This window comes from Telmatherina bonti (assembly GCF_933228915.1).
Source record: "Telmatherina bonti genome assembly, chromosome: 19".
Lineage (NCBI taxonomy): Eukaryota > Metazoa > Chordata > Actinopteri > Atheriniformes > Telmatherinidae > Telmatherina > Telmatherina bonti.
In genome coordinates, this window is record NC_136617.1 from 26,718,760 (window position 1) to 26,862,938 (window position 144,179).

The following is a 144,179-nucleotide window of genomic DNA, read 5'->3' on the forward strand; positions in this document are numbered from 1 at the left end:
CCACCAGAGGAATTTCATTTTCTACATTACAGCTGTAATGCGGCTTCTTGGACATCTCCATGCTCCTTTGTCTGCTTTTATTTACCAGATGTTTCTTGTTTCACTCTGAGCCACTCTGTCCTGAGTGCTTTCTCAGTGACATGTTCCCCCTTTCACCTGTGATGTTGAGGGCAGATTCCTTCCCTCTCATTCACCCAGGTTCGGAACATTTCAGCACCTCTGCTGTTGGGTCTAGTGAACTTTCTGCCACTACTTGCTGCATCACTGCACATGATGCAGCACTTGGACCTAGGTAAGTGTGTTTTATGTTTACAGTACCACAAAGACCCAGTGAGGCATGGACTACATCCTGCTTCACCCTTATCCCACTAGCGATAGCCTTAAAGCGCTATCGCTAGTTTCTATACAAAATAGAACGATGATTATGTACTGAAAACCCAGATTCTATGAGTATAGGCGCAGCCCTTTAAGTGCTGGGCCTCACTGGTTCCTGGACCGGCTGAAGAAAAAGCTGGTATTTGGGAGCCAATTGTAGGGCTCAGCCCACTTTATGGTCAACGACAAGATGGAGCCCACCCAGTAGGTGGGCACGGACTAAAGTTTTCAGTGCTACGCGCACGCACATGGAGGGATAAACCCACTCGCGATAGCCTTGAAGTGCTGCGTCTACACTCATAGAGTCTGGGGTTACAGTACGTAACCAACATTCTTCATCATTGTGTAGTTGTTCACATACATGCTTTTGTCCTGTACTCATTAGTACAGGAATCCTCTAGGGAGTGTAAACAGAATACATGGCAGCACTAGAGGAGGTTAGCATTTAGCTCATTTTAAGATCAAAGCAGAAAAAATTTCAGCTATGGTCGAACCCATTGTGTCTTGTCTTTAAAATCATCTGTCATTATTACCTCTTTCACCACTTATTTACACTTGGAAACATTTTTTAGAGGGCAAAACAGCGAGTCATGGTAAATATTAGCAAATATTAGCAAGTATATTATCAACCTTACAGGTGTCATCGAGTCTGTTGTTCTTGTAAGGGTAATGAGGAGAAATTTCATGTTTCTGTGCAGAAATAAAGTGTCACAAAGATAGTAAAAAGCAAATGTTTACTCTGACATCTGTAAAGACAGATTTCCCATCTGTAGCTTAGAACTTTAGCAACACAGGGCTGCCTTTCCTCTCAGGTGTTATTGCTAAACACAGCAACAATGCACGTCTTATGTGGTACTTTTCATCAGTTGACACCTCATATCCTGGTTGTTCCTGAACTTACAGACAAAAGCCTGTTATGAATTTGGCTTTGTTGTGATTCTGCTCTCTTGACAATCTCCTTATTGCATTAAATGGTTTTTCTGTTGTATTTCATCTGACATACAAGTGAAAAACCTGAATCAACACCACTGTTTTCTCTGGTTGTTTCCTACAAACCCTTAAAATTGTAATGATTATGAAAAAATGACAATGCTTCTGAAAAAGAGCAATTGGGACACTTAAATAATAAGCAAAAGGCCCATCTTAAATCTCTAATTTAGGTGTAAAATAGTTGTAAAGCAGTTTTTTATTAGTTCGACAAATTACCCCTATTTAACAGCTGTTTTGATCCTCTTTAGTCAGAATTCCAAGCAAACCACAGTAGTGAAGCTACTCCATAGTGGAAGTCTTGGGCGGCATGAACACAAACATTAGCAGAAGTTGAGTTTTATTATTTTGGTCTGAGAAATCTAAATGAACTGTTGACACTGTCAGCCCTCACACCCTGTCAGCCTGCTTCTGAATTTATTTGAATTCTACTTGAGGCAGGAGCTACTTTGTGCTAAATGGTAACATGAAATCTTCTTAAACAAATATAACGTGCAAAGTTTCCCCAAAAAATCCATTTTGTATTGTAGAGAATTGTATTGTTTAGCATCCACAGTACTACTATTAGCTTGGATCATGGAAAGAAAAAAAATCTCTTATCATAAACTATATTACTGTCTCACCAGGGTACTCTGGTATCATACAAAGCTTTTGGATGCTATTGCTAGTGGTTAATGCCAACCTATAGTCAGCAATGTCAAAAGCATTGAATCAATCCAGAAGAGCTCAATTTTGACAGCTATATTAAATAAATAGCTAAATCAGCCTTTTGCCATCTGTGGATGATTGTTTGCATAAGTGAACCAAACGCTCAGCATGATATACAAAAACATTTGTTTTCAGTAGGCATGACTACTGTAATTGTGTCTTTCCAGATTTTGCAGAGAAATTAACACCATTTGACTGAACCCTGGTAGTTTCCCACAGATATTATAAGTCATTTGGAGAATTGTGAATGTGCATTCGCACCCTGGTGAGGACAAAAGAAGCAAACTCTGATCAAACTTTACTTCACTTGCAAGTGAAAAGCAAAGAGCCCATCCAGTGGTGCAGAGAAGTGACATGTCATATCAACCAGTTAAATATCTCTCTCACTCCCTCGTTGCACATATTGGCTAAATTCTAGTGAAACTTGCATTAGGTCTGAACACAAAGGTAAAAACAAAAATCCCAAGACCAGATACATTATTTTTTGTTGTTGCTTCAATATTTACTTTATCTGAACGAGGACAATTTTGGGATTTGCTAGTTATAACTTAATAGTAGACATTAACTCTTACATCACAGCAGACTTTGTGATAATACAATATAGTGCAATTCAACTTTATTTAAAACGCACTTCAAAAACAACAAAGATGACCAAAGTACCACAATGTGCAGAGTTAAAACTAAATAGAATAAATGATATAAGATGTAATACTGTTCCGTCCATCTTTACCTGATGTTCTGTTGGGCGAAATCTCCATTTGCAAAAGTAAAGAACTGGCAGGCCGGGTCCTGAGTGCAGACTCTCTGACAATCCTCATAGTCAGGAGTGAACAAGAATTTATAATCTGCCCCAAGGAAGTCCACGTTCTGGTACACCTGTGAAAAACAAGGTTCTGGCACAAAGATAACCCAGACAGAGAGGTTAAGGAGAAAATGGACCTATATTTAATCATTTTATCAGTAGTTTTGGTGATGGTGGTGAACTTACGTGGTTGTGGATCGCAAGGTTTCAGAGAGAAGCCAGATGTGACACCCAGCAGTGGAGTCTGACTATTTGGTTCTCCAGAGGGAGTGGATTTGAGGTAGCAGTAGAAGTGCCTGCAAAAAGAAGTGAAGAGACCATTTTTAAAATCTGGTTTTTTGCTTTTTATTTCTTTTTTTTGCTTGCTTGCATTTAGTTGAAAAAAGCAAGCATGCTTCATTTTAGCTGAAGCAGAAGCCTAAATGACAGACTGAGTGGATATTACATTATCATTATGACAAGATCATTACATAAAAAGCCAATACAGTTTAATATATGAATAATGTTTTCCTGCACATATTAAAGAATTGTTGATAAACCATTGTAATACAAACACTGTAATACAATATTACATCATCAATATGACAAGATCCATTGTAATATACAATACAATAATACATTGTAATATATGAATAATGTTTTCCTACACAAGATGTAAAATGTCAACTGCTTTTGGTGATAAACTATTGTAAATAAAAAATGCATCAACATATGTATATAATGTATTGTTTTATGTCCCATTATTACTTACGTTCTTGAAGTTTTTTTTCTTTTTATATTTTATCTTTTTTTTTTGTCATATGTTATATACTATTTCATTCTGAATGTGAGTTTCACATTAGTATCATTACACTTTAAGCATTTACACAATTTGTAATTTCAATAATTTGTTTTCTGAAACCATTTTCAGTCAAAAATTCAAAGTTCGTTTTTTTTTTTTTTTTCTATTAGTGCTGCTTGACCATATAATACCTGTTATCTGTCATCCAGTCTGACCGCAGATAGGAAAAGAAGAGACACGAGGGGTGCTGGGTGCACAACAGCTGACAGTGCTCCGCATCAGGAGAGTAGAGAAATGTTATATCTGTTCCTGGAAAATCCACATTATAGAGAAACTCTCTCCTGCATTCTGAGAAATGATAAACGAGACAAAGCAACACTTACAGAAAAGTTGAGACAAGCACACGCATTCATATATAAAAAGCCACACAGATCATTTCTTTTATTTAAAAAAAGAACAGTAAAGAAAGTATGTATATTACCTTGACTAAAAGAAAGACTGCTGAGTGACAGACAGCAAGCCCAACAAAACCAGTTTGGTATCCATCTTCTACTGCTGACCCCGCAGAGAAAATCAAATTCCACGCACACAAACTCTAGTTAAACAGAGGCCTTTGCAAATACTAGTTGGTCAAAGGACAAGTTTGTTATCACTTGATGAATAGATCACCAAGTGTGCAATTATTCTGTATTGCTGTTAGCATGACAATTATTATTATGTAGTTCCTTTATAAAAAAAAAATTCTAAAACATTGTGTTGATTGTATTTTCTGAGCATTGTTATTAGCAGTATTATTTTTATAAGATTATGTAGTTTCTAGTTGTTGTGATAGAAGTATGATTTATGAATATTGTTGTTAAATACTGTGGTGGGATTATATAGGGCTATGCTTCCACCCACTCCTTTGGAACTTTCTGTCTTTTTTCTGTTTTGTTTTTATACTTGTCATTATTTTAAAATAAATATTTCTAAAAAAAAAAAAAATGTTGTATTTTGTTCAAATGAAAATCTTGTGTAAATCACATCACTTAAATATTTGTTAAAAGCATGATTTGATTGCAAAATATGCACCATAAACTCTGTCATGCATCGTTCCTGCATCATCATGCATTATCAGTGGAGTTTGGCCTCTGAGAGTAAGAGTTAAAAATACAAAATAAAATGGAACAAATCCTTTCTGAGGCTTTGATCCAAGAATGGCTTTTAGATTATTTTTTGTCCAATTTGCAAATTAAGTTAACTTATGCCGTTTCATTCTCCCTAAGTTGTAATAAGAGTTTATTTGAACATAATTACAGGTTATTTCCTGTAACAAGTCAGCAGCCTGGACCCACAGCAACTTAGACAACTTCAAGATGCAAATTTACAGAAGAAACCACAACTACAAACAGAGTTATGGGTTCACTTGCACGTCTAGAGGGATGTGAGTTACATCAAATTCTCCGTGTGTGTTCTGTAACAGAGGGCTCATTTGTTCATTACAGCCATAGAGCAAAGGGAGTTCAGTTTATTAGTTTATTAGATCATCTGCCGTTCCGTACTATCACTATTTCCATCTTCAGAATACTGCATGAGCTTTAATGGTCTTATGGAGAAAGATGATATTTTTCTGAAAACATAAATTCCATTCATTTGTTACCTGTAAAATACAACTCATGTTTAGTATTATTTGTGTTTCTCTATATATTAATACTTCTTATATTGAAACTCTATATTTTAACGTCATATTATCTTTAATGTAATTTGCATAATATTTTATCCATGCATATGGTAAAAACTCTGTTGTACACAATCAGATACTTGTGTTCTGCTGCCTGATGGATACAATAGTACAATATTGTGTGATGAAAATGTTTACATATCGCACAGCAATAAACACAAAACATACAAAATATATTGTAATTTTTTTCTTTTTTATATTTTGTTAAAAGACCAAAGAAAGAGTCCAGATAAAAAAAAAAAAAAGACTTTTTCCCCTACTTTTTCTTGAGTTGGGGATTAAAGGGTTAACTCTCAAAGTAAAGAGTTAATCATTATTTAAAAAATCTCCAAATCTACATTTGGAGACTTTTTAGCTTGTTAGAACTAGAACCTGGTCTGGGTTTAAGAGGCAGAACATATTCTTTCTGTATGTGGATTACAAAATGCAGTACGTATTTCAAAATATTAACACAGAAACCAAATTGTTTTAGGACTTTTCTTTATTTGTTTATGTTTACACACAAACGGTTGAAAAGATTAAGCACAACCTGATTTATTGAGATTGTATATTTTATTCACTAATTACCTTTTTCAGAATCTTTCTACTAGACCTCAGTTGTACAGTTCCTCAGAGAGAAGCCTGACACCACATTGGCCAGTTTGGTAATTTTAGGAGGAACCGGCATGGTGATGATGACATGCTTCACATAGCAGCGGCGCCTAGAACACAAAATCAGCCTTTTGTTATTAGGCACAGGAAGTATCCATGTAATTCAATGTCAGAATATAACGTAAATAAATATATAATCTCGGACATAATCATATATATTCTGGGTTTTTCCTGAATTAATAAAAAAAAGAATAATATTTGACTATAATAAATGACTATAAATAAGGAATACTGTACCAATAATTTTTTTAATGGTAGTCATTATTGACATAGGTGTAAAACTGGCAGTGAGGATCCTCGGCACACTTCTTTTGACACGTTTCAAGGTTATCCGCCAGCTCAAAGCGCATGTCAGAACCAGGGAAATCTATTCCTTCATAAGACACTTTGGCCCAGTCGGTTGAGATAAATGACTATGGTTACATTACTGCAGTACTCTACTACACTGCAACAGTATATTCAAAGGACAGGAAATACCACCCCAATACAAAAACGTTGGAATATTGTGTAAGGTGTAAAGAAAAACAGGGTTAAATGCCCTGCAAATCATTTTACTCACAAGTGGCCGTAAATAGTCAGAACCCCCACCTGTTTTTATGCTTTAAACATGCTTCCGGATGGTTTTTTTTTTTTTTTTTTTTTTTTTTTTTGCTTCCGGATGTTTAAAGCGAGAACAAACAGGCTAAAAAACAGTTTTATCCTAGAGCTGTTGCATCACTGAACTTTGTTTTTAAATAGCAACATCTTAGCTGCAGTTTTAGTGCCTGTGAGACAAATGTCACTTTTTCATACTTTTTTGGCATTATCTTATCAATAGTCTTGTTTTTTTTTTAATAGTATAGTTTCTGTGTTTTATTTATGTGTTTAAATATTCATTTAATCGTTTTAACATGAGAGCGGTCTGTGTCACTTCCATTGCACTTGTGCAATGACAATAAAGTTTATTGATTGATTGATTGATTGATTGATTGTTTTTACTCTAGAGACTCGGCCTCTGTAAGCTGCTCTTCATATAAATAATGTCACTAACCTGTAATCTGTGATTTGCGACATGTTCTTTCAGCTGATTCTTTGTTAGTACCACCTACTTTTCCAACTTTTGTTGCCCCATCTCCTTCAAACTCAAGATGATCAAATAGTTCTTGAATTTTAGTGAAATATTATGCTTTCAACATGTAATAGATTTTCTATTGTTGAATAAAAACTGATTTTTTTATATTTTCATATTGCAAACTGTTTTTAATTACATTTATCATAGTGGGCCTTTTTTTAAAAAACTGTGTATCTTATATGAGGTTAAATTCTGTCAATATGAGGTTTTCTTTTTCAAATAAGGTGAGTTTGGAAGGGAAATATTCGGAGTAAGCACTATGTGTTTTTACCAACACATGATTGTAGGGACATATTTCATCTCACAGTTTTTGTTTTGTTGGATGATACATACTGTAACTGAGCTGACAGAAGTGAGCTGGCAGTCCTGATGTGACTCCACCTCATGCTTTGATCACCATTTCATTTGGATTGTTTTTTAGATGACAACTGAAGTCGTCACTGAAAAGGAAATTTTTAAAAAACTAGTTAGTTAACATCAGTATAACATCAGTACAAAATATCATGATGAAAAAACTAATAAACCAGTCAGGACATTTGAAAAAAATGTTACTAGAAAACGGGGATGAATTTTGTAAAACATTTCCTAATCACTGCTACATTGAACCTGCGATGGACTGGCGAGCTGTCCAGGGTGTACCCTGCCTGTCGCCCAAAGCCAGCTGGGATAGGCTCCAGCTTCCCCGCGACCCTGAATTGCAATAAGCGGTTCGGAAAATGAATGAATGAATGAATGAATGCTACATTGAATTTTTGCAACAGAAGTTGTTATATGTGTTAAACAAGAATAATTTCAATACACGTATGTTTAAAGAGGCTAGTATATGCTGTTTAAAATATATATATCCAAAATTATGTAATAAACTGTAAATACTTTAAGTATACCACTATGTATAGTACATTATATTAAAAGACTAAGAATCTGAAGGAGGCAGGATATCTAATATTTTTTACACAAATAAAATATGTCAAATGTTTTTCATATTCTTTTGCAAATAAAAAATACTAGCCAATGAGAATTGTACATATTTGCAACCTGCTTTGACAGAAAGTTTTCTCAGCCTCCCACCTGACAAAAGAGAAGAATGTACATCGTGGATGACGAGCGCACAGGACCTGACAGTATTCAGCAGATACAGCATTCAGCACCTGGATATCACTTCCTGGGATGTCGGTGTTTGGAAACAGCTTGTTCTGACATTCTGCATAAAACAGACAAATTATCTAAATACGAACAGATATATGCAGGAGATTATCAGCTAAAGATTTCCCTGTTTGTGTACCTGTATCAAACTGTTGATTCATTATGGTTTGTTTAGAAAACCCAGATGTAAGCCCAGCCTTTCTTTGAACTTTTGGTATGTTCCAGTTGAATTTGAGGTGACACTTGTACCTAGAAAAAAAAATGTACACATACGACATAAACCACACCTTTAATCAAGTTTTGTCTTAAATTATGGAGGAGCTTTTTATCTGCTCTACCCTTTAAAAGGTTTGTCTTTTTTGGGAGATCATAATCTCATGTATGATTAGCAGTAGGCGTCATCTCTTGGTCTGTAATGGTATTGACTTGTATTGGCACAATTGAAGGCACAATTGTGTAACTAATTTGGCCTCTTATTAGCAAAACTCAAGTATTGTTTTCAAAATATTTGCATTCTCATAGCTTAGATTGAGTTTATAAATACATAGATGGCAGCAGACCCAACAGAAGGCTGCAATGTTGTATTGCCATCTTTCAATCGTGTAGCCGAAGGGGGACAAACTTCAGCCTTAAATGTTTTATCAGGGAAATTTAAGTCATGTGAGAGCGGGGAGGAGGAGAAACAAGCAAAAATGTTTTCCATTGAAATGGAGGACCATCTATACTCCTTGCCCCACGCGAAGGAGGAAAGAAATAGCCAAATAAAAGAAATAATAACCAGGAGAAAATGAGTCAACATCGGTGTAGTGTTTCCTAGATGGAGACAATACATGAGGGAGAGGGACCTCAAAACCAGTGCAGAGGTTGCAGCTTTCTGTTGGACAGGAAAGTTTTTTTTTTAACCTAACAGAGAAATTTATTTTGGTGTTATGTTAGAAACAGGGCAGGCAGTCCAGCAACTACTTTATCCTCCCGTTTGAGTTGGATAATTTACTGTTACCTGCTGTATAAAACAACAATGAAACAGCTAATTTGTTAGTTAGCTCATGGAAAAGCTCCGCTGCAACAGTTTCCAGTTGCTGTTACTCAAATTTCTCTCCATATACCAGCAGGTGATGGTGCGTTTCTTTCAGACGTATTTTCCCAGAGTTTTTCCTGGTGTTTCATCATTTATTTCAGCTGATTTGCCAGTGGTTTTAGCTATTAGCAGTAGATTGGTAACAAATACAAGGAGGGCATGCTTGTAACTTATTGGCATCAATAACAAAACAGAATTGTGTTTCATTCTGTACTTCATCACCTTTTGGCACACTCCAACTTAAGTAAGATGTTGACATTTTCACATTTATTGGTAATAATGCACTTTAAAGGGAAGGCACCGGAAAGTACTACTTCGTTGTTTGCATTCACGAAACCACTGGGAGATTTTTACACACTGGGGCTTCTACCTCTGCAAACCTTTTTTCTGAACTGATAAGACACTAAGTCCTTAGAAACAGGACTCGGCTGTCACACAGAACAGAACTCATGGTGTGCACATAGTTCCCAAAAGTCTTGCTGCACTCTTTAAAAAAAAAAAAAAAAAACTGGACACATTTTTTTCTCACTTGAACACATTTATCACTCATATAACACACTATTCAACAAGTTACCTCCAGGAGGCAGAATTCTCACATTGCTCCACATAGCTGTCACAATAAGATACAACAGGTCAAATCCTGCCTGCTGCTGAACACCACAAACCTTCAGTAAGGTGTTACATAAACAGTAGTGGACATAAAACACTCTGCGTTTGAAATTCCCCATCAGAGCAATCACCTTTGGTCAAAATACATTTTATTTTTACTCTACCACTTTCAATAAGAGAATTCAGCTTTTAGGACCAAACAAGTTCTCTGATCACTTTTTAACATGTTAATATTAAAAAGTTGTTGGTCAAAGACAGATTCTTATATTCATTGACAGTTGTAATTAGAAATATATCTTTATACTACCTGTTATTTTATTTAATAACCTTACATTTAGTGCTGGAAATCACAAACATACCACAAGAAATTTCTTGCAAGAAATTTCCATGCAAAACATGGAAATTTTAGCTTGCCTAAAGCAAAATCAGATGCCATAAAAAGAACTGGTATGTATAGAGGCATGAAAATATGGAATTCTCTACCGAAGAACATGAAATTAACCTAAAAAACGTTAAAATATTATAAAAAGATTATTTTTCAAGAGTATCTATATAAATCATAATTATAAGGGTTCAGTGATAAAAGTATAATAAATACAAATGAATGTGTGATAGAGTAAACAAATTGATAATGTGGATAGAGGTGTACTGGAAGATTTGTATTATAGATAATCAAATATATAGGTTGATATCCAATTATAAGAGAGTATTTTTGTGAATGACTAGTTGACATAATAGGATGTAACATGAATGGACATTACATGCATGCATTTACTTATGTAAAAATGGATGTAAAGAGATGATTTTGAATATGTAAATAGCTTATATTCCAGGATTGAACTACGGTGCTGATGTGCTGTGTAATTTTTCCAAGTTTTTGTTTTTTAATATTACAAACCCCAGGAAGATTAGCTGTAGCTTGCTACAGCTTATGGGGATCCTTAATAAACTAAACTAAACTAAATATATTAAAAAATCTTCATGTCATATTTTATGATGTATTCTTTTTGATTTTATAACCATTTTATTGATTTATTTTTATGCATATTGTTTATTTTGCTGTCTAGTGACCACCGATGCAGGTTAGCTTGTTAGCTATTATCTGGCCTGTTTACATCTGTTCATAAATATGCACTGTTCCTTACATATAAATAAATAAACAAATAAATAAATAAAGCTTAAAACCCTTTTTGCTAATGAAATACACAGATGACAAGCAGCTGAGAAATGCTATCAGTGATTCAAAATGGATGTCAGAGGAGCAAGAGTTCATGTTGGAAGAAGATGACCCAGACCACAGTCAGAACCAGCCCTTGCACCTGGTCTAGAACCAGAACCCTGACCTGGTCCTGGTCCAGAACTTGAACCCGCCCCTTGTCCGTTCGTGGGGTGTATTTGTGTTTGAGGAGTTGTATTTTTATATATCCAGTTTTCTACTTTATGTGAAAACACACAGAGTGTTTTGTATTTTGCAGTACTGTGTGCTTATTTTGTTATGTAAGCTAATTTTAAAAGCAAAGTTTAAACTTTGACAATAAAGTGAATTTTTGAATGAAGAGTGCAGTGCTTTGAGAACTATGTCCTGGTAAAGAAAATGGTGCACAGTGTTTTGGAAGTGTGAATTGCGTTTTATCTCTCAGGGGTGTAATACACCCTGATTCCCACACCCCATTGCAAAACTGACCTTTGAACTTCCATTTAGGCTCACGCAACATTCTGCTGTCCATCTTTACCTGATGTTCTGTTGGGCGAAATCTCCATTTGCAAAAGTAAAGAACTGGCAGGCCGGGTCCTGAGTGCAGACTCTCTGACAATCCTCATAGTCAGGAGTGAACAAGAATTTATAATCTGCTCCAGGGAAGTCCACGTTCTGGTACACCTGTGAAAAACAAGGTTCTGGCACAAAGATAACCCAGACAGAGATGGTTAAGGACAAAACGGACCTATATTTAATCATTTTATCAGTGGTTTTGGTGATGGTGGTGAACCTACGTGGTTGTGAGTCGCAAGGTTTCAGAGAGAAGCCAGATGTGACACCCAGCAGTGGAGTCTGACTATGTGGTTCTCCAGAGGGAGTGGATTTGAGGTAGCAGTAGAAGTGCCTGCAAAAAGAAGTGAAGAGACCATTTTTAAAATCTGGGGTTTTTTTTTGCTTTTTATTTCTTTTTTTTGCTTGCATGCATTTAGTTGAAAAAAGCAAGCATGCTTCATTTTAGCTGAAGCAGAAGCCTAAATGACAGACTGAGTGGATATTACATTATCATTATGACAAGCTCATTACATAATAAGCCAATACAGTTTAATATATGAATAATGTTTTCCTGCACATATTAAAGAATTGTTGATAAACCATTGTAATACAAACATATGGCAGAATGTACCATTTCCTTTTGCAATTATGTTTTTACATAATTTTACTTTTTATGACACATTGTAGATTTATTTGCCCTCTAAGTTATATACTTTATTCTAATTGTAAATGCAAGTTTCATTTTCCTATAATTACACCTTAAGCTTGGACGCAACTTGACATTTCGTTTCAATCAACTGTTTTTTTCTGAAGTCATTTTCAAACATTCAAAGTTTTGTTTGGTTTTTTTATTTTTCTACCAGTGCTGCTTGAACATTTTGATACCTGTTATCTCTCGTCCAGTCAGACCGCACATAGGTAAAGAAGAGACACCAGGGGTGCTGTGTGCACGTAAGCTGACAGTGCTCCACATCAGGAGAGAAAATAGATGTTATATCTGTTCCTGGAAAATCCATGTTGTCAAGAAGCTCTCGCCTGCATCCTGAGAAATTATGAGTGTAAGAAAAAATACTCACGAAAACATATTACAACATAGAAATACTTCCACGATAATAAGTAATGACACATTTCTGAGATTGAAAATGTTCCCGAAAGGGTTATTTTTACCTTTACTAAAGGAAATAGCGCTGATTGACAGCAAGACTAGCCAAACCAGATGAGTATCCATCCTCTCCTGCTGACACTCTGCAGGGAAAATCGAACTCCTGAGGCCCAACTGCAGTCTAATAGCTGGCTTTGCAAACACAAGTTGTTCAAAGGGCAATTTTGCAACCCTAATGCTCTGTTTTACAGACGTTGTTCGTGAAAGTGGGATTTTAACACCATCAAGTTTACTTAAGACCTCATACACAGACTTTCCAAAACATTTAATCCTTGTATTATGTTGAAAAAAACCACATTGATTATGATGTGGGTCATTTTGACCCACACTGTGTAAATCAATTCACATTTTAAAAAAATCCAGTTCAACCAATAACAACTTTTTTCAGATTATGTAAACATTTAGAAATGAGTCATTCAATCCAATCTTTTAACTCTTACACCACATTTAAGAACTATTTTTGTTTTTCCCTTTTCACAAACACTTTTAACTTGCCCCATTTTCTCTGATTTTCTCAGTTTGAACATTTTCAATGTCCTCCAGGTGATGGACAGACAGCTTATATTTTTTCTGACTGTTACAAACATATAGCTTTCTCTTTAGAAGTTCTACTCCAAGGCAGTAGGATGTAAAGAAGTTGTCACATGTGATGTTGTGCACCACCAAGTGGCTTTCCAGTGTACACTTGTACACTTGTACAGTGTAGATGTTGAATCACAGGCTATCCATATTTTTAAGCCATACTTGGCAGGATTGTTGGGCATGTACTGTCGGAAAGGATAGCACCGCCTGAATGAAATAAGGTGCTCATTGACAGTAACATGCAAACCAAGATTGTACAACAAAGGTAGAATTGCAACTCATTTCTCTCATACATCTGATCGCAGCTAGCTTGTCTCTTTCATGTCAATTCACTCTGGTATCATGGTTGTCAAATCAGATGACACAAGATTTTTTTGTCAAATGTCTCCAGAGACATTGTTGCTGGAAAGATCTTCATTCCACAGACTTACAGTACAGGGGCGAGAAAGTTTATTCCCAAGACACACCTGAGTGTCTGTGTATGAATGTCTATTCTAAAGTTTTTTTTTTGGTTTTTTTTTTTTGTCTTGTCCAGCATTTAAGCAAGCAGACTGATGTTCTGGATGCTGTGTTCTGCTGAGCAAATTTATTTTGCCAAGGGGAACTTTTATAGATGTAATGATCCCCTTGTATTTCTTGATTCTTATTTTATTTTTCTATTTGCTTTGGATAATAGTTTGTATTACAGAGTTTATGCTGCTGGACCTGACTGGAAAGGACAGGAAAGGGGCAGAAAGAGAACAGAAAAGAGAACATAAAAAACAAAAAGAGATCAATGCATACACGAATATGCACATACATACCCACCTACATATATATATGTATATACACTCGCACATACAGTATATATATATATATATATATATATATATATATATATATATATATATATATATATACATATATACATACACACACACACACACAAACATACATACACACACACACACACACAAACATACATACATACATACACATATATATATATATATATATATATATATATATATATATATATATATATATATATATATATATATATATATGTATGTATATCTATCTATATATATGTATGTATGTATGTATGTTTGTGTGTGTGTGTGTATGTATATATGTATATATATATATATATATATATATATATACTGTATGTGCGAGTGTATATACATATATATGTAGGTGTACTAGATATATATATGTATATATATATATATATATATATATATATATATATATATATATATATATATATATATATATATATATATATATATATATACAAATAGACAGACATATCCATACACATACATACAGACATATACATACACACATATGTACACACACATACCCACTCACACACATAAATATATATACACCCACACAAGCCAACTCTCGATTCATGGTCCCTGTGGAGAACAAAACCATTGACAATCAGGAGGACCAGAAACTAGCAAGTTAAATCAAAAAGACAGAAATAGAGCTACCTGCTGTTAATGAATAAACTTGCTGGATGACTCAGTGACTGTGATACATGCAGAACATTCATGCAGAACATTTAGAGTGGAACGTGTTCAGAGAAGAGTGATCATGCCAATGTGACCCCGCCCGCCTAGGGCTAGAGGCAGGCCAGGAGAACCCAGAGACCCGGGCAACCGACAGTCACCCCCAGGCACAAACCCCAACCACCCCACCCCGGAGCCAGCCATGCATCTGCCCAGGAGGTGGCGAAGGAGGTCCCCAACCAGAGTCCCCCGCAGTCAGGGGGAACAGGCCCCAGCAGGCCCAGGCCGGCAAGGGCCGATCCCGCCGGCCACCGGCCACCCAGGGCAGACAGAACGCAGGCCCCAGGGCCCCAAGAGCCCGAGAGTAGCCCCCCGCCCCCGCAGGCAGAGGGCACAGCCCACACCGACAGAGGACCAGGATCCCCAGACCGCCACCTAGCGGCAGCCAGGTCGCACCCCAGTGCGCCAGCTGCGCTCCCCGGGTACAGGACACCACCCCCCCACCACCAAACCACACACACATATACATGCATACCCTCCCTCCCCCAACACGCACTCCCCTCTCAGCCCCCATCCACACACCCCTCCGCAATCCACACACATCTCCCATCACATACACAACCCCACCCCACCTCTACTCACTCACCCATACCAAGTCACACAAACCCCAACCGACCCCGCCCCCATACACGCTCACATCCCGCCACCCCATCCCTCTACTTCTACCCAACCACACATGCCCCACCAAACATTATATGTTTACCAAACTATTCTAAAGTATTAAAAGCATAAATAAGCAATCAAAATTAAGTACATTAAAGAGACATTTTTACTCTAATCAGCAACTTACCCACAATAAAGTGTCTGGGTCAAAATGACCCCCAACATCATCTTTGTATACAAACACTGCACAGATGTTCGACTACACATCAAAGTCTCCAAATTTCACTCAAAAGTTCATGAGCCCAGAAGAGGAAAAGTCACAAATTTTCATTAAGAAAAAGAAAAGTTAACCAGTAGTTTGTTCATCACAAAAACTGAAATGGGTCAAATTTGACCTTAACATCATAAAGGTTAAAGTACCAAAAAACAATAAAGGGAAACCGTGTTAAAAAAAAATAGCTTTGAAATAAACCAGAGTCAAAAATGTTTCTAAATTTATTTTCTTCACAGCACATCAACAAAGCATGTTCTGTAGAAATGGTGTGGATTTTCTCCAGCATGTAGCATGGGCTGGTGCATAGCTTTTTAACATATGAACTTCAAGAATAGCAAGGAGTAGTAAGGCATTAATGCAACGGCAACAGGTTCAGTTTTTTGGATCTTAGAGGTCTTTCAGCACCTCTTGTCCTGGTGTCTCCTTCCAGACCTGAGGCCAGGTGGTTTTGATGCTGGGTCGGTCCTTCAGACAGTTATAGTAAGCTGCCAGTTTTGGGTAGTGCTCCTCAGATAACCTACACCAAAGAGAAGAGTTGTGGTGTAAGACTTTTATTCATCGATGTTTATTATTCCATCCATTCATTAAGAAAATAAAGAACTTACCCAAAGCGGAAGAGATAAGCAATTACTGGGTAAATAGCCACATCAGCCAGTGAAAAGGTCTTTCCTGCCATGAAACAGCCTGATCCCTGAAAGGAAGAACAAAGCACTGTTGAAACACGATATCCAAGTTTCCTACCTGGGGGAAGAGGGGGGTAAAAAAAAAAAAAAAAAAAACATATCCAAGAGCTCGCTCACTGATGTCATCAAGCTTGAAATGCTATTTTAATGTTAGCTTTGATAGCTTACAGAACCACATGCACATAAAATACACAGCAAGTGTAGAATTAGCTTTGTTTTTCTCTGAGATGTCAGATGTGAAGATCAACACAACCCTCATCGTTTTCAGGTCAGTTTATTCTAACCAACAGATTGACTTTCAATCCAAAGATGAATAATTTCCCTAAGCAACACTTTCAAAGCTCATAAATTTACTAAAATGTCGAAATGACACAATGTGGCTCTATGAGGGCTTTGGACAGGAAATCAGATGAATAATTAGTCCAGTGTCCTTCATCAAGTCACAACTAGTGTTTTAAAAAACACTTTTCTAAAACACTTATTTTAAAAAATAGCAGGTTTTTAGTTGGGTTTGGGGTGATGAAGATGTCCTAGTATTTCATATGGGGACTTTTCCGCATATATTAAAGGCTCCGTCTGCATAAAAGTTGTGATATCCTGAGATCTGTGGCAAAAGAAAAACCAAATTGGTTCTGTGGATGTGTAACAGACTTGTAATTACAGATTTAGTTTCTGCTTTACCTGCAGGTATTTCTCCCACATTTTGAGCTCCTCTTTCAGAGTCTCTCTGTTTCTCTTCACAGCAGAGTCATGTCTCTCTCCTTCTGGGACCTTCCAGGTGTAGTAGATAACGTCCGCTGAAAGGCGACAAACAGGGATGCAGGTAAAGGGAACATGAACCATGAGCAATATCAGTCACATCTATCTGCACTCTGGACGACATTCACATCCCACATCAGCTAACAGCTTGCATTTCTCCTTTTGCAGCAGTGGGTGGGACCAGTCAGGGAATTATGCAACAGTAGTTGCAAACAGAGCATTGCACACTGTGACCATACATGCTCTCATATTACATGCTCTCATATTTCATCTTTTTTTGTTTATTTTATCTCATTTGATTTAATTTAAACTAAAGAATTCAAATATACCCATATCAAGTGGAAATAAGAAATCGTGAAATCATGTTATTACCTTCCCTCAGCAACAAAAAATGTATGGCGTACCACATCTCATGACTTCAGCTTTACATGCAAGCGAGCAAATTAGAGCATGTGATGCTTTGAGGGATTAACTTGTGACCCTTCAACATCGCTACCTGTTGTGAAGGTTGCGTTTGCACTCCATAGAATTGATGCATTATGTCACAGCTTAATTATACAAGTGCACAGCTCATTGGTGCATGCTATGTGTTTTGAACCAGTTTGGTCTCATGGGGAGGAGGGGTGAAGGGGGGAAAACATGATGTTAAGCTGCCTCTGAGGAGACTGACTGAAGACATGAGGTCTCAGCAGATTTAAGGTGGCAGCTTGGTGTTTGATGTTGCCAAGAGGAATGCAGCTCGGAGTCCCAAGAGGCAGCCGTCTGAGTGGCAACAACAAGTTTGTGTCGTGCACAGTGGTTTACATGTCATCTTGTAACATATTGCATCATAATGATAGGATGGGAGGACTTTTAAGGTGAACCAGCATGATTGGCTATCTTATCTGTCTGCACCTACGTACCCATTTTGATTCCAAGCGTGAAGCTCTCAAACATGCGCTGGTACATGACTGCCAACTCAGCAGGGCTGTCAGGGGTCAGCTTGGTTCCCTGGGACGGGAACTGATTCTGTCATGAGATGCATGAAAAGAGCATTTGTTATGAAGAGGAGTGGTTTCTTTACCTCGGCGGTGTAAGGTGTCCTTTTGTCTGCAAGGCTTTGTTAAACATACAAGCAAAAGCAGCGCTCCTACTTATTAACCCCTTGGGAGCATGAAACTTTAAACAGGGCCCAAGGTAGGACCTCAGCCAAGTACTCACCTCCAGGTACAGCAGGGCAGCGCAGGACTCATTCAGGATATTGTTCCCATGTTTGAAGGCTGGAAGCTTCAAAATGCACATAACAAGAAAGTATTATTTAGTTATTTTTTAATGAGTGCATTTCAGGGGAAAAATCCTGCACAGAATTTATAAAGTTTCTAGAATAATAAAAAAAAATATATATATATATAAAATGAACCAACCTGTCCCCTGGGATTCATTTCTAAGACTTCCTTTGACTTGTGCTCCATTTTCTCAAAGAAGAACTGTTTTTGGTTGTAGCCCTGCAGGTTCTTCTCCTCCAGAGCGATCTGCACCCTCCAGCAGGGAGGAGAGCCGGCTCCCCACAGCAGAGTCATGTCCTTGGCCATGGTTTCAGAGGGAACTGATGCAGCTGACAAACTAAAGAAATGCTGGTGAGGAGGAGGAGGTCAGGAGTGAGTCCAGATGACTGCACATGTCTGGTTTTATAACAGAGCTCAACCCTCCACATCCGGATTGGTGGAAAAATGTCCCATCCCATTCCCAAGATCAGAAACTCAAGACAACGGAGGTGTTGCACACTTCTTCCTAACAAGTTTCTCCTTTTGTTAACGCAGAACCACATGATGCGACATGTCTTGTGTGTAAGACTTTCAAGTTGCAGATTTTACAAACAGCTCTGTTGATTTCAATCACTAATTTTGAAATGTTCATAAATCAAGCATTTGTATCCACAGGCTTTACTGAAGTGGTGTGAGGAAGGGGAACTTCTCTTGCTTTGTGTTGCAACTCTTTGGTTTCGAGCTGAAAAAAACATGAATCAAACATTAAAAAAGTTTCATTTCCTGCCAAAATTGAAAACTCGGCATTATTACACACTGGACTGAAAATGAATACCTGACAAAAAAATTTCAAAGTCAGAAAGAAATCATTTAATAGTTGTGGCAACAAAAAGTCTTTGTCAAAGACAAATAATTACAAGCCTCAACAAGAAAAAAATAAATAAATAAACGCAACAATGAAAGTATTTGACTCATTTTGGTCCTTCTGTTTGTGTCCCAGTTAGACGTCGGCATCTGACATCTTTTTGCCTCATTTTCATGCATGTTTTCCACTTAATTCATAAAAAAAAAGAAGAAAATATTAATCTTTGTGACTTTTTACAACAGATTCCTGGTTTTAGATTTTGTTTTAAACTGCAGGAATGTGTCTCTCTCCTGCTGCTTGTGCAAGACATCCTGAATCAATTGTAAGCTCATGGTGACTCAGCAGTTTTCATTCACCCCTGCACACACAGAGAAAAACACTTCTCCTGCACAAACACATGCCTTCTAAATGTAAATGGCACCACCTATCTCATTTATCTGACTTTAGAGAACCAAGGTTCAGGAAGGGCTGACTGTAGGTAACTAACACCCAAACTGTTCATACACACTTGCAAGTTTCTCCAAGTGTCTTCTCAGACTTCCTGACAAAATTTTGAACAGATGCGTTGTGTGATTGATATGTTGTGCATAGTGCATTTAACGGCATAGTGGGCTGTGTTTTGACATTAAACAGAATCAGATAAAAAAAAAAAAAAAAAAAGGAAATGTTCTGCAGAAATGACAAGAAAAACATGTGGTTCTGCTTAAGTGCCCCCCCTCTCCCCCTGCAGAAACACAAACATGCCCACTATCTTTCACTGTTTTCCCGAGCTTTGACGACATGTTGCAGAATTTTTCTGTAATGTCAGGAGCATGTGTGTACTGAGAAGTTAATCCGAAGGGTTTCAACTCATGACACGGTTTTGATTTATTCATGTAAAATCCTTTCCACCGAGAGACAAAACGTCTACCTAACCCCCAGTTGGTATGCAGGCTGGCTCTAATGAGCCTGGAGTATTTCCTGAGTGTGCGTGCAAACAACTGTACTTCGTTTTCTGCTTGGACAGCAAGCATTTTCTGTTGACATAACGTGGAGAGCAGAGGAACATGTTGCGACTGATGGGTTATGTTAACAAATGATTTTTTTTTTTTTTTTTTTAATAAACTGGTGTTCTTTATTTCTAATTTGTTTAGCGTTTGTTCAATTATTTGATTTGCAACTCAACACTTTCATAGTCTGCAGGTAGGGCAGCATTAAAAAGAAGATGACCGCCTCATGCACCACCCTGTATAAATAGCAGCTGAATGAGTGGCTGAAAAGAGAACAGCTGATGCATCTTTGTGATACTGACAGTAAAAATGCTAGCATACTTTGTACATCGTAAAGTTTCTCTTATGTTTCCAAAAAAAGGCAAAAAAGAAAATTTGACTTTTATTTTGATATATAAAAATTAGGGATTAGGAATAATATAATTGCCAACATGCAGAATTGAGATAAAGTTTTGCCAGTTTTTCAGGTTTGGTGTCAAAAAACTCACAAGCAATGACATGAACCAGAAAATGAAGCAAGACTTGACCAAAAATTTATTTTCAAATTTAGCAAACTTGGGAAATTAGCTGCTGAAAGGGATACGTTAGTCAGTGTTATCATTGTTTAAGCAGTGGGATGAGTGTGAAACTCCAATTAAAATGACCTTATGGGTCACCCTACAAAACAAGGCAGTGAATGAGGGAAAAATATGAGCAGACTCAAACATCTGACTTTAAAGACTGGAAACAGAAAGGGAACAAAACAAAAAGAACAAGCTTTGCAAATAAAGGAGGCTGTTACATCCTCCATTATGACAAAGTGGATCCAAACCTAAAAAACCACAAGGTAGGATTGATGGAATATGTGCAACACATAGCACAGCTTCAAACAGGCATAAAAATCCCAAACAAGTCATAAACTGAAAAGCCTCTCAGTAGCTTGAACCAATTGTTTCTTCAAAACAGATTTAATATTTATCATAGTCATTCTGACTATGTCACCATGCCTCCTTAGAAACAAACTGGAATCAGGAGAAAATATGTTACGTGGTCAAATTAATGTAGCTGGATAGGATGCAAAGTGCAAACCCAAACCCACAGCGTCAGCAAGGAAAAGGTCAAGAATGTCTGCTAGCGTGGGCGCTAGATGTAGGATAAAAATCTAAATTCATAGGAACAGAAACACATCTCTGAAGTCAAAACACATTTTCTTTAATACAGCAGTGTTTTCATGAAAAGGCTGTATCAAACAAAAAATGCAAAACAATGCAAAGGATGCAATATTGACCACTCTGATTTATGCAAAGTCATAACAGGATGTTTGAGCTACCTTTGTGCAGGGTTAACTTGTTTCTGACAGGCAGCATTCAAATAATAAAATGCCCAGATAATGGCCCAGAAGACAACACCTGCTTCCTTTGTTGGTGTGAGAGTGAAAATATCGCTAATCACCGCACAACGGCAGCAATGAACTCTGAACTTTATTCTCTCTGTTACAGTTCTCTATCAAGGTATTTCATAGCAAACATTCACACACATGACTGCCATCATTTCAGCGGCAACCAGTTGGAGCATGCTTGTCTGCATGAAACTTAGATGTTAAAGATGTCGCCGAAAAAAGAATACCACAGAAATTCTTCATCCGTCTGCATACTGTTTGGAAACTTTAAAACCATTTCAGTACAATAAATTAAGATGTGGACAAGCACACATCAGTGGATGTCAGACCAAAATCCAGCCACACACACAGGAATATGTCCCAGCCAGGCACAACCACCATGCTAAGCATGACTCTTCAGAAAATTTGCATTTAATTTGACTTGAAAATGTCTAACTTGCCACCAGATGAGGCAATCCACCACAACTACGCCTCAGCTCCTTACTTGTTGACGCTGATTGGACTGAAGATGGATTTTAGCTGCAAATGTTTCATTTAAAAATGTTTACTAATAAAGAATTTATCGTCCTGCCACACAACTTGCCACCTCAGAGTTTTATGAAAAATATATTTTAAAGGATAAATCTGCAGGCCTTTAACTTATTAAATATTCCAACTTTAAACCAACTTCCTGTGAATAAATGACCTCCATTTGCATTCTGACAAAGTCCACATGTGAATCATTATTAACATGCCTGGAATAAAATGGTAAAACTGGGAACCTTCTCTGTGGATATTGTGCTTGAGATTTCAACGAAAGGAGGCTGCAAGCCAAAGAGGGAAATACCAGTCTGCAAATGTCTCGCAAAGAAACAATAATTCCTCAGTGCTCGTGTGGTCAGAGTAATATCAGATGAGATCACAGCTGCACGGGGAAGGAGGAAGGCCTCGGCTTTGAGGCAGATGACATTTTACCACGAGTTGCAGCATCCTGGATGGAATATCTTTGTGCTAACACGAACATGCAGACATGTTTGCACAAACACGAAACAAATCTGCTGTATGGTCAGCCCATATGACAACTGGGATCAATCATGCACTTTTTACATGACTGGATTTAACAGGTTCTGCTGGTGAACATCAATCTTTAAGTCATGCCACAAATTCTCATCGAGAAGAAGGTCTGGGCTTTTACTACACTATGGTTTCAACAGTTCAACCACCTGAGTGTTGTTTTAGCAGGACACTTAGGGTCATTGGTCACATAAACATAGACAGCAAGACTTTTGCTATGAATTTTGTTCTACATGAGACACTTAGTTTATGTATATTCCTGTTTACATGTGACAAAGCATAGTCTGACGACTCAGACCTTCATTACATCTCCGAGTACATTTGCAATGTTTGCATTCAACCAAGCCCTCAAAGCACAGAGCATTACCAAGGTGAGGCTTCTCCATGCGCTGCATATAACCCCACAATGCTTCATTTGATTGATAATAGATTATTCATCATTCATTCATTCCAAACCGCTTATTCCAATTCAGGGTCGCGGGGAAGCTGGAGCCTATCCCAGCCGGCTTTGGGCGACAGGCAGGGTACACCCTGGACAGCTCGCCAGTCCATCGCAGGGCATAATAGATTATTGATTTCTTTAAACATGTTTTACTTTGTGTTTATCTTTACAGGGTTCTGTCTTCTTACTTACTGCAAGGTCTTGCTTTGGTTTTGCTGTACAAATGTTGCCATCATGCTGGAAATATTCCTAGCATGGAAAAATGAAACTGGTTATTTTCCATCACTGACCAAATTTCTATCAATTTCATGGGTCCTTCTAATACAAACAAAACAAACAAAAAAAACCAAAAAGAAAAATATCCCACAGCGTAATCCCCCCCCACCCCCTTGTCATACAGTGGAGAGACAGTTTCTATCTTCCATTTGTTGCACTAAGTTTGAATCCAACCACTATGTTGTATGTTGGTCCTTGTTGTGTTGGTTGCTAAGTACAGTTGAAGTCTCCGACACATTACAGGAGGTGAGATCATGTGACACTCAAATTAAACTTCAATGAGCTATCATGTGACTTATGAGGGTAACTGGTAGTTTCACGATGTAATTTAAAGGCTTTACATAAAAGGGATGGAAAACAAACCCAAACTCTGCAGTTTAAAAAAAAACAAAACAAAAAAAACACTTGATCAATTTGGACATTTGTTTAGTGTCATTATATAAAATATAAAAGGTTTCATTGTACCACTGTGTCTGCGGCTGGCCTGAAGAAAATCACCTGATAAAAAACAAACTGCTTCAACACAACTAACAAAGGACAACTTCTCAAATTTCTGTACAAGCTGCTTTATTAATAATCCACACAAGTCAAGACAGATGGACAATACAGCCCCACAGTGTCTAAAAGGGGGTGGGGGGGGGTTGCTGGTGTAATCAGCTATCTTATTACCTATTAGGTGTGTTTGTTACACTTCAAGTAGATAAAAACATACAACTGAACGTCAACTAACTGTGGTGTAAAAGTCACACAAGACCAAATTCTACTTAAAACAATTTGGCTGCCTTTTATCATATCTGTTTATACTGTATTTAACTAAATGAATCATGGATTCTGAGCCTTTCATGGAAAGAAAACTAAAACGACGTTTTTACAAATGCTGTTGCAACACGTATTTCAGATGTCACCGAGTGCCTCTTGTCCGGGGTTCTCCAGCCAGTGAGGAGGCCAGCTGGCTTTGACGCTTGGCCGCTCCTTCAGCATGTCGTGATACTCTGCCAGTTTGGGGTAACGTTTGGAGGACATGCTGCAGCACGGAGCAGAAAATGATATGTTGGTCAAACTTAAAAAGAGATAAAACACAATATTGCCTTCATTTCTTGTCTTTTCTTACCCAAATCTGACAAGAATGGCAACCGTCGGGAAAACAAGCACATCCGCCAGGGTGAAAGACGATCCTGCCAGGTAGGAGCCCGAGCCCAGCTTCAGATAAAAGAGAAATAAAGTAAGTTTAAATGAATCAGGGTGGACTGAGTTGGTTTGTGTTTCTGCTGGTAATTCACACACCTCCTTCAGGTAACCCTCCCACAGCTGGAGTTCAGCGGTCAGAGCTTCTTTGTTTCTCTTCCGGGCAGAGTCATGTCTCTCATTTTCAGGGACAAAACGGTCATAAAACATGAGTGATTCTGGAAGAAAGGGAGAATATTAACATCAGACGCACATGGAAGCTCTTACAGTTAACCACACAGAGGACTGAACTGACACCGATAATCACTTAAACAAAACACTGACTTTACTAAAACAAATTAGATCTAACTGAGAACTGAGTTATTCCTGCATGAGGACGAAGCTTTGCTTCCTACAAGTCCTGTTGATCCCAACAGGGTTGATTAAACGAGAAAAGATTTGATTCAGTCAGTCTATAAGGCCATGACTGAAAAGTAAGGATCCTTCAGTCAAAACAGAATTTTTAAAGAAAAACTGTGAGTTTTTAACTTACTGAATTTATCAAACAATGTGAGACCCTCAAACATGCGTTGGTACATCAGGGCTTGTTCTTTGGGGCAGTCCGGGATCAGTTTGTTCCCCTGGGACTTGAACTGGTTCTGTCAAAAAAAAAAAAAAAAAAGAGATAAAGCGATGGGGAAAAGAAAATTCATAATGTTACTATTAATCCCAATGTTGCAGAACTGATTTTTAAGTGATGCTGCTTCGCAGATGGTTGACTCCCTTACCTCCAGGTAAAAGCAGGCAGCATAGGACTCATTCAGGACGTTGTCTCCATGTTTGAAAACTGGCAGCTGAAATAACATGAAATAGACAACATGAAGGCATTAACAACCAAATCTAAGTTGAGTTTGAAGAGGATGAACCAGGGTAATTAGGAACACCAATTTTTAAAAAGAAAATCATTTAGTACATCACAAAAAGAGTAAGTTTACAAAAATCAAACGTTTTTATTTTAAACTTAGACTTTTTAAATTACACAAACACAATTGTAAAATTAATTGATCTGCAAAAACTCATGCCAATATAAATCCCTAGAACACAAAATTCTCGTGCAACACTGGAAAAACATTACTACTCTGCAGTATTATCATTACTAACAATATTTCTAAGTAACAGATGCAAATATCCATTGATACAAAGAAGTGAGCAATTTCATCTGTTTTTCCATCCATATGCAGCAATTAGTCACAAACTACTAACAATTAGTTTTAAATAACAATAAATAATCTTTTACTTCAGTGACAATTATAGTTAACAATGTCTAAAATCTATAATGTAAAAAAGTATAACACAAAACCAAATAGTCTGAAATTACTTATTACATATCATTTAATATAAAATAGTTTTAGCCAGTGCATTTGGTTGGATCATAAGAAATACTGGGTTCGCTCCTTTACTATCAGCTAGTTGATGACGCCTGCGCAGTCATCATGACCAGCGGAGGAGTTTGCCGTTCAAATGGAGGGGAGAAAATTTACCGGAGGAAGGAGGCGTTGCCAAAACAAGAGGTATGCATTTTTCAGGACGGAATTTATAACAAAATATTGAAAAGTTAGTAATAATTGCATGAATTTGCGCACATTCAAGTTGTTGTCTTCAAAGTGCGACAGTGTCCAGTGGAATTTTGTGATGAAATAAAGACAGTCAGTTAGATTGGAGCATAACTTCGCGGCTTAGAGCAGCTTAAAAAAACAAAATCATCAGAAGTTGTCTTATTAATTATCTTAATCGACATATCACCAAACAATTGATCTATTGTCTATTGAACATTAATAGACCACACTACCGCATTATTAATCTAGTTGGAACGTTTTCTAAGTTTATCAGCAAACTGGATCAGATTATTTTTTTCTAATATAAATAGCTATAGGGATTTTCTGCCGAACATGCTTGTGAACTGATCCGAGGCATCCGACTGATTCCAGTTTAAAATTTTGTGAAAACTTCGCCCACCCGGATCTCCGCCGGGTTACCTGGGCAATAAATGGAGCGGACCTCGTGTGCTGCCAGCGACGGAGCTGAACCGACGTGTTGTATTGAACGAGAAGGGACAACTCCCACCGAGACTCTTCAGCCTCTTCTGCGGTCGCAAGCACTTTGTTTTCTTAAAACAACGAAATAAAAGATCCCATCATTACAAGCAGTTCTGTGTTTGCTTGTTTGTTTTGAGTATGCGAGAACCGTAACTACACCGAAGTCATTCGGCTTCCGTAATTACATAAGTTTACTTTAAGTAGAAAAAAAACTCTTCAGACCCAAACACAATCAAACTTCACTTTTTGTTTCATGTACACACTTTCTGTTTACCTGTCCTCTGGGGTTCAGATCCATCACTTCCTTGGACTTGTGCTCCATTTTCTCAAAAGAGAGCAGTTTCTGGTTGCAGCCCTGCAGGTTCTTCTCCTCCAGAGCGATCTGGACCCTCCAGCAAGGAGGAGAGCCGGCACCCCACAGCAGAGTCATGTCCTTGGCCATGGTTTCAGAGCAGACTTGTACACCAGCAGTGAAAATGAGTGGATGAGTGTGTCTGAGGGGCTAAACGTTCATGACTTTTATAGCAAACTAGGACCGCGAAGTGAACAAGCTGGATTAGCTGGATTGGTGGGATTTAGTCCCATCCCACATTTTTCTTTTTTTTCCTTTCTTTTTTCTTTTTTTTTTTTTTTACTATCAAAGATCAGTGACAGTAAAGATAACTCACATTCCTGTTGACAACATCATTCTAAGGGGGAATTGTGCAATACTGAAGACTTCAGTGAGGATTTAAAATGCTACACACATGCTGGAATAAAATCTTTAAAACATTTTGCCCCCTCCCCCATTAATTTATTTTCACTCTTTCACGTAAGAAGTCAGTGTTCTGCACACTCAACTACATAAGAGCTAGTCAATAAATAAAGCTCTTATTTGCAGTAGAAAATGTAACGTGTTGCAAAACAAACACTGAATAAAATGTAATAATTAAAGTAGATCAGATTTAGACAGTTTATTCATTTTAAGGGCTTGATGTCATGTATTTGTAAGTGTGTACTGAACAGCACTGAACTCAGAAGATGCCCTTTTGGTTGTCTGAGACAGCAATGGCTAACTCTGGTCCTGGAGAGCCGCGCAGTCCTGCAAGTGTTGGAAGTTTCCTGCTGCAACGCATCGAACACAACATCAAACTGCACCACAAGAGTGGTGTGTGTCAGGTGTGTTGCAGCAGGGAATCTCCCAACACTTGCACGAACCGTAATTAGTGGAAGAGAAGCGGGAAAATACAGCATTTTTCACATTTTCTGAAACATCTCATTTATTTTTTTCTCCTTAAATTGACAAATATTCGTCGCCAAGTCTATTTTTCACTGCTGGTTTATTTCTGTTTGATATTCAATGGTTTTCTGAGGTGTGCATAATAATAACTCTTATTTTATGTTTGCTTAGATGAAAGAACATTTTCTGTTTATAAAAACAGGCAGAGCAGTAAACAAAAAAGAACATGTTGGCTGATTCATCTGGTTTTACCCCTAAAACCTTACTCAGTTCAGTTTAGCAGCTTTTCTTTTCATTGGAAGTGAGTCTGACTGACAAACAGCACACAGCTTGTCAGAGCAGCTGGGAAATCAAAATAATATGCTAACTCATGCTGAGGATGCAATACTGAATACTGCAAATTATGCAAAGTCATCACAACGTGCAATATTTGAGTTGGTCTTGCATAGTAAACCAGCTTCGAGGATGTCATACCATCACGTTCACAACGACAACACCCACCAGTTATATGTTGGCTTTATCTCTTACTCTCAGACTTTAAACACCTTTAAGAGAGTCATTACCTGTTGCCTAGTTACCATTATGAACCCAGTATACCAGTTAGCAATACAATGCATGCAGAAAAGGTACATTTTCTCTTCAATGATTCAAACTCAGTAAAAGTCGATTCAATCCACCTAAAGCAAAAAGTCTGGGCATTATCAGTTCAGTTTGGCCTTACACAGCATTAAACTTCTGTTTTACAACTCAAAAGAGTGATAGTTTCACTGTTATGTGTCTAAAAACAACCAACCATAACAACTTCTAGTTTTATCCTCATTTACAAAAAGTTTTTTTTTATCAAGTCAGCGACGTAGGGCAGAATGACTTTACCTTCCAGTCAGGACACCAGTAAGAGCAAAAACACCCATAAAGACGTCCATCAAAAAGATTCAATACAAGTTAAAAACAAAGTTATGCCTTAAATACAAACAATGGCTTTTTTGTTTTCCTCAATTGAGTTCTTTTGTAAATTGTTGCAATATCATTCAGTGTGCACTGTAAGACATATTGTGAGTTGAAATGAAGTATTAAAAAGAAAAAGTTAAAACTAAAGTTCTTAAAAATGCTTAAAAAATTGCAATAATTACCGTTTAAACCTACAAAAAACATGACAGAAAATATTTCTTGCAAATATTAACTAAATTTACTGAACATAAAGGCAATCTTGCACACATTGCACTGAAAAACGCTGCTGCGTTTTATGGTTCACATTTTAAAAGCACATTGTTGTACTCAGGAGGGGAGTGATCATTGCAGAACTGCACCAACCAGCTCCTCAGGCCACATACGTCTGCCTGAAGAGGAACCAGCCTGAAGTGGGTCCCAAATGACTGTTTGCTGTTGACAAACAGCGTTGTTGTGTTAAGTCAGGGGTGTCCAAATTCGGTCCTCAAGGGCTGCTGTCATGCAGGTTTTTTTTGTATCCCTGTTCCATCACACTTGGCTTCCATTGAAGGGATCCAACAGTCAATGATGTTCTAGACAACGACTGATCCATTGGATTCATGTATTTTGACAAAGAAATACATAGAAAACCTGACAGATTGTGGCCCTCGAGGGCTGGAGCTGGACACCCCCTGGGTTAAGCCCTCAGTAAGTGGCCATGTGACTTCACCACCCTCCTCAGGTCTTATTTATCCGAGGACGTCATAACTACAAAACAGCAAACTTAGTTGGGACATCAGATCATTTCACACTGGTTCCAGCTGGATACTGTTCCTTAAAAAACTACAAATCCCAGATATTATGCCTCCACTATATGGGGGGGCATACAGGGACATCACTGCTTAGTGCTCAGCAGATGACATGCAGAGTTGTTTCTACCAGCCAGTGAAATCATGATAGCAGTGAGTTAAAAGCAAAGTTGAAGAGCAGTTATTGTAATGCTCTCTGGCTGTGATGAGGGAAGTTACTGGGACATGATGCTCAGCAGGGGTTCATCTGGATATGGCGATATAAATGGGAAATGTTTGAGTCAAACAGCAACACAGAATATCTCATTTCACTTCTGTCAGAAACTCAAGGCCTGTTTAACCATTTTCTACACCTGCTTTATCCTGTTTGGGGTGATCCCCACTCACTTTAGACTTACTCATTCATACATTTATTTTCTATACTACTAAGTCTAATTAAGGGGGGAAGCTGGAGCCACTCCATCACAAGCTGATGCATTGACTTAGACATGGATGCATTTACTGCATATTCAGTTTAGACTTTATTTTTCTGATTCATTAAACAGACTCCAAATGTATGGTTGAGAGGCAAGAAAGTTTGGTTAATGCAGCCAAACCAGTCAGAGTGTGTATCAGAGAGTTTCTATAAAAATGTCTTGACAAAAACATGACAAAGCAAAAACAACCAATATAAGACAACAACTCGCATTTCTGTAAAAGCTCCTTTTTTAATTTTCCATGGGAATTAAGACAAATGTTGCCAAATGTGCGTATTTCAAATGTCTTTCAGTGTGTCTTGACCCTTGGGGTTCTCCAGCCAATGGGGAGGCCAGCTGGCTTTGATGCTTGGTCTGTCTTTCAGCATCGCATAATACTCTCCCAGATTAGGGTAACGCTTGGCACACAACCTACAGTATGGAACAGGAAGTTATTTAACTGGGAAAAGCTCAGGGAAAATGCAAACAGAATCTCATCTTTACTGATTCGATTTTCTTACCCGAACCTGAAAAGCATGGCAACCGTTGGGAAAACAACCACATCGGCCAGGGAGAAAGACGGCCCTGCCAGGTGAGCGCCCGAACCCAGCTTAGAGGGCAAGAAAAGGAAAAGAGAGTAAGTTTAAACGCATCAGTGAAGATGTTTGAGTGTGTGGGGTCAATTCACACCTTCTGCAGGTAACCGTCCCACAGTTTGAGTTCAGCAGTCAGAGCGTCTTTGTTTCTCCTCAAAGCTGATTCGTGCTTTTCATCTTCAGGGACAAGCCAGTCATAAAAGATAACCAAAGCTGGAAAATTAAAAATAAAAATTAAGATTAGACCCACACACACACACACGCACAAGATAATCATTAACCCTCTGATGCTTAAAAAATCAATGCCACATTTTTCACATACAATATTCTACTTCTAGAGACATGTACAGAGGTGCTTTTCTTTGTCTTTGATATCATGTGAATTTTTAAAATATTCTATACAAATATTTGTAAAATATTTTAGTGTCATATTTATAGAATAGAAATATTCTAAAAAAAATTTACTTTTATTATTTTCTTATCCTGTTTATTATAGTAAAACTTAGTAATTATGTGTTTGTGTATATATAAAATTTTATTAGTATATTTTCTTATTTTTCAGTAAGTGTCAATGTGCTGGGTGAATCTCCTAATGTCCACTAAAGTGGTAAAATTGCAAATAAACTATCGTCACCAATGAATATACTAGAAAACAGCATTTCAAAAGGTGTCATCTATGAACATGATGCAAGGTTTAGAGAAGGATTGTCACTTCGCCCAACCGCTAACCTAATCGCAGTGTACAAATATTTCAAAAACCCAAACACTGATAAGGTTAATGATTATACCAAAGAACTTCCTAATGAACAGACACAGAACCTCACACACATGCTGGGAGTTGTATTAAAAGTGCAGCCTGATTACCTTCAAAACATCGCTCAAGCATTTACATTGTTAAACATCATTAATTAGTGCTAGTATTAAGGATAAACTCGTTCCACTGTTCAGTAGCAAGTTGCCACTGAAATTATCCATATTTCTTAATGAATTTAGTCATTTTCTCAAAATTGAAGATTTAAAGAGAAATCTTTGTGTGTAAACATCTTTTCTGTCTTTTAACAAAAGAAAGTAAAGACAAGACTTTCTTAAAGTCATTTTATGACTGAACAAAGAACCACGTCAAGCCTGGAATCCCACCAGGATGTAAAACAGTAAAAGATCCAGCTTTAATGGCTCACAGCAGGACCGAGAGTTCAAAGTCCAGGAATTATTGGTCTTTGATTAAACCTAAATAACTGAACCATGCAGAGAGGAACAAAAGATTTCCAAAAACTACTTTCACTCAAACTAAGCAACATTTTCACTAATGTCTCTTTAATGTTAATAATAACATCATTTTAAGCAGTATTTTAACAAACATTTGCATCAAGGTGCATAATGTTGGCAAAAGTAATTATTGTAATATGAACTCTGACTTGTAAAAACAATTATCATGAATGTTTTGTTTTTTCTTTAGATTAAGATCAGTTGTCAAAATATTAATAAAAACTTGACTTAGTTGGAAGTAGACAGGAGTTGACAAGTTTAACCAATAAGAACCTAGCGTGACATATATGATACAGTTTCTGAGACATTTGGCAACACTTTATGGTACAAACTTTGCTCAAAGTCCTGTGGAACACAATCTGATTATTGTCCCCTAAATGGACACCAGAAAGCAGAAGATTACGCTAAAAAAAATAACATATCTTGTAGTTCATTCATTCATTCATTCATTCATTCATTCATTCATTTTCTGAATCCAATTCAGGGTCGCGGGGAAGCTGGAGCCTATCCCAGCTGGCTTTTGGGTGACAGGCAGGGTACACCCTGGACAGCTTGCCAGTCCATCGCAGATCTTGTAGTTAGAAATGGTAAATATATATTTTTTTAAATGTGGGTACTTTTTAAATTTAGATTTTGTTAAAGTGATAAAAAGAAGACCTTATATTAAAAAACTGGACTTATCTGATAATTTTTTATTGGTTGGGTCTTTATGGGTTAATGCTCCAACAGGTGGCAGGTGGTTTAATGCTACACATGCAAGCGTGTGTGTTATGTTAGAAAAGAGCAAATAGTGAGCAAAGCACATAATCTCTGGAACGGCAAGAAATCTAATAAAAAAAATTTAAAAAAAACAGTCTTAGTTTTAAATGATTAAAATGAGCCGATGACAGAACAGAAGATACAGAGTCAAAGCAGATCTTTTGGTTTGAGTTGTTCACTTACTAAATTTATCATAAAACTGGAGACCCTCAAACATGCGCTGGTACATCAGTGCCTGGTCTTTGGGGTTGTCTGGGATTAGCTTGTTTCCCTGACACTTGAACTGGTTCTATGAAAGAAAAAAAGGACAGATACATGTTAAAATTGGTGATGTTAAAACTCATCCTAGCAGGTGGAGTGGCTCTCTCACCTCCAGGTGAAAGCAAGCAGCGTAGGATTCATTCAGGACGATGTCTCCATGTTTGAAAGTTGGAACCTGAAAAACAAGAAGGAGAGGGATTAAGAGCTGGTCTGATGTATAATGATGAGTATACTGGGAGCCACTTCAGGCTCTTCAGCCAGGTTTTTAAATTACATAGAATATTATATATATTATATATATATTATATAACATATATATATATATATATATATATATATATATATATATATATATATATATATATATATATATATATATATATATATATAATATATTTATATAAATATATAAAATATATTTTTCTGTCTTTTTGTTTTATGTTGTATTTTCTGTCTATTCTTTATCTCCCTCCTGTCTTGTTTCTTGTTTCTGTGTTTTTTGTATATATATATATATATATATATATATATATATATATATATATATATATATATATATATATATATATATATATATATATATATATATATATATATGTGTGTGTGTGTGTGTGTGTGTGTGTGTGTAGCTTGGTTTTCATTTTGTACTTGTATAATTGTATAATATTGTTGCATTTAATCTGTGAAATTTGCTGTATAAATAAGCTTCTCCTAATCATATGGTTAGACTGTTTTGGTAATTTATCACCCAGTTTTAAATTAAGATGTCATCTGCTTTTGAAAAGAAGCAAATAAGTTTTCACTTACAGTACTTGATGGTACTGTATGTTAACAATGGAAATTTCTGTCATGTCCATTATCAAACAATGTCAAGTTTATTCACAAAATTAGACATTTGAAAACAAGCTTATATGTTTGCTAAGTCAACATGCTGTTATGTTAAATTATTCAGAGATAGAAAAATGTAATTCATATTCAATGTAGCAATAGAAAACAACCCACACACATTCAAGTTTAGCATCATTCAGATGTAAAGAATGCAAATGTTTGTTCATGTGACTAGCTACCTATTTCAAAAGGTTTTTTACATGTCAGTAGCTGACAATTCCAGCTACCCAAAGTATCATGTAACATTTTCAAATGTTTATCAATATTATTCAATCATATTCTCCACTATTTCTTGTTTTAAGTTTATTTTTTCATTCTTTTAACAATAAATATGTATATGTGTAAAATTATGTATCTACTTATTTAATGCCCAGACTGGAACAAAATAACACTATTAATTAAATGTAATGTAAATTTGTAAAATCCTTTTCAGATCTAAACACAGTCAGACTGTAGTTTCTGCATTATGAATGCTGTGCTGCATGCAGGTGAGCTTTCTCTTTACCTGTCCCCTGGGATTTAAATCAAACACTTCCTTTGACTTGTGCTCCATTTTCTCAAAAGAGAGCAGCTTGTGGTTGTAGCCTTGCAGCTTCTTCTCCTCCAGGGCGATCATCACCCTCCAGCAGGGGGGAGAGCCGGAGCCCCACAGCAGAGTCATGCTCTTGGCCATGGTTTCAGAGTGGACTGTGGTTATGATGGTTCAGAGGATCAGTGTGCCTGAGGTGCCACACAAGCTTGCCTTATTAGCAAGTTCGGGTTGTAAAGATCTGGATTGGTGGAATTAAGTCCCATCCCTTTTTATGACAACATCAAAGATCGGCAGCGTGTTCAGATGGTTCAAAATCCTCTCAACAGTAAAGCAGGAGGATGTTTGCAAAATCATGGGACAGAGAAGGCCTGCTTTGCTTGTTTTGAAATTTTGGAAAGCGAGAGGCCTAATGGTTTTTTTTCCATGACTGTATATGTTGTAAATGTTGTTGTTCATTGACTGGATGGAAAAGTTTGATCAAAAGCTGTATTATTATCTGGGACATGTCCATAAAGTGAGCTTCTGTTCAAACCCAACATATCTTTTGATAAAAGACCAGTGAAAATCAAATAAATATTAATCAGTTTTTTGTTATTTTTTCAAAGTGTTAAAGCACCAGTACCAGCAGCGCCTGTTAGTGATCCATTTAAACCTACTATGACTAATTTAATAAGATATTTGCCATTTGACATTTTCATGGAAGTGGGGAAGTAAAAAAAAAAACAAAAACAAAAAAAACCTTTTATTTGCCTTATTAGAGACATCTTCATCTAATGACCAGAAAACCATGAAAGGTTTCCAAACAATAACAACACATTACTTTCAGTTTCCTCAAAATTCAGCTGCTCTTCCTTTTTTTTTTTTTTAACATGTACACGTAAATATGAGCACATCACCCTGACCCTTGCTTCTTTACACTGGCTCCCCATCAAGTTGAGGAATGATTTTAAGATTTTCTGATTGCTTTTAAATCACTTTTTTTTACCCCCCCCCCCATTACTTGCTAGATATTTTATATCATTACACTCCAAACAGATCTTCAAGGTCTTCTGGCCAAAGACTCTTGATGGTTACCAGGTTTAGGCCAAGCCAGCTGGAAGATTGTTCCTTTGCTTTTTCTGCCTCAAATTCTGGGAAGAATGCTGAAGATGACCTTTAACTCTTTAGCCTTTCCTGTTGTGCAATAGTTGACTGTGTTTTATGTCTATGTTCTTTATTTCTATGTGTTGCTTTTGGTGTTTGCCTTTGTGTGCAGCGCTTGCCAACAGTTTGCCTTTTAGATCCGCTTTATGAAAGTTTCCTCGCCTCACTCGGAGGACGTGCTTGAAAAGGATGGTCGAGTTAATTTCAGCAAACACAACGGTAAACGCTTCTTTAATTTGTGGCTTATGTGGGGAGAAGCAAGGAAAGCCACATCTGTGGCGTCATTATGAACAAAGACAAGATTACTTTTAAATGCGGGTCTAATAAAGTGAGATATGAAACAACAAAAACCCATTTTTTATTAGTAGATAACAAACCGATTACAGAGTTTTGCTTTGAAGACGTTGCAAATTCAACATGAAATGCAAAATCATGCTGACAATTCATTGCCGCACGCTGCAGCTTAAGCCAAGTCCTGGCAACAGGGGACAAGTGACTTACCTTTGAGCAGGGTAAACCAGTTTATAGCACAAGCCATAAAACACACAAGTCATGCCCTCAGCATCAACACATACCTTTTCTATTGTTAGTACAAATTATATATCTCACTTTCAAAGCTTGAACACCAACGAGACTCATTCATTTTGATTCATAAGGCTTCTTCTATCACTATAACCCTGGTAACCCACTTACATGCAGAATATATACAGAAGGACCACATTTTCACTCAAAGGACTGAAATCATATATAAGGTGCTTTTGTAATAGCCTTGACACAGTAGCTGAACAGACACAATGGATGAGGGCTAAAGGAAAACAAACGCCATGTCTACTTCCGGTGACAAACAGCTTCACATAACTTGTGTTTATCAGATCCTTCAGACAAAAATGTGCCGCTAAGAAAATCAGATTTTGTATCAGTAATACTTCCGAACATACTTTTTAACTTCCTCTTCCGCCTATATAGAAACAAGAAAATCATCCTGCTCCACTAAGTGAGCTCAAGCAACAATTTCGAGCAGAAGTGCTACTAGAGAAAACCAAAAGCGCGTTCCCAGATCCGACTGAAATGTGTTTCAGATGTCTTTAAGTGTGTCTTGTCCTTTGGGGTTCTCCAGCCAATGAGGCGGCCAGCTGGCCTTTACACTGGGCCTCTCCTTCAGCAGAGCGTAATACTCTCCCAGCTTAGGGTAACGCTCTGCAGACAACCTGGGGCAACAACAACAAAACTTATTTTAATAATCAAACCTGAAAGAAAAGAGGAAACAGAAGGAAGGTGATTGCGTCTTTTCCCCTCTCTCTTACCCGAATCTGAAAAGAGTGGCAACCGTCGGGAAAACAACCACATCTGCCAGCGTAAAAGACGGTCCGGCCAGGCAAGAGCCAGAGCCAAGCTGGACAGAAAGAACAGAAAAATACAGCAAGCATGAAGGAATAAAGATCATGTGGCGCTGGTTTGGGTTTATACTGCTTATTCACACACCTTCTGCAGGTAACCCTCCCAGAGTTTGAGCTCAGTGGTCAGAGCTTCTTTGTTTCTCTTCAAGGCTGAGTCATGCCTCTCTCCCTCAGGGACGTACCACTCATAGTAGATAACTGCATCTGGAATAAGGAAAAATGAATAAATATAATGATTTCATACATTCTTTAACACTAATTACAACTCCTATTCAGGAGAACTGGCTTATTAACTGTAATTTGTTATTTATATGACAGTTTTTAATGGTAGTTATTAGTTTATACAGAAAACCAGTTAGCTTAATTTAAGTAGAATAAAATGAAAGGACCCGCCATTGAACTGGTAATTTACAAAAAAAGAGGATTATCAGGTTAACTTGAGTCTCAAGTTTGATAAAAAATCCATCTGAACAGAAATCAATTCGGCTTTGTTTCAAACTTCATTGTGTGAAATCACCTGAAAACGTCTGGTTTTCAGCCAATAACACTTGATATTTTTACTGCTTTGTGTCTAACAGTCTACACACCTCCACAACTCTTACTGAAGGAAATAAATGACAGCACGGAGAATGGGTCAAACAACATTCCTCATGTTACAGCAGACGCCATCTAGTATCTTACTTAGTTTCTCATAGAATGTGAGTCCTTCAAACATGCGCTGGTACATCAGTGCGTCCTCTTCTACTTTGTCTGGGATCAGCTTGGTTCCCTGGGACTTGAACTGGCTCTAAAGACAGACGTACGAACTTATTAAACTGGGTAAAAAAAAAAAAAAAGCTGGAAACTGAAGCTAAAGGACAGGATCCCTCACCTCCAGGTAAAAACAAGCTGCACAGGATTCATTCACAATGTTGTTTCCATGTTTGAAGGACGGAAGCTGGAAAAAAAAAAAAAAACATAAAAGAAAAACAGCAAGTAGGAACATTTACATAAACTCTGACTCATAGTCATAAAAATATGAAACGAATACTACAGCGGACTGTGCTGTCACAACGGTCCCTAAACTGACCTACTTCTATGTATGGCTGGGTGATTACATGAAACAGACACTCAGAACCAATAATCGATGTAATTTAGCTTATTTCAATACTTTAAATTGTTTGAAAATGTATATTTCTCCTAAAAGTATTAATTAAATGACTATATAAATTTAAACTGCGGGTTTCCTTATACTTATTATCAATATCAGCTTCTCTATTGTAAAAATATTTGCAACAACAAAAAAATTTGCAAAGCTATGAGAACCAAAATAAAATGATACTGTTTAAATGAATGTCTGAAATGATGAATTTTAAATTGAGGATGTCATTCAACTATCTATTATATATGTCAGTTACCATTTTAATCATTCACATATAACTTTTGGCTTTGCTTTTAGGCATACTAATAAAAATACAACTGATGATTGTCTTTAAGAGCAACAAACAGATGAAGAGGACTCTCAAATCTGTGCACATGCTGAAAAAAGTAGCGTAAAGTTCATCCTCGCCTCAGTTCTCTGAATATGACGATGAATGCTTGCATGCTTTTAACTGAAACATGACTCAGCACAGACGCTTATTTTAAATAAAGTCCCACCACTCTGTTTAAGTACATATTTAGTTAGAACTGGAAGAAGAGGTGGACATACAGCTACAAGAATCTTACAAGGTTTTAAAATCATACTTTTTTTTTTTTTTTACAAATATTTAACTCCCTTTTAATCATTAGGAGAGACACCAGGAACTACTTTTTAATATTCAAATCAGTTTATTCTAATCCTGACTGAACAATGATCTCAGTTATGTTTTATAGATGTGAAATTACATATCTGATTAAAAAACACAATAAAGGTGAGGTTCCTTCATCTCAGGAATATTTCCAGAGTGTGACAGTTCCTCCGTCAGGCCAATGTGAAACACTGGTCCATGCTTTTTACCACCTGTAGATTACATTACTGCAAAGCTCTGCTTTCTGGTTTTTCTAAAAAAGACTTGACAGCTTTTATAAACCTGAAGTTTATCTGCTGAGGGAGACCAGAAAGAGCGTTCACATTGGTCCAGTTTTAAAACCTCTTTACTGGCTTCCTGTGTGCTTTCCAACTGATTTTAAAATACATTTAGCTTTTAAAGTTCTGAAAGGTTTTAGTCTCAAGTATTTATCAGACTTGAGTTTAGTTTACAGGCCTCCCAGAACTTTCTGGTCACTTTTTATTACTAAAGCGGGGAATAAAACATGGAGAAATCGCTTGTAGTTGAAGTATCACTGTTTCAAAACAAGTGTATGATATTTTCTAACAGAAGTCAAAGAGATGAATATATGTCACTGGGCCTAACTAACACAGATAGATGCATTCTGGTAGGGGAACAATGAAGGAGTCAGCTTTGTTTTGTTTTAGGATGGCACGCTAAGCATGACAATGAACAATGCTTTATATGGTTCCATTATCATTAAATAATAACAGGTGTTCAGCTTCTCGCAGTTTCTATTGAGACTGTTATATTTTATTTGCCTTGTAGTATAAACTGAGTATAACTGTAGTATAAACTCATCTCCAATGACTCAGCAGTTCCTCAGTGTTTTGTTCTCCATTTACAGTTCTTGTAACAATGACTGGCGCATGCGCAAGTGTGGAACTAGGCAGGTTATGCCCATAGACATCGTAAAATATACATAGACGCTGCGTTGTGTCCCGCCGCCGCGAGCTGACGTCTCGTCGCGCCGCCATCTTGGATGGGTCTCCAATATGCCTCCAATGCATCTATTTGTAAGGTGTATGCCCAATTACAAGAATAACTTGACGAATTTTTCCCTGATATTTTTTCACAGTTTGGTTTGTTACAAAGGACAGAGATATTGTTATGACACAGATCATTGTAAAATATTTAAAGCAACATGCTTTTATGCCAAAATATTTTTATGATGCTATTTAACTAAGACATAAGGTAGCTACAATATAAATAAATGTATAAATGATTTTGATACTAACATGTTTGATTGTTTATTGATGCATCTGGATTCACCTCTTTTTATCTGGTTAAATAAATTATTATTCAACCTTGTGAAATGTAATCCACACGACCTGCTTTCAATATTTCGCCGGTTATTGCAACCGTATGCTGCACAAAATACAGGAATAGTTTTTGGTTTTCTCTTGACTATGGCAGACTCTTTCCTTTATTTACATTTATTAATTTATCAATATCCTCCTGACTACCAGTAGTTCAATTTGTCTTCTGTGGAGGACCTATGTAAACCTAAATATTTTTTATATCCCTGAATGCTACTGAACTAACATCTTTTGGTCTTTAAAGAGGACATTTAGTGCTTTTAAATGGTACCTCATTTGTGGGGTTGGGGCTTTGTGAACTTTCTCTATTCAAGAAAAATGGCCTCCATTGCAACAAGCATGTTTTATGGGAAGCGCAAAAGTGCATAATACTTTTCTTTGTGCTGATTTTTACTTGAAATTTTGTAGTTATATTTTCATTGAATATCTTATAAACACATTAAATCGTTTCTTAGATAAATATAACTATATTTTACCACAACATTTAAATGTTTAAGCAATGTCCTCCATAGTGGACATTTGTAGTTACACATTTTTTTTTTCCTGGTAGTCAGGAGGATATAGAGATACAGTTGTACAAAGTCTGAAAATAAAGTATTGTATCAAAACTTTCCAATTCAAAAGTTACCCAGAAAAACACTTAGAGAGTGTTTCTGGATCCAAACAGTCATCCGGATCACCAACTAAATTAAACCAGTTCTTCCTTTTCACATTCCTAAGAAGTCCTGGAAATTTCATGAATATCCGTCCATAACTTTTTAATGTATGTTGAACACAAACAGACAAAGATAAACGCTGGGAGAAAAAAGATAACCTCCTAGGCAGAGGTATTTAAGCTACCATGTAAAACTCTCTTTGTGAAGGATCAATATCATATATTTCCATAAATGCCTCATAGGAGTAAAAATTATCATTTGCATTTAGTAGATTATTCACTGTGTTAACATTACTTATAAACCAGTTATGTAGAAAAGTGTTTTTGTGTGTGTTGTTCCACAGAAATGTTATGTGGGGAAACTACGTTGACTCTGCAGCAAGACACGAAAGCGGAGACCCATCCAATATGGCGGTGACGCTGGTTTTCTATATTTATATGATGTCTATGGTTTTGCCAAACCGACAGCAAAAATGGCCCTGTTATGTAACGGGCGTCGCGTGCTTGAGAAAAGAAGACATTGTAAGCAATCGATCTGTCAGTAAATAAAAAATTAAGCTTCACGATTAGTTAAAAGCCTTACGTCGAGTTCAAATACAGAAACATTTGTTTGGCACTATTTAAGTTAGTAAAACATTCCTCTTCTTTTTGCCTGGACTTTGGTTTTAGCTGCGCATAAACCAGGAGAAGGAACGAAGCTGTTTACTGTTTACTACAGAATAATTTGAGGAAGTGTCTATAAGTCTTATGTCCATTAGAAAGTGGATCTGCTTATGTCTACTTCATACCTGCCCCCTGGGATTCATATCTAACACTTCTTGGGACTTGTGCTCCATTTTATCGAAGGAGAGCAGTTTCTGGTTGTATCCCTGCAGGTTCTTCTCCTCCAGAGCGATCTGGACCCTCCAGCAGGGAGGAGAGCCGGTGCCCCACAGCAGAGTCATGTCCTTGGCCATGCTTTTAGATTTTTGTGATTCGCAAACTTTAGAATTCGCCTGCAGCTCCAGACAGGGACAGATTGCATCCACAGCAGTCTGCAGAGGACAGGTTATCTCCGGTTCATAGAGCTCCCAAGATGCATTAAAAGCATACATCGCCACCTACTGGCTGGAAGAGAAAACTACATCCGACGGCTCAGGTTCGCCAACCTGATCGTCTCCGAGTTACAACATTTTGTTTCTTCTTTACTGACAAAAGAAAGTCATAAAAACTTGCAAGAAGAGAAGAAACACCTACTGACTGTGTAGTCATCTGTCGTAAAGACTGTTTGTATTATTTTGTGTGGATGTTGGTTTTTTCCAGCAACTTCCTAATGTCATACTATACAAAATTTATATTTGTAACCACTTCTTGAATGTAATGCCAGTGAATAATAAGACAAAATACAAAAAATATTCATGCTGACAGGAAGCTAAAATCATTTGATTTGAACACAATGGCTTATACAATAAAAAAATAAAAAAAAAAAAGTCTCAATTGTGTACCAAGTTAGAAGTAATACCCTCAGTAAAGGTCCTAATTTCAAGCCAAATAATTTAATCTATAATTCCCGCTATTTCCTTTGCTTACTTTAATTATTTTATTCAAAATTTCCTCTAACTGAAGAGTAATACTTCATCACATCTCAGTTTTTTTACACAAATTGAATATTAAAGATGAAATGGAACACTGCATGAATTTATATAATCAGCAACTCAAGCAGAGAAGGCTCGACATTATTTTCCTTGTTCCACATTTATTGGGAAATCCCTCCAGACCCTCCAGTCTGTCCAGGATCTTCCCTGGGACTTCCTTCCAGTGGGACACCTCATCAGGGAGACATCCAGATCAAAGCCTAGCCATATGTCACCCCATCTGGCTTCTTTCAAAGCAGAAAAATGTTCAAATATTTAATTGATTAATGGGAAATCAGTTGATATTTTACTGTTTAAAACTGGGAATCAGTAAAAATTGCTGACATTATGGGTCATTACTTGATAAAAATGACCTGTTCTTCATTACCAGAGAAAGGTAGATGGGTGTGGGTGCTACACACAGCTAAGCTTCTGCTTTACACACGTCATGCAATGTTTGACTTTAAAATTGACAGAAAACCATGTGGATTTATTAAAATGATTCATTCACACCTGGTTTCAGTTTTTTCTCCTTCAGGGAGGACTGTAACCATCCTAAGCTGATGCAACCAGCTGAATCCGAGGATGTAAGATATCATTTGTCATTATCATACATGCTTTGGGAAGTTCTCATACCACAATGTACTACAATCACCTTGAGCAGGGATCCCCGATCCTGGTTCTCAAGGACCAGTGTCCTGCAGATTTTCCAAGTGTCCTTGCTGCACCACACCTGATTCAAATCAATGTGATGTGCAGAGCTTGTCTGAGTCAGGTGTGTTACAGCAGGAACACTCGGAAAACCTGCAGGACACTGGTCCTGGAGGACCAGGGGTGGGGATCCCTGACCTTGAGGATAGAAAGCAGTAATCTTCCGCCCAGTAATTTACCTTTATCATAGCTTTACTACAAATAAAACCACTTTAAATTATTTCATTTACAGAACCACCTAGCAAGAGTTCATATTAGACATAAAGAATTTGATTTGATTTATTAGTTTTTCACATGAAAAGGAAAAAACACACGTTGCATGAATGTTAAACTGAAGAATGGTGATGGAAGGTCACCAAAAAGCCTTGAAGGGCTTGACGAAAGGAAACCTCCTTTACTTTATAAATATGCAAACATGGAAGAACAAACAAAACATAAAACAATGCATCACAGTGATTACTGCTTTAGTGGAAAGTTTCTTGACTGAAGAGAGCTTTTTTAGATTTTTTAAACTGGATTTGTGTAAGGTCAGATTGGCAGGTTATTCCATATTTCAGATCCTCTGTATTTTACACTGAACTCAGACAGAGTGGTCTGGGCAACGAGACCCCTGTCTGTGTTGTATATTTAATTAATGTGAATGCCCATGGGGCAAAAATTCAGATTACACACTGGTGGCAAAGGCAATCCCATACCAATGGCAAAAATACTAGCACTCCTGCCAAAGTGTGAAGAAGAATTGTCGTGGCATAGTGATAAAATAAATTGCCTTTCATTCAGAAGATTGTGAGTTCAAATCCAGGTGATGGGTTTTCATAAATCATATCAGGTGATTGTACTTCTTATGCTGATCTATATCTAATAGATCTTGTGTGCTACTTTACACATTTAAATCTTAAGCTCTTTTGCTTCCAAGCTGCAGGAAGTGTAAAAAAAACAAAAAAAAACATTCCCGTTCCAATGATAAAAAATTTAGATGATTCTGCCATAGCATAGAAATGGGCTCTTGTTCAGATGTTCATGGGTTTGAACCCTGATGCATTACCATAATAAATTAAGTTGCATAGTTATGCTGCTTCTCCAAATGGTTGTTCAATTGCATATCAATCATCCAGCATAAAAGGACATTCACATTTGCTATTCTGCAAGAAGAGCGCTTTTCTCATTAGTTTTCTTTTTAATTTGCAAGTGTTTAAAAGACAAAACTCCTTTTCTTTTTATTGATTTGTGATTAAACAAAGTTAAAGTTATAAAATAAAAAAAGTAAAGATTTTTTTTCCCCCTCAGAGGTCTTTGAGGACCTCATACCCCTGTGGGCTGGCCAGCCAGTGGGGGGGCCAGCTGCTTTTAATGCTGGGTCTGTCCTTCAGCAAGCTGTAATATTTGGCAAGTTTAGGATAACGTCCCACAGAAAGCCTAAAAATAGAAAGAAAACACAAAATCTGTGTGTTACTGAAACAATATTCTGGTCTCAGTCTTTCAGCTAGCGGTGAACTCAGCCACCTACCCAAAACGAAATGCATAAGCAATGTTTGGAAAGACGACAACATCCGCTAAAGAGAAGGCGCCCGCCAGGTATGATCCTGCAGCCACCTGGATGCAGAAAAACACATACAGGAATCATTGCTGTCAAACATGTGAGTCTCTAGAATTGTGTGTCGGTGCACATACACATACATTCTGCAGGTAACTTTCCCAGAGTTTGAGTTCAGCGGCCAGATTTTCTTTCTCCCTCTTCACCGCAGAGTCATGTCGCTCTTCCTCAGGGACAAACCATTCATAGTAGATAACTGAATCTAAGACAGAATACCTGAAGTCAACATCTCTGTACTGACAGTTTTCATTGTTAGGTAGTTCTTTCTGATGTTACTCTTCATCACATGTAATTGTAGAAGTTTAAGTAACTTACTAAGTTTTTCTGTGAGGGTGAGACCCTCCATCATGCGTTGGTACATCAGAGCTTGCTCTGCAGCGGTATCAGGAATCAGCTTGGTGCCCTGAGACTTGAACTGATTCTATCACCGCAGGAGAGAAAAAGAAGATCAGACTTTTCTCCCAACGTTGGTTTTATTTATATTTATCATGGTCTATTTAGCTAAGTTTACCTCAAGATATAAACATGCTGCACTTGACTCGTTCACTATGTTGTCCCCGTGTTTGAAGGCAGGCAGCTGGCAGACAGACATTGAGATGATGGGATCATCAAAACATGACATCAGCAGGTTCATCATAACATGACGAGGATCAGTGGAAAAACAAGCTTTTCCACACTTTCAAAGACATTTTTTTTTTTTTTTAAATTAGCTTCTCTATCAAGCATCATCATGTCGGATGAGCAGAATTCCTAAAAGTGCACATGCATGCTACGTTTACCTGTCCTCTCGGGTTGATTTCCAACACTTCCTGAGATTTATGCTCGCCTTTCTCAAAGGACAGCAGTTTGTGTTTGTAGCCCTGCAGCTTCTTTTCCTCTAAGGCGATCATAACACGCCAGCAGGGAGGGGATCCAGCCCCCCACAGCAGACTTATTGACTTAGCCATGGCTGCCAATACTACAACCAGAAACCTGGAAGCTAACCTGAAAAATCTCAAAGTAGTTTCCAAACAGTCACAATGTAAGAAGAGCTGTAGCTGTGGAGTTTATGGCATCCAAAGGTTGGTCGGGAGAGTCGTGCCCGTGTGCAAAAGTACAACTGGAAAGTGAAAGGTGTGAAAAAGAATGAGATGAACACACTTTTTTTCCCCCCTCATCTCTCCTTTTTAATGCATAATGTGTAAACACAGCATTTCAAGTGAAGGTTTTCTGTTCTCCCCAGTGAGGAGCAACATTAAAAAATAAACAAAAAAAAACAAAACAAAGATAATTGCATCCTTCTTGAGTATTTTTAATTAAAATTCACAGGGAAAAAAACCTCTCAGACTATAATACAAGTTTCTACAAAAATAATACACAACTTCACTAAACATGCACAATGTAAAACTACGAGACTTTGTACCTGGCAGCTGACGAGGGCATTTACACATTTAATGCAGAGTTCTCTACATGTCCTTCAAGATTGATTTTTTACATTTATTTAAAAAAAAAAAAAAAAAGTCCATATCTTTTTGTCTTTTTACACTTTACAAAAAGTTCCTCTGAGATAAAAACTTCCTCTTTTTCTGCGTTCTCATCAGTCGTTCAATTCGTAAAAGACTACAAACGTCAGTTAAGGTGCAAGATGTCCGAGCTTTGTGAATAAATACTGAGAAAAAGTTCATTGTTTCAGCTCTGGAGCTTGGTAGAAATGCACCTGTCCATGTGACCGTTTGCAAGTTGCTGGAAAAGCAGGAGGTGATGTTTAAAACAAGGAGAGCAATTGCAAAGAAAAAACAAGAAAAAACAAGAAAAGGTACAGCATTGTTGGTCTTACATGAAAGGCACTCAATAAACTGAAAACCTTTCACATCCCGAAAATACACACGTTGCTCTTCCAATGTGCAGCTGTAAAAGCAAACCTTTATGCTGTCGTATGGGACAATTCTTACTGCAAGCATCTTCATCAGGGAGCGACGCTTGCTCGAGATCAAAACTCCAACTAAAATTCCTCTTTAGCCCTTTTCAACAGCAAAACAATTCACAGCTTAAAGCAATAATTATCCCTTTGGATGAATTAAAAATAGGTTTAAATAAATAAAAGAAATGTTTGATTTACTTTAGAGCCTTCAAGACATATTCTTTCTTCCCCTTTTCTGCTTCTTTTGGAGGATTTTCTTGCTTGAAACACAAAATAAAGCTGATTTTAAAACAAAACTTATCATGTTGGTGGCATCTTTCACTCTGCAACATCAATCAAGTTTAGCAGCTGGCAAAGAAAAAAAAAGAAAACCTCTAGAGGTTTGTGGCTGGTGGACTACAACTAAAAGTGGAGCGAAGGCTGACAGAAGATGCCGCGCTGACATTTCCGGGTGAGTTTCCACAGCAGTCAGGACCGGAGCAGGCGGGCGATCACATTTATGTGTCTGGAGAATCTGTTAGTCCCAAAGCGAGAGCTTCTTCTGGCGTCAGGCCATTTTTCAGAGTCCGCCTCACTGCAGGAAAACCAGACAATGAGAGTTATTTCACACATGAGTGAGTGCCACCACTCTGCACATGCAGAGGTGTATGAAGTAGAAGTAAGAATAAAGTAAAAGTCCTGCCATGTTTTTGGATCTGTGCATTTAGAACACGTGTTTTCACTATCTAGTGGAGCTGAGCTGATTATATCAGCTGGTTTCGTGACTGGTTGGATCAGCTCTCAGACTGCTTTTCTACTTTGTGGCACCTGGATTATACACCTCTGTGTTCACGTCATAAGCTTTATAGAGTGTGAGGTTGAAAATTTAACATTAATTGGGTTTAATTCTGCAGCTTATTGTTGGGAAGAATCAGTCCTGTCTTTAACATGCAAGCATTTTATATACAATCAGGACGACGTTGTCATGGAAACACTCTATAGGTGGCATGTTTTCTTGACCTACTGCCTAAAAATGATTATCAAATCTAATAATAAATTAAATAAATAAGAAATAAAAAATGTTTTTAACAAGTTAATGAAAATGTTCTCTTGAAGTCACATTTATAGATTTAATTTTGCTTCGTCCGTTTTCTGAGAAAGTCTTTCTGAGTTTTACTTTACTTTCCTGATTTTTAATAATTATTCAATTGAGTTGTTTCCTTAATTGTTTTTTGTTGTTCTCATTAATATGTTGCACAAGTGGGAAAAAAATTCAGATGTTTCCGAGTATTCATGTCAACACTCATGTTTCCAGATAGAACACACTACAATCTTCACGCCTGCAGGATGGATTTATGCAGTTTGATTTGGGTCATACATGATTTCCTGTTGACCCTGGATCTCCTCCGCTCTCTGGGCTGTGTTCTGGTTCCTGGACCCTGTGTGGCTGATCTCACTATGCGCTCCATGATTTCATCTGCAGCATCATCTCCGCAGGTCTGCGTGTCCTCCACTGGCGATGTCCATGCCTGCATGGTGCGACCTGCGTGAATGAGGGAGACGTGCTTTTGTTGAGTAAATAAAGCCTTTTTAAATCAGCACCTTTTAAGGAACCTGCAGCTTTCCTCACCTCCTCGTCCTGGCCGTGATCTGGTCCTTGTCCGAAGTCCCGGCACGCCGCCGCTTTCCTTGTCACTGCTGGTCAGACTGGTTCTCAGCACCGCTTTCATGTTCTCGTGCTCTGCTGCGTCCTCAGCGTGACCCAGACCCTGAGGCTGCTCTCTCTCCTGGCTGCCACCAGGGGCGCCATTGTTACTGCTGCTCGAGCCGTACCGACCACCCTGCTGAGAGGAAGCGCATCAGCAGAGGATTACAGTTTGACAGCTAAATAATCAGTATTTCCTACTTGAATTCAAACATGCTAAAGACCAAGCATCAGAAGAAGCATCCAGCCCGTGAAAATGTAGCGCCAACTGGATTTTATTCTTGTATTCTTTCTGAAGTTTAGTAAAAACTTTGAGGGAAAGAATGATTGGATTAAAGTCAGTGAATCCATGCACACACACACACACCATAATACATGCAGACAGGCTAGCACACGCTGATACCTCACGCTCTTCTTCATCATCAGACTATAGGAAGAAGGAAAAGGAAAAGATCAAAGAAAAGGAGGGACGATGTGAAAAGATGCACCAAAAAAAAGAAACAGAAAAAGCTGTTTAAAGTCTTCGTGTGTTTCGTGTGTGTGACTCTCACTGGAGTGTTTACGTCCGTGATCATCTTGCCCCGGGTCTTGTTTCGTTCACGGTGGTCGGCTCGTTTCTGCTTCTGCTGCAGCACGCGGTCTCTGGTGGTTCGGTACTCCAGCGCAAACTCACTGATGATTTTACTGAATCTGTTGATGCTGATTTCTCTCACGCTGTAGGCTGGATGACCCAGATACAGCAGGAACGAATGAAACCTGAGAGAATGACGGCAGAAAAGGGGAAACGAAGTGCATCATGTCACTGTGCTCTAACATTAATCCATCTGTTTCTCTGTGGAAATGAACTTGTCAGGTTGGAAGTACCTGTTTATAATCCTGCGGTGAACTATTTTGAGGATGATGATCCTTTCGGCGCAGTCTTTGAGGAAGTCAGACATCTTCTGCTTCAGCTGGGGCTTCATCTCATGCTTCGCGATCACCTTTAGGTGGTCCCATGAGGCTTTGCAGCGTCGCTCCATCTGGCACAAGTTCTCCTGCAGCTGATCAAAATCCACCTGACGGAGCGAATGTTCACATAAACAGATCAGTTAGATGATTAGTTAGATAAATAGAAATAGCCGTAGCTTCATCTAAAGTTTACATTTTGTCTTGGAAATTTACACAAAAACTAAATTTGAGATAATTAAACAGTTGTTGGACATTTTGTAGTGATATCTGTTAAACATATTTAATGTCAATATTATATAGAGATCTTTAGGCTTTTGTGCTTGAAGCTTTTTTTAACAAATTCAATAAAAGTTATTTCTTCTAAGGAAAGCAGCATTATACATTTAACCTGCAATGTTGGTTCCCCTTCATTATAACTACTTATAGGAATTAGTTGTGGTTTGATCAATTAACTGTGGTGTAATTAACTTTCTTTTAACTTTTAACCATTTTTCTTCATGCTTTTTAATGTAAAGATGCAAAAACAACAACAACAAAAAAAAAACTGGCTACGGTTACAGGATGTTTTTTAATTCTGAATTAATACGTCAGAAATAGTACAGAACGAGTATTTTCCTTCAGGTTTACAAGGAAATAGTAATTCTGAAATTTATATGGGAAACACATTTATTGTTGTAATTCTGCTTTCGATTGGGGGGGTTCTGATTGGACAGAGGGCGGATGTGACAAACCTCTACCAGAAATAAATAAAACTCCATTTTATTTTTCTCATCTTTTTGGCCATAAGAACCATATTCACTTTGATTTTGTTTATGATTTTGAAGCACCAGCTTGACACGAGCAGACAACTTCTCTGTTTTCAGCTGCTGAAGAAGTGGAGAAAGAAGAAATAGCACCTGAAACAGGAGGCAGATGACTACATCTGAGATGTGCGTCACCGGGACGGGACGAGGTAACGAGCGTGCGCTGAAGGACCGGAATAATCTTACAGCAAAAGAACATTTACCAGTTTTACCAGAGGAATTAACCAGTTTGGATTTGGATTTAGAATGAGAACAAATCAGCCACTTACCTCTGAATTGTCATTTTCATTCAGAGTTAGGTGCTTACATGGTCATTTTTCATCACTTTAAAGCAGATTTAACTTTTACTTGAGATTCGAGAGGAATTAAAGCTCTCATGTCCACGTGGCTACTTGTGTGTGTGTTTCAGTCATATGACTGAAGCTTACTTTTGCAGAGCGTGTGAGGGCCCCTATCTCGGAGTAGAGGTCGGTGCTCTGAGGGAAGTTTTCCACCACTGCAGAGCAGGCATGATGGAGCAGAGACTGCTTATGGACCGTGTCCTTCACTTCTGGAACCTTCTCCAAATACGTCAGCTCGAAGCCTTTGGCCTGGAAATATAAACGCAGAGCTTATTTAGAATGGAAATCAGATGGATTTACTTACGTATTACCTTTTTTTGCATTCAGATGAAAGAAACACCAGGAGAATACATGTGGTGTGACGTTTTGCCACTCTGAGATATCACATTTCCACTTGTCTCCTCTTGATAAAGTCAACCTGTAATGGACTCACGTTGCTGCCATTGAGGAAGTTTCCAATCGAGAGCAGCGTGGAGAGGATGTAGCGCAGGGTTTTGTTCTTCTCTAGCTGCTCCATACCCTCCTTCAGATCCTGCAGTGGCTCTGCCACTTCCTAATGAACGCGCACACACATAGAACACACACGCATCATTAGTTAAGCTAATCAAGACCCTCAGAAAACATGTGTGTCATTAAGTCTTCAGCAAACATAAAAGCAGTGAACAGGTGCAGCCTGCCTCCAACCACAAATCATCTGCTTTTGTTTAGGATCACCAGAGGTTGTTTAAAGGTTGCTGTGAAATATGCTTCTGATTACGTGAAGCGTTTTTGTTTGTGTGTGTGTGTGTGTGCAGCAACACTACGTGCATGTGTTTGTTTGCCTGCATGGTATGTTGCCCTGCATTAAACCTTCCGCTTGCAGACAGTCCAACCGGGCTGGGTTGGGAGTGTTGTTCTGCCGTACTTGTATACACGTTTTGTGCCTTTCGCGGAGAGATAAAAGACAAACGCATCCTGTTGAAAAGCTGTAAAATTTATGGGACGGCAACAAAGAGGCAGCGTGTTTCTCATTCTCCGGGCTCTGGCTTTGAACTTCTCCTCCTGGAAGCATTCTTTGCTCGAGTAGTCATGGTGTGCCAGAAGAGGACAAGGTGCCGCTAATAAGCGTGCATATTTGGTTATGATGTAACTATGCTGATGTTTTGCGGATGTTGTTTGTACTGCAGGGATGTTGATGCTTCCTGCCAGCCACCGTAAATATGAAATGCACACACACCGTGGAACACATGCTGCACACATTGACACAAACCTCTGACTGAACTCTTTCGAGCTTATTGTTTTGTCTTTCTTCTTTATCTAATGAAAAATCTTGAAACATCTTCATTTGATTGCGGTTTTAACATATTTAGATGTTTAAACGGACCTTCTCTGTTGCTTCGTAGTCCATTTTAAAGGCCCAGAGCTGAAGCCTGGCAGAGAGCTCGCTAATGGAGGACAGAGTGAGGAGAAACTGCTCTGCAGAGCCCAGCGGGACGTCCGGATTGGCCAGCTGGGCCTCCTGGATCTTCTGTGTCTCCTCCTCTGTTGGGATCATCGTCAGGAGTTTCTGGGAGAGAGGAAGGTTGAGGGAAGACGGCAGATGGCGTCAGGTGCAAGGATCCAGTTGTAGTCCAGCTTTCTTCACTTTCAGCTTCTTTTCGCTTACCTCAATGCCCTCCTTGTTCAGCGCATACTCATCAAAGTTAAGGATGGCCGTCTTGATGGTTCGAGGCGGCGGCAGGACCGTCAGACCGATGTTGATGGCGTTACTTCTCTTAGAATCTAAAACGATGATCTCTTGCCGTTTGCCATCTGCTGCTGTTTTCTATGCAGAAAAACGAAAACGCAGAAGGTCAGTACCGGGTCTTTCTCCCTTCCCCCTCCGCCTCCTTGCTCACTGTGGTCTACTTTACAGTCCTGTGAGGATTAGAAGGATCATCACTCAGGTTGCAGTAACTGCAGCTGTGGGGACGACGTATATTGGGAGCAGGAAATACCATTAGAGGTGAGGTTTATATGGCTGTTTGGATAGATCTATAGACATAATATTAAGTAACTGTACGTTTACATATGACCTCACCAGTGCTTGGGGCCATTATAACCCCTTAAAGGAAGGAAGTCATAATATATCACCACATAAAAGTGTAACAGAGTAGGTGCTAATACCTTGTTATTGCCACATGGAAACCATATAGCCACCATATGGAGAACAGGGCACTTACACTACAGTACAGTTCTGCCTCTTTAGTTACAGTTTATGCTGTTATGATACAGTAAACAAATGTTTTCACATTCCACCCTCCAATCTTAGATATTTAGAGAGCATTTCTTAATGAATAGACAAATAAATAAAAATGTTTTTAAAAAAAAGCATGGAACAAAGAATGCAAAAACAAAACAATCTCAGAAAACCTTTCTCTGACTTCTGATTGCTTCAGGATACATGTGCTCCACAAATATGTGGATTTCCTCATTAACTGGGAGCTTTGGTTCAGCAGTGCTCATACTATGGCTGTGGACCACCATCATACAGTCACGTCATGTAAAGCCCTGGAAGCTGAACCAGTTATTGGCTCGGCTTCGACATGAATTGTGGTGTCGAAGCTGCTGCTCAGGAGCTCAACATGTGCTTCGGATCCCTAATTTTGACTTCCAAGGAATCTGTATAACAACACGGGACGTACTTCAACTTTTAAAGCATCTTTTATGTAAGAATGGATAAAAAACATGTTATCAGATATAAAACATAGCAACGATAAGTGCCAGATTTAGTCTGTCAGCATAAGGAGTTGGAAACATTAATATGCAACATTGGATGTTGTTGTTTTCCTTTCGGCTTGTTGCCACAGCGAATCGTTGCACAGTCGAACTTTTGGCAGATGTTTTATGCCGGATGCCCTTCTTGACACAACCCTCTGCAATTATCCGTGCTAGGTCAATCAGAGATCACTAGCCAGACTCTTTTCCTCTTTTGTGCCACGATGGTGAAATGATCTCCCAAACTGTCTGCTCTGCAGAGTCCCTGTCTACTTTTAATAGGAAGCTGAAGACTCAGCTCTTCAAGGAGCACTTCAACACTTAGTATAGCCATATTTGTTGGAAAGTTGGAGAACTTAGCCCAGTCTTTTGCAACAAACATGATGGTATTAATTCTTTGTATTATAACACAGGTGATATTATGGGGTGGGAAGGGAGTAAACAAAAAAAAAAAAAAAAAAAAAAAAAAAGAAGCTCATAGCACTTCATGTAAAGACCTGTGTCCAACTGGATTGTCCACTAGCACCTTCCTACGATGTCCTCTACTGTTTGATTTCATGCTTGTGTTCTTCTCACTCATGTGTAAGTCGCTTTGGATAAAAGCGTCTGCTAAATGACTGTAGAAAATGACTGTAGAACTGTTGTCCTCCTCAAAGCTGCAGCAGTGTAGGGGGAGCAGGACTCAAACTGCACACTGAAGGTCACAAGCAAAGCGGCTCTACAACCTGAGCCCCTGCCACCTGCTTTATATGCTACATTTAATGTCATTTTTGTAAATTAAGATTTGCAAAAATCCACCATGTTAATGCACTGAGAACTATTTTGATTGATCAGCATAGACATTTTCATTTTATCAAACACATTATTTATAAACCTGTTATGTCATTTTCATTAAACAACAATCATAAAAGAAGTGGGCACTCTAAAGCTGGTTACATACCCCCACAATAAGTGAACTTTTTTTTTTTTTGCCCTTGAGGCTCCAAGAACATGAAAAAAGTTATTTTTCACGTGCTCAACTCATGCTATATGAGAAGCTTCATCTGCAATAAGGGAGAGGTCACTGCAGGGGGGGATATTGCTGCTTTTATGTGCAATGAACACTTTGTCTGCATCAGGCTGGGTTGTGCACGCAACTGGGTCCATACTTTGAATGATGTATACATTTTCTGTATTTTCTCACCACCTCGATGAGCTGTTTATTCATCAGAATCATCTGTTCAACCTGCATCATTAATAGTGGAAGCTGCAACTTTCCGCTTCATGCACCTCCACGTTACCCACGCCCACTCCAAACATCCGACCAGTCATGTAATACTTCTTGAAGCCCCATGAGGAGAAAATTCTGCTTGGTTGATGCCTCGAGAACGCAAGCCGCAAGCTGTCCCCAATCAGATCCGTAAGAACAAAATGATGTCATTTTGTTGGTGAGAACAAGAAAAAAAGTTCTCACTTCTCGCAGAGCATAATATATCAGGGTTAGACTGTATATAAAGAGATGGACATAGCCTCTGTGACGTCAGCCGTAGGTTTCTGAAGAGCTGAATTGAAGCTCGGTGGGCGGTTCCTACCGTCGCCATGTTGGCAGCGTCATGCGCGTCGTCTCGCTCGGAAAATACAAATATGAGCAAAGAGGCGGAGCTCAGAGGGGAGCCATGAGCATCATGGTGGATGATTTACATCGAGCGAACTCCGAGCTTTCTGTAGCTAAAAGCTAGCTGAGCTAACCCCCAGATAACGGGAGATAACCAGCTAACGGAGGTAAGCTGGCTAAAGCTAAGTCATGTTGTTAACCGGCTTTAAACCGAAAATGGATTTTTGAACCAGGCTGTAAACATGTTTATTTCTGCTGTGAAGTTGGCCTTTTTAACATGGGAGTCTATGGGGATTTGCTCTGTTTTGGAGCCCCTAGTGGATGAAGGGGGATCTGCAGTTTTATGCACTTCCGCATAGGTTTCACTTTTAACCACCGGAGGTTGCCGCTTGGGTTAAACCCACTCCTTTTTGCTGCGATCATGGCGTTTCAGACCGGCTGTCTTACCTTTGTAACTGATATTTCCTTTGACTTGGACTCAAACAGGTGTTCCAGTTTGGAGGTGTCCAACTTTACTGGGTCCACTTTGGCCCAGAACGAGTCTCCGCTCCGTTTGTAATCCCTGTACTGAGAATCTGTCGGACGCACCTGATGATAAACAGAAGAATGGAGGGCATTAAAAGAAAGAGACATGTGCTAAACTTCCCGGTTCCTTCAGTAAAACAGGTAAATAAAAGAGCACAAGAAACCACAAAAATGATGGAAGCAGCAAGAAGACGCTGACTCATCATTGTTTATGTGTCCTTTTGCTTCTAACTGGCTGATGGGAAGAGCTATTTATTTTCTTATGGGACTAAAGAGGAATCTTTTGTGTGGCTAAATGTAAAAATCAGACAACAGAGAGAAACTTAAAGTCTACTAGAGATTTAGAAAAAGTTTAGTACATTTTTTTACAATAACTGGGAGAAAGTTTTGTATAAAAGAGGCTGTAAAATCATAGAAAAACAAGCAATAAAGGACATCATATTTTAGCTTTGACTCACCTCGCTCCAGAAGAGCCTGATTGTCTTCTTCTTTTTGTTGAAAAGAGGCGGCTCTGAAGGAGGAGGCATGGGCAGTAGAGCGCTAATGGAAGGAGGTGGTGGAGGCCTCATAATGCCAAATAAAGGAGGGGGTGGGGGGCAGCTACCTAGCATGGGTGGGGGTGGGGGGAAGCGGGGGATGCAGGGCGGAGGAGGAGGAGGAGGGGGAGGAATGTCGCTGCATCCCCCCATCATAACGGCGTCCAGAATGTCCTTGTCGTCCTCCTCCGTCAGGTCGGTGAAGTTGATGTCGCCGATGCGCAGCTCTCGAGGGCTCGCCAGGAGCTGGTCCCAGATAGTGTCTGACTCCTTTTTGGGTGGCGGAGGAGGGGGTTCGTTGGCTGGGTGCTCGTCCAAGTGAGGATGGGGCGAAGTGAGGTCCTTGATCAAGTCTCCGAACCGCTCGGCCAGCGGACGGATACTCCTGCGATGTTCTGTATCATCTTTGTTGTTGTTTACTTGGTCCTCGCTCAGTTGTTCCTCCTGCTGAGTCTCTCTGTCCTCCCCCTCTCCTTTCTCCTTCTCCTTCTCCTTCTCCACGTCCTCCTCTTCCTCCTCCTCGTCACTGGGCTTCTTGTTCTGGGAGTACAACATGTCCAGCATGAAGAGTTTGCTGTTGAGGAGTTTGTTGCAGTTCTCACTCACTTCTCCGTCCTTAAAGCCTAAAAAAAAAAACGATAAACGGGGTTAATTCAACTTTTAAACTCTCATCATAAAGTTAAATATCAGGCATGAAGAAATGTCCCACCATTCTCACTGCTACCCCTCTCCTCTCTTTCCAGAGTGCTGCTGGCAGAGGAGATGCTTGAGGCCGAGCAGTTGTCCTTCTCATTCACTTCCTCATTCTGTCGCTCCTTGTCGCTAAGGATACCGCTATCCTCCTCCGCCTCCTCCTCTCTTTGCTTCTCTGGTTCTTGCTCAGGCTCTTTGACTTCCTCCTCCTTTTCTTCAGCCACTTCCTCCTGTACTTCCTCCTCTTCTTCCTCTTTCTGCTCTTCTTCCTCTTCCTCTGTGGTGGCTTCTGCTTCCTTCTCCTCTGTTTCTACGCTAGCGCTGTCATCAGCTTCTCCTGAAGCAAAACAGGAAAAAAAAAAGAGTTACTTAATGTTAGAAATGCAGTTTGCAACTTGTCAGATTTGATTTAAAGCCATCTCTGTTTAGGCTGCATGTATGACACCCTTGTGTTAACACACACACACACACACAGTGACAAGGAAAACAAAAACACACACGCCCGTGCTCTAATGTAAACACAAAGCCAGGCTGTTGCAGGACCAGGATATGAGCAGGAAATGAAGAATTAAGTTCCTGTTTACATCAAAATACACTCATGTATCCAGTACACATGTGTAACTTAGCAGCACAGTTCGCACACTGATGCAGGCTGGGTTAGAAAAACACGACACTTTGAGGCCTCATACACTCGCCTGTGTGAGCTACAGTATCTGTACGCATGCACACTGAAATGAGGCAGCTTTCTCGCAGAAGATGTTTGGTCATTACTCTCAAAAAGGTTCTTTCAAAACTATTTTGACCCTTGCACCCACATCCTCTCTGCCCCCCCGTCCTTCTAAACCCACTTGAAGGTGTCCCCTTCGTTATTTTTCGTAGTCTATCGTCTTTTTCTTGTTTGAGCCTGAAACAATTTCAGGTTAAGGATGATTTGGGCCACATCATTGGAAATGTGAACTAAAAACCTTCTGGTTATATTGATGACTCTCCAGCATGCTAACTAGCTGAACATTAAACAAGTTGCCAAACCTTTTAGCACAGATGCACAACCTTGAATTTATAGATTTTTTATCAGGTCAAAGCAAATGTTTTTTTTCTCTGATATTGTTTTAATTTAGTTTATTTTATTGGTAAAAATAAAAATCCACAGAAAGTTAAGCAGAAAAGTCAATGACATGCACTCATGACAGTTAATGATACAAAATGACAGATTAAAAGCATTTTAGATCTGCTGATCAGTTTTAAATCCGTTATTCTTTCTTAATTTTCTAGTTGTTATTGTGCAGTCTCCCTGTTCTTTTCCACTTTTGTAAAAAGTTGGTAATTCAGATGAACTTTCTCTTTTTAAACAACAAATTAAAACAATAAATAAGTTAAAAAAAAAAAAAAAAATACCTACTATGTTTACAAAAATTTAGACTTTTTTTGTCTGAGATTTTTTTTTTTTTTTGAGCGGGCTAAAAAGTAAAGCTGATACATTGTAACAAAAATGCATTATTTATAATGTCCAGTAGGGGGCTTTATGATTATAACTGTTTGAGAAAAGAGCTTCACAACTCATCTGGACACCCTGTTCAGTATTCCAGGTCAGTGAGCTCAGTAACTTTTTAATGTCCAAGAAGAAAAGTAAAAAGATCAATAAAAACAATAAAAATGAACAAAATTTTATAATGGATTATTTTTATTTATTTAAGAAAAAAACAAAATTTTTTGAACAAAGAAATTAATTTTAAAACTGTGAAGCAAAAAGATTTTTGACTTTTCAATTAGATTTTCCCACCCCTACACAATGCGTACCATACCTCCACCTGATTTATTTAAAAAGAAAACATTGTTTAGGTAAGTTTATGGTATCAGTTTTAATTAAATACAATGTAAATTGAACTAAATATGAACCAATTAAGAGTAAAAGATGCAGAGTAAACTTTCAGTCATGGCTGTTTTTTAACTGAAGAGTCCTGTACTCTCCCTGAGCCGTCACCTTATCGTGGTGGAGGGGTTTGTGCGTCCCGAAGATCCTAGCAGCTATGTTGTCGGGGGCTTTATGCCCCTGGTAGGGTCACCCATGGCAAACAGGTGTCTAGGGGAGGGACCAGACCAAGCACGGCTCATAGACCCCTATGATGACGACCAACCTGGGCATGAATGTTCCCTTGCCCGGACGCGGGTTACCGGGACCCCCCTCTGGAGCCAGGCCTGGAGGCGGGGTACGAGAGCGAGCGTCTGGTGGCCGGGCCTTCGCCCATGGGGCCCGGTCGGGCTCAGCCCGAAAGGGTTACATGGGCCCCGCCTCCCGTGGGCTCACCATCTGCGGGAGGAGCCGTAGGGGTCGGGTGCAATGTGAGCTGGGCGGCAGCAAGGGGCGGGGACCCTGGCGGTCCGATCCCCGGCTGCAGAAGCTGGCTCTAGGGACGTGGAACGTCACCTCTCTGGTGGGGAAGGAGCCTGAGCTTGTGCGCGAGGTTGAGCGGTTCCGACTAGATATAGTTGGACTCACCTCAACGCATGGCTTGGGCTCTGGAACCAGTACCGTCGAGAGGGGCTGGACCTTCTTCCACTCTGGAGTTGCTCATGGTGAGAGGCGCCGAGCAGGTGTGGGCATTCTCATCAGCCCCGAGCTTGGTGCCTGCACGTTGGGGTTTACCCCGGTGGATGAAAGGGTAGTTTCCCTCCGCCTCCGGGTGGGGGGACGGGTCCTGACTGTTGTCTGTGCTTATGCACCGAACAGCAGTTCAGAGTACCCACCCTTTCTGGGGTCCTTGGAGGGAGTGCTGGAGGGTGCTCCTTCTGGGGACTCCATTGTTCTGCTGGGGGACTTCAATGCTCACGTGGGCCATGACAGTGAGACCTGGAGGGGAGTGATTGGGAGGCATGGTCCCCCCCCCCCCTGAACCCAAATGGTGTTTTGTTATTGGACTTCTGTGCTTGTCATGGATTGTCTATAACGAACACCATGTTCCAGCATAAGAGTGTCACCTGGCATCAGGATTCCCTGGGCCGCAGTTCAATGATCGACTTTGTAGTCGTATTGTCGGACCTGCGGCCACATGCCTTGGACACTCGGGTGAAGAGGGGGACGGAGCTGTCAACTGATCACCACCTGGTGGTGAGTTGGCTCAGATGGTGGGGGAGGAAGCCGGTCAGAGGTGGCAGGCCCAAACGTGTTGTGAGGGTCTGCTGGGAACGTCTGGCTGAGTCCCCTGTCAGAGCGAGCTTCAACTCCCACCTTCAGCAGAGCTTCGAACATGTCCCGGGTGAGGCGGGACATTGAGTCCGAATGGGCTGTGTTCCGTACCTCTATTGCTGAGGCGGCCAGCCGGAGCTGTGGCTGCAAGGTCGTTGGTGCCTGTCGTGGCGGTAATCCCAGGACTCGTTGGTGGACACCAGCAGTGAGGGATGCCGTCAAGCTGAAGAAGGAGTCCTATCGGGCCTTCTTGGCCTGTGGGACTCTGGAGGCAGCTGATGGGTACCGGCGGGCTAAGCGGCATGCGGCTTCGGCCGTTGCGAGGCAAAAACTCGGGCATGGGAGGAGTTCGGCGAGGCCATGGAGAAAGACTTCCGGACGGCTTCGAGGAGATTCTGGTCCACCATCCGGCGGCTCAGGGGGGAGAAGCAGTGCTCCATCAATACTGTGTACAGTGGAGATGGGGTGCTGCTGACCTCAACTCGGGACGTTGTGGGTCGGTGAAGGGAATACTTCGAAGACCTCCTCAATCCTACCAACACGTCTTCCCATGAGGGAGCAGAGCTGGTGGACTCAGGGGTGGACTCTCCTATCTCTGGGGCTGAAGTCGCTGAGGTGGTCAAAAAGCTCCTTGGCGGCAAGGCCCCGGGGGTGGATGAGATCCGCCCGGAGTTCCTTAAGGCTCTGGATGCTATGGGGCTATCCTGGCTGACACGCCTCTGCAGCATCGCGTGGACATCGGGGGCAGTACCGCTGGATTGGCAGACTGGGGTGGTGGTCCCCCTTTTTAAGAAGGGGGACCGGAGGGTGTGTTCCAATTACAGGGGAATCACACTCCTCAGCCTCCCTGGTAAGGTCTATTCAGGGGTCCTGGAGAGGAGGGTCCGCCGGATAGTCGAATCCCGGATTGAGGAGGAGCAGTGTGGTTTTCGTCCTGGTCGCGGAACAGTGGACCAGCTCTATACCCTCTCTGGGGTCCTGGGGGGGGCATGGGAGTTTGCCCAACCAGTCTACATGTGCTTTGTGGACCTGGAGAAGGCATTCGACCGTGTCCCCCGGGGGCTCCTGTGGGGGGTACTCCGGGAGTATGGGGTATCGGACCCCCTTGTACGAGCTGTCCGGTCCCTGTACGACAGGTGTCAGAGCTTGGTCCGCATTGCCGGTAGTAAGTCGGATTCGTTTCCGGTGAGGGTTGGACTCCGCCAAGGCTGCCCTTTATCACCGATTCTGTTCATAACTTATATGGACAGAATTTCTAGGCGCAGCCGAGGGGTTGAGGGGATCCGACTTGGTGGCCTCAGGATTGGGTCCCTGCTTTTTGCGGATGACGTGGTCCTGTTGGCTTCATCTGGTCGTGATCTCCAGCTCTCGCTTGAGCGATTCGCGGCCGAGTGTGAAGCGGCTGGGATGAGAATCAGCACCTCAAAATCTGAGACCATGGTCCTCAGCCGGAATAGGGTGGATTGCCCTCTCCGGGTCGGGAGTGAGGTCCTGCCTCAAGTGGAGGAGTTTAAATATCTCGGGGTCTTGTTCACGAGTGAGGGAAGGATGGAGCGTGAGATCGACAGACGGATCGGTGCGGCGTCTGCAGTAATGCGGGCTCTGCGCCGGTCTGTCGTGGTGAAGAAGGAGCTGAGCCAGAAGGCGAAGCTCTCGATTTATCAGTCGATCTACGTTCCTACCCTCACCTATGGTCATGAGCTGTGGGTCGTGACCGAAAGAACGAGATCTCGTATACAGGCGGCTGAAATGAGTTTCCTCCGCAGGGTGGCCGGGCTCTCCCTTAGAGATAGGGTGAGGAGCTCAGTCATCCGGGAGGGGCTCAGAGTAGAGCCGCTGCTCCTTCGCATCGAGAGGAACCAGTTGAGGTGGCTCGGGCATCTGGTCAGGATGCCTCCTGGACGCCTCCCTGGTGAGGTGTTCCAGGCACGTCCCTCGGGGAGGAGACCCCGGGGAAGACCCAGGACACGCTGGAGGGATTACATCTCTCGGCTGGCCTGGGAACGCCTCGGGATCCCCCCCGCAGAGTTGGCAAATGTGGCTGGGGAGAGGGAAGTCTGGGCTTCCCTGCTTAGGCTGCTGCCCCCGCGACCCGACCCCGGATAAGCGGCAGAAGATGGATGGATGGATGGATGGAGTCCCAAAAAATTATCTTCTCAGGTCAGACCCTTGCCTGGTTCCTACCACCTGGTCTAAACTGACTCAGATGTTGAGCTGTAAATGATAAATTGGAGGGCTGAAGTGATAGTTCATCAATCAATGTGCACCTTCATAGTAAATGTTGGATTGCATTTCCTACTTTAGATGCCCACAAGGATGTTTAGGACACCAGAATGCTGCTGATGGCAAAAGGAAATTTCTCTTTTCCGTTTGTAAATAAAGACCCATAATTGGTGACTCCTTTAAACGTAGTCTTCCTACCAGTCTCCGAGGGCGTGTCAGCTGTCGCAGGGGTCTCGGCCTGGAGGTCAGTCCCAGCTTGGAGGTCAGCCTCTGCGTCTTCCTGAGAGGCGAAGGAAGATGGCGTGCTGCTGCGTGATGATGACGGCCAGGCCTCCGAGGGTTCAAAGGCCAAGTTGAGGTCAGGGCGAGTTCTTGAACTCCGGACGCGCTCCCTCTCGTACTCCTCTGCCGCCAGACGCTCCACGTTCTTATACCTGAAAGAGAAGTAGTGAGAGGAAGGAAAGAGGCTGAATAAGAATTTGAAACACTTGTTTTGTTTTGGGTTTCTTTTTTGTGTGTCCTGCTTTTTTTCAGCCGTGCTTCAACTGAACCACTATTCAAGCTCTGCCAAGGGACCCAAATGAATGAACTACCAACCAATAATGTTTACCTTTAAAACTCCATTTATCTTAAGATGCTGTGCCACTTCACCCCCTCTTTCACATTATAATCCCTTCTTAGCTCATTAATGCGCTCATTAATTACATTCAATGCATTTATAACTTATTTCCTTTAGAAAAGAAAAAGCGCCCGTCTCTCTCTCCTATCATGTCCCATCTGCTCAGCTTTCAGCATTTATCCAAAAAGAAGGATATAAAAGAAGAGACTGGAGAGGAAAGGAAACCAGGAGAGCAGAATGGGGAAAGAGGAGGGAGAGGTTAATGCCAGTTTGGTTGCGGAAAGGCGGAAGATTAGACGTGAATCAGAATAAACCTGTTCAAGATGTGCCTTGATCAGCTGTCCATTTCCCCTCTCTGTTGTCCTTCCCTTCCTTCACTTGCTCCCTTTTCTCCTTCTCCCAAACGTTCCCATTCAACCTGCTTTGGGTTGAATGATTCGGGGTACTGAGTCAACTCTCTCTCTCTCTCTCTCTCTGTCTCTCTAACTCCTCCTCTTTCCCACCATATCGCGAATGTGTGCAGCTTCTGTTCAGACTTCATTAGCATCAAGCCACTTCAGAGGTCTGGAGAAACCAGACACTAATACGCGTGTGTGTTGGTGTCTATCTGCATGCGATTAGGGGGTGAAAATGGAGTGAATGAGCCAAGTGTGTCTTGGAGAATTATACATACTGTACACCCTCACACGCTTACAAATAAAAGGTGTTGAGTGAAAGTTTGCATTACCAGCCAACATGCCAGCTTCCCTACCATCAGCATTGATTGCATACATCAGCGCTTTATGTGTCTGCGGAGCAATTCTCAATCAACACTGATATGTTTTACCAAATAACTTTTAATTTGTTAAATGTGATGTTCAAAGTAAAAGACGAAAAGTACACAAAAGGGAAGTTACTGTCAGGATTATTACAATGTAGATCACTAGATTATTTCATCTATGTGTGATTTTCAGCTTTCATGTGACACACAGACAGTATAATGTTATAAAGCAATCAATCCTCTAAAAATGTGTTATTTAAATGAGGCCCACAGTTAAAATTGTAATTAGCTACTTTGTGCATACAATTATTTTACAATCATTTTAATTTGACTGACTGGGCTTTTCCATAATGTTGGTACAGGGCACCAAAAAGTCTCCAAATCTCAGACTCAAACAGTCAAACTGTCATATTTAACAAACACTTCTAGGCTTATCCAACATTATTTTCAAGCAACACGTCAGAAAGTGTGTGTTAATGCAAATAAATGGAACGATTATATTATTAATGTGCACTTGCTGCTGCTTCTTGTATATTAATGTTGATTAGGATATAAAACTATAAGCAAAGATATTAGTGCATCTCCACTTTGTGTCATCCTCTGTGCAACGCAAGTTGTGCAAAAAAAAAAAAAAAAAAAGCACTACTGTGTTTGCTGCAGGAAAAAAACCATCATTTAGTGAATTACCAGAGAAATGGGCGCTACTGTAGCTTACAAGTTGATTACTCGTCACATTATTGTGAATAAAATTCTCCTAAAAAGTGATGTCGAGGTCCAAACAAGTGTTAATCTGCAGGGAACTCTGTGTCTTTTGGAAAATCCTGGGTGGGGGACGGGGGGGACGGGGGATTAGGAAACAACAGAGGGGAGAAGTGAAACTAATTAGCATGCTCCAAAGTCCCACATAACTAAATGAGCTTTTAGGTGTAGGGATGCGTCTGAATAATCTTTAGGGATTAAAATACTAGAACAAACAGAGATGTTTGCTTTTAGAGGTTTGATCAACGGGTACTTAAAATGCTGCCTAAGGCAGAACATATTTAGGTTGCAGTATTGGAAATTAGAAAGAATGTTATCATTCTGCGACAGAGTGGCGACCTGTCCAGGATGTTCCCTACCTCTCGCCCAATGATCGCTGGGATAGGCTCCAGCTTCTCCGCCACCCTTGATTGGACTAAGCGGTTAAGAAGACGAACGGATGTAACATTACAATTTGAAGGATTTACCAAATGTGTAGATGTTTGGAAATGTTTGGAAATGTTTCAGTCTAAGCAAAGTACAGCTTGTCCGACATTCTTTTTTTTTTTTGTTATCTGACATTAACTGCATCATATTTCATGCACATCCTCTATCGACCAGGTGTTACTGTGCTCCGTTTGTCAGGCAGATGCATCCCACGGGAATATGAGCTGATAGCAAAAAAAATAGTGTTTTCCTGATAACCGTGACACACAAATACACCAGAAATATATCGGTGTGGTCCCGTGGATATATCTCCCACATGCTAGCCCAACAGGTCATCACCCTCTCTTGATTGTCTTCCTCTTTTCTTTTTTTTTGCTGTATGTTGTTGAATCAAGTCTCTGTTTGGGTTTCTCTTTCTCTGTTTTTCTTATGTTATTGGATTAATTGTGCTCTAAATTGAGGGTGAAAAAGATACCCTGAAAGAAAAGCATCAGCACTTGGCTCAGACCGCCTGAAGGGAAGGAAAAAGAAAGGAAGAGAAGCAGGAGAGGGGACTGTAAAAGAGGGTTTTGCATATTTTGATCCCCGATAAGCGCAGTGGGTTTCTCTTTTACACAGCTGTCATCTTTCTTTCAAACTTATGGCTGCGTTGACCAGTCCTAAATGTGGTCTTGACCTCACATACCCCTCTTGACTAAATCTTTTGCTTCCTGCGATTCCCATCTGCACACAAGGATAGATTTATAAACCTCATGAAAATTCCTCCTGTGTGTATATGCAAGTGCACATGCATCTATGCATGTCCACGTGCATTCAGTGTGAAAGGCTTAATGAATACAGGAATCAGATTTTCTCACAGCACGCAGCCAAAACAATCAGACCCTTGGCAGAGAGAAGCACTTAATGTGCAGATCCTTAAGAAAGGAGAAAACAGGCAAACAGAGCGAGGAAAATCAGCTCAGCATCCCCCCCCCCCCCCCCCCCCCCCCCCCTCCTCCTCCAGCCTCCAGCAGCTAAGGGCACCATTTTAACCTGAAAACAATTACACTATTACCAAACTTCCCCAAACCGCCGGCTCAGACGCATTCCCAGCGGGTTCAGCTGTTGCGTGTTGTTTTGATTTAGAGCGGACACTTACCTCTCCTCCCGCGCAAGCCGAGCCTCTTCCATTTTATCCACATAATCGCGGCTGTGAGACACACAAACAGAGAATTTTAAAAGATAATAATCAAACCCCTTCAACCCCCCCGGTCTCCTGAAGAGCGGCCAAAATGAATAAAGCATGGCTGCGAACCATTAATCATGTAATCAGAAGTTACAGAACCAGTTTAACCTATGAGTCCTGACAAAAAACTGTTTGTTCAGGTTGTTGTACTTGGATTACTTTAAAATGAAGCGTCTGCAAAAGGAGCGCGTCCAGTTAACACCTTCAAATGGCTAAAAATTAAGCAAAGCTCCCATTTACAGAGAGGGTCAAACACTGCAAAATATTCTCCAGATTTTACCCCCATTTCATTGACTGATTACAATTAACCCAACAGTTCCTCCCGTCATGCACACAAGTCATGCAAATGGTGACCACTGATTCGGCCTGTTTTGTTTTAACTGGGTTAACAGTTTCTTTCTCAAATCTTTCACAAGACTGCATGTTGAAAAAAGTAAAGAGCCATGGTTGGTTTCACTTATACTGAGCTTGAAATATCAAACAAGCTTGTTATTTATCAGGGAACCGTGGAGCCTCTGCAAGCCTCGCGAATCCTGCCTTTGAAACATTCCCAGGTAGCAGCTCGAAATCTTACGATTCATCTCAGATTGTTGCCATTTTGTCTGCGTGTAATGTTTGTAAAGTGAGAACAAAGTTGAAAACCTCATAACATGTTAGAAATGGATAAGACTTTAGCCAAGCTTGGGTCCTGAACATATATTTGCTCCTGTTGTGCATTGTTTGACGTGTCTCCAATTTGTGTGGTTACATCTCACATTTTACCGCTAAAACTTGTGACAATCTGGACTTATTTGATGCTTATGTTTCATTTTATTCATGCTCTCGGATGAAATAGAAAATATGAATCAATTTATTGCAGAGTTTGGGTCATACTGAGATTCACAGCACAGACCTCTGAACATCTGCTGCTTTAATCTGGATAATATTTTAAATCGACGTATCCTTTAAAAAAGAATGGTTTTAAATTTTACATCAAAATGAAACATTTTTAAACTCTCTCAAAAACAACGCAAACAAAGCGCCACCTGTGCTTGTTTCTCTCCTCTCTTTCTATCCTCTGCAGCCTCTCCTCTCGCTCCACTCGGCGGCGCTCTCGCTCAGCGGCCAGAGATTCCTGGTGTTGTCGATAAGAGGAGGACAGAAGTCCACCCAGAGCCGGCCTGGAGGAGAAAACAAAAAGGCAAAAAGCCACATTTCTTCTTATTATTATTAAATAAATTTTGTTTAAAAATTATTTTTCGATTATGCTAAAAAAAAAAAAAAATCAATTAATTTTTAATAGTTTCTGCACCCATTTCTACTCCACTGTATCATTCTGATAAACAACTATAAAACTGCAACACAATCCTTGTGCTGATATCATGTTCACTTCAGTGTTTCATAGCCCCCGAGCAACAGCACACCGTCTATATTTATATTCCGTGTGTGAGTTTGTGCAAGTTTGTCCGTGCAAACACATATGAATATGTACTTTTATGTGATTCTGTTTACGGCACAGGACTGTGTGTTTTTAGGGCTGTTTCTGTGCATGTGTCGGCGAGCAGTCTTCTCACCTTGAAGTGGTGGGTGTACTTGGGGTGCTGAGAGAGCACTGGGACACAAGGCCTCCATTCCTAGGAGAGAAAATGAGCAACACTAAGTTAAGCACACCGGTCGTCAAGTCACACGACACCACATTGCCCACCTAAGACTTGCAGCATAATCCAAATATGACACCTTCTTACGTAACAGGGGGGAGTTGATACAACACTTGAAGGACCGTAATTACTAATTGCTGTGATGTTTATTCTATTACGTTTATGGAAAAGTCCATATAAGGCGACTGAAAAGAGCTTTTACTGATGTGTTTATCTTCACAAGTCATTTCGCAAGTGCTACGGCTACTGGGAAGTTATTTGAGATTTATAAAGAGGTGAAAATGCCATATTTTGTAAAGGTGGTGTAAAAACAGGAATATGGAGGAGAATTTCAGGACCATAAGCATCCAATTCCTGTTATTTATAGCCATACAAAGAGCCAAATTGAAAATGTATTCTTGACTAAAAACATCTAAGAATAGTAACAAGTTATAGACAAATAAGGCTTTGGTTAAATGATCAAATCCTATTTATCAAGACAGAAAGCTATTACTATACCAATAATATCAAAATGAACAATTGAAAAAGACAGAATGTAAGAAAATAAGGAGCATACAAAAATGGAAGAAGCAAAGGGGATGCTGCTAAGTTGTAAAAGTGAAAAGGTTAAGAAGGCATCTGTGCTCGGTGCTTGTGCTCCTCTTGAACAGAGGTGGGAAAACCATCGAACCAGAGATCAAACTGGGGGGAGAGTGGCAAAGAGTAGATCAATGACCTAAAAACAGGAATGTGAAGAAACGCAAGGTGATAATTAGAGCGTCGACTTGTCGGCAAGGTGAAAGAAGTGAGAAGAGCTGGTGAAGAGGGGGAGGTGGTGAACAACAACAGTGCTGCAGAGAGATTTCAAGCAGAAACGGAAGAAGTAAAAGTGAAAAAATGGAAAAGATAAGGAAGGAAAACTTCTTTTAGTGGTGGGCAGCTATGCTCTGCCGTCCCGTCTGACCTGGGAGACGGTGTTTTGGACGACTCCTCGCTGCTTTTAGGCTGAGCCGAAGGGGACGGCTCCTCCTTGAGGTCGTATGAGAAGAGGTGGAAGGGCGTGTGGGGCAGGTAGGGCAAGCGGTCGGGGGAGGGATGGGAAGTGCCGCGTAGTGGCGGACTGACTTCCTTGGTGGCTGGGACGGTGACAATAGACCGCTTCCTGGCTAGCAGGGTAGCCAGGAGAGAGGGTTGCGTTGGGGGGCTGAGAGGGCAGGATGTTGGAGAAGAGGGGCTGGGGGTCGAGGGTGAAGAGGTGTCTGCTGGAGGAGGTTCTGCCCGGTTCTTCTTTTCATCCTCTTTTATACACTCCTTTCTGGAAGTGATGGTGATGGACTGAAGTGTCGTCCTGTGAACGATGGGTGTAGCCGGGCTAGGAACACAGGAATGGATTAATAGGGATAAGTAGAGGAAAGCAAAACGAGGCGATCAAAAGGCAAACATGTCTACTGAAGCACCACATTCACCAAAAGCACCACAAACACTGGCCACATGGTCAAACTAACCAGATATTTAACACAAAAGACGCACGTAACAGCATAAGAACAAGACAATCTCTGTTATCCATGTCACCACCGAGTCCTAAAATACCTGGAGGTGGTCTGATTAGCCCCCTCCTGCTCATCAGAATCAGACTCAGTCAACGGAGAATCCTCTTCCTCCTCCTCCTCTATGTCATCCTCACATTTCTCCTCTCTATCGATGTGGAAGGATGGGGGCGGAGGCACAGATGGGTTTTTTAAGGATTAATGGAGAAATGATGATCCGGTACATCAGAAAACATGCAAATGGAAATCTCCATAAAAAAAATAAGGAAGTGTTGGGAGACGGGAAAGGGAAAGATGGAGGATTAGATGAGACTGATGTCTGAGAGACAGCACACCGAGATGTGACGAACACCAGATTACAGTTAGGGTGGTTTTAAATGCACATGAAGGCAAAATATGATGACAGCTGGCGGGTGTTGGGGGGGGGGGGGGGGGGGGGGGGGTCGACGGTGGACGGTGGACGGACTTGAGAACAGTTTGACAAAACTTGTATTTAGTGAAAACAGATGAGCCTTGTTGCAGTCGAGCCAGTGTGTGTTGCCAGGTGTTGTTCCACAAAACCGGAGCCATGTGTGTGACGAATGGGATGATCAATAAAACGTGTGTTTTCATGTCTCTGCGAGCAGAACATGAAGCAGGATATTGTCCTGAATGTAAATAACTCTCACTCATCGCTTCATTAGAACAGGAAAACTAAAATCACATCACTACATTTTGACTTCTTTTTCAATATTTACAAGTAATCCTTATGTGCACACTCAGTTTCCATTTTAGCAGGATCGGCAGCTTTTAACTTAATCTGATTTGGTCACGTGACGCAGATTGAAGCTGGAGAGACGGACAGGAGGCGCATATAGCAATGGGAGGAGAAGCTATAGCAGAGGAGAGGATGAACATGAGAGATTTGCCTTCGTTAAACAGCGAGAATCGCACTAAATATCCTGTTTTCGTGCGAAATGCAAACAGCACTGATATAACACTGTGCTGGTTTAATGGCGTGCACTTGTGGCGGACTTACAAACAAAACCCTCGAGCATGTACTGCTGCTGGAATCTAATTTATGTGTTTTTAGTGGAGCAACAATCTTCAGTGGTGTTTCACTTCAGATGTAAAATCCACGCTGTGGATGTGAGTGGAGGGGAACACACTGTTACAATAAGTGTGTTGAGGTCAAAGAGGTCAGCAGCTGATGGGTTTCTGAGTGACTTACATGGATGGAAGGAAACCTGACAGTGCTCTGGAGCAGAAAGCGGTACGACAGTCAGATCCTGTCCTCTCAGCTCAGGGAATACATCCCCAGACACAACTACTCAGCACCTTATAACAATTTTTTCTTCTCGGTTCTGACAACGTTTCAATCTGACGGTCTTCCCATCTCGCTCACCTCTCACTCAGCTCCTCAGCTCTGTGTCCGCTGAACGGCTGTGAGCCGGCTCTCTGTGGGGACGCAGGGCTGCAGGGGGAGGCGTGACCAGATCGCCCAAGAGAGGCCCGGCGACTCCGCCGCCTCTCCAGGCCACGCTTTTTGTCGCTGCCACCGAGGCTGGCTCGTCGACGGTCCCGGCGTCCCATAGGCGGGGGCTGGCTGTCATCATCACCATCTTCATGCTGCAGAGTCATCTGGAGGAGAAGAGATATGTTAGGGGGTAAGCAGGAGTGATGAAAAGTACTTCCCTTCCCACCAGATGGAGCCAGGTTGTATCACAGTCCCTGGACCGGTCAGAGCTTTCAATAACCGAGCTAATAGACAAAACTTTGTAACGCATTCAATGTTTTCTTTTGTCTCGCACCTCATAGATGTTGAGCTGCTCCACCAAGTCAAGATCGGTGCCTTTCCGTCCCAGATGTCTTTGGGAGATGGCATCCATGCCTTGTTCTTCCAGACCATCCACCATATCGTAGAAGGAGTCCTGGTCAGGCAGCGCTGCGAGCGTCTTCGGCAAGACAGTAAACAAGCTACTTATAAAGATGTAACCGAGGGTGTGTAAAATAGTTTAAATCCTTTTAAGATTGTGATAGGTACAAACAAACAAAAAAAAAACATGATTTTTAGCAGTGAGATTGAAAATTTGCTAGAAATAAAATATAGGTAATAAGTGTGAATACCTTGTTAATGAGGGTCATGGCATAGACCAGCAGCTCGGTGTCCACGCCATCTTTCTCATTCAAGATCTCCATAGTGTTAGACCATGATTTGCAACCTGATCGCAAAAACAAAGACATTATTCTTTGACTATCCAAGCAACCTTTGTCTAGTACTTTGCATTAAACTAATAATAAATCAATCCCTTAATAAGACAAACAGCTTAGCCAATGAGAGTGAGCACTATGTCTCAAGTTATCTGTACCCCTCTTTGCATCCACAATGGAGATGGCTTGAATCAGCAGCGGTGCGTTGGACTCGGAGTACTCCACAAACACCAGCAGCAGCTTCAGCGCTGTTTTCACCACCAGACGAAACTGATGTGAAAATAACAAAAAACGCAAAGTTGTCATTTTAAAGAATCTGAACGCATGTTTTTCCCCTGCGACCATGAAATCTGTAAAGTTTCAAAGCACAGGGAACAGATTTAGAAGTACAGGCAGCAAAGAAATATAAACTTATTTTGTTGCACGTTTGTTTTTTTTGTGTGTTTATACTTGTTTTATGCATGTTATGAAGGCATAAATCTGTTTACACAGTCACATGGTGGGAATTTGCCTCCCTTTTGGGGATAAAAAAGCTCATAATATAAACCAGAACATTTCAGAGTGAAAATCTGGTTTAAAGTCTGGGTATAGTTTGGGTTAGGTTAATTTCAGAGTATGGGTTTACTGTCAGTCAAGCTTCTAACATGGTCGGGTTAAGTCTTCAGTGTCTTCATCGGACCCTGCACAGAGCATGTCCTGTTTATTTTCCTTTAGGTGGATTTGCATCAGTGTGGTTCCCTCACTAGTTTACAGTATGAAACTTGTTTTTGTGCTAAGTTGAGCTAAATAAAGAAATATAAAGGCAGCAGTACAGACTACAATCGTGGATGTGTTTGTGCATATTTCTTAGTTTAGATAGAAGCTAAAAATAATGTTCTCCAAACAATGGATGGTTGCTTAGAGATAATGACAGCCTACAGCCCTTTTCTTTTTGGCGTTACCTTCGAGCCAACAAGCGTGTAGAGCCACTGGATTGTCTCGAGGTGGCCGATGACTCCGTTCATCCCGTCCACATACAGCATGATCTGCCCCAGAGCTGACAAAGGAGGTGGAGAAGGATACAAAAAGCAACGCCATGTAAAAGAAGAAGTAAAAAAGTAGCAACTGAGGAATGTATCTTTAAATAACAATAAAAGTTATCAGGACTTTAGGACAATTACATCTTATTTTAAAATTTATTTTATTAGATGTTAAGTTTATTTTACTTTTGTTTGAACCACATGACTCTGATTTGACTGAACTAACCTGAGGTTTTCATGTGTTGTTCTACAGAAAATTCCTGCCTGTTAGTCATTACTTTTGATAGATGATAGTGTGAACACAGTTTACTCACAGCAGAAGGATGACAAGGGGAGAAATGTTGCTTATTAGGAAACATATAAATAAACAAATACATATAATAAACACATATAAATATAAATTCCTATGCAAGCTGCATTTAATAGTATTTATAATATCAATATCCCCGCGACCCTGAATTGGATTAAGAGGTTTCAAAAATCAACGAATGAATAAATGAATGAATGAATAAATGAATGAAGGAATATTAATATATTAATATATTAATTATCTTATTATTAAAATTGACATTGAGTTTATGTTTTTTAAATTTTGTTTTTTAAACTTCCCTTAATATGAATGAATGAATGAATGAATTAATGAATAATTTATTTCGGTTTAAGTACAAAAAATAATATAATATTTTTACAGAAAATGTATCAGTCAGCAACCAAAAGAAGAATAAGCTGAAGTCCCAGGCTTATTTTTTCTTTCCTATGCAATCATGTATATATTCCTATGCACATGTATATATATAGAGAGAGATATTTAAACAAATAAATTATGATACATATGTAGATCACCCCTCCCCCCACACACTTTTTTGCAGAAATTTGCTTATGTTTGGCAAAGGTAAAAGACATTTAAATCTCCAGTCAGTGAGATTTAATTTTCAACAGAGTTTGAGGTTGAGGAAAGTGATCTGCTGTGTTTTCAGTTTTTTATTATTCACTCAAAAACATTTATTATTACTATAATCTTAGTTTCACTCTCTTCTATGCCAATAAAAATCTGCCAGTCTGCTGGTACAGTTAAGTTTCCCAAGTTTTTTTAATGTTATAAACATATTGTTTTTATTGTTATTTTATGAGTTTTATTTATTTATTTTTTAATTAATAACAATAATGTAGCTACTCTTGGTGTTAATGATAAAATCTATAAAGGAACAAAATGGAATATACCTCTGAGTATGTAGTTCTGGTAGTTCTGGTCTGCTTCTGCTCCCACTTTGATGAGACACGTCAGACCTTCAGCCATTACAAACTCATGGACCAAGTCTTTGTCATCCTGATGGAAAGTCCAAAAATTCATGTGAAATTCTAGAATTCATGGTGAGGTATAAAGAGCCCATAAAATAAAAAATTAAATTCTTTTTTTAAACAACATATCCTTCAAAAGATGTGTTGAAGTTGTAGTTTCTTATACAGCCACATGATGTCAATAGTGTGCAGGATTAGGATAAAAAAAACAAAAAAAACAAAACGCCATTTATTTGTATAATTTTTGTTTTTTACAGTCACAAAACAGGAAAAATGGCAAATAAACAACATGAAAAAGTTGTTTGTTGTTAATAATACCGCATTCAGGGTCAGATATCTTGTGTTTTGGGAATAGTAGAAAACGAGGATGAAACCCCATTCTGTTGGTGCAGCTTTAACGCAGCACAAGCTTTAAATGGTTTGAAAAAAAAGTTTGCTTAAGTCTTCTGTTTTATTTTGTTCCTGAAAAAAAGCTCTTTGTTTTATAATTAGCTGACTCTTCCCAGCATAAGCTTTAAAATTCACATACACATACAAATGCAAACACCCCATCTCACAGACCGACATGCATACAAAGACAGGGAGAGAAAATGCCACGTTGATGGAGATCTCTGTCATCACAGAAGCCCAGTGGCCACAATAATCATCTGTATTCTGCAACAACAAACTGACAGTAATTATATATGAAATTATATATATATGAAAACTGTGTGTGTGTGTGTGTGTGTGTGTGTGTGTAAGTATGTGCTTGTGTATGCATCTGTGTGTTACCTGAAAAATTTGCTTTAAAGAGAACAGCGCCCTCCTTAAGTCACGTCCATTAGAGTTATATAGTCTTTCTGCAGAGACAAACAGACAAACATATAACTTAATAAAAAAAAAACTGTAACATAATCATGTTAACATGAATAAGTACATTTTGGCACACTTTGAGGCACAGCTTATTTCTTCCCAACACATTTAATCTTTCACCGTTTCACAGTTTTTGTGTTTTTATCATCTTGACGAGAGAATCAATAAAATTTTTTGGTAAAACGAGCCTCATCTGTGCAAAAGTGCACAACAACACAGGATGTGTGCAGAAGGCAGCAATCCCATGGAGTCAAACACACTGCATGGCTCCAATCACCTGAGGCGGTGCACTTCATCACACACTTTCACTGCACCCTCACTCACAGAGTTACACGTGATCTCCTTTTTGCACACACACACACACACACACACACACACACACACACTCACACACAGACGTTGCAGTGGTGATTAGAACCATAATGGAATGTTAATGAGCTGCTGGCCAGGTTTCAACGCTGAGGTATTCAGGTCACGACACGGAAACACTCAGCACTGACAGCTACAAGTTCGTATACATGACGTTGAGATATTTCCTTTGTTACTGCTGTCCTTCAACGCAGACATCCAGACCTCTGTAACAGCTCCATCTTTGCAAGCAATCAGAAGATATCCTCAGTCTTTGCAAAGCAACATTTTTGATGATGATCGAATGATTTATAATTTCCCCAAATGGTGTGCAGCCTAAAGTTGGTTCAGATCAGGGCCCAACTTATCGGTAACAAGGTGATGATAAATCCTTGGGCCTCATATGAGGAGTGGGGATTGGATAATAGATTATGGATGGGCTGTGAAGGCGAGAACGGACCAGACTCGGCCCAGGCTGGCTCCGTGGTAACAGTTGCTATGATAGACAAGGCTAACCCAACGCCAGGGTCAAAATCATTATCATTCCACATTCAGACAGAGAATTACATGCCTGTCTAGCTCTCCATCTGCAGAATCATTTGCAGATCAGCAGTGGCATTCATGAAACATGTCAGAGATAGTCTATGGTGGAGTTTATCAAATTATGCAAGGTCATTAAATCATCCGTGTGATTGGGTCTAAGAGGGAGCTGATATGAGAAAAAAGACCAAGGAAAGTCAGTCGTACAGAAAAAGGTCATAAGCATGGTTTTGGCTTTAATACCTCTTTTCAAATGGACACTTTGTTCTGTTTTCCAAGCATTCTCCAGGTTTTCCCTGGAAATCAAGTGGCCACTTAAACCCTCCCTCTGGCCCTTGAGTTTCATGGTTCATGCGGACCCCTCACGTGCATTGTGTTCTTCATCAGGCCGCGAGCGTGGCTGTCAGGGTAACCTTTACCAAACATCTGCTGTGCATCAGGAACATGTCAGCAGCAGAGATAAGGCTTAAAATTGCCTTTAATTATTATGGTCTGTCACTAATGTAGCAAACTGTGAGACAATAAATCAGTTTCCATTGTAACAAATGCTCCTGTACAGATTAGATTATATTTATTTAAACTGACAGAGACTTTCTCGTATCATTGATGCAGCCCCATAATGGAAATTATTCACAGATCATGTTCAAACATACATTTAAAGCATTCTCCTACAAACTTAGAATATATTTTCCTTGGTAGACAAACTATGACGACAACACATCTAAATTCCAGTGGAGATGCTCTGCAGGTTTAACAGATGTAGCAAAAAAAAAAAAAAAAACACAGTGAAACTGTCCACATGTCTTTTACAGGTCATTCTCTTTTTCCTGGCAACTGCTTTTATTATTGTCACAAGAATCTTAACCTCTTGCTCGGATGTGTCACTGCGGCTTGTACATGTGCTTTTGAGCATGCGCGACCGTACGCTGGCCAACATGTGTAAACCAGCGCAGGCAGGCAGACGAAGGAAAGACAGAAAGGCACATTTCATTTATAGATTCTCTTGGAGTTTTACTGCTCTGTTTTGGAGGACTTGGAGTTCTTGTCCACGTTGTTTCACCATGACCTCACATGCACTGCAACATGTCAGCATTGAAAAGCCACTTAGCTCTAAATTCTGTCTCAAAATTTTCTTTTTATTTGATTTATTATGGTAAGGAAGGAAAAAAAATCCTCCAGAATGGTGTATTTACTCTGGTTGTCAGCATATTTTCTTCTGCTTGCAGTTGCCTACATTGTTTATATGCTTTTCCAAGTCAGTTATAGGCTATCACTATTGTTAGAGTTTAATCAAAGGCGCTACAGATACTGGAGTCAATTTGTTTTTGGATTTTATTTTAGGTGATAAAGTGTGTGACAGCCTAAATACCAGAAAGCGCCAACTAAACAGCAAGGAAACATTATCTTCAAAAATAGATATAACTGCTTCTTAGTGTTACCTTTATTTTACATCGTACCCCTTTCACACAGGAGACACCATGTCACTATATAATAAACAATGATTTGACATGTTTCTTTTACAATTTCTGCTCTTAAAAGCTAGAAAAAAAGTGATTTTGGTTGCTAGGATTAGCAGCGTGGCAGCGTGGTGTTGCCTTTAAAGGCAACACCACGCTGTAGCCACATGCTGCTCTCTATTTCTTATCATTATTTATTTCTTTATTTATGCCGGTACATACACGCACATGTCTTCCTCTCTGACAAAGCACAAGATGTGTTTTGCAAACACTGCAATTATTCTGTATGTGATTAATGATGCACAAGAACAGATATGAGAAGAGAGAAATCTGTATTTGCATCCTTTCATTACTAATAAGGTCCCAACTTATCAGTTTGAAATAAAATAGACATGCATTTCTTTTGAAACATAAACAGTTCGATGGTGGAGAATACACCTTAAATGTCCCACATGTGCATGTGTTTATATGTGTGTTTGTAGGAGTGTCCTGTACACTGAGAGAGAGATTCCCCGAGTACCCAGGCTGTCTGCTTAAGCATTCAGAAGCAGTCAGATCCCTCCTTCTCTTCCTGCCATAACAAGATTAATGCTCTGACCCCTTAGCTTTGACTAATCCCTCAACATTTACTGCACCACCTACACATTGTCCAAACAGAAAAAACTTAAGTAAGTCAATGCAAGAGCTTCCACTCTAACTACGCTGCATGTCCAGAGCCACAGAAGAAGGTGAGACACCTGTTGCACCATCTACAGGTGTCTCATTTTGCTTTGTCGGCCTCAGCAAACAATTTACTACTTCTTTGGTTAATCCTCAGATTTACTGAGAGGCAATCGGTTCAATAGAAGGTTCTTCAAGGGGTCCTGGTTATTTAACATGGCTAAAAGTGAGATTGTGAAGGTGAACAAGCATTTTACTTCGTTTTTAAAGTAAAAAAAAAAAGAAAAAAAGACTGAGCTTCTCAGGCACCTAATTGTAATGTTTAAACTCACATTTCATGGTTAAGGAGTTTTATCAGTGCTAAATCCAACTTGAACAAGCTCTGCTCTTTATGCTGGCAGCTGTGTTAGCTTGCTCTTGCTACTAGCGTCTACATCATACAGTCTGTGGTCTACATGCAGGGAGGATAAGATCTACAACATTGTTTGTGAAATTGTGCAATAAGGTTTTAGTTTAGGGTTATTATCTGAATCAGCCTGCTGGATGTAACTTAAAATGATCGTATAGCTTAGTTGGCTTTTTAGCTAGCTTTGGTTCACAAGTAGTTAGAATTTGGGTAATTCTAACTGAATAAAGATATAATTGCCACATGAATTGCATTCTGACCACATAAATGTCGTAAATTGAAGCATTTATAAATGAAAAAAGAAAAGACAAAACCTCTAGCGTTCACATTTCCTCTATTTAAACTACATACTAGCTCTGTGTGTTTGGATGGGAATTGTGGCTTCTTTTTTTTTTTTTTAACAAAAAGGAGGAGAATATGAGAACAATAATTTCAGTCCAAGTTAACTGATTTGTTACATGTTAAAATCTGGAGAATGACAAGGCAAAGGATTTGCATGCAGGCGAAATGACAAATCCCAAAGCAATCACCAACATTACAGAAAAAAATCATGAAACCAACCACTGTATCCAAACCTGATCAACCGCATGACCTCTGACCAGTGGGGGGGGGGGGGGGGGGAATTATTTCAGTGGGACACATCTTTATTAGGCCGCGGGATATTTACAGATAAGCATGCACTGAGGTCAACCAAGGGTAATATTTTTCAGCTTGCAACAAATGTTTGTTTCCCAGGCAGTGGATGGGCGGCTCACAGCTGGTAGTCCTGCAGTTAAGCCCAGTTATAACTGCTGACTTGTGTTTCTGAAGGATTTCATTGCACCCCTAAAAAAAAAAAGAGGAAAAAAAAAACCACACGGCTGTCTCAGCCAATCAGTGAGTCAGATTTAAAAGCTAGTCTTCGCTGTGATCTAAAATAAAGAAGTGAGAAGAGGCCGAGGTGTATCGGCACGCTGGACAGCTTGATTAAATCCCCGGAAGTCTTTCCCCATGAGAGCCATCGAGCTAAATATAGGAGCAATAGGTATCAAGCCAAAATACTTGCTTTAGGTTATATTCAGGTCAATCCTGCCTTGTAGGCTTTATGACAAGATAAAGTTGTAATGAACATGAGAAAATATATAACTTTGTTTCAGATCCTCTGAGTTCCTCAGTGTTTTCTGTGCATATGCACATCCAAAGTCTGGGTTGGGTTGTGAAGTGGCATGTAAGAATAAATACATCATCAATCTGCCACAAGCTCATATTTGGAAAATTATGCATGATTTCAGTCTCATGTCAAGTGAAATGAAAAAGAAAAGTTGGCATGCAGCAAAGGTCAGGCTGCAAAAGGAGAGCTCGGTTATTTTGCGACTGTCTATTTTTTGTCTGTTGGTCTTGGCCTACAGTGTGACTGCTGGAGGCTGTTGATGGTACAAATGACGATAGAGGCTCAGTGCGTGTGTCAGAGAGAGAAAGATGAAAGCAAGTTTTGGGAAAGTATTTTGATAAGGCTGATCATAATACACTTTTAAAAGCAGATCAAACGCAAATACTCTTGAATGAAAGCAAAATCTGACTATATTAACATAAACATTTCCACACATGTGCGTTTAAAGATCTCCAGACTGCATCCTTGAACTTGCGAAGGACATCAGCTGTCCGAGAAGCTCAAAAGCAGATGTCCTCAGGAAGGAGACTTACAACCACATAAACACATGCAAGCACGCTCATGCAGTGCACTAGAATATGCCCTGCAGTTATGTGATGCTCCACAGTGTCACAGTCCTTCTTCAGTGCAAATATTCAGCATTAAAAAACAAGAAAAAAAAAAAATTAGGTCAATGTTGCTTAAAATAAGATAAATTATCTGCCAATAAGAACAAGAAATTTGGCTTGTCAAGACTTCGCAAAAGAAGTAAAAATACTCTTAAAACAAGAGGAATTGTCCGGCATAAAAACTAAGAATTATCTTACCTTATATAGGCATATGTGTACTCAATTTAAGAGTTTTAATCTTACTTAGATTTCAGTTTTTGCAGTGTTGCACATACGCAGCAGCTCACAACAGAAACACAAACATACCCCGCTTTCCTTACAGTTACCCTGAGTTACCACCAGCCTGAGCTCTTCTGCACACAAGCACACACATGCAGGCCATTGTTACCTCACTGACTACTCATTCTAACTATTTATATAATTTAATGTTTCCTCTCAGTTTTTATTTCTTGAGTCATGTCTGGCTTCACATTTAACAGTTTTAGCTGTTGTTTGAAGGCTTTATGTTCACTACCAATCATGCAGATCATTCCAACTGGTCCTCCTTTAACACCATCTTTCCTCTTGTAATCCACTTTTGTGTCACAATTACTATATGTCCATTATATTAGTGCATCCTGAATAGGAAAGACCTGATTTTGTCTGCGTTGTGCAGTCAGACATAAAAGCAGATTGTGGGAAGAATCGGTAGTGTTGAACCCTGCATACAAATCTGCACGTGTGAAACAAGTACCCACTTTTTTCCCTTGCTCTTCCCCCACTCTTTGTCATTTGACCTTCCTTGCGTACTGCCTTTCTGTTCCTCACTTCTCACGCTCAGCACCGGTGTCGTTGTTAACTAATTGGATTTAATGGACAAAAGAAAAAAGGCAGACAGTGAGTATTGATAGTTAGAACAAAAGATAATAATACTGAATCGCACTTTTAAATTGGTTTAAATCACTGAAGTAGTTAAACTCTTTGGTTGATCTTATGACAAAACAGTCCCATAAATCACATTTAGATTAAAAGTAGACGAGTCAAAAAGGCAAACAGTGTAAACAGGGTGAAACCTGAGCAGAATAAACAGAGAGGATACTGGAGGATATGTGCTGCTTGCTGAGTGGATTAACGGAGTGAAATCTCCCTGTGACTCATTCTTTACTTGCCTGTTATTACACACCTCCCCTGCGAGTTTGCATGGTGTTTCTCTCTGATACAACTGGCACATGTGATATATGACATAAGCCACCGTTAAAGAGTGAGTTAGGTGCATTTGCAGGCCGAGATCATATTAAACAATTTCCTTGGGTTTATGTTGGCCCTGAGCTTGGGTACTTGTAGCTGCTGATGCTACAGATGACGCCAGACGTCTGATTTAGTTACTACGGTGTTTGAAAGAGAGCGTAAACTACCATTCAAAGTTTATAATTAAGAAAAAAAACCTAAAAGTATCCATATCCTGATTATGTACTTTAATTTAGTTGTACATGAGTTTATAATGACAATAAACTATCTGAATTACAAAGTATGTCACATCTATAACATTGGGTCTGTACTGGACCACTAGAAGTAGAAGTACCCACAAGTAGGAAAGGCAAAGTCAGCCAAATTGATTTAAAAACAGAACTCTGTTGCCATGGCATCACTTTGCATATTCGCCTTCGCCTCACCTGTATGGGAGCGGCCCTCGGCGCTATGACGTAACATCCAGAGCTGCTGGCCCGCTTCTACCGCTCTGTCTGGCAGGTGCATTTCCTCCCAGCTTTGTTTTTCCCTTGTGTTCCTTCCTTAAGTGATTTACCATTTTCCCTGGAAGCCATTCCTCTCTCCGTCTCTTTCCACACATCCCCTAAACCCATCATCTCCACAACCCCACAGCTGGAGAAAATGCCAAGTGTGTGTTCTGCATGTTCAGCTTGTGGCAACTGTGGTGTTTTATTGCATTATCTAATAGTTTCAAAATGACTAAAACAGACCACTCAGAGGTTGTTTTCCTCAGTGCGCTCAGGTGCATATATGAACAAGCTCTGACAAAAACAGCTCTGACACCAGGGTAAAGAAACGTCTACATGCACTTATCCAGTGGTATTTCTCCCACTTTCTTCCAGTAAGCCCAAAGCTTTGGAGAGCAAACCACAAACAGCAGCATGTTGTGCCACAATGCAACAGTTGGGCTTCTCATGTTTGTCAGCATACGGAGAGCCCGGGGAAAACCCTGCCACATCCACAGAGAGCACCCACCACACCACATCAACCGATCAATAGACCGAGGAAAGAGAAACACATGGAAGGAAGGCACAGCAGGAAGCTTTTTAATTCTGTAACACACAGATATAAATGTTGTAGGACAAGAAAGGAATAAGTTTTAGGTACATAATATGTATAATTACAATTTCATCTGTTGTTTCAGCTCAGAGCTGTGGACAGCTGTAGATTCCAGCCAAATGGTGACATTCGATTAACAGGTAAAGGCTAGTCTACAGCTTTGTAGCCTTGGCTTTCCTTTTACTGACATCAGAAATGGACTAGAGACCAAGATGTTTCTTTTCATTTATTTTTACCACCCCACTTTAAACTCAGATCCAACTTTTAAATTTCATGACTTTTTCTTAAACAGACTTCTGTTAAGTTCAAACTAAATTATTTTACATTCCCAATTTCTGCATCATAGTAAATAATTTCTTCCTTATTTTAAAATAAACAAAATCAGCGTTTTTAACCCATTATGACTCGAAGCTTCATAAGGGAGCCCTCTAGAAAGCATCTGGGAAAGGTCTATGTGTCTTTAACTGGGCTAATGTTAGCTAATGTGCTAATGTTTATCTTGTCGTGGGCTCGAAGCCAACGTGTTTACCAGAAACTCAAAGTATACTCATGGCCTAATCATATAGACTGCTCAGAAATGTTGGTGTAAATTGTTCCTACCGTGTGTACTCATAAATCAAACAATGTTACAGATGAATATAAATAATGAATGAATGATGTTTAGAAATAATCCAGCTGTAAATAATCCAGACATCATCCCCCTTCAATACAGCTGCCTTACAAAATGTAGTCATCTACATTTTTAAGCCTGGATTATGAAACAGCTACATATTGGAGATGAGGGCAAATGTTCCTTCTTTGCAGTTTTTTGCGGCGCCTCAGCTGGTCTATTCTTCGAGATGAATGCAATCTGCTAATGAACTGTAAAACAAGCGAGAGCAGCTACTGCTTTTTGGTGGGCTTCTCTACAGCAGCGACTGCTGTGAAGTCATGTCAGCACTTCCACACCTCCATCCCTAATGCCTCATCAGCCCATCGCTCCATCTATCTCAGCAGTAACTAAAGCATGACCCATGTGGGCACTCTTTGGGGTCTTAGCTGCTGGTGAGGGTAGATGGAAAACTGTGTTTCTCAAATTCCTTCTGTCTCTGTGAAACAGATAAAATAGGAGGTGTGGGGTGTTTTCTATAACTAAGGTATAGACATAAGCATGACTGCAAAAATAAAACGTGGAAACATAAACATACAGTTGCACGGATGGCATCGTGGCTATGCAGAGATAAAACAGACTGACTGACGGGTCTAAACCTGTCAAACACCGTGCAAACAGTGAAATAATCCTGTTGACTCAGGAGTCATCAGAAAGTTCTCAAGATCCACTTCTGAGAGCGAAGGCCACTAAGAACACAGACTCACAAAAACAGAAAGAAATGCTATCAGCAGGAAAATGGATCTTTCTGGAAACCATTCAGAAGATGGTGGGAGGTATTAATTGGGACAAATGGACAATGTAAAGCACAAAATGATGCCAGATTAAAAGGTACTTTGAGCATGTTGACTAAAGTCAGCAAATATATTAGAGGGCAGCGTGCCAGCCAAATCGTCTGACATGTGCAGTCCTTGAGCTACAAAACAGCAGATGTCCTGTTCCACTGCTTCCTCCCAGCTTACCCATTACTAAGCATTATCTCCCTGTCACACCAAGTCATTGCCAGCTTTTATCTCCCACCCCAGGGGGACACCAGCACAGTAAAACACTGTCAGAACCGGTCTCAGTCATTTCAATCTGCAGCATCTCAAGTCACTGCTGTCACTTCCACTGTGGTCCCCTCGTAAAGCTCTACTAATCAGTGACTTTGCTCCTCCAACACTGGAGACCACCCTGTCAGTAAGCCCTTATTTACCAAGATTTTGATTTGTGTGACTCTCACCTATACTGTCAAATCCTCCAAATATTCCTGTGTTACAGTGTTTATATTAAGTCAGTAAAAAGTTAGAGGCTTATTTTCACCTTTTCATCAAGTCAAAGCAGGATAAGAACATAACGCTTAAACACAAATGAATGGAGGAGGTTGAACAGAGGAGTTGTGATGACAGGTGTGTGTAGGAACGAGGAACTCTGTTATGAACCAGAAAGTTACGGATAAGTTGAAGCGATATGGTCAGACGCCCCAACAATCTCTGACTTTGAGTTTTCAACAAGCTGCTGGTGTGTTATGTAACAGTAGAACCAGGAAAATCAAAGCAAAGTCCAACTCTACTCCAGCTTTACCCTTGCCCACCCCCCACCTTTCCTTTACAATCCTGCAGGGGGTGATTAGAGTCAGATAATTAGGGAACAGAAATCTAAGAATCTGAGCCAAATTTAATGGAAAAAAAAAAAGGGCTGAATTCCAGAGCACAGTGCCAAGGGATTGAACTGGCTCCAAAACACATGCAAGGTCTTTTGTTCTGCACTCTTACTCTTTTGTTTCACCCGCTGTACCTCTCATTACAGGGAGCTTTACCTGTCAGATTGCATCCCCTCTTCTTATTTTATTACTTGAATTAAAGCATATCCCTTCATGTCAGGATGGGCTGGGAAATGAGGCCACATGGGAAAGAAAAGCTTGGGAATCTGGAAACATTCTGTCACACAGGGCTCTCTTTAATTAATGTACAAATGAAGAAATGTGTAAATGTAACCAATAAAGCTCAGCATGTTCTCCTTAAATTTACTGAACACATTTAGTGGAAACTGAAATATTTCCATTTAGTCCAATTTTCCTGAAATGTGTTGACAATTTCGATGTCATTGTCAGATCTGCCTGATTATTTTGTGAGGCCATGGAACAAAAATTAAATGCAAATATTCTGCAGGTCTGGTAGCCTTAAATAAATTGTTTAGATGTGTGGATCATGTTTTTTTATTTTTTATTTTAATAGTTATTGCATAAGAAATGAAGACAATAAAGACATGCATTTAGATACTGTAATCCAAATTCAGTATAATTATTTAGAATTTATTTGTTATGATTATGTATTACTTTTTTTTTTCAGAAGAAAAAAATAGCAAAAGTAGTAAGCTTTGCAAAAATATAAAAGGTAGACATATAAAAAACAAGTAACTTTCCTTTTGTGCCATTGTCATTACAACAGGTGGAAAAAGTGCTGAAATATTGCAATGAAGTGAAAGTATCTTTACTTTGATTCATTCTACTCAAAGAAAAGGAAAAAAAAGTGCTTAATTTAAAATGTACTTTTAGTAAAATTTACTTAGTTACTTTCAATTATCTGATGTAAACAAATGATGAGTCATAAATCAAATCCAACACCATTTTTAATAACCTTTAAAACAGTTTATCAGTGAGAATTCTGCAAGAACAAACCCGTGCACGTAGTGCACGTCCGCGTATTTTCCTTTCAGTGGTCGTTGAACGAGACTAAAGTAGATTAGTAGCGAAGATGGACAATCTGTAACGTTCGGCTTAATGCCTCTTCAGGCTGATGCTTTTTCCCTGCATTTAATATTTCACTCAGTCATGTGGAGGTTTCCAGTGTAGTGAAGTATATAATACTTGGGTCAAAACGTACTTGAGTAAAAGTAAAATAACCCATTTTAAAATCTGCTTAAAAAATTGGAAAATACAGAAACTGCTCAATTACAGTGAAGTGAGTAAATGTAATTCGTTACTTTCCACCTCTCATCATTGTGTTATCAGAGTCAACTGAAAAGAACGCAGTCTCTTCTTTAACTTAGCGAGTAAATACTGTTACTCTCCCCTGAACATATACTGTAACTCATCGAAAGGCATTTAGCTGAGGAGAAAAGTGCTGGATGATCAACCAGCTTTTATTCCTGTTATGATGTGAATTTGTCCCATAACATAACACCAGTTGTAATTATCATAAACATAACATGTTGTGGCTGAAGACTATTTAAATGGGGACCTTTTTTACTGCTGCACCACTAAACAGAACTGATTTTTGTTGATGTTGAGCAGCTAAAATCCAATATATTGTCTGGAGATAGTTAGGTTTCAAAAGGTTTGAGATGAGCCCAAAAAAAAAAAACTATTCACTGCAAATGCTGCTGAGCTACAGCTCAGAGCAGCAGCACGAACAAGTTGCTGCACTATATTATAAAAGATCAACACCCAAAGACAAGAGAACCGGCTGTTCAATAACTGCAGTAACTTTTCACTGAATCAATTCATATCTGGTTAATACAGAGTCATTTATGGAAAAACAACACTTAAATATGTAGAGGATACTATTCTAATCCAATGCTATAGATATAGCTGGGTGGACTGAGATAACCAACATCACAATCCATAAAACCAAAGACATGTTTCTGCTAAATACTGGCTGAATTGACCTATCAGGGGCTTTGATCAAGACAAGAGAACCGGCTGTTCGATAACTGCAGTAACTTTTCACTGAATCAGTTCATATCTGGTTAATACAGAGTAATTCATGGAAAAACAATGCTTAAATATGCAGAAAACACATTTAACATTTCATTTGTAATCATACTGCCTGTACTAAAGGAAATATATATTCTATGTAAACTTGCTACCAAGAAAAGCTATGCTTTGCAGCATGAACTGATTGCATGCTGTTGCTTCAGATGACCATGAATTCAGTTACGCAGAAAATTCATGTCAATCAGGCTTAAAGTACACGTTCAACCCTAATTTCCAGCAGTGTTCTACACTGCACCTACTGGAACACTCCAGTAGGTGCAGTTTTACCAATCTTGGACAAACTAACGCTGGTTTGGCTTCTTTACTAAACACATTTCACTTTTTTTTTTCTGGAACCTGATTTTAATTAAGACTTTATCTGAAGCCCTCTGGTACTTTTTTTTTTTTTAAATGTCCCTCATGAGGAATTTTTTTCCATTCATGAAAACTTCATGAGGACTGTGTTTTTATTCCAGACTTCATAAAGACCTCCAGCAGATCGGTTTGCCCTTCACGCACTGAAACATCCTGCATTTACTGCCACATAAAAGCAGGAAATCATTTCACATCAAACAATTGTTTTGCTTTTTAGATGTAATGAGCATTAACACCTCTGGGTGCCACTGATGCTGCTTCATGAAACTATTTCCATTCTTCTGGTACCAAATGTTTTGTTGTCCCGACTTTAAAGAAATAAATACCAAACAGTGTTAAAAAAAAAAAAAAAAAAAGGTAAAGTAAAATCAAATCTTTTTCTGCATCTTTTTTCTTCACCTGTGCATCTATTTTGCAACATTTAGAAAGCCGGAGCTTCAGCACTGTGCTGCGCCTTCATTGCATGTTTCAGTGCTGTCAACACTTTCTAAAGATAACACCTCCACCTCTCTGCACCCGTCAGCCATGATGCACAGTGACTCTGCTGTGACAGAGACAACTAAAATTAAACAAGAGGTTCTGACTGGCACTGATGGACCTGCAGACCTAAGGGGACATGAGTAAATGAGATTAAATATGGGTGAAAAGGTAATAAAGGATAAAAGAAATATAAATATATTTATTAAAAAGAGACACATGGGAAAGATTATTAGTTTCACTCCACACCTTGTAAAACAAAAGCTGACACTCAGGATACTGGATACCTGCCGTGCATTTAAAAAAAAAGAAAAGAAAAAAAAGAAAAAGATAAAACCACCATTTTTCCAAGCGAGGTTCAGGCAGTGTGTGTTCATAAGACCTGGACCATTAAAAAGCCACGAGGGCCTCTGATGTCTTGCAGAGTAGAGCTTTTACCAGCAGTCAAAGGTTTGCTGACCGCACCAGCCTCTGTTCCTTTTCGTGTACAGCCGAAAAACTCATTAACTAACAAACACTGTCACACCCTCGCTCACATACACGCATCGCAGAGCTTCTTTAATCCCAAGCTGGCAAACCTGCATGTAATTTGATCTTTCCGCAGCGATGCAAAGAAATACCCAGGAGAGCTGTGTTTCTAAGAGGTGTGCTTTCTTTCTCCTTTGTTCTCACACTTAGGGCCTTGAAAAGAAAATCACCAGATAACTGAAGATCTCCCACTGATTTAACTTTAGCCCATAAGGAACCCAATGTGACATATACGATAAATCCAGTTTCTGAGACATTTGGCATCACTTTATGGTACAAATGTCGCTCCAAATCCTGTGGAACACAATAGGATTATTGTCTTCTGTTCCTTGATGGACACCAGAACGCAGAAGGCTACACTATAAAAATGTTGACATATTACATGGTAATAAATGGTAAATTTCCCTGAAAAAATGTAAGTACTTATTAAATTTACTTTGTTAAAGACACACTACAGGACTTTTTTCATTTTGCCCGTCACACGCCCGTATCAACAGCTAATTCTGCATCCATCTTGCATCCTACCTGACCTGTTAGCGCTCTACAGCCAGCAAAAGACAATCTTACAATGGCTCGTGTTTTGTCCCTTTCTCTCTTTTAATCTTGTGTTTCCTTGCTGAATCAGTGTGATGTTGCGTGTTCAAAACAGTCAGCATGTTTTCTAGAGCGAAGCGAAACTCTGCTGCGGATGAAAAATTTGTATAGTGCGGTTTCTCAGCCTTCGGACGCAGAAATACACTCAATAGGTGTCGTTGCGTCATCGAACAAGTTCAGAACACAAAGTTTTAAAGTCAGATTGTTATGTAATGCGTCTAAAGGGACGAATAAACCTCATATTCAATAGATAGGATGTATCATAATTTTTTTCATAGGTCAATGCAATAAAATTCCTGATCTTTGCCTGTCAAATGGAAAACTTCATCAACATGGTAAGACTAGAAAAAAACCTCCAAGTGGTGCACATTGCCATAACAAAATGAAGAAACAAGCAGGCATCATGGCAAGATTAGGAACACATGCTCTTAACCAAACATGTAACTCCCCATCTTCTACTTATCAGCTGCTGAGAGTTTTAATTCTGCAAGAAATCTGCCTTCCTGAATGAGACAGATTTTTCATTTAGTGGAAAGTCTGCTGATCACTGCTCAGGCGATCCGAAGGCCAGGACCCAGAGGGATTAGAGGAACTCTAACGGGAAAATGAGCGGACAGCTGAAGAGACACTGACAGGGTTGTGGTTAGCAGATCTCTAGAGTGAAAGGCTCATTCTGACTCTCTTAAGCTGTTTGATTATACAGCATGTCTGTTTAATGTAGCAGAATTACTCACAGGCCCTTCAACATTGTAGCCTCACGCAAAGTTTGACTGCTGCAGAGCATCTGTGGCCATATTGAATGTATCCTGGACTCAGTGTAGTCAGCAAACTGCAGCGTTATGCTCAAGCTCTTCAAAAAGAAGATGCAGCTCATGTGGTGATGATTATGCATTTGTTTTTTGCTCTTGCTCTAAATGCAGGCCTTTTTATACATGAAGAGGGAAAGGGACAAGCCAAACTAACCAAAAGCATGGGAAGATCTGTGCTGACAGCTTGTGTGAGAAAAAAGATTTAGCTTAAACCACTTCACTGTGTTTACTCAGGCTCATTAGGGGATGACTGGAAATGGGTTCACGTGCTCACGCAAATAGTACCGTCTATGTTTGCAGCAGGTGACTGCAGGCTCAGACCACTTATCGTCCCTCTCAGAGCAGCACGCCTGTTAAAAGCCCCCCCTCACACAGGGGCAGAAGGGAGCGCACATTATTGAGAAGTAGGAGGTCAACGTGCCTTATTATCGAAAAAAAAAAGGTGCAGAATTTAGCAAGCATTCGAGAGTTTATTGTCTCCATCTGCAGAAACATAATTTTATTCTTGGTTAACGTAGATTGCAAACAACCAATATGAGATCTTGCTGCATATCAAGTTGCTTGAAAGTATGTTTATGGTGATAACTAAGAAAATAAAGCTTAAAATTGAATAGAAATTATCTATCTGCATGTTTTCTCTCATTGACTGTCAGATCCTCACTTAGCGAAACCTTTCACCTCAACACATTCTAAACCAATCAGAGGCACCGGATCGAGGATCCAGAATTAGCGCTGCTATCACTGACACAGAGAATGTTTACCACGCGGCTAACTCAGGAAGGGAACAAGAGAGAAGTGCTCACCACAAGGAACGAAAGAGAGAATGAGTTCAATTTCATGATCATAAGAAGATTGCAAAACAATCTACAATAACAGTAGCTTCTACAAAGCTTCTACAAAGCTACTGTTATTGTCTTTTTTTTTCTTTGCTCTTATTATTAACTAAATGCTAACCTCCTCTAACGTTGCCATTCATCACTTTATTTTTTTTTATCTACAAATTCAGTAACTCTGTCTGCTCTGAGCTCTGTAATGCGCCACAGTGGTGTCCTCCAGTAACAAATACAGAACACAGGAGTAAGTGAACAACTGTGTTCATGACGTAGGCGGGTACCTACAGAACCGCAACGTTTTCTGGATTCACTCGACTTAAATATTAAACCTTAAAATAATGAACCTTAAATAATCTGATTGTAATAAGGTTTTTTCTGCAGTGCAGTACAAACATATCTAATCTAAGAGTCCCAAACTGATCATCTACACGATTAGGTGCCGATGGTTGTACATCTTGTAGTGCCAAAGTTTAATGATGGTGAAAAAATGAGCTGTTTCAAGTTAAGTGTTGCTATGAGGAAAACTAGCCTGAATTTAATCAAGAGTTTTGAATGTGGTAGCTGCACTGTTTTCATTTAGTGATATTGAATGGGAACATTTTTTAGAAAAATAACTATCCTTTTTCTAACAAAAACAACATTACCTAACAAAAAAAAAAAAAAAAAACAAAAAAAAAAAAAAAACAATGCATGAGAACAAAAACTATCCTGACAAGACTATCCAATCAGATTTAATTTATATTTGCAGAAAGACCAGACAAGTTGGAAAGAGATCCAGCCTTAATCAATGTGTGTATGATTAGAAAGAGGGCACACACACACTTGCTCTAAGCCCATGAAGCCAGCACAATTAGCTCCAATGCAGTCTCATAACATTTACATGACTCATTAGTTGAATAGAAAATCAAGACACTCTTTAAACCCTGTCAAGCAACTATCACTGATGCAAACACAGCAAATTTGAAGCAGCATTTCATTGGCCAACCTGAGCTCCATGCTCCAATCTTAGCTTCAGATTAGCAGGCTGAAGCTAACGTTTTTGTCATGCGCTGTATGGATGCTTTTGCAAGGCTACATGTTAACATTACAGTTGTGCTCATATTTATTCATGCCCTTTCATTAAAGAAGGAAAAAAACAGCTGCCTGTAAAATAAGCGAAAATTGACTAAAGTAATAATGAATAAAAATTTTATGAAAATCATTACATTATTTTCTAATTCTGGTTCAATAGGAATATTTTTTTTTTAAAAAGCAAACATATAAGATAATTTATTACATATTACACCACTCATAAACTTATATTTTGTTGAACAATCCTTTAATGTTTCCGCTCCAGTCAGGTGTTTTCTGTTCCTCTCAGTCAGACTTCTGCACCTGTTGACAGGTATTTTGTCCCACTGTTCAACAGAAAAGTGCTCTAATTTGTCCAGGACCCATTTGTTTGTTTGTTTTTTTTCTTTCTCCAACTCAATTAAGCGAAAGAACAGTGTCTTATATAACTAAATTATATTTTTGCAAATTTTTAGTTATTGTTTCTTTTTTAAGTCTCCAGTTATTTGAGTGATTGTTGTAAATTCAGCCTTTTCTTTAATGAAAGGTTATGAATCCATATGAGCACAACTGTACTTATAAAAAAAAAAGTTCTATTGAGTCCAGACCATAATAGGGTAATAATGTGCTAGTTAACTTAGATGTAAATTATTACTTTGAAAATACACAGAAAACAAAACATTACCTAATACTGCTTAACCTATATATTTAATAGTCAACTAAACTAAACTATACGACTATATCAATTCATCTTCACAGCTACAACGACGAAAACAAACAGACAATTTAGCTGTAAAACTTACCTTTAAACAAATCCTTGTCAAAAATAGACATTTTTATGGCTGTTTGTAGGATAATGTCATTGTGCTAAAAGGTGTTTTGTTATTTAACTGGCTTTGGCTCTATAATATGCGTAAGTTTGCAAAGGCTTCTACTTTGCTGCTGCAGAGGAAATACATGAATTATGAACAAAAACAAGTTAAGAGCATCTCCCAGCTTTTGTACAATTATCAAACAAACAAAAACCTGGTCAAATAATTATCCACCAGAGAATTGTCAGTGATGATGAGCTAAGGAGGACAGTAACTCGAGAGAAAAATAACTCTCCATAATGGCTGTCAGTCAGTTGGATAATGGCTACACCCACTTCCCAAGTGATCTTCCCAGAAGAGTCTGACCAAGCCAAAGCAGCCAAATGCTGTTAAGCTATCAAATTACTACAAAATGGATGAGAACCTTGATGCAAAATATATTGAGAAGGTCATAAATGTGCATGTCAACTATCACAGAAGTATGTCTAGTAGCAATTAATTACAATCTCATGACGACACCAGAAGATTATATCAGAACCAAATAGTCTTTTCCGAGATATTCACTTGTAGATCCGTCTGACATGTTTCTGTGTTTTGCTGCTTGTGCTGTGCTGCAGAAGCTTTTTTTTAATATGTTCACATTTAAGGCAGATAAAAGACATACATTAAAGATATTAAAGTGGTACAAAGTAAATCTAAGAAGGAGTTACAATTATAGTATGTTTAATTACAACTGTTATAACTGCGTGATATATGTATACTGACGCAATACTTAAAATCTTGTTTTCATCATAAATCAAGTTGGATATTCATCTAAATGAATCGTCTTTAAAATGTGAAGAAAAAAAACAACAATCTGTAAAAAGATCGGTCAGCTCTGTGTTACCTGATATCTTGTTGCCTTCCCATTAAATCTCCAATCATCCTTCACTCCCCTGAAAATCTTTCACTCAGGTCTTTTTCCTTATCATGACATCGTTTTTTATTTAGAATGTACTTTGTTTTTTCACACCCTCTAACATTCAGTGATACTCACACCTCCTCAAATTATGACCTGAGAAGAGCCGAGTGTATCACACATCGAAGACTTTTTCTTTAGCTACAAGCTGAGATTTACTGTGATAACGCACACTTCTTCTTTTCACAGCCAATTTACACAATTTCATCGCCAGTAATGTTAAATTAGAAGGAATTTTACACACCAATCATTTCTGCGTCCAAGTGGGAAGTCGTAGGTCTGAAAGGTGCATCACATAGCCCTGAACTTTTGTGTGTCTTCAGACTTGTGAAAAAGAAAATGCATCATGCCTTCATTTTGGTTTTATTTATCAGCGCAAAACACAAAAACTACAACTTCAAATTAATAACAGCACATGATATATCACAGTCACTGTTTTCACTTGAGTGGAAAAGTGCTGCCCATCAAATGCTTCTCATTAAATAGTCATCAGCAAGTTTGAGTGACTTCATAAAAACAAAGGTTTTGTACATTTTTGTCGGTCGGTCGGCCAAGAGAAGCAGCTGTTGCTACCTAAAAGTGCGATAAGCCTTTTTCAAAACAACTCAGGGACCATCAGTTCAACAATAAGAAACTGTAAACATACTAAGACTTTGGCCTCAGTTAGCATGATAAATGATATAGTTAACGACAACTCAATTTTGGCTTTTTACAAATGGTTGCAGGAGGAAGTCTTTTCTTTCAAAAAGCACAGCTTAGTGGCATCTGAACAAACCAAAGCACTTCTGGCCTAATGACCAAAAGTGGAGAAGCTTGTTCATAATCCACACATAAATGTATAAATATAAATTTAAAAAAAAATAGGTTTTTGCTGGGAAGATCAAGTTTTGGCCATTCAGTTGGTCAGAAAAATGTTGGCGCCAGGTCAAATCTGGTTGCCAACCTCTGGCTTACAAGGTGAAATTTGTTTGAAATAATATTAATGTGCATCCGAACTCTGGTACGGACTGAAAAAGTGATCTCACTTCTAATTAAACTCTTATGTGGTTTGCTAGTAAGTGTGATCACAAACAGACAATCCAGTGAATCAAACAGTGAAAGTGATACAGAAAGCTTCATACCGCAAGGTGTCGCAGATCTTGCTGCCTCTGGACAGATTCTGGTGATAAATCAGGTTTTAACACCAAAGTAAAAACAGAAACCCCAAAAGTGAGTACATTTGCTGTCGCTCCAATGCTCACTTGTGGTGAACAAACTGTTTTTGGTCCTGGCCAATCAATGAGCTGGGTTTTTCTCTTGGTCAGTTTGGGGAATATTACCCGCTAGCAAGCGTAGCACTGTCCACGTGGTGGTTCATTTGAGAAAATGCAGTGTGAAAACAAATCAAACAGTATGAGGCTGCAAAAGCTGTCAGACCCACCCCCCCATTTGAACTGAACCCCCCAGACAATCCTATTGTGAAAGCTTGTGAATGTAATAAACTACAAGCTAATGGATCATCGTTCATTTTTCCACACACTCCTTCTACATTTGACTTAGTTTTTGCTAAATAATAAATAATGACACTGTATAAAATGTTTAAGAAGTTGTTGTTCATTTAACCCATTAAAGATCAACTCATTAAAAACATGGTAAGAAAAATCCAATTTTTGAAAATAAAATAAAAATAAAAAAGTTTTTGGGGGGATATTTACCATTCATTACCATATGATATATCAAAATGATTATAGTCCATTCTTCTGCCTCCTGATATTGCTTAGGAGGCAGAAGACCAGTTTCAAATTGTGTTCAACAGGATTTTACCATAAAATGATGCCAAATGTCTCAGAAACTGCATGTATAAATTATGATATGTTGGCTTTATAGGGTTATGGTTTTCTTATTTATAAAGACCTAGTCTAAACCAGGTGATTTTCTTTTAAATTACTTTATTTGCATCAGAAGGAACATATATGTTTCACATGTCAGCATAAACATGTCAAGAACTACTCACCAATGCAGGCGTGCACACGGACAGTCAACTGGGTGCGTAAAATAACACTATGCTTCTTCCCCCTAGACCTGAGGGAGTAACAAAGACAGAAGGAAATGTAATTATCATTAGAAAAAAAATAAATACATTTTTTGTTTTGTTTTGTTTTTTTTTATGTGAAAGCATGTCTCATTGACAGTTACAGCAAAACAAATTTATTAGTTTAACTTCTGAACATAAAATGCCATTTTCTAAGCATCAGTAATGTAATCTATCTTGTTTGCAACTAGATGAGAACATAAAAAAGGACTAAATAAAATAAGAAAAGAGTTTTTTTTACTGTGTTGAATAATGTGCTGAGTTAAATTTTCACCCCTATACAGATATACATCTGAGCCTTGAGGACAGACACCAGAACTGCGGCAGACACAACACACATGTACAAATATAAAAATGCCTCCACATGCCATCACGCCAATAGGCGCACATCCATACACGCCATGTTTCTAGCAGAACAACACTGAGTGCATACAAACAACAAGGTAAGGAATGATGACACTTTAAGAACAGCTGCTATTATCCTCCAATCTGCAGGGTCAAATCAGACACTTCCATCACTAACACACTGATACCATCAACATAAGCCAGGGAAATCCTGTTCTGATAACCCACACTGCTGTAAAGCACCCGTTATGAATAACAAAAACAGAAGGAAACACCCAAACATACAAGAGCTGGCCTCTTATTATTCTGTTATCAGCTTTCCTGGGAAAACAGAGCAAAATGTTGACACAAATGCTGAAAGCACAAAATCATTTTACTTCTGATAATATGTTGTGAGTGAATGGCAGCCAATGCATATACTCAGAACGTGTGTCCCAGAGAGCAACAGCATAAAAATAGAAACACATCTAAAGAATAAAACGTTTCGGATTTCTTACATTATGTTTTGAATGTCACAAATGCAGGTAAAAATGGCTCAGAGGGAGATTTATGTGAGTAAAGCTTTTGTCTTCCTGTTTTTTTTTTTTTATTCTTTCTCCTCTTTGGAGCTAAGTTGTCTGTGTCACTGGAGGACTTTGTTTACTGTCAGCTGTGGCGAGCAGTGTCCCACCACAGCTGGATTCACAACACATTTTTGATGTGTGGGAACATTCTGAGTGGAAATCACTTAACACCAGTGCTCTATTATACACAAAGCACTGGTTATTTTCAGAGAGGGGATCATTTTAGCTCAGATTCTGCTGTCATTGTTTTATTATTTGTAAATGTGTAAAAGTGTAAATGTGTCACCAACAGCTATATAAATACAGGCAGGAGGGGTGAAAGAAATAAAAAGATGTACTGGTACCAATCTGTTACAGGAGATGTCAAAAACCACCTAACTTAAAGGAATAAATAAAACATGAGGCGTGAAGCTGGTTTATCCCCTTTTGGCACTGTTATTAGTTTTCATCCAACAAATTGAAGACAATGTCAGCAAAATGGGGAAAAAATAACTTCAATCCTCAGCCTTTGTAGCATTTTAACAAAACAAAGTCAGATCCAAACCAAAAAGTGTGACCCATTTCCTGCTGTCAGTAAAGTGTGACCTTGGTAAAAGTTTTAAAATGAGACACAGACTGGTGCAATCAAACCAGTTCATCAAGCTCTCATGACTTCAGGAGCACAGACCATTATTCACCTGTCCGTCATCTGTCGCAATGCTTACCAAGGACGCAAGATACACAGACTCACAAACAAATAAATGTTCACATGGAAACAAGCACACATACAAATAGACATGGAAAAACAGCTTGTCTCTGTGGGTCTAACAACATACCCCCAGTCCCAAACAGAGCAACAAACCACAACTCTCCACAAACACACATATTAATGCAAGCAGCCAGCTGCCTTCTCTGTGAACTTCTCAGAGCGCCACATGAACATGCTTTGTATGTCCACAGGACATTAACAAAACAGGGTGCATTTATTGTAACACTAATTTGTTGTGCTAATTACCTTAAGTTAAAACACCTGAGCATAGCAGCATAATTAGTTACATCAACAATTAGCCTGCCTGTTTATCAAGATGCTAACCTGTTTTGCTAATTAGCTTAAGTTTAAACACCTTAGCTGCTAGCATTAGCGGTTCATTGTTAGACTGCAGGATTTATATAGAGGTTAACTAACAAACATAATTAGTAACATAAACAATTAGTTCACCAGTTTATTGAGATGCTAACCTGTTTTGCTAATAAGCTAATTAGCTGAAGTAAAAACACCTTAGCTCCTAGCACTAGTGGTTCATTGTTACACTGCAGGATTTATACAGTGGTTAACTAACAAACATAATTAGTTACATAAACAATTAGCCCACCAGTTTCTTGAGATGCTAACCTGTTTTGCTAATTAGCTGAAGTTTAAACACCAAAGCCGCTAGCAGTGGTGGTTCATTGTTAGACTACTGAATTTATTCAGTGGTTAGTGAACAAACATAATTAGTAACATAAACAATTAGCCCACCACTTTAGTGCCATTACTAAATTAATATTACTAACTTATTATACGTGACTTCTGAATTAAATCCATTTCTGGCTAGTTTTAAAGCTAACTATGGAGAGAACAACAGCATAACTAATCACAAAAAGTAGACTTTTTACATATAAAAAAAAAAATTACAGCAAAACTTCTCAGTCTTGATTCACGTCTTATAGCTTATTTTATTTTATTTTTGTGAGATATTGGTTGTTTAAGAGCAGAGTAGTAAGAAATTAAATTTCCTTTCTAAAATAAAGATGCGGTGCTTTTTTTTTTATTAGATTAAACAATATCACTTGAAAGAATAGGTTTAGCTGCTTCAGAGCAGTCAGGCTTTCCAGCAGATCCAGGGTCAGTGTGCTGTCATATGCTAATATATTAACAACTGTAATAGAGTAATAAATCAGGCTAGAGGTCACTTACATTTCACTGAACTGTTACTATATGAATGACAAATACCATGCACTTTTTCACAACTAGGTGTCACATATTTACGTATGAATCAGGCGCAGGACTCTATAAGATAATTAGGAAATTAGAATCCTATTTTTGTATAAAAATTTAACACCGAAAGTTTGAACTTGTAAATATAGTAAAAAATTAGCTTAAATAGGTTCTTTTTCCTGTGATGGATTGGCGAGCTGTCCAGGGTGTACCCTGCCTGTCGCCCGAAGACTGCTGGGATATGCCCTAGCTTCCCCGTGACCCTTCCTCGGACTAAGCGGTTAGGATAATGAATGAATGACTAAATGAAGGTTCATTTTCATACATTTAAAGAATGAAAGTTGGACCACTGATAAATTACCAAAACCAAATTCAAAACTAGTTCAACCATAGTCTGTGGTAAAGTACTGGCAAACATGCAGCCCCCCTCAGGTGGTATTGTTGATTATTTTTCTACTAGACTGAAAGAATTACTAATATTTAAGCAAAAGAACCAAAAATCTCTTGAAAAATCTTTTGCCTCAGTTCTGCTGACTGACTCTGCAAAAACACATTTTAGTGGTTTGCTTTCTTATTTGGGTTCCCGGCTAAAATCCTGAGCCTGAGTGAGAAATTTCTTTTGAGGCCAAAAAACAGGCACTTATACTGCTGAGAGATTTCTTAGACTAAGATAACGCCACTAAAGATTTATTTTCATTTAACTGGACCTTTTCTTCTTCATGTTATTTCACAAGTTGTGAAATTTTGCTGCAAAAAGAACAAGCATATCTATGATAAAAAGAAAGAGAAAATGTCTATAGCTGTGGAAAGGATGGCACATCTGACCTGCTTTCCAGAGTGCTTCATACTTTCCACAAACTTGTGCTTCCAAGAAATCCACGTCCAGCTTGTGATTCTCCTCATTTTATAATGAAGAAACTCAGAAAATATGCGTGTGAGGGAGAGAGGGTGCAAGGCATCTGATCACTCTCTTATAAAATGGATCTTGATTTGGACAAAGGTTAATGTGTTAATTTGTATGTTATAAGAGGTATACATGTCTTACCCTGTGTCATCTGGTTGAAAAGCCTCCAGCTCATCCCTTTGCTCAGCCAGAGAAGACTCCAGATCCAGATAAGTTCCATTGTGGGAGAGCTGAAGTGCACAGTCATCGAGCTAGGAAATGAGACAAAGAAACGGTTTTAATGCAAACGTTTGATGATGATTTTATTTAGCTATATAAAACATTAAGTGGCACCCATTTTAATTGTAAGCATAAAATGGCATGTAAAATAATACATCCCTGGTGACTGATGTATATACACCAAACAGCCACAGAAAATGGCCTACTTTTTAAAATATCCACTTACAATAGTTCTCCATGTTTCACACCCTTTTTTAAAACAGTTTGGGCCTGTAAAATAAAGCCAGTTTATGGGCCAGGCGTTTTAAGACAAATGCATACAGTGTGAGAAGTAAAAATCCTAACCCAGTGTGTCTCTGCTTTTGGCATTACAGAGCTGTTGAGGGAATTAAGTTGTAATAAAGCTGCAGGACATCAAACCAAAACCAGAGTGGAACATAGAATAAAGGGCAGATTTTAAGCACATTTAAATACCAGCTGTGAGAAATATGACACTTGAATATTGCTTAAATTGAGTACGTGAAACTTCAGCATTTTGAAGTGTCTGTGTTTGCGCAGTGAGCTTTCACAGTTATTACTTCTTACATAATTTTCATCAGAACATTTTGCACGTGGCAGATTGTGCTGTTTCTGTGTAAGAGTTCCCAGAAGCAGGCCGATCTTGCACTCATGTTATCTGTAATGCATGATCTAAACCAAAGCTGCAGAGTGGCCCACATCAGAACTGACCCATGATGCTGTGTAATGGGAAACCCTGCTAAGTTTGAGACCAGGTGCGCGGTAATATATCTTCAAACCACTGGCATTGATGTTTATGAGTACAGTCACAAGTTGAGAGCAGGTGCAAGCAGCCGTCCCAGAGACAACTTATAAAAAGCGACTTGCATCATTATGGTGTAACAATCAGCTATTAGTTCTGCAGCTTCTGGGTAAAGCTTGCGTATGAATATGAGATCAGTTGAGCTATGCATCGGTATTTAGCAGCTCAGTGGTGTTGGTGGGAAGTGGCTGGATGACACTTTTTTTAACAGGACAAACTGCAGATCACAAGAGCTGCTACTGCTCACTGTCTGTCCCTCCCTTTTAGTAGGAAACAGAGAGACGGACTGTCGGATGGACTCACAGTATAAATATAACCTTGCTATATTTACTCTGGTCTGAGGCAGCATGCACACAGGAGCTAAAGGGTGGGTGTGTCCACAGGAGCTGCAAGTATGGAATAGAGGCACAACTAAAGCAAAAACCAAAGTATTACTCAGGAAAATGTTGGGCTTTGCAACTCTGTGAGCCTCAATTCATTTCTTGGGATATTAGATAGTAACCTGACTGGTTTTAAAGAGTCTAGAAGGAAAAGAACCCCAAATATTTTCCACTGTTTTAACGTCAAACTCTCTGGGCCTATAGACTACCCAGCTCTGGCTAGATTAACTGAGATAGAAAGATGTGTTAACAAACAAATTCAACCAGGCCACTAGCATGTGCTAAAGTGTGCCCCAAAGATGTGATGTGGAAAGTCTGCCTGCAGTCTGAACAAAGCAGAAGCCATAAACCTAAGTTACACATGAACTGATCACTTGCTGTGACAGTTCAATCCCAAAAAAATGGAAATCATCATATACCACAATCAGACCAAATGGCTTTGGGTCCTGCTCCAGATTCCTCTTTTCCCCTCACAACAACATTAATCCATCCGCAGCAGCTAATCCATTTAGCAAAACACACAACTATCGCACACAACTGTAACTGCATGGCTGTTTTGGTTCATTAAAATGTTTTTTATGTCTGTATTTGTTTCAAGAAAAGTATGTAATGATACAATGTGAACATGAAAAAATGAGGAGGAAATGTTATTTTGTGCAAAATGCTAAGTTGACAGTTTTGGAAGATAATGCTAAGTTTAGCATGACGGCTTTCCTACATGCTAGCATGCTGAGCAGCTCAAGATCCTGTTTTAATTGTACACTATCACTTCAGCATAGTATCAGAAAACATATAAAAGGACCTGAAATGCAGGTTGCTCATGCTCATGCTTTTGCCATTGTTAGTACTTTTGCTTAATCCCTGCTGGGGAGAATATGGTCATTGTAAACAAAGGAATTTGGGAATCAGTACATTGTGGGTGTCCACAACTAGCTCTTTAAAGTCATTCTCAGATCTGTTGAGCCTATTTTCCTTTTTTTTATATAGTTGTGTTTTTTGCTTCTTCATTTTTTTATGTTACCAAAGGCATCTGCTTTAAACCAGTTTTAAATTTAACCAGTAGATTACATCATCACCAAAGAGGACAATGCTCAGCTAACTTGAGGGAGGACTAAATAAACATTTCACTCTGCAGCCTTTATGATGGGAGATTTCCATACTTCTTAACTTTCAATATTTAAGTTTATGTAATAATATGTCCAAAAATCATCCTTTACTTGAATACACATGCTTTAGCACAATAACGTTTGCTGAGCGAGACTCAAAGTAGAGGTTAAAAGAATTTAGAAATGAATTTTCAGAGGTTTTTTTTACACACCACTTTCACCGAGACTTTCAAATATAGCAAAGCCAGAAGGGACAGAGAATTATGGGCCAAATTTAACACATGCCATACACCCAAATTCCAGTTTCATTGTTGTTCACACTTTGCGAGATTTGGTCAATCTCCGATTGAAGCAGAGAGGGTGGGGGTGGGGTTAATCATCCCCTGTCCCACTGCCCTGGTTTTTCTACACAGAAATAAGACAAAAGCACTTCTTGGCACATTGTGGAAGAATTATTCAGCATCTTTTTTAACATTCACTTTGGCCAAAATATATAAATGTTATATATTTTACAGCATCTCTTCAGAGTTTTCTTCACTCCCTTGAAAATTTCCTACAAATGCCCGACAACAGTGCTTCCATCTGCCCTTCTGCTCTCTGCTGCCTTTTGCTCCTCCATTTCCATCAGCATATGCTACTCAAATACTGCTTAGACAAGATTATTATGTAACTAAATTTGTCTCTCTCTCCTTAAACGTTTTGGTTAGGGCAACAGAAGTAACAACACATCATGCAGGATGAAGACAGAAGGGAGGCAGCTCCAGATGAGAACCACAAAGTCTTCAAGGCTCAAAGCTCTGGGACAGGTTAGGGAAACACTTAGAGGCCAGTACTTTACACTCATTTAATCAAATTCTCCCAGAAGAGCAATGCAAAGAGAAAAAAAAAAGGGGGGGGGCTATGGGGTTGGTTGTAATTACTTCCATGTTAAAACAACACCGAGCCTGCCGGCGATCGTGGTGAGTCGACAGTTAACGATACTCTTACGTAACTTCCACCAAGAGTCTCCGAGCACCCTTCTCTGTCAAAATCAGAGCCGTGGAGGATCGGGTTCTTTGAAGACCATGGGGTGGGGGTTCCACGTGGCCATTAAATCTCCCAATATTTCTTTAATGGGTTCCCTTTGGTAATTAAATAAAAGCTCAGAAGTCTGGGCTTTACTGTCTTTTCACAGGATGGGAGTTTGTTTTTTTCTTTCTAGCAGAACTGGAGCTGCTTGACTGATGGTGAAGCCTCTGCACTGAGCCGCACTTGATTATTCATTTTCAGAAGGTAATTTATTTCAATTGAACTCACCGATTTCCACTTTTTTGACTGGGTGGACTTTTTTTTTTTTTTTTTTTCCTTTTTATTGTTTCGGTTTTGAAGAGAAAAGTAATGATCTCTGAGAATCAAAAGGAAACATCTTCATTCAGCAGTTTGGACAAAATAACATGTCCCATGCACGCTGATTTAGCCTTGGCAGCCCATCCTTTGTGTGTGTGTGTGTGTGTGTGTGTGTGTGTGTGTGTGTGTGTGTGTGTGTGTGTTTGGTTTGGTGTGTACAAACTGGTGCCTGGTCAGAGAGGTGGAAAAGGAGGTGGAGGAAGAGGTCAGGAAAACCACTGCATCCAAAGTGAACAAAGTGTTGCAAGGATCCAGGCCATGGCCACAGGAATTCTGGGACAAGTGACCTATACTTTATATGCAGCCCAGCTATACACAAAGCTCTCGCATCACAGCATAATAATACAGCAGGCTCTTCTGAGAGGAGAGTGCAGGAGGTTAAAGCACAATGAAAGAAAGCCTACTTTAACAGACTGAGATGTGCAGAAACAGACTTGAATGGGGAAGCATCAGAAACAAATTCTTTTTCACATTTTCTGACAATATCACAGCCCTGACAGCCTATGAAGCTCCCGAGTTTAGATCTGAACAGTCTGACGGGGCAAAGCTACAACCATTTTATTTCATCCCTATAATCTAAATGCAATATCCAGTTGCCATTGCGCACAGCCTTCTCCTGATGGAAAGAAAATTGCAAACGCGAACGCAGGCTGCACCATCTGTCCGCGTATAGGTTGTAATCATAAGCTTTTCTGCTCTGCGGGCCATTTTTCATTTGTTTTGTGGCTTTTAAAGATCAGGCAGCGAAAGATCTGATAGTTTGGAAAACCGCTCTGCTGTTGAATGCTGGTTTGCTGACAAAACTGTGTGCCAGCAGTTGAAACTTGCCATTTTTTTTTCACTCCGTGCCTAACTTTTATTTTAGATACACTTTCAACTTACACTATAAAGCATCTCCTTACACATAAATCATAAAACATAAAGTAGCATCCAGTGCTTCCACCATCCCACTCATGAAGCCTCTGAGGGTGTGCATCTGTTTGTGTCAACCATGTCAGTGAGGAATGCACAGTTATTTTTTTTTAGGGTTGCTTTAAAAAACTGAAATAGCCTTGAAAAGAATCTTTGACACGTATTCATACTCGTCGTGCTTTACTTTAGCTCATCTGTAACTGAGGTTGCAGGGTGCATGGAGTGTGTGTGTCACTTCTAGATGAATGAGGCAACTCAGAACGTATCTTGTTGCACTAATATCTTAAAGTCACCTGTTAAAGCGAGCACAAAAAAATCAGGTTCACCTACAACAGTTGCACTGTAAGGAGGCAACTCTCTTAAACACAGCAGCATATTCCAAGTTTAGAGTTAAGCAAATATATTCTCATGTGGGATTGCATGAGAATATTTAATCTAAAGTAGTAGGACTACATGTTTGATGATGTTGATGGCTTTAAGGTTAACATCTGCAACCTTGTTTTATTACTTAGACCAGAATGCAAGTCACTTGTGATTTAAAAATAGCTTTTTACAGTCATGTAGGACTGGTTGTAGGATTGTGATTTTCTTGCTTTATTATAGATTTACAGTAGTTTGTCTTTCATCTGTTTACACGTGGGTAGTTAATTCCAGAGCTGTTTACTACAGTGGTAATCCTACCTTGTGTGGCGCTTTGAGGAGACGGTGGATGCCTGCTATCTGGTTGATAAGGGGGATATCCTCTCTGAAGGTGTACAGCGGCGGTCTGGTCGGTTCTGGAAAGTTGGTGCTGTTGAACGGATCGGTGTCGTCTAAAAACTGAACCCTGCAGACAAACGTGGCCATGGTGCATCCATGAAAGTGGCTCCTCTGAGGGGGGTGGGGGGGTAAGCCTGGGTTGATGAGAGCCGAAGCGGTGTGTGAGCTCCGCGCAGTGAGGGCTCCTCCGCTCGTAGCGACAACAAATCCCCGTCGCCAAGTGCGCACTGCGCGCAGCCAGTCCTTCCACGGGACACACGAGTGGAGAGGCGGAGGAACGGCACGAGACGCCGGTTGGGATCTGGTATCACCTCCTTGCTGTAGTTTTGCTTCCTCTGGGGCTTTTTTTTTTATGCCACTGAGTTATTCTCGGTGAAGCAGGTGGTCAGTGATAGAGGGGAGGCAGCTTGGTGCCGAAGAGTGAAGGATCAGCGCAGCTTGGGACAGCCGGTCTGCTGTCTGTCTGAGTCCCAGTAAATCCCCCTCCACCCCTCCACCCCCTCTCACCCCCTCTCACCCTCCTCCAACGTACTGTGTCTATTTTCCCTCTCCCTCTCCCTCTCAACCCCCCTCCCTCCCTTCAGATCACTGTCTCCGGCTTACCAGAGGCTTCCTATATGAAAATGAACTGCATTTTATTTGGAGCAATACAGAAATTAAATTAACATGGCAACCCAAGATACAATTTAAAAATGAAGAACAGAAAAAAATAAATAAATTAAAAAAAAAAAAAAACTTTCATACAAAAAGAAAAGTTTTTAAAATTACCAGTGGTTGACGTTAAACTAAATTAATTTACACTACAATTAAATAGTAACAGTCTTTTCATTGTAAAGATTACTAAGGCACTCATAAAATATCTCCGGACAGCAACATGGAAAAAGATATCAAACTTATACATGTTAGAAGTTCAGGAAATCCATCTGAATGGGATGGGTTGTACTTTTACTAAAGGTGCAGTGGCGCCATCATGCGGCTAAAAAGTTAAATGCAGGAGGAAAAGTCAAAGCTTAGTTATATGGAGAGCCAAATCTTTAATAATTATAAAGAAAGAAAGAAATGTATGTTGTTGTTTTTTTATTACATTTTGGATTCGTTTTTTCATTTATCATCTATATTTTTTAATCACCTTTATTATTCCCACATTTATATTTATTTCCACAGTAATTTATTTTGATACTTGTTTTTTTATTTTCACATTTATTTTTATTTCCATATATTTATTTTTCCTATGTTCATTTTTTACATTTTAAACATCTGTTATTTTTCCCACAATTTATTTACACATTTATTTGTTTGCCAGGTAAGGTGCTTGAGAGCCATTAAAAACTGGAGCCTCAACAACAGCAGTCTGCAAGATTCTGATTCGGGACCAGGAGTAATCAGGATCGGTCGGTACGAATCGCTGTGCAGTTCACAGTTTGAAAGAACTAAAAAAAAAAAAAAAAGGCCGCTTTCAACGTATCCTAAATTTATCAGTCAGTGTCTGACACACCTCTGACTAAGGAAGCAGCAGTGACAACAACACTATTGTTTTTACAGTGATGCATAATTAATAACGTTATTATTATGTGCAGTGATAATAGTGCAGTTCTACCTTCACTGCAGAGTGGATTAACCTTTAATACAGCGCTTAAAGGCATTAAAAATTGATCAAAATGACATTGCAGTGAATAAAAAAATGGTGTAAAAGTTAAGTTACCACTTAACATTTGGAAGGTTATTAAGTGGGGTGGGTTGTACTTTTACTAAAGGTGCAGTGGCGCCATCATGCGGCTAAAAAGTTAAATGCAGGAGGAAAAGTCAAAGCTTAGTTATATGGAGAGCCAAATCTTTAATAATTATAAAGAAAGAAAGAAATGTATGTTGTTGTTTTTTTTTTGTTTTTTTTTTTTACATTTTGGATTCGTTTTTTCATTTATCATCTATATTTTTTAATCACCAAGAAAACTTCTATGCAGATTTATGAGACCCCAGTACATCCTGCTTAATGCAAAGTAGTGTCTACAGATTTGCAATGTTTTAACGGAGAGTTCTGCATTTTAATGTTCTGTTACACCATGATGAACAAGGCCTGACTGGACAGGAAGACATGACGCTCAGCATGGAAAGGCTTACACCAACCTTCTCTATCTGATCAAGCATGTGTTTTAATTGAGTCTGATACTGTGTCTATATAAACACAAATAATGATGCCTCATGCCCATGCAGGGCAGACACATGATGGATAGAATATAATACGGTGTCTAAACTAACCTACATGTGATGTCAGCTTCTCATTCCCTGCTGCAGGTAGACTGGCAGCTAAATACGATCAATTAAAATGAGCTGGTCCATAACCTCTGGTTACATCATCCATATTATTTGATCATCAGCCTTTAACAAATATCTCATTAGTACCACAAGAGGGCAGAAAATTGCTATGTTTATTACACATGCAAAAAGAAACAATACATCTCAAATCAATGGCTGTCTGAAGCTTGAAATGCAGAGTCTGACACACAGAATTAATGATCCTCTGTCACACCTTACAAAAGATCATATTGAATCATTGTAAAATATTATGAAAAATCTTGGTGTTTTATAAATTTTGGGTAAAAATCAAATTCACTTTATTGTGAAATTGCTGTGGGTACAACTGAAAAGAAACAGCTATGTTTCTGGAGGTTCTACCATTATGTGCCATTGGACTGTTTGCCACTTTGCAGCAGTTCAAACAATGTGTGAAGTAACTTTGCTTAGTGCTCTGCAGTAAATCTGTAATCTGTAATAAGTCTTCGACAGCAGGGAGGGAAGATCTGATGGCCTTCTCAGGTCTTCAGACTGTCTGCTGCAGGGCTTATTTATATGACATTCTCAGGCTGGAACACTAAATAGGGACAGCACTATACATTAACAAGCGGTTGAGATAATGAATGAATTAATTAATTAATATATGTGGATATATATACATGTGTACTCATATTTATTCATACCCTTTCATTAAAGAAGGAAAAAAAAAACAGCTGCCTGTAAAATAAGCTGAAATTGACTAAAGTAATAATAAATTTTAAAAAATGTATGGAAATCATTACATTGTTTTCTTAGAAATCTTTTTTTTTTAATCAAATAAGATAAGTTAATACATAATACATCACTCATAAACTAATAATTTGTTGAAAAATCCTTTCATGTTTCCACTACAGTCAGGTGTTTTATGTTCCTCTCAGTCAGACTTCTGCACCTGTTGACAGGTATTTTGTCCCACTGTTCAACAGAAAAGTGCTCTAATTTGTCCGGGACCAATTCGTTTGTTTGTTTTTGTTTTTTTCTTTCTTCAACTCAATTAAATAAAAAAAAAACAACAATGTCTTATATGACTAAATTATATTTTTGCAAATTTTTAGTTATTGTTCCTTTTTTAAGTCTCCAGTTATTTGAGTGATTTTTGTAAATTCAGCCCTTTCTTTCATGAAAGGAGATGAATACATATGAGCACAACTGTATATATATATATATATATATATATATATATATATATATATATATATAATGTACACATATTAAAACAGTTTCCTGCTTGATTGCAGCATCTCCTTTATACACTTTGAACACTGTTCCAACTTTTTAGTGAAGCTGGGTTGTGTAGCAAAAGACCAAAACCTGGTAAATAGGTGTTAAAGTCCACTTGTAGAAAATCTGCTGAGGATTTGCATGTTTATTTCAACAGGCAGCTTCTTCGTCAACCTTTGGACATCTCGCTGGAGAAGAAGTCGTGGTGTTCCTGTCTGGTTAATCAGACGTAGCTCTGGATGAGAAAAATTTCTGAGGTGACATTTTAAAAATCACAGTCACACACACTTGTGTTTTCCATCAACCAGCCTCCTGTGAGAAAGGCTAGCTGGTATTTTGAATTTGTGTGCAAGTTCAACTCCACAGGCAATTTCTAATCTTGGCCTTAATGGGCCCCAGTCAAGTGGCCTCAGGAGTAGATGGATAAAACAACAACAGAGGTTGAGCTCACTCATGCCATTTTACTGCTCACTTGTGAAGGCTTCAGAGGTTTTAATCCTTCTGTTATAAGGAAGGTTTTCCTTTTATTTTAAATGAGAATTGCATTAAAACCTTAAGTTTTTTTTTTTTTGTTTGAACCTATTATCTATGGAATAGATTAAAAAGGCATTGGAAACTATTCTAGAGGCTGAAAAGAGTGCTATAAACCATGATGTGTCACTGTGAAACCAGGATGTGTACTTAGTCATTTGAGCTAAACATTAACTCTGACAGGTTAAGTGACTGTGTTATGTAAAGCTGAAATGCCAATTTTACAGTTGGCGGGTTAAATGACTGAGCAATCATGATTAATTGTTGAGCTAAGAAGTTTTATTCCAGGGTTCATTGTGTAACTTTACACCATTTGGTTTCTGGATGATGTGTCCGAAGATGCAACAAGCTAAATGATGAAAAGAAGGAGTTTTTACTGAATCCTTGAACTCTGCCTCTTTACTGCTGCATGTAAACATAAATACGACCTTGTTGTCCTATAGCCAATCATATATCACCACCAAGTGTTCAGCAGAAGAGCAGCAAGGCCCAAACTCTACATGTAAAGATTAAACTGTAAATGTGTTACATACATTATCTGTAAATATCATCCTGTGGAAAATACATCTTGTGGTTTACTTGTAGAGCCGTCAGTTATCAGGCCCCTCTCTTATGGAACCAGCTCTCAGTCTGGGAAACAGAGATCCAGTCTGCATTTAAGATTAGGCTTCAAATCTTCCTTTTTGACAAAGCTTACAGTTAGAGCTTGATTGTCCATCTTTATATCTATGTTTTCATGACTGGCATGAACTTGTTTATCCCCAAGTTTAAGTTATTATTAATGTCCCGTTGTCTCCTCTCTCACCAGTCAAGGCAGTTGATTGTCCATTCCACATCTGGTGGACATTTTTTGATTCTGTTAAAAGGTTGTTTGTCTTGTCCTGTGTCCCCCGCCACCAAATGACTGCTAAGGACGGGGGAACTGAATCAAAGTGAAGAGTCGTCGGTTTTCCTTTGAACCTTTGAGCTGTTAGCGATATCCACCAGATAATGACAACACGTGACCATGAGAGCTATAAAAACGTTGCCATTAATTGCCATCCACTGCCTTCTTGATGCTTTTTATTTGTGTACAGTGCACACACACATTCAGGTCCCACTGGTACAAAGAGGATATCCACCTTATCTGTTGTTAGCTGCAGCTGCCCCTTATCATGCTGCTTGGTTAAGCCAAGGAGGAAGGACTTGAGTGCTGTATTTGCCAACATTGACAACAAAACCCAGCTTAGTTTTCCTAGAAAAAAAAACATTTGTTTAGCATACATTATAAATAATCTGTCAATGTTTTTGGAGTATTAGTCTTTAAAAAGTAATGAAGTCTTAAAGTCTTTGGAGTCTTTGGACACACTTTCCCATTAAATCCAATGGAAAAGTGTGACGAGTAACATATGTACACACACACACACACACACACATACATATATATATATATAGATAGATAGATAGATATCTATCTATCTATGTATATATATATATATGTATATATATATATATATATATATATATATATATATATATATATATATATATATATATATATATATATATATAAAGTGAAGCTTTAAACTTGAGTTCACACTAATACCATGACTGAGGAGAGCTGCTGGTGTTTGGAGAAAAGAAAACATTGCATAAAAATCGTTATCACAAGTTAATATTGTCTGAATGAGTCTATTGTATCAATGAGTAGTTTGAAGTCAATAGGAACACCACACCATTTAACAATAAACACAATACAATAAAGCTTTAAAGCCTTAAACATAAAAACATTATTGAGGTATACAATTTATGTGGAGGCTCAGACATCTACTCCAACATGATATGAAGCAGAAAAAATGTGTGTTGAATAGCTGTAGACTTTAATAATGTTGCACATATTCTACAGACACTGTTGCGGTAAATATCCTAGACACAGGAGCGAGCGCTTCCAGCGATGTTCTGCACTATCAGCACTAATCATCAGAGCTATAAAAACTTACCATTAAGGAGTCAAATATATATCAATACTGTGATCATTAAAATATAATTTTCAAACCCCCTAACTTCTAGTAATTGCAAGAAGAATTACTCAGGTAAATATCAATGGTGTATTCAATGGTTAATATTTAGTATTTATTATTTGACAATATTTTAGATTTGTGAAAATATTGAATATTTTTTAATATCTAAAATCGATTTAAGGTTTAATGACAAAGTTAGGAACTGAGTATCATCACCAACTTTTTCAACAGAGTACCAAATGTCCAAAAGGATGACACAACACTTTAGAAGAAGATTGTTCATTATAATCGTAAATTTGATGCATAATTTAGATTTTCCATATCAGCATCTCAATGCAAGTTCACTCTGTAACAACCACATGAACTTTCAGCCTCATCCCCGCTCCACCTGCATTGTCATGCTTGATAATGGGAACAGTAAAACTTCTGATTACTACATTTCCTTTGCTGCCGTTTCATAGATGGTGTAACTTACTGGTTATGATTAACCCCAGTTTGACTGGGACAGTATATTTATGTACAGATGCTTATCAGTTCATTTGGGAAAGTATTAAAATAATTAAGTTATATATTAATTCATTTTCTATCCCACTTGGTCCAATTCAGGCTCATGGGGAAGCTGGGGACTATCCCAGCAATAATGAGCCTAGAGGCGAGGTACACCCTGGACAGGTCGCTAGTCCTTCACAGTGCATTGAATTCCATTCATTTTTTCCATTCATGGTGGTGGTTTTAGCTAAGCAAGAAGAGCAACCGTCTTTCAACCAGGAGGTCAGTGGATTGATTGCCATGCCTACCCTGTCTACATAAGGTCATGTCCCAGTACCTACACCACCCTTTTGTCCCTCAAATGCTAGTTTTTCTTAAAGGGTTTTAAGTGTGTAGCGTGCTGCAATCATCCAGAGTGGATGTTAGCTCCGCTCCCTTTTCAGTCGACAGTTTGGCTAAGTCCGCATCCATGCAGACTTTTTTGAAGCATATTACCCACAGTTCATTGCTGGATGTGACATTTTGAACCGAAAAAGGTGGAAAACAGATGTTATTTGGCGATCGAGCTCATGTGTCTGTGGGGATAAATTTAAAAAAAAGACTTTTCAAGTACATCCAAGCAGCCAGGAGCCCACAGCATTGAACTTACCTTTTGAACGAACGCCGGCGCAGAGGTGAGAGTCTGGTGGGTGAGCCTCCTTCAGTGCCTCTGCTTTTTTCTCCTTAAAGTAGTTTTTTGTTGCAGTTTAATCATCATGTTCAGCTGCACAAAAAAGTGTACACAAATGTCGAGGAATTGACGTAACGCCATCACTGTCACATTTCTGCTGTTTTTCCACACTTGTAATTTGTGCATTCAAACCCATACATGCACATGCACCAGGTGCACACTTCGGAGGGGACCGTAGGGTGTGGTGTGGGTATTGGGACAGGGCCTATGTGTCCTGGGAAAGACACTGATCCCTGCATTGCCCCTGGATGTGCCTGTTGGGGTATGAGTGTGTGTGAATGTGCCATGTTAAGCGCTTTGGAAAAATTGGAAAAGCGCAATATAAATACAAGTCATTTACTGTAATCTGGTAGATTAAATCTTATAAATGTGACAAACATGTTGTGGTGCGTGTGACCCAGCAGCCTCCTTCATAGCGAGCAGGTACCATTGGTGATGTCAAACTTCTGTTCATTTCATGTTCCCATGCTAGGAAGCTAATGTCACTGCAATGTTGACTTCATAAGATAACAAGAAAAATTGCAATATTCTAGTTGTCTCGGAGTTAGTTAGGGATGATGTGTCGACCATAGGTGTGTTTCCATTATACCTAGGATTGTGCAAAAACTAAATATTGCAACAAAAAAAATGCTAATGGAAACACCTACATTTTGAAAGAAGCCTCAGATATCTGAGACATTTCATTCTTATGATTCTGTATGAAAAAATTTTTCAGATGTTCAGAAACATACCGTAAAAGTGTAATGGAAACACCCGTTCAATGGAAACAACTGCAAATCACAATTGTTTTTTGTTGAAACTCACAAATATCGTTTTTATTTTGTGTAAAAATGTAACGGTATGTAGCTCACATTGCTAACTGACCAGGGTTGATTGCTGAGAAAGTTTGGACATAACGAAATGTATAATTGATCAAATGAGACACAAACTAGCTGAAATGGTAACAATCAGTTTGTTATTGCAGCTATATTTACTTTTTTAATCGTGGGGCAGCCATGTTAGATTCAGAGGTTGGGGCTAGTTCCTTTGGATTTCCTCTGGTCTAATCTGGAAATTAAACTACGGGAAGCCTTGAGGTTGGGATTTAATCCTCAAATTTATAAGGTCAAAAGAAACACATCATGAAACATATTGAAGAGGTTATTGCCGAGTCAGAAAATCTGCAGTGGTTCTTGCTAATCAGGTTGTGCTCTGTGCATGTAGCAGTGAAGAATGGTAACCACTTTATATAGAAATGAAGCAGCTGGCTTTTTGCAGTAAAACATGTTCACTTCTTCACTGTTGGTTTTGTTGATTGGTTAGAATACCTACTTCTTTTCATGTCTCCTTTTTAAATTTGCTGATTCAACATGAGACAACGTTTTTTTTTATAGCATTCATTTTTGCTTTTAATTGCAAAAAAACAAACCAACGCAACTTCAGTTCCACTGTGGGTTCACTGAGTGTCCACTCGGCCGGAGACGAAGTCATGAAAGTCTACAGAAATGATTAATCTCACTGTCACAAGTCAAAGCTTCCTCATTGAAAATGTCAGTTAGTAACATGTAGTATTAGCTAAATCCAAGTGTAGCAAAGAAGAAAAACTGAAAATACTACGATATTCTCAGTAATATATAACTGATGAAGCGGTTTTCTTAGTTCTTGGTTTATTTGAGACTTATTTGACAGCCATGCAGTTTCAGTCCCTCTGTTCATTATTCTCTGATATAGTTGAGGTTGTCTTCTTGTGTGAAAGATGAATAATTATGCAAAATACTACAATTGTGATTTGGTTGAGATAAAACCGTACCGTAATACCGTACAGCATATGCATGTCATACACTGCTGAAATTTTGTGGAAAATGTAATTTTATCTCATGAAAACTGTCGTCCTCTGTAATATTCTGCTTGTTTTAAGTGATTTGCTTTACAAATAAGTTACCATTGTATTCGAAATGTGCTATGTTTAAGCTAAGAGATATTTGTTGCAGGAACTGCATAAATTTTGGTAAGTAAAGTGTATTCAGAGATTATTGTCATTTCGTTTATAAAAAGGCAAAGATAACCACCTCTTCAGTCTTACCTGAGATAATCTTTTTGGCAAAAACCGCCTTGGTAATATAACGATGTACTTAGTATAAAAGCAAGTCAGGTGTCGTTGAGGGTAACTTTTTGTCCTGGTTTGGACCTTTTGTGTCTTTAGTTCTGGTTTCGATTAAGTGCAATTGTACATATTGTTCTGTCTTTCCAGTCGTCTCCACCCCAACCAGTCGAGGCAGATGGCTGCCCTCCCTGAGCCGGGTTCTGCCGGAGGTTTTCTTCCTGTTAAAGGGGAGTTTTTTCCTTCCCACTGTCGCCGCATGCATGCTCAGGATGGGGGATTGGATCGAAGTCATGACTCGATGCAATCAGTTGGTTTCTATTATAGGATATGTATGAATTGGCTCGAAATGATGTGTATGTTGATTCGTGTATGTAAAGTGCCCTGTGACAACATTGTTGTGAAGTGGCGCTATACAAATAAAGTTGAATTGAATTGAATTGGTTTCCTGTTTTATTTTGTAGTTTTCCATGTTTAGTTCCCTTAGTTTCCTGTTTTGCTTTCCCATTCATTATGTTTAACCTGGTCTCAGTTAGTTCAGTCATTCCACCTGTGTCTTGTTCTGTGTATGTATACCACTTGGTTTCTGTTCTTCATTGCTGGTTCATTGTGTTTGTTGTTCTCCCTGCCTTAGTTGAGCCTTCCAGTTTTCCATTTAACTTACTAAAACGTCTTGACTCTACATCCCTGCCTCCCGTCTCTGCATTTGGGTCCACACCTCCGCCGACACTCTTTGCTTGATTTAAAAGAGACTGAAGTACATTTCATTTATTGAAGACAAAACCTAAAGTAAAAAGGTCCACAAACATACCAAACTAGCGAAGTGATAATGTGATGGACATGTGTGACTCCATCACCAAGTACTGCTTTATAGTTGATGCAAAAGGTATGTGATGACAATGTGTAAGCACACTGATCAATTGTTTATTGAAAATGTTTAAAATCAAATGTTGATAGGTGTTTGTGGAGGGGGACTGGCCATCCTTCCTCTGTGAAGAGAGTTTTAATTAGCATCGCTTGATTAGAAAACTTCCTAAACATTTGTTTTATTTTCTTAACAACTAAGGTTACTACTTACCTCTTGTGGTCTTGGAAAAGCGCAGGAGCTAAAAGAGGGAAGTCGGCTCAACTACCTGCTTAAGAGCTGCAGGAATGGACCATATTAACGAGGAGGGGGATGTAGTTTAAAGATGAAATAGTTTTATGTATGTAACAAGGTTTGATAGTCACTAACTGATGGGTATATATAAAAAGAGATGTTTATATGTAAATATTTATGCTTTGTTGTGTTTAATGCTTTTAAATAGGTATTAGTATTTTGTGGTTGGTAATTGTAGCCCCACCTTAATGGGCTAATTCTCTTAAGGTTGACAGCAAGAGAGTATAAAAGCCTGCTGTATCTGTGTGGAATGTGATATTGGTTGGAAAGTACATCCAAATAAAGAGTCATACTCCTTGTTGGATTATAAAGCAGTCTCATGCCTCTTCATATTAATCATATGACCGACGGCTAACTGACAGATAAAGAAAGAAGCCCATTCTTTGCTGATGTCTTCTGAACCATCCAAGCCAGCCATGTGCCGGTATGAAATTCTGACTGATAATCACCTTGAACAAAAGTATCACTGTTTCATGGTATGCCATCATATTGTGCCTATGCTCTTAAATATTGTTTGTTAAATGTTTAGATAAATAAAAACAACTTATTATGGTTGATCCAACCCCCTCAGCCATCTTCACTACTCACACACCACCACGGAAGAGCGTTCACTCTTGTTCCGCACGTGCTAATAACTCCAGGTACACCTAACATCCACACTCTCCCTGTGATTTATAAGACAGAAGACAGTCCATTCCTCAAGCACAGTAACATGGTATGATGGAAAATGTAATGGTATTCATACCGGGACTTTTTCATACCATGAAACCATTGAAATTGGAAACCAGCACAGAGCAATATGGCACTTGATTGCACAGTGTCCTTGTCAAAGTAGCCGATACATAAATAAATCTTTTTAACTATTATTTATGGTTATCTAATTACATTTTAATAAAGAGTTTAATATACTGAAGAACTTTTCTATGAAAGTGAACAAGAAATGTGGCAGTTTGTTGCTCTTGAGCTCACATTGTAGCTGTGGGGGAAGAGGGAAGGAGGGTTTAACTTCTTAACTTGATCTCATTTCCTCACAGCTTCTTATAATGTTACTTTGGCTTCCTTCTCTACATTTTCTTTTCCTATTTGTTGGTGAGCAAGTTGTTTTAGCTATAGGTGATGTGGTACTGTATGGTTAAATGGGCTGGATCAGGCTATGTTATCACAAGACGGTTTCAGACACAGGAATGTACTAAACCCCTTGAAATCCTTATATTTTCACCTATTATGGATTAAAAAACTTTACTGCGGAGCAACTATTTAACTGGGCTACTTACTGGACCCTCGTTGATATAACAAAACCGGTTTTGCTGCAGTATTATTTGCTACTAGAGTAAAGTATGGCTTCAAAGATAAACTGCATTGGTGACTTGACAGAAATAACTTTGTACTAAATGTACAGTTATACTTGTAACCCAGAATATATCATATCTCAACAACATTTGTCATCCAATGGTTTATAACGTCCTGTATGTACCTGAAAGGGTGAGTAAAAAAAGACATCTGTCCGGTCAGGACATATGGTACTAATTGGTTAATGAATGTGCCTGTACTTCACAAAGTATGTGAAAATACATTAAATCTCTACTTCTCCAATGCTGTTTTAATGTCTGATTAAAGCTGAGAGTCTCCTCTTAAAGACTATTTTCAGACTGAATAACCATGAAGCTTTCCTGTCAGGACTTGATCAGTAACAGTATATTTATTACAGAGCATGATGGGTTCTTCATGTACATGAAACAGTGTCTGGATCAGAAAAATGAACTTCGATGTGCCTGTTTAACATTTTACTGTAAATATTCACGTCTTTAAACGCTGACACAAGTGTGTCTCTAGTTAATTATTGAATTTTAGGAGATAACTGATAAGGTTTATATGCACTCAATCAGTGAAGATGAGCCATAATAATTGTGGATCTTCCAACTTCAGTGCCTTATTAAGTCATACAAAATGAGAAATATATATATATGCACTTTCATTTAAATATCCAAGAAAATCTCACATTTAAGAGAAGATAAAGTCATGTTTTCCTGTTTAGATTTAATTACTTTTCCTGCTGAATTCCCAAAGATATGTTTTCTGTGTCTCCCTGATTGGTCATCACAAACTAAGGAACAGAGGTGAGATCTCTTGTGATGCATTAACCATTGTCAAGGGTGTGCCTATTTTCCATTTAGACTTGCTGACATTACATAATACAACACTGACAGCAATGAGCTACTGATAACTGCAGCTTAGATGCCACAGGTCAAAGTAAGCACCTCACTGCCCCTTCCGCGGACACACAGATCGAGCGGAGGACTCAGAGGGAGAGTCAGTCCACAGACAGAGAAGCAGCTGTTTACACAGAAAGGATCATTTCAGAGAACGCACGCTGCAGGCTTGCAGTAAAAAGAAAAACTAGCCACTTGTTATCAAACGAAGATTCAGCTACAGTTTCAAATTTTGTATCAAGTGAAGTTTACAAAACGCCACCATGAAACTGAAGTTACCAAACCCGGGACTGGAGGACAGAATCCCTTCTCACAAAGACCTGGAGAGGATGGAGAAGGAGGAGGCTGGGGACAGACCAAAATGGGACAACAAAGCCCAGTATCTGCTCACCTGTGTGGGCTTCTGCGTAGGACTCGGTAATGTGTGGAGGTTCCCGTACCTGTGTCAAAGCCATGGAGGAGGTGAGCATGGATGACAATTTATATGAAAGATGTTACAAAATACACCCAGTGCCAAAAAATAATATTTTATTGTTCATTTTTATCCTGTTTGTATGGAATAATGTATTTAGTTTTTTGTTAGCATGGAGATATCAAAACAATGTGAAGAATTCAATAAATACAATGGAACGTGAATGTTTTTACGAGCCGAAAGACCAATTAAAGTGTCTGACACTGACATTCATTTTTTGAATGAAAGGAATTTGATATTTATTGTTATGTATAGTTTAAAGATAGTTATTTATTTATAGTATTATTTAACTAAGTTTACAAATGATTAAATAACCATTTAATGCAAAACATAAAAATCAAACAATCATATATAATACAATAATTAAGAAAATAAGTCAACAGAATTAGTCAGATTACCTTTGATTAGACCTTAATGACACAAAAATAGAAATGTGGGAACACTTGTGAGTTTTAAGCTATTGCCGCTGTGAGATCAACATCTTATTATTATGTGAATGTTTTATTTCCAGGTGCATTTATGATTCCGTTCCTTATCCTGCTGGTTCTGGAGGGAATCCCGCTGCTGCACTTAGAGTTCGCCATCGGTCAGCGCCTCAGGAAAGGCAGCACAGGAGTATGGAGGGCAATCAATCCTCACCTGACAGGAGTTGGTGTGTATACAAACAGAAACAGAAATGATAAAAAGTATAGATGCTTGGTTCATTTTTCCCCTTTTTTTTTTGCATTGTGGTAGGTTTGCTGTATAGCTTAAAGGAAAACAATATTATTGGTCAATATGTCTCTTAATGCCAACATTTCATTGATTAATATGAGATTTCGTGCAGTCTGTGTCTGACAGCACAGTCAACTTGATTTCAAGAGGATGGAAAACCTCCTGCATTGACAGGCTTTAAAAGTGATAAGAGAAAAGTATTGGAAAAAGTTATATTTTGGAGCCCTTTGAATATACTGAGAGGTTTGGGGGGTTTAAATTAAGGGACTAATTCTCTATATAGCTCCACTTTTGTGAATGAGAAGCTCATGGAGTTCACTTTTATCTCCATAACTACTGAATGTCATTGGCACTAGACTTTTGATGACCATATGACTCAGGAGGAAGCTTTTAATTTTCATTTAGCACCATCAACAGGCCAAATACTGTAAAAATGATGCACTAGAAACTCATCTGCTTTTTTTGCGCCTTATACACATTTTTTTGGTAGTCTAACTACATCTTGATGTTTTTCAGGTATTGCATCTCTGCTTGTCTCTTTTTTGGTGGGCATGTACTACAACACCATCATGGCCTGGATCATGTGGTATCTCTTCAACTCCTTTCAAGATCCTCTGCCTTGGAGCCAATGTCCTCTAAATGCTAACAGGACAGGTGTGGCTTCATCTGTCAAAATAACAGAGCTCCCAAATACCACGTGTGCTTTGTGATAAAAATCCTAGCAATCTTTTCATAATATGATCCCAAGCTTAATTTGTCCTTCGCAGGATTGGTGGAGGAGTGCGCAAGGAGCTCCACTGTCGACTATTTCTGGTACAGAGAGACTCTCAACACTTCGCAAGCCATCGATGAGGCAGGAGGTCTGCAGTGGTGGATGGTTCTGTCCCTGGTAGCTGCCTGGACTTTGCTCTATGTTTGCTGCATTCGTGGCATTGAAACAACTGGCAAGGTCTGAATGTTAAATTGCATGTGAGAAATCTGACATGCTCGTTGAAACATCCAGATCTCATGAGGATCTTTGGATCATGTGTTATGATGTCATTTTTCAGGCGGTGTACATCACCTCTACTCTGCCATATTTGGTCCTCACCATCTTCCTCATCAGGGGACTCACTCTCAAAGGCTCCGTAGATGGAATTAAGTTCCTCTTCACACCAGATGTAAGCAATGTTTATAGCCACCAGCCAAAATTTGTCACCATCATTCACGACATACATTGATTTAAAAGCAGTTAAACCTTTTAGAAAAATGGTGTTTGTTGCTTGGAAACCAAATTATTACAAGTCTTGAATAGTCTGTGCTCTTTGTGTCCAGGAGTTTATTTATAATGGCTGATGATATGATGACACCGTTTTAACTGATTTGTTTTCTGACAAATAGTGAGATGAACTTAGAGAAATCCATGCCACTCCGGGTAGCTGGTATGAGACTCCACCAGCTGTCCTATGACTGCTGATGACTTGAGTTTCACTGCAAGGCCAGCAAATATCTATTTGATGGATCACAAAGATCTCATCCAAGGCTGCATATCAATACAGATAATTTTTTACAAAGCTGATAAAAGTATCATCAGATAACAGGAGATGGTTTCAATATGTTCATGCTCAGTCTTATCTCGGCTTTATAAATGACACTGTGTTTTCAGAAATGCCAAGCACTTCCTTTACACCTATTTTAATCGGAACACATAGTGTTCTAAGGTGTGCAGAAACTCAAGATAACTGCAGTGAGTTAACACAGATAAGAAACCTATGAACGTGCGCCGTGAACCTTAATCGCGACCGGTCAGAGCTGATAATGATGGCTGAAAATCAATTTACCTGGTCTAGTTTATCAGGTTTGCACATGTAAGGCTGCGTTTTTATTCTATTTTGGTCTCCTGGAAGACACAATGCAGGCAGTGTAAAGTCACACACGATATAAAGCAAAATTACAATCCTTTACACCTTAATTATTGACAAAGATGTTGACAGTGGGAAAGAATTTACATCACGCCTGTTTATTATCACACTTCCCCATTTAAAGCAGTAAACAGCCTTATCAGTATTTCTTTTATTATTCCATTATAGGTAGATGAGTTGATGAACCCGGCAACGTGGTTGGATGCAGGGGCTCAGGTCTTCTACTCTTTCTCCCTGGCTTTTGGAGGTCTCATCTCTTTCTCTAGCTACAATTCTGTTCAGTAAGTAAAACTCTCAGGTGCGCAGTAAACAGGAACCCTCAGTGCAGCAGCTCCCCTCACGCAATCTTCTCTCAAATAATCTTGCAGCAACAACTGCGAACAAGATGCCGTCCTCATTGCCATCATCAACGGTGGCACCTCTGTGTACTCAGCTACAGTTATATACTCCATCATCGGCTTCAGGGCCACAGAAAAATTTGATGACTGCTTGGATGGGTAAGTTTCAGATTCCTCAAAGAAGAAGACTTTAAAGCCAAGCAAAGTAGACTCATAGTTGATGTGCTTTTCTTTTCTTCCAGCAACATCCTGAAGCTCATGAATGCTTTTAACTACCCGGAGAACAACATCACAGCCAGCAACTATGAGACAGTTCTAGCCGGCCTCAACCAAACAAATCCAGCTGCCATACAAGAATTGCAACTACAGACCTGTGACTTGCAGTTTTTCTTGAGTCAGGTGAGAAAATAAAATCTTTTTTTTTTATTATTTATTTATCTAATTACATGTGTTCATTTTTGTGTTTAATTAACATCAAATATAACCTTAAATCCATGGCCGGTGTGTTTTTTTTCAGGGTGTGGAGGGGACAGGCTTGGCTTTCATCGTGTTCACAGAAGCCATCATTAAGATGCCCATTTCCCCTCTCTGGGCTGTTCTTTTCTTCATCATGCTGTTCTGTCTCGGTCTCTCCACTATGTTTGGGAACATGGAAGGAGTGGTGGTTCCTTTGCAGGACCTCAGAGTGCTGCCAAAGTCTTGGCCCAAAGAAGTTTTCTCTGGTAACCCTCTCGTATATGTCGCTACATTTAAATATTCATCAACATGAGATACAGAAACAACACCATAACAGATGGTTTTTATTGTGTTTTCAGGTCTGACCTGCTTGATCTCTTTCGCATTGGGGCTCATATTTGCTCTGCGTTCTGGGAACTACTGGTTAGCTCTTTTTGACAACTTTGCAGGCTCCATCCCGCTTTTGGTCATCGGATTTTGTGAAATGATCTCAGTTATCTACATCTATGGCATAGATAGGTGAGTGACTTAATGCATTTCACACTAAATGCAAATAAGCAAATATTTGCATGCTAAAACTACCATTATAAGCATGTTAGAATTTATCCTAGTGATGAATCATAAGGGTCGTAGTGAACAATAGTTGACTTGTGCTGGGGAGCCCAAATTTTAAGTGTCAGGACTTTTTTTGAATGTGTGCACCATGCTGACAATCACAAGTGAGCAAAAACTACAATAATAACCACTATGTTAAAGAAAAAAAGGGGGGTACACCTTCAGAAGACTGTAGTGGTAAAAGTCAGATACACAGAGCAGAGGAGGGAGCTACAAGCAAGTCTGTTGGCAAAAAGCAAAGAAGTTAGTGAATTTCAACTCATACAGGGCTTTAAAAAAGCTACCATTACAATAAATTTCTGTCTGAGATAAATCTGGTATGAAGCAATTGGCCTTTATTTATTACATTTGTTTGTTGTGGTTGTGTGTTCATTTATTTATTTAAAGGTTGAATTTTCTTTTACAAAGAACTAATGAAAATTTAAAGTTAAAGTTTTTATATTATAAAAAAAAAAAGGGGGGAAAAATTGCTTATGAACACACAATTAAAATCTGTAGTTATAAATACTAAACTTGGCTAAAATAAAGGCTCTGTATTATATTGAAGAGCAGTGTGGGGACCAAAAGAGCCAGCTCTTCTAAGGGAGTTAAACCAAAAGAGTTTAATCTTTTTAAAGAGTTTGCATAACTAATTTATACTTTGACAAAGACTCTTGTACGCTGTGTGTATACTTGGTATTGTACAGTTGTTACTGAGTTGTTTTACCATCATTCATCATTCAAGTCTTCACAATTTCTGCAAACCAGTATCCATCTTGATCTGTGCAGCTCATAATAAGAAAGGGCCCATCATTTGCGGTTACCATACGGATGCACGACCAATAATGTGAGCTCTGCAAACAGACCCCAGTTTTAACACATCATACAAGCTGATCATTTAATGTCTCTAACCTGAAGCCCCTACACCACAGTCTCATGTAAACCAAATAACCAATGACATCTACAAAACCATGTGCAGAACCAGATCTGGTGCTGTGATTGCTTCAGCTGAGGGCAAGTCATTTGTTTAGACCGGTTACCCCACTGTGGTTGAGTATACATTTATTAAACATTGCAGACCGAGACAAATCAGATCACAGATTATTGTAATTTGAATTGGTTGAAACTAAAATGACATGTACAGAAAAACACATAAAGATGCACCACAAACGGACTGGGAACTTATCTATAAGTACTTTGTATCCAATAACAATATTTTCATTGTCCACATAAGTTTTAATTTATTTGAAAATATGTGTAACGAGGTATGTGTGACGTAAGACAGAGACAGGCTCTGACTGGATGAAAGCTGCTCTGTAATATTCAACAGATTGTTATAAAATTCAGAAAAGCAGGAAATAACTGAGCGTTGTGTTCTGACCTTGGCCCAGCGATAACGCCTCAAAGACAACATGAGAGAGGGATTTTTCTCAAAAGGGACAGATTGTGTCTTCTGATGTAGCAAATCTTTGTGAGAAATGCAGTAAAAAATGTCTCTGATTTTCTTTTTAGTTCCAGTAATATTGTGAATGAAAGCAGGAATTCTGCGGTACAACAACTTAGTCCGGTCAGATGTGAACTGTTCCACAGAAGGGAACATGTTTTGTTCTATTGATGTATTAATCTGGGGTACAAAGCTTGCCTAGGACAAAGTAGAAACACCAAGTTCAGCCCAGCATCCACCTGTTGAGTCCTGACTGACAGCTGCACATGTTGCTTTGTGCACTGTAACTAATAAAACTACAAGGTCATGTTTTATGGGGGATTTCATACACACTCAGCCACATAACACTCTCTTGTGATTGCTTCCGAACAGGTTTAACGAGGACATTGAGTTTATGATCGGCCACAAACCCAACATCTTCTGGCAGGTGACGTGGAGAGTGATCAGCCCACTCATTATGATCGTCATCTTGATTTTTTACTTTGTAACTCAAGTCACCAAGACCCTCACCTATTTGGTCTGGGACCAGGAGTCGGTAAGTGTGTCTATCATGATATAAACATTTATTATGGTTAGCTTTCAGTGCTGCAGGAGAAATTCAACACAGATGGTATTGTTCATAAATTCTGATTATAAACAAACTATTTCTGACTGTTTGTTGCGTTGTATAAATTGTATCACTGTAGGCGAGCTTTCCCACCCTCGAAGAGCGTCCTTATCCATCCTGGATCTACGTCATCATCTTTATCCTGGCTGGCGTTCCATGTATAGCCATCCCCTTCACTGCTCTCTTCAAATTCATACGAGCAAAATGTTGCAAACAGAAGGACGACAGCAGCAATAAACTGGACACGATCTCTGCCAAAATACAAATGAGTGACAGAATGAAGTTTTAAGCAACTTTAACTTAATGTGGATATTTGAAGTTGACTTGCATGCTGCTTTTTCCTCATCTGACAGTGGATGAACATAGATCATAGTAACAACAGCTTTAAGACAAATTGAAAAGATATTAAGATGTTTTTTAGTAAAAAGCTATAAAGTAAGATATAATTGATACTGTGACATTAGTTTTCTTAACATGTTTAATACATTGTATATTCACAGAATACTTGGACATTGTTGGATATCTGCTTTACATGAAACTATTCACTACCAACATGTGTCATGCTATTCCAAAATACACAATGAACATATCCAGCACAAGCATATACCCCGTTTCACACATGACGGGAAGGTTTAATGAAAATACATTTAGGTTAAAACCCACTTACAGCAAAAGCTCAGAAATTATGAACTGAAGCACTTTTGTGTTTTAATGGGTTAAGTTGGCTCTGGACTAGCTTGTTATTATGTCAAACACCACCTGGATACGAGCTCACTGATCAAGGCAGCAGTGAATCTGCAGCTCCCGTGTACTCTGAGATAGATTACTTATGGTCTGGGAGTTTTAGGGAAGCCCAGATGGATATAAAAGGCTCAGTGAAGGTGCAACATTAACTTGTATGGCTTGCTACTGTAAATGCTTTGATCTGACTTTTTGCATTTATTTTTTGAGCTTTATCAAAACATAGTAGTATCACAGTACTTATATTGTGTCACAAATATGATCTGTAATTAGTAAATGTGTCTAACTCAAGTGACTGATAGTTATGTAGCCATTTACAGTCAAGCCTATAGACTGAAGTTTTTCTTTTTATAGGTATCATGTTGTGCAACCCCCCTCTTAGTGTTTGGCAAACAGCTGTTAACATTGGTGACCTACTCTAAAGGCCTGTATAGGCTGTGTGCAGACCCTGTGCTAGGTCATACATGTAAAATACCATTCTGAAATGCCATTTATCTCTATGGCTTCGGGTGGGTTGTTGGGTAGTGACAGACACTTAGGAGTTGACTTGAACAAAAAATAAGCATGAGGAAAACTGACATTGTGAACAACAAGTACGAAGATTTTTACATGTGGCATTAAAACACTCTGACCCAGCCGCGTGCACGCGCACCCTGCCACAGATGAAGTCGCTTGTTAGATATGAAACTAAAAAAGCACCAGGACAGCAGAAACCTCTGCCAAGCACAATGTTAAAGAATCCTTTTAAAGAATTCCTGGATCCAAACAGTGATCCGGATCACCACCAAAATATCATCAGTTCTTCATTTTTACATTAAACTCTTGAAATTTTTATAAAAATCCATCTGTAACCTTTTAAGTTATCTTGAACACAAAGACACCAGGAAAACCAGAACCTCCTCAGCGGCGGTAACAACCGGGTTCATTGCACATAAAACATCGCGCCCCCCCTGCAGTGATTCCTCCCCGCTGCAGACGTGCTTCTCGTGGAGTATGTATGGACCTGACAAAAAATACGGTTTTCTTTCTTGCAGCCTCGAGAGCAAGAACTCAGTTCTTGCTTCTCGTGGAGGATGTAATAAGCTTGATGCTAGTAGCTTAGCTCGCTATACAGACTACAGTCAGAGAAAATCAGCTAGTTTGGATATGTTCCAAAAAAAACGACTTAATTGTCTCTTGAGCTCAGTAATGCACATATTTCATTCATGTGTTTATTTGTAACAAAATTAGAACCTTAGAGTCTTGCAAAGAAAAAGTTACGGATGTTCAGCAATCTGCAAAAAATATAGAGAAATATAGTGGGAAAAATTTCAGAAATACTGCTACTCAACATAAAATTGGTCAACCTTTGAGTATTTTATAATTTGCTGCATACTATTTTGCTAAACTAATGGAAGCTTTTATACTTGTTTTCCTCATGCAGTACCATATTAAAAACAGACAGGATTATTTTAATGGAAATCAGGAACACTCCCAAAAATCACTGCGAACACACAGTGTCCAAATACAGGTTGAAGTTTTACCATGCAAAGAGAAAAGCCACATGTGAACATTATTTAGAAGCACTGCCCTTTCAAGGTCGAAACTCATTTATAGATATTTACATGTTTTAAAGTAACAAGGTTCCCAAGTAGGAAACATATTTTCAGAGAAGGTCTTGCATGTTTCAGAAAGACTATGTTAAACTGTACACTGCATCTATTCCAACTGCATGGCTTCGAGTCCACTGAACTGGCCTGCCTGCAATCCTTCCCAGACTTTGACCAGTCCGGCGCATTGTAAGACATAAAATATGAAGAAGAATTGACTTGTAATGGATTACTGAACTTGTACTTGGGAGTACTGAACAATTAGCAGTGATCTCCTTAGTTTCCAGACTTTTTGGTATTAAAAGAGGAGCGGGTGCTACACATTGAGAAAATGTCCATGTCACTGTTATTTTGCGGATTGTTGTTGCCGTTAATGCCTTCACAGCTGCAGGGTACTCGACCGGGGCCTTTCTCTGTCACCTTCTGAGCAGATACATAGCCGCCTGGGGTGTGGTTAGGGTCTCAGGGAGGCTGGAGTTTTAAAAAACCCATTAAGGGAATAATAAAGTCAACTTACTATCGCCTTATGAATATATCAACGGAAATTGGTCTGATGTCACAGCAGGACCTGGAAAAACTAGTCCACACTTTCATCTTTAGTCTGCATGATTACTAACAGTGTCTTAATGGATTTTCATTAAAAAAAAAAAAAAAAAAAAGACTCCCGCAGCTAATTTAGAACTCTGCTGATCAAGTCCTCACTCAGACCATGAAAGTGGACTAAGCCAGTCCAGTTCTGAGGTCTTTACACTGGCTGAATGTGCTTCAGAGAATGGACTTTAAAGTTCTGTTGCCGGTCTATAAAGCTCTGAATGGTTTAGGATCAAAATACATCAGTGACTTGTCCCATTATGAACCTACCAGACCCCTCAGGTTACCTGGATCTGGTCTTTTATCAGTTCCCACAGTCAGAATGAGACATGAAGAAGTTGCATTCAGCTTCTATTTTCTTATTTTCTGTTATGTTATTGTCTCTGTAAAGTACTTTAAATCACCATGTTGTTGAACTGTGTTATACAGACAAACTTACCTTGCCTTTGGGTAGTGACTGGTCTCTCAGGTCCTGAGGGCCCTCTGGTCTGCTTCTGATCTTTGCAGTGACCCAGTTGCATTTGCATGATCACTGATTACTGCCTGTTATTTTGCCCCCATATTTTCAAATCTGCATGCTGATCCAGTCACTGTGTTGCCTGTGGGTTTAATTACCCATAACTATAGTTACGTTCATGCTTTTTCTTAATGTTGCTGACATTTTTGTTTTTGTGGATGTTGGTGGTTGGTTGGTTTTCTGTTTTCTTCCAGGTGAAGCAGCTGATGTCTGTTTTTTTTCTGTTTAGTATGCTGTTACTTTCTATCCAGTGAATCCATGTTGTTGTTTTTTTTCTCATGCTTCTGTTTTTCTCTTCTGTTTACTCTCTTTTCCTTTTTCCTCACCCCTCTTGTCAGGTCCAGCAATAATATGGGAATTTCTGAACAGATGATCTAAAAAAAAAAAAAAAAGAAAAAAAATTATATATCAAGAGACATCTTATATATATTTGGCATAACAAAGTAGCCAGTCATTGTGCTTGCTATCATCCTGAGAAGTTAAAAAAAGAAAAGAACAAATTGAAAAACACACACACAAATAATAAATACTTTTCAGATTTATACTATTGACATGAATGCTATATTTGAATTTAGAAATGTTCACCAAAAAGTGAGAAATTTGCAGTAATGTTAAAAATAATTTCAGTATAAAAAAATGAAATGCCACATATAGTTACTTAGAATAAAGTTATTTTTAGACTAATGTACAGTTAGTGTTTTAAGACTAATCTGTTGCCGCACAGTAGTAAAAGATCATAAATTTGTTTCAACAATGCCAAAGGTGCTGTGTGGCTATAGAGATGTGTGCACACCAAGTCCTCAATGTGCCTCAGTAGCTCACTATCGCTATGCTTCAGTTCACATGTTGTCAGCATGAGACTGGTACTCCCTAACCCAGGACTGGATCTCAGGATCCCTGACTATGAAGAACTTGAAAGGGTAGAAAAGGAGAAAGCAGCGGACAGACCCCATTGGGACAACAAAATCCAATATATACTAACTTGTGTAGGTTTCTGCATTGGACTTGGAAATGTCTGGCGATTCCCCTACTTGTGTCAAAGTCATGGAGGAGGTAAGTGAAGACAGACTGTTCTGATCCAGAGGAAATTTTCTCATTTTCTATTTCTTTTTTGTGTGCCTGTGTGCCTGTGTGCCTGTGTGCCTGTGTGCGTGGGGGGTGGTTGTTCAAAAGGCAAAGTATAACAAAGTACCTTAGATGTGAGCTTAAATATTTTACATTCAAGAAAATCCCTGGTATTATGGGCACATAGCTACTCTAGAAGATAAATACATCACTTATTTACGACTACAGGAGAACAGTCATGGATGGCATTGCCATCAAGTTGCATTAATGATTCTCAAGCGTAATAGGTCTTGTAAAGTAATGGCTAACCTTTGACACTGTTTATGACACAAAGACTCTGTGTTCAGCTTAACTTAGAACTGAATGTACATTTGAGCTTATTTGCAAATGGATTGGTATTAAGTGGGTCACTGTCTTCGAGTGTTGCATATTAGGTCACCGGTAAAGGAAATCTTTCAAAGGCATGTAGCACATTTATATTTAGCTCATGTATTTTAAACCTCTGCTCATAATAAAAGTTACAATAACACCCCATGCGGATGTAAATAACATGTAGTGATTGATAAGAACTGCTGCTGTGCCAGTTTACATATTTTGTTTTAAGTCATGCGACTGAAAGTTTTGTTGAAAGAAAAACTGCCTACACAAGGAAAAATATGCTAACTGTAAATGATAACAAATAATCACTGCAATCAATATTTACTATTTCCTTTTATAAAACGTGCAAAATGTCAATTCCTTTGAAAACATGGCATAAATAGTGCTCAAATTTTTGCACTTTGGTACCTCATAGAACTGGTTAATTTGGCATCCGTCTTGCATCCTGTATCTTTTCTGAGCTCTCTATAGCCTGTAAAACTCAGTCTTATGTCAACTCTTATCTAATCTTTTGCTCCCTCTCATTCTCTCTTTCTTTTCCTCTCTTCCCCCAATAATATCCTCTAAGTTGTGCTTTTAAAAGGCCAGTGTGCTGATATCCATTATCTATTATAACACAGTGCCATAAAGCAAAAGCTGTCACAGCTGTCATGTGACACCTGAACTAGACAATAACTTTGTAAATGCTGCTTCTAAGGCCTCTGGATGCTACAGAGATACTGTTGGAGAAAATTGTTATGAGATTGGTTTGTATTAAGTATTAGACATATATGCATTGATTTGCTGTGATCCTGCTGTGTTTTGTGTCTATGCACAAAGCTTTCTTTAAGTTATATGATCCTTGTCTGGAATGTGCAGACAAAGTCTGAGACAGGAAGAGTTTCCTGCAGGGCATCTGTTTTTGTCAGCTGCTTGGTTGACCAGTTGTCTAAAGGTTAGAGGTTAAAGGTAATAAAGTAATATAGTGAGTGATTGATGCTTAGTGAGTTCAGCATCGTTCTAAGAAAGTGTATAATTAAAGCCAGTATGGCATCAAAATGAGTCAGAGGTTTTAGGGTCGGAAACTCATGTAGTGTTGCTCTAATATTGGTACCATAGTTTTGTCATATAAGTTTGTATACTTAATTAAATCTTTAAAGTCTGTGTAGTAAATTTCAAACCATCCATCCAACCATTCATTTTCCATGTTGAGACTGGGTTTGGTGGGGTGCACAAACACACTAGCGGACACTAGGGGACATCTTCAAAGTCATACAAATTCATTTAAAGAAATCCAAAACCTGAGACACATCATCTTCCTCATGACTGCCCATCTGTACTCTTACAACAGCATTTTCAATAAGCTGGGGATCTTTAGGAGTTGTAACATTTGTAATATTATGACAGAATTATAAGGAATTTAGCTTATTTTGAGATGAGAGGATGCCACATAATTGTCCTTTTACAATGATGAACACTGGATAAAATTCCAGTCTGGATAAAAACAATTCATCATGGCACTTATTATGCTAAATTAACATTTAACCTGATTAAAACCCAAGATCACTGAGCAGGTGTGTTTTCCAGGTGCCTTTCTGATTCCCTACCTGATCCTGTTGGTACTGGAAGGAATGCCTCTCCTGCTGTTAGAGTTTGCCATCGGCCAGCGTCTCAGAAAAGGCAGTGTGGGGGTATGGCGGTCCATCAGCCCCTACCTGACTGGTGTCGGTGAGTAAAACAGTCATGGTAGCGACTGTTATAAGAATTAAACACCTTGCTTCCTGCATGATCTCACATTGAACAACGCTTTACCCCAGGTATCGCCTCCATGCTGGTGTCCTTTTTAGTTGGACTCTACTACAACACCATAATAGCCTGGATCATGTGGTATCTCTTCAATTCATTCCAAGAACCCCTGCCTTGGACTCAGTGTCCTCTAAATGAGAACAGCACTGGTATTTACACATTTTCAGCCATAACAGAGCACTTTGATTAAAGCAAAGATCATTTTTAAAACAACTGATCCTGCTTTTTTTTCCCTTTCATTCTTTTTCCAAGAATACATAACCGAGTGTCAACAGAGCTCCACCGTGGATTATTACTTCTACAGAGTCACTATGGACAGTTCTACCTCAATAGCTGAGTCTGGAGGGCTCCACTGGCCAATGGTGGTTTGTCTTTTGGCTGCCTGGACAGTCATTGCTGTGTGCTGCATAAGGGGAATCAGCACATCAGGCAAGGTTGGTTTAATCTTATTTACCTACAAGTTGGTTGAAAGTAGTAGATTCACAAGACACCACAAAGTGCATTAATTTATTATCCCAACCGCTTAGTCCAATTAAGGGTTATGGGGAAGCTGGAGCCCATCCCAGCAGTCTTTGGGCAAAAGGCAGGGTACACTCTGGACAGCTTACCAGTCCATTGCAGAGGCACACAGAGACAAACAGCCACTCATGCTCACACTCACCCATAGCTATGGGCAATTTACAGTAACCAATTAACCTAACGTGCATGTCTTTGGATGGTGGGAGGAAGGCAAAGTACCTGGAGCGAACCCACACATACACGGAGAGAACATGCAAACTCCACACAGAAAGGTGCTGTCGAAACCTCGTCCCAGTTTAGGATCAAACCAGCAACCTTCTTGCTGTGAGGCCACAGTGCCAACCACTATGCCACCGTGCAGCCCACACCACACCCCAAAGTTATATTTAATAATTCAGATCATTGTCCAATAAGACTGAAGTTGAAGCCACATGTTGCGTCGTTATGGGCTGGATCACTGCTTGTATTGATCCTGAAAATAAGATCTGGCTTTGAAAAGCAATAAAACTTGAAGTTAAAATACAAAAACTGTTATTGAATCATGTGTATTAAAATTTTTAATTGAGACTGAAAAAGCTTTAATTGAAAGATTAAAGTGCGTAAAATTTAAGGTGTTCATGTTTACAGTGCTTCTATATTTGGTTTCAACTATCTGTCACTGCTCTCACTTTATGGGTGGAGGGGGGGTTCTTATGCCTCTTCTCTGGATGTGATGTTTACAAGAGTTGCAACAACAACCACTGACGCTAAGCTAGCTGCCAGTGTAGTTGGCGCACCTAAACTGCCCACAGTTATGTTTTGTTTTTTTTAAGTGTATGACTGAACTAAGGAAATAACTAGATTTAGTTTTAACGGTCTAATTTTGGATGTTGGATGGCAGAGGTGTGCTAGAGAGTTTAGCCAGTGTGTGATGCAGATCTGCAAGCATTTCTGTAGTATGTGCTTACAAATCTGGCTGCTCATGAATATTTAACCTCACACCCCATTACCCCACGCTCCAGCTTTCATATTATGAGACCCTGTGCAGCAGCAATAACAGTGGAATTGACCTCATATGATGGTAAAATGAAATGACAAGTTTTAATAAGGGTAGCAGTTAGCAGTTAGCACACATTAGCCAAAATTAGCTTTCTTAAACACACCTCTTCTAAACTAGCATCCTGTTAAACTGTTCAAGCTAAACAAGTTACTAACTTTGTGCAGTTACAAAGCAAAGAAAGAGACACGACTGCTGCTAGTCAGGACGATGCAACTTGTGACCATTAGATTGGGAGGTAGATGGATAAGCCCATTTCCCAAATCTGCCACTCTGCTCCAGCACAGAGAGCACTGAAAATTAAAATCTTCACTGAAGAAAACCTTAGAAAATCATTCAGCATTTTTAAAAAAATTATGTGCACATTTATAAACATTGTCAGCATAAACACTTTAAATTTTACATTCCAATTTATTCTCTTAATATTTCTATTTTAATGTTTTAGTGGATTTTTTTTTTTTTTTCTTAGTATTAAAAGATTTTTTTGATAATAGCTTTGGTTTTGTTTGAACAAATGGATATTTCAGAAGATGTAATGACAAAATCAGGATAACGCCATTGTATTTTCATATTTAATGACCATTTGAAAATAAAATCTTCTGTTGTTTTCTTGTCTAAACTTCAGGCGGTGTACGTCACAGCCATCCTGCCTTACATAGTTCTGGCTATCTTCCTGATCCGAGGACTGACCCTTAAAGGTTCCTTGAGTGGACTGAAATTCCTCTTCACACCAGATGTATGTTTTAATTTTGGAAAGAAAAAGAAAATCCCTCATAAGCTCTGTACAATACTGTATGTTTCCTGTGTGCAGGTGAATGAGCTGATTAAACCTACAACTTGGCTGGATGCAGGCGCCCAGGTCTTCTACGCCTTTGGTTTGGCATGGGGAGGTCTCATCTCCTTCTCAAGCTACAACCCTGTTCAGTAAGGGTCTGCCTGTTGGAAGACGTTTTCTTGATGTGTAGTATCTCTGTCAACTTTTATGAGAAAAAATATTGTTTTTTTTCAGCAACAACTGTGTTCAAGATGCTGTAATCTTGTCTGGCGTAACCGGCTTTACGTCAGTTTATGCTGCCATGGTAACCTACTCCATCATTGGATTCAGAGCAACGGAGAAATACGACGCATGTTTCAGCCAGTGAGTACAGTTTGTTTCAGGATTTTTAAGGGTTAAACAATTTTTACCTCTTTTTGTTGAGGAAAAACTTCAATACACGCTACTGGTTGTCATGACAAACAAAGTTAAATGGTCTGGGGATTGCTACTATATACTTTAGCTAGCTTTGCAAGTTTTTTAATAATCTTGATTGTGTTTGATTAAACAGGCACTTACCTCCCCACACATTAAAATGATCATTTATGCCTCCGGTGCAATTTGCAACTGCCTGTGTACCTAACCCTGGAGCTCACGGCACATGCCACACAATGTATATTATCAGAATATTGATTATGAGAAGTTGTAATCCGTGTTTGGCATTTGGGTTTGTTGTTTGAAACTAGAGGTGTTACAGTACTTTTTAAGTACACATGAAGGCACAGGTGTCTTCGTGTGTTTTACCAGGCGTTCATTAGTTTTGATAGTAAATTACTTACATTTAATTCTTTCTTTTGACAACATTGAAGTAATTCATAATGGCTAATCACTGTCATTTTTCTCTCTAGAAACATCATGACGTTGTCTAATGCATTTGATCTTCCTGAGGATAGCCTCAACGTAAGCAACTATGATGCAGCTTTTAACTATCTGAACCGCACCTATCCTGAAGTTGTTCATGGACTGAACGTCGAAACCTGTGACGTGCAGAAACTTCTGAGCGAGGTGACTGTTTTAATGAAAGTCTGCCAGATTGTTATTGAGTTGTATTCTCATCTGCATTTTGCTTGTTGTCTAAGGGAGTGGAAGGAACAGGTCTGGCCTTCATCGTCTTCACAGAGGCCATCACCAAGATGCCCGCCTCCCCAGTCTGGTCTGTCCTCTTTTTCATCATGCTTTTCTGCCTGGGCCTCTCAACTCTGTTTGGCAACATTGAAGGAGTGGTGGTCCCCTTGAAAGACTTAAAAGTGTTTCCTAAAACATGGCCTCATGAAGCACTCACTGGTATTCTGCCTTCTATAGCTCATAAGTCTACAAACCAGCTTCATAACTTCACAACACAAGATGATCTGATTGTTTTCTCCCTTGTTTTGCCTCCGTGTTGCAGGGATAACATGCCTTGCTTCCTTCATCATCTGCCTCCTGTTTGCGCAGAATTCAGGACTTTACTGGGTATCTCTCTTTGACAACTTTGCTGGTTCTGTCCCATTGCTGACCATCGGCTTGTTTGAGATGATTGCTGTTGTTTACATCTACGGCGTAGACAGGTATCTGATCAACGCATTTTTCTCTATTGTTGTCCTGATCCACCAGTAACAGTAGGTTTTTCATGCTTTCCTCTGGGGCAGGTTTAACAAGGACATAGAGTTTATGACTGGAAGTAAGCCAGGCATCTTCTGGCAGGTTACATGGCGGTTCATCAGTCCTCTAATTGTCTTGGTCATCTTAGTTTTCTACCTGGTGACTCAAGCTCAAGAGAAACTCACCTACTTAGTCTGGGATCCCAACTCTGTAAGCTCACACAAACTCGGACTTGCTTATTTTGCCTTTTTTTTATTTTACTGTTCACCCATTAAGATGGTTTACCAATTTAAAGCACACAACTTTTTTAACTGAAATAATACAATATTCATCTATTGCAAACTACATTAAATTGTTTGTGTCTCACAGGAGGGCTTTCCAGCTTTGGCATCAGTTCCCTACCCCTCATGGATCTACGCGGTCATCTTTGTTTTGGCAGGAGTCCCCAGCCTGGCAGTGCCTATATATGCACTGTGTCGACTGGCGTTTGTTTGCTTCAAGCGATAAACATTTAAAGAGAGAAAATGAGTCGAATGTTTAAAAGTCCTTCTTGTTGCACGATCCAAGATTGTTTAAGAAGTAGAACATAGAGGTGTTTTCAGCATGTAAGGACACTAAATCCAGTGAGGACACAAAATCCTAGATTGGATGTAAATTGAAATTGAAATTGTAATATGAACCAATGTGGTTTTTTTTCTTGTTTGGTTGATTGTTTTTTTTTTTATATATATATATAGATATAATAAAGGTGTCATAGTAGACAATAGATAATAGTACAGATAGTGGTAGACTGGCAGACTGTAAAGGACCTAAATTATAATCCAATGTCCAGATGCATACATCTAATGTATGAAGATGTGACATCTAAGGTTAGATCTAACATCTAATGTTTTGTGCTTTTCAAATATTACATTTGAAGAAAAAGAAAAAGAAGAAGAAGAAATATGAAATGTTGAAACGGTTGGATTTTTCACTTTAACCTGTGTTATTAACATACTGAGCCCAAATTACACCAATGACTGCTCTTAATCATAATGTTCAATTTCTTTTAGCAGTTGATATGTGTCTCATAATACTCTTGAGCCAATACTTTGATATTCACCGGTCAAAATATTGGATCTGATTCTCTTTGGAGTATTGAGAAACGACTTTGCTAAAACAAAACATGCCATTTGTTTCCACTTCATAGAGTTTTAGGCAATGAGATTGCTATCAGTCCCAGCCACGGTGAATTTCTTTTGTGGTACATGATTATGGTATCAGATGTCATCATGTCAAGATAATGCTGTTACTATTAGCGATGTAGTTTTGCTTCAATATTTTACTGTTTCATGCATGTTGTGCACTATGTTGTATTTATCACCCTAATATTTTGCATCTTTTTTTTTATTTCTAATTCAATAGATGGTAATTTTAATGTGTAGTTTTACTTATTTTATCATTTTAAAAACTCTTTTTTATCTTATTTTGGTTCAACTTACTCATTAGTATAAATGTTTTAAAAATTTCTTTCAACTATTTTTTTTGCTAACATCTTTACAGATGTTTTGGGTACTTGGGTCCTGACTCAAAACATTTGGGAAAATTAGCTGGCAACACCTCTGGTAGAACACATTGTCAGTCACTTTGTTTGATGTTTTTAATCTTGTAATGGTTCTTAAAACAAAATTAGCTTTGATAGATGCTCATACATGCACTTGAATAACAAACTTACATGAATCCTTATTTTGTATTCCACCCTCTATTTGTTCATGTTCATTATTTATGCATTACTGTGCGAACACTGTCTTTCAAAAACATTTTTCTTCATAATTTCACCTTTTAAACAGTGAGAGGGCCCTAACAAAAAAGCCTCTTTAACAGTTTGTTTGGCCAACTTCTAACTTTTAAGTCCAGATACTTTGGCAGGTTGGAGACGCAGTGTACCAAACTGGCCTGAAGAGGGAAGTGTCACAATGACTAAAGAATAATAAGGATCAAGTAAAATGCTGAACTTCATACCTTGTAGTGTAGTTAAACTTCTTGACTAAATGTTTTGTCAAACATTTTAGGAATTAGGTCGTTTTTCTCCTGTTTGAAATGGTATTTGAAAATAAATTGATAAATCACAGTATCTAATCATTAATATCTCAATTTGCAAATCTTACTTAATATTTTATTTTAAAACAAGTGCAATGGACTAGCGTGCTGTCCAGCGGACAGCCTGCCTTTCGCCCGAAAGATAGTTGGGATAGGCTCCGGCTTCCCCGCAACTCTTCATCGGATCAAGCGGTTAGGATAATGAATGAATGAATTTAAAATGTGTAATTATAAAACACTTGCAAACTGATTTTTTTGTATGAATTGTTGAATTAGAACCTAGATTTAGGAATTTATATTTTAATTTCATAATTATCATGAAAATGGTGTATTGCTTTATCAAAGTCCCTCTTGGTACGCCATACGAGTGAAGATTATTTTGTCCATATCAAGAACAAACATACAAGAAAGAAGAGAAAAAACATATTGTTTTTGTTTCCCTTTCGGTTTGTTCATCTGAAAAGGTCACCACAGCGAATCATCGCTCAGATGAAAGGACACGTTTTACACCGGATGCCCTCTCTGACGCAACCTTCTGCATTTATCCAGGCATGGGACCGGCTCTCAGAAAGCAGTTCCCCTCGGAGCTCCAGAAGTTCCGGGTAGCAGGACTCAAACAACTAACCATCAAGTCACAAGACAAGCAGCTGTACCACCTGAGGCACTGCCACCCCAGAAAAGAAAAAACATTAAAAAAAAATGTTTAAAAAAAAAAGACGATGTAGGTAATTAAAGCATAGAGACAAGCATAGTTATAACAGGGCATGTGGGCTTCATAGTGTTTCAATAACTGTGTGAAGGGGGTCTTCAAAGAAAATGTTGTGAACTACTGGTTGGACAGGCACAATTATAATCACACGGACTCAAGTGGATTTCAACTTGTGTAATTTCCACTGGCAACGAAAGCATCAAGAACACTTTATGTGTAAAATGTTAAGTGGAAATCTTGTTCCTTTCCTTTTTTTTTTTTTTTTTTTGAGCTGTTTCCTTGTTTTGCAAAGCTCAACAACTTAGTCATTCAAGGTGAAGATTGTGGGAATGATGCTAGTCAGTCTCGTGTTTAACCTTTATATTATGTTATGGGTCAATTTCAGTTTCACCCATTTCAGTTTTTGTGATGAACAAACTACTGGTTAACTTTTCTTTTTCTTAATGAAAATTTGTGACTTTTCCTCTTCTGGGCTCATGAACTTTTGAGTAAAATTTGGAGACTTTGATGTGTAGTCGAACATCTGTGCAGTGTTTGTACACAAAGATGATGTTGGAGGTCATTTTATCCCAGACACTTCAGTGTGGGTAAGTCACTGATTAGAGTAAAATAATGTTTTTTTTTATTGTACTTAATTTTGATTGCTTATGTATGTTTTTTATGCTTTAGAATAGACATTCATACACAGACACTCAGGTGTGTCTTGGGGATAAACTTTCTCGCCCCTGTACTGTAAGTCTGTGGAATGAAGATCTTTCCAGCAACAATGTCTCTGGAGACATTTGACAAAAAATCTCGAGTCATCTGCTTTGACAACCGCGACACCAGAGAGAATTGACATGGAAGAGACAAGCTAGCTGCGATCAGATGTATGAGAGAAATGAGTTGAAATTCTACCTTTGTTGTACAATCTTGGTTTGCATGTTACTGGCAATGAGCGCCTTATTTCATTTAGGCATGGGCATGTATTGTCCTTTCCAACAGTACATGCCCAACAAGCCTGCGAATTATGGCTTAAAAATATGGATAGCCTGTGATTCAAAATCTAGCGATGCATAAAATATGTAAGTGTAAACTGGAAAGCCACCTGGTGGTGCACAACATCACATGTGACAACTTTTTCACATCCTACTACCTTGGAAATGAAATTCTAAAGGGAAAGCTATATATTTGTAATAGTTAGAAAAAATATAAGCAAGAACTTGCATGAATCTGCAGAAAACACGCAGTTACTGTCTGTCCATCATCTGGAGGACATTGAAAATGTTCAAACTGAGAAAATCAGAGAAAATGGAGCAAGTTTGTAATGCGGGAAAAACAAAAATATTTCCTAAATATGGTGTTGTAGTTACAAGATTGTATTGAATGTCTCTTTTCTAAATGTTTACATAATCTGATAAAACATTGTTATTGGTTGAACTAGATTTTTTTTAATGTTGTGAGTAGATTTACACAGTGTGGGTCATAATGACCGGCAACATCATCAATGTGATTTTTTTTTCAACATAATACAAGGATTTAACTTTGTGTAAGGCATTTTCTTAGTGCAGAAGAAAATTTTTGTAGACCTTTAGAATTAATTTTATACCTCAAAGATGGTAAAATAAAGCTGTAAGTAATCAGAGATGGTACTTTAACTAGTTTGGGATGTTCATATTTGGGACACATTTGTACCAAATTCCCCTTGGAAAAAAAAAAACAAATGCAAAAGAAGTTTTTGCATTTTTGGTGCCTTATGTCATATGTCAGCGTATTCCAGTTAAAGCGCCTGATAAGCAATGCCCTTATATTCCAGGAAAGGGGCACCTTAACTGTACAAACTGGAGGGTTAGGGTTAGGGTCAGGCCATGTAGGGTTGAGGACAAAAACTCAGATTGAGAAGACCAGCAGCTTCTTTTGAGACTCAAACTTCATCTTCCTCAGGGATACCTTGAAGTGTTTAGCTGCTCATGGGAATTTTTCTTTTTCCATATCATGTTTTTCCATATCATGCTTGCTCAATGGATTGTTCAGGTACCTGTGAATTGATCAACATGTTTCTTTACCATAAGCATTTATATATATTTTTTATAAAACATGTAGGAAATAGTACACACAAAATTCTGGATTCGATTCCAAATGACAGTTTTGTCACATGCCTGGAGGTGTTTTGGTTATGGAGGGTTTTATAGCACACACTATAAATAACTTCTAATGGGTGACTTTTTATTGAATTTGGCTGTTACAAAAATGAACTTTGTCTCTTGCTTGACAAACTGTACCTAATTAATGATTAATGGACATAATGATAAAGGACAGATAAACCTATATTTGATGTACATGTCTCTTTGTTGATGTCTTACATAGCTATAGAAACATAAGGTCACTTTTTGATAATAAACATTATGACACCACGTGCTAATATTTCTGAATGAGTGCTTCAGATGAGGAATAAGTACCACCTCTGAAAGCAGTAAATTACATGTCACATATGTCGCGAGATATTATCATTTAAATGAACAAAAACTGCATAGACCTCAGACGGCATAGAGTAATTCACTCCGGTGAAGTTATTTTATTCTGCACTAAAAAGCTAGACATCTTCCATGTGAGGGGATATGGTGGTATTGATTTATATGTTTAATGTTTGATTGAATTGACAGAACTTATAAGAATAGGGTAGAGTTCATATGTGTTAATCTGTGAACATGATCAGTAAAAGGTCAAACTGGCTGTTTGCATTGCTATGTGCTTGGACTGAGCTCTCACTCTTAACTTCTACTTTCAATTGAATCAGTATGAAACTGCTTCTCCCTAATCCAGGATTGGAGCTCCGAATCCCCAACTATGAGGATCTGGAAAGGATGGAAAAGGAGGAGGTTGGTGACAGGCCCAAGTGGGACAACAAAGCCCAGTACATCCTAACGTGTGTGGGCTTCTGCATTGGAATTGGCAATGTGTGGAGATTCCCTTACTTGTGCCAAAGTCATGGAGGAGGTAAGATGGGATGAAGGTGGTCGAAGACTGTTTAATAAGTCAGTGTGGATGAAAATCCTGTTTTGTTTTGTTTTAAATATTTATGTATTTTACACATTTTCTCCACAATGTGTTGTGATTGTTGCAGCCTGAACATTTTCCCTTTTTAAACACATGTCAAAATATGTCACAATAATTTATGGAGCATTTGAAAGAAGACATAAAAACTTAACTTAAACATTTCTCATGTTTAAGTTACTGATGACAGAAATTTTTTTATTTTTTTTTTAAATCTGTTTGTTTTTTCATTGTTCTTAAGCCTTTAAAGTCCACAATAACAAAAAAGTAAGAGATTTTATTTTATTTTTCTTTGGACAATAACAATATTAATCTATAATCTTTTTTTTTAGCAAATGGTTGGAGTTATGTTTAATGAAATCATAACTACAGTAAATGCTGACAATTTAAACAGTACAGCTATAATGAACTCTTTCTTTTGACATTTAATACCTAAACCAAGTGTGAAAAGTGGCTTAGGCGGGTTTATGTCCACAAATGTGTGATTAAATTCATTAAAGTCATTGGAAAATCTGCAAACTTGCAGGCTGTTACAGGGTTAACAAACCTGTGACAGTTTTGATTGTTAAAATCTGAAGGTCGCTTTCTGACAACCTTTAAAAGTATCTATAACTTCTATCCCTTTGTGTCCTTGAGAGATGGACTTTGGCTGTGAGTGATGTGAGATGCTCTTTTATAACACATGTTTCATATTAAACTATGAAAGAAGAACAACTAAAAATTTTCCACTGTCTTCACTTTATACATGGTCAACAGAAATTATGTAACCACAATAGGATTATGTGCTTTTATCACTTTGTGCCTGTTTTAAGTCTTTGCATACCTATAAGGAAATAAGTGTATTTGCAACTACAAGGCCAATTTGAATACTTTCGAAGTCACAGTAAAGGGAATACTTGCAAGACTTGTTTAGATGTGAAAAACTCTTTAAAGTATTGAGTTAAAGAGCAAATTGCTTTACTGAGTACTGGCTTTGTATACAGGCGGCTGAAATGGGGTTTCCTCCGCAGGGTGGCTGGGCTCACCCTTAGAGATAGGGTGAGGAGCTCGATCATCCGGGAGGGGCTCAGAGTAGAGCCGCTGCTCCTCCGCATCAAGAGGAACCAGTTGAGGTGGCTCGGACATCTGGTCAGGATGCCTCCCTGGTGAGGTGTTCCAGGCACGTCCCTCGGGGAGGAGACCCCGGGGAAGACCCAGGACACGCTGGAGGGATTACATCTCTCGGCTGGCCTGGGAACGCCTCGGGATCCCCCCCGCAGAGTTGGCAAATGTGGCTGGGGAGAGGGAAGTCTGGGCTTCCCTGCTTAGGCTGCTGCCCCCGCGACCCGACCCCGGATAAGCGGCAGAAGATGGATGGATGGATGGATGGATGGCTTCAACTCCGATTCTTTACTTCTTTGATTCTTTTCTTCTTCTTTTTATTACTACATTTAATGTGCCAATGCTGCTTTTCTTTGCCATGTTGCAAGATTACAAAGAATGTGAGACATTCAGTGTGCTGCCTGGATAATTACATCCATTTATTCACTCAAACATTATTTCTTTTTACAAGGTGCATTTGAGGAAATTCTGTCTTGCTCGAGTTAATGTTTATTGTGGTATTAAATGGTAAATGTGCCAGACTAAGCTCCTTACAGCCCAAATGCAGTTCAGTAGATCATTATATTTGTAAAACTATGTCTGTCTATGTTGTAAAACTATGTATGTCTATCAAAAAGTAAAGGAAAAGCAGTATTTAGCTTTTTCCTATGGTGGCCCTGAAGTGCAAACTACAAAACAAAAAACGCAACAACAAATAAAACAAAGTAACAAATTGAAAATGACAACAACAACTTCTATGAATGCCACCAGAGATATGTTTATTGTGTATTCCTTTATGAGAGGGGAGCATCACATCTTACATAAACTTGTCTTAGATATCTGGAGTAACAACTAATAAGAGCAAATCTAATAAGCTTTCTGAAAAAAATTACATAAAAATAGTTTTCACCAATGAACCACAACATTAAAATCACCAACTGCTTCTGTTGTTACAGTACAATGTTCTATAGGCCAGGATCCAATTTATCCAGTCTGAAACCATCCAGGGAGAACGGTAGCCTTATGATTACAAAGGTGGGGTTGGGTCTAGAAGGCCCAGTTCAAGTGCGCCAACAAAAGTAAACCACCGATCAAGGCGCCAAACCCCCGAACTAATTTTATTTATCTGAATTAAAAGCTTCAATTTTGTAATAATTTATTTTTGCTACGATGTTTTCAGAGTTTTAAAATTCAAGATTTAAAATTCAAAGATACAAAATTCAAATGAAAAAAATTCAGACAGCCAAAATTCAACAGGCAAAATTTTGTGGTAAAATTTGCAGTCAGAAAATCAGTTTTAACATCTGGGCCACTGCGGTAACTAATCAGTTCAGGATAACATCGAACTGGTATTCAGCCAATCATGTCACACTCCATCAGTCACCTCAGACGCTTAAATCAGCGGCTCCAATGAGAGTGGCGACACTCCCATAGAAAGATGGTAAGCAAAAGTTACGTGGTTCATGGAGCTGCCGGTTTAATTTTCTATCTTCAAATTTTGAGTCTTGAATTTTAAAACTCTGAAAACATTGTAGAAAAAAACTATTAGAAAACTGAAGCATTTAATTCAGATTAATAAAATTTAGGTCTGTTCATTTGCTGCATAAAATTTTGGTGCTTAAAATTCAAAGGATGGTAAAATTCAAAATCTGGTGAAACAGATTTACTTCCATGGGCGTCTTCATATCCGCTTGCTAGGACTTGGCGATGTGTGTAAAATGAAACTCAGTTACAACATCACACCAGAATCATCCTAGAATAAAAAGTTGTGCAGTTTCTCAACCTCAGGATGTCCCTGGCAAGCGATAACTTCCAAAACACACATAATACTCCCATCAGACAAGTCTGGAATGCAGAGTTTTACAGTAGAAAAGTTACGTAATGCATCTTTAAAAAACGCATAGAAGTGGACAAAACACATGTGCACAATGTCGAAAAAGTTACCTGTAGCGCAGTCAGTGCTGCATCTGTGGTCACTGGGTTAATGCAGAGATTTCTGGAAGAATTTTACTCACTGACAGCCCCCGTCCATTTTTAACTGTGCTTGACGTTTGATTAATTTCTTTTCCCTCCATTACCACTAGGTGTCAGTAGTTCTTACACACTGTACCTTTAATGTGCCTGCGAAAGAGCATTCATAATATTGATTGGTAAACATTTTCCAGGAGCGTTTCTGATTCCCTACCTGATCCTTCTGGTGCTGGAAGGAATGCCTCTCCTGCTTATGGAGTTTGCCATTGGCCAGCGTCTCAGGAAAGGCAGTGTGGGAGTATGGAGGGCCATTAACCCCTATCTAACCGGTATTGGTGAGTACAATTCTCCATAACAGGCCGGGGGAAAGGAGCCACTAACCCCACTGGAACCCATATTTGTTATTAAATGTGAATTATTTTGAGGGTTGCATTAATTAATAAATATGTTGTTCTCAGGTATTGCCTCCATGCTGGTGTCTTTACTAATCGGGTTATACTACAACACCTTGATAGCGTGGATCATGTGGTATCTTTTTAACTCCTTTCAAAACCCACTGCCTTGGACCCATTGTCCTCTCAATGAAAACAATACAGGTCTTATAAAATACACAAATTCTTAAGCAAATTACTTAACCAGATTTTATCCAGATTTCTAAACAACTACTTTATGCCTCTTCAGAATTTATATCCGAGTGTCAACGGAGCTCGACTGTGGATTATTACTTTTACAGAGTGACTCTAAACAGTACAGCCTCCATAGCCGACTCTGGAGGTCTCCACTGGCCCATGGTGGTTTGCCTGCTTGCTGCCTGGACAGTCATCTGTATCTGCTTCATACGGGGGATCAGTTCATCTGGAAAGGTTGACTTTTTTAAAACTGCTTTTTGAAACTAAGCATTTTCTGACAGGTATTACCTGCCAGTCTCCTTGAATGTTTCTATCATATTTTCATGACTTCAGGCAGTGTACGTCACCGCCATCCTGCCTTACATAGTGCTGGCCATCTTCCTAGTGCGAGGACTGACCCTCAAAGGTGCCATGAATGGAATCAAATTCCTCTTCACTCCAGATGTATGTTTTACATTTTTAACAGAAAACAATGCTATAATAATGTTTAAAAAAAAGAAAAGAAAAAGAATTAACTACATCAGTCTGTACTGTATGTCTCCTTACAGGTGAATGAGTTGATTAACCCAATAACTTGGCTGGATGCAGGCGCCCAGGTCTTTTACGCCTTTAGCTTAGCGTGGGGAGGGCTTATCTCCTTCTCAAGCTACAACCCTGTTCAGTAAGAGCTTTTTGAAATTCCTGTTGTGTATTTAACTCCTGGCATGTGTGCAATCTTGCAGGAATACCAAAAGTATCCCACCTAAAACCCCCTGCAATGACAATGGGTTAAATCACATAACAGCTAGCTAGCTAGCTAGCTCGTG

At 38.9% G+C, this 144,179-nt stretch overlaps 7 protein-coding genes across 8 annotated transcripts in view; 2 read left to right on the plus strand and 5 right to left on the minus strand.

Annotated features, from left to right (window-relative positions):
• Positions 1-16,106: 16,106 nt before the first annotated feature.
• Positions 16,107-27,395, minus strand: LOC306769990 (uncharacterized protein). Its single transcript, XM_079258758.1, has 13 exons — positions 27,122-27,395; positions 25,540-25,605; positions 25,305-25,410; positions 24,872-24,990; positions 24,699-24,787; positions 24,493-24,611; positions 21,151-21,158; positions 18,744-18,953; positions 18,541-18,606; positions 18,243-18,348; positions 17,263-17,378; positions 16,504-16,589; positions 16,107-16,415 (listed from the first exon to the last, which is right to left on the minus strand). The coding sequence occupies exons 1-13, from the start codon at positions 27,287-27,289 to the stop codon at positions 16,286-16,288; spliced, it is 1,389 nt and encodes a 462-aa protein (XP_079114884.1). The 5' UTR covers positions 27,290-27,395; the 3' UTR covers positions 16,107-16,285.
• Positions 27,396-30,556: 3,161 nt separating this feature from the next.
• LOC306769823 (glutathione S-transferase A-like) lies at positions 30,557-34,700 on the minus strand (the record flags this gene model as incomplete). The annotated part of the gene is made up of 6 exons (XM_079258555.1): positions 30,557-30,689; positions 30,779-30,867; positions 30,948-31,066; positions 33,062-33,167; positions 33,249-33,314; positions 34,533-34,700. 6 exons carry the CDS (start codon positions 34,698-34,700, stop codon positions 30,557-30,559), a joined length of 681 nt encoding a protein of 226 aa, XP_079114681.1.
• A 1,341-nt stretch (positions 34,701-36,041) lies between these two features.
• Positions 36,042-41,920, minus strand: LOC306769822 (glutathione S-transferase A-like). Its single transcript, XM_079258554.1, has 6 exons — positions 41,652-41,920; positions 37,971-38,036; positions 37,781-37,886; positions 37,185-37,303; positions 37,007-37,095; positions 36,042-36,910 (listed from the first exon to the last, which is right to left on the minus strand). The coding sequence occupies exons 1-6, from the start codon at positions 41,817-41,819 to the stop codon at positions 36,778-36,780; spliced, it is 681 nt and encodes a 226-aa protein (XP_079114680.1). The 5' UTR covers positions 41,820-41,920; the 3' UTR covers positions 36,042-36,777.
• Positions 41,921-44,470: 2,550 nt separating this feature from the next.
• On the minus strand, positions 44,471-45,728 carry LOC306769824 (glutathione S-transferase A-like; the record flags this gene model as incomplete). Its single annotated transcript, XM_079258556.1, has 6 exons — positions 44,471-44,603; positions 44,695-44,780; positions 44,865-44,983; positions 45,097-45,202; positions 45,293-45,358; positions 45,561-45,728. 6 exons carry the CDS (start codon positions 45,726-45,728, stop codon positions 44,471-44,473), a joined length of 678 nt encoding a protein of 225 aa, XP_079114682.1.
• A 206-nt stretch (positions 45,729-45,934) lies between these two features.
• Positions 45,935-104,430, minus strand: fhod3a (formin homology 2 domain containing 3a). Of its 2 annotated transcripts, none has more exons than XM_079259007.1 (27): positions 103,902-104,430; positions 98,539-98,648; positions 94,551-94,618; positions 74,180-74,247; positions 73,331-73,436; positions 72,032-72,126; positions 71,249-71,360; positions 71,007-71,101; positions 70,691-70,834; positions 70,285-70,520; positions 67,291-67,350; positions 66,763-66,897; positions 65,651-65,701; positions 62,147-62,382; positions 56,558-56,878; positions 55,771-56,471; positions 55,235-55,375; positions 52,103-52,261; positions 51,821-52,003; positions 50,891-51,010; positions 50,545-50,706; positions 49,230-49,420; positions 48,917-49,121; positions 48,769-48,792; positions 48,291-48,501; positions 48,039-48,203; positions 45,935-47,255 (listed from the first exon to the last, which is right to left on the minus strand). In XM_079259007.1, the coding sequence occupies exons 1-27, from the start codon at positions 104,064-104,066 to the stop codon at positions 47,179-47,181; spliced, it is 4,341 nt and encodes a 1,446-aa protein (XP_079115133.1). In that variant the 5' UTR covers positions 104,067-104,430; the 3' UTR covers positions 45,935-47,178. The 2 variants fall into 2 exon arrangements, with proteins under 2 accessions (XP_079115133.1, XP_079115132.1); XM_079259006.1 differs by having other exon boundaries at positions 48,291-48,504.
• A 12,563-nt stretch (positions 104,431-116,993) lies between these two features.
• LOC306769991 (sodium-dependent neutral amino acid transporter B(0)AT1-like) lies at positions 116,994-136,083 on the plus strand (the record flags this gene model as incomplete). Its single annotated transcript, XM_079258759.1, has 24 exons — positions 116,994-117,192; positions 117,714-117,854; positions 118,433-118,570; positions 118,684-118,865; positions 118,966-119,076; positions 119,986-120,098; positions 120,186-120,314; positions 120,398-120,554; positions 120,673-120,877; positions 120,971-121,130; positions 123,022-123,184; positions 123,336-123,538; positions 127,548-127,747; positions 129,704-129,844; positions 129,934-130,071; positions 130,175-130,356; positions 132,103-132,213; positions 132,289-132,401; positions 132,487-132,615; positions 133,140-133,296; positions 133,371-133,575; positions 133,679-133,838; positions 133,920-134,082; positions 134,242-136,083. The coding sequence occupies 24 exons, from the start codon at positions 116,994-116,996 to the stop codon at positions 134,377-134,379; spliced, it is 3,738 nt and encodes a 1,245-aa protein (XP_079114885.1). The 3' UTR covers positions 134,380-136,083.
• A 3,354-nt stretch (positions 136,084-139,437) lies between these two features.
• LOC306769799 (sodium-dependent neutral amino acid transporter B(0)AT1-like) overlaps positions 139,438-144,179 on the plus strand; it is a gene marked incomplete at both ends in the record, with an annotated part of 8,223 nt that continues 3,481 nt past the window's right edge. The window contains 6 exons of the mRNA XM_079258517.1: positions 139,438-139,636; positions 142,939-143,079; positions 143,203-143,340; positions 143,426-143,607; positions 143,707-143,817; positions 143,922-144,034. Coding sequence (XP_079114643.1) covers positions 139,438-139,636; positions 142,939-143,079; positions 143,203-143,340; positions 143,426-143,607; positions 143,707-143,817; positions 143,922-144,034 — 884 coding nt within the window. The remainder of the gene's footprint in view (positions 139,637-142,938; positions 143,080-143,202; positions 143,341-143,425; positions 143,608-143,706; positions 143,818-143,921; positions 144,035-144,179) is intronic.

Coding starts and splice junctions, on each gene's coding strand:
- LOC306769822 (XM_079258554.1), bottom strand. CDS start 41,819: ATGGCCAAGGACATGACTCTGCTGTGGGGCACCGGCTCTCCTCCCTGC. Junction 38,037..41,651: donor ATATGAATCCCAGGGGGCAG/GTATGAAGTAGA, acceptor TTTTTTTTCCAG/CTTCCGTCCTTCAAACATGG. Junction 36,911..37,006: donor GCCACTCTTTTCAGATTCGG/GTAAGAGAGAGG, acceptor TTGTTGCCCCAG/GTTGTCTGCAGAGCGTTACC.
- LOC306769990 (XM_079258758.1), bottom strand. CDS start 27,289: ATGGCCAAGGACATGACTCTGCTGTGGGGTGCCGGCTCTCCTCCTTGC. Junction 24,788..24,871: donor GGGAGGGTTACCTGAAGGAG/GTGTGTGAATTA, acceptor TTTTATCTGAAG/CTGGGCTCGGGCTCCTACCT. Junction 16,590..17,262: donor TGTGGGAGAAATACCTGCAG/GTAAAGCAGAAA, acceptor TCTTCCTTTCAG/GGATCAGGCTGTTTCATGGC.
- fhod3a (XM_079259006.1), bottom strand. CDS start 104,066: ATGGCCACGTTTGTCTGCAGGGTTCAGTTTTTAGACGACACCGATCCG. Junction 71,102..71,248: donor CATTGTGGATGCAAAGAGGG/GTACAGATAACT, acceptor TTTTGCGATCAG/GTTGCAAATCATGGTCTAAC. Junction 49,421..50,544: donor CCCTCACACGCTCTGCAAAA/GTAAGCTTCAGT, acceptor TCGCTCCGTCAG/GTGGATTTTGATCAGCTGCA.